Source organism: Rutilus rutilus (genome assembly GCF_951802725.1).
Source record: "Rutilus rutilus genome assembly, chromosome: 19".
NCBI lineage: Eukaryota > Metazoa > Chordata > Actinopteri > Cypriniformes > Leuciscidae > Rutilus > Rutilus rutilus.
The window spans coordinates 26,819,971-26,964,149 of NC_140232.1; the positions used below are offsets into that span (position 1 = coordinate 26,819,971).

General features: G+C 38.9%; 2 protein-coding genes and 1 long non-coding RNA gene across 9 annotated transcripts in view; 2 read left to right on the forward strand and 1 right to left on the reverse strand.

Moving 5' to 3' along the window:
• Window positions 1–40,852: 40,852 nt before the first annotated feature.
• elavl4 (ELAV like neuron-specific RNA binding protein 4) lies at window positions 40,853–117,390 on the reverse strand. 7 transcript variants are annotated; one of them, XM_084389913.1, is made up of 9 exons: window positions 116,087–117,389; window positions 115,399–115,527; window positions 86,177–86,263; window positions 80,109–80,349; window positions 65,306–65,409; window positions 54,928–55,081; window positions 48,197–48,422; window positions 44,710–44,748; window positions 40,853–42,302 (listed from the first exon to the last, which is right to left on the reverse strand). In XM_084389913.1, the coding sequence occupies exons 1-9, from the start codon at window positions 116,132–116,134 to the stop codon at window positions 41,975–41,977; spliced, it is 1,356 nt and encodes a 451-aa protein (XP_084246039.1). In that variant the 5' UTR covers window positions 116,135–117,389; the 3' UTR covers window positions 40,853–41,974. The 7 variants fall into 7 exon arrangements, with proteins under 7 accessions (XP_084246039.1, XP_084246041.1, XP_084246040.1 ...); XM_084389915.1 differs by lacking the exons at window positions 115,399–115,527; window positions 116,087–117,389 and adding exons at window positions 94,846–94,899; window positions 99,896–100,107; XM_084389914.1 differs by lacking the exon at window positions 44,710–44,748 and having other exon boundaries at window positions 116,087–117,390.
• Window positions 109,133–115,539, forward strand: LOC311278833. The gene is made up of 4 exons (XR_014625482.1): window positions 109,133–109,276; window positions 110,294–110,357; window positions 114,181–114,246; window positions 115,405–115,539. It is a non-coding gene; the product is annotated as an uncharacterized lncRNA (long non-coding RNA).
• Window positions 117,391–123,669: 6,279 nt separating the features above from the next.
• The window catches only part of agbl4 (AGBL carboxypeptidase 4), a 347,216-nt gene continuing 326,706 nt past the window's right edge, over window positions 123,670–144,179 (forward strand). Inside the window, exons 1-2 of the mRNA XM_084388551.1 lie at window positions 123,670–123,760; window positions 125,424–125,546. Coding sequence (XP_084244677.1) covers window positions 123,724–123,760; window positions 125,424–125,546 — 160 coding nt within the window. The 5' untranslated portion in view covers window positions 123,670–123,723. The remainder of the gene's footprint in view (window positions 123,761–125,423; window positions 125,547–144,179) is intronic.

Genomic DNA, 144,179 nt, shown 5'->3' on the forward strand with positions numbered 1-144,179 from the left:
TATATATATATATATATATATATATATATACACATATAATGCATACCCAAATATGAGTATATTACAATATATGAATATATGCACATGAAATGTATATATCCTTAAAAGGGTATATATGGATATATACCCATCTTTACGTCAGTATTTGAGGTTGTGTAGAATTTTGTGTATCAGTTTGTCTTGCTATGTGTATGATTGTTTTGTGTGTATCTATGTGTGTACATAGCTGTGTATGTCAGTGAGTTGCTACTCTTTGTGCCTGAGTGTGTTACAGTGTGGTTTCTGTGTGTGTGGTTGTTGTGTAAGAGAGCTAACATGAGCAGCAGCGGCTGGGATTGAATTAATACCGTTCAGAGCGTCTCATAACAGTATGAAATATACAACATACCTTCAGGGAGCGCTTGGGGTCTGGCAGCAGCCTCTCTCCCTCATTTTCTTGCTATTTGTCTGTGTGTCTGACTGTCTGTCTACCACTCTCTCTCCCGCACTCACTCTCTAACTTACCATTTCCTCCCAGCTGAATGGATTTACTGTATCTTCACCTCTCTGGGTTTGGTGTAATAAACTCTTGTATGCCGGGCTCCTGGTTGCTGTACGACAGAGAGAAGATACGTGATTTGTCTCTTAGAAGCCACATGCTGGAAATGTCAGGGACAATCATGTTCAGTAGAGTCATGTTGGGAGAAGTTTAGTCTGTGAATGTCACTGTGAGGGGGGAAAGCAGGCCATATTCATCCCTGTAGCGATCGAAAGTCCTTTTAAACTCCCTGAGAATTCTCACGGAGCATTAGACGTTCTGGCATCGAGGCTGGTGACTGCACTTCCTATGTGTCACGGCACACTGAAAATCCCCCTCGCTTCAGAGTGATATGCTGCTTTAAATGTGGTACATTTCACAGCATGGATGATATCGGTGTGATAAATACTTGGGACAATAAAACGGCTCAATTTAAAGAGTCTCATTAGAGTGAGATGCCACATTTAACTTTGACTTCTGTTGCAGAAACCTCTCAGAATGCCACCAAACAGCAGGGGCCAGTGGGTTGTTGAGAGAGATGAAAGATACTTGACCTTGGTAATCCATCGCCTGAGGACGTGAAAAGACGAATGTTTCGCTCTAGTTCCATCCACCTGTCTCCGTGAGCGTCATCTCATATTGATAGAAAGAAGCTAGACCTTTGAGATCTATAAGACAGATCGGCCTCCACTGACAGCCATCCATCATCGCAGTTGAAATGTGATTAATGGTGCCGAATAAATGGAAAAAATAACAGACATTAAAGTTTAGCACACAAGTATGGCCCATTAAGTCTTTTTCCAGTTGCATTTATGGCTACCTTAATCCTTTTTAATATGGCAGGAAATCGATGGCTTCATATTGGTAGCCTAGCTTTTCAACACACTCTATCAAATCCACAGAGGATCTGTCGATAGACCTTGGGCTACTCTGTGAGGTTTGTTTAGTGCTCATTGGACATGCCACTGACCACAAACACAAAGATTGATGATTTGTGAGTAAGAAATGAGGGATTACTGTGTCTGAATCCTTCCTTTCCACCCTTTTTTTTTTTTTTTTTTTTTTTTACTTTTGTGAAAGGAAATGATCTAATAATAGAGAGGTCACTGATGGTATGTTATCCTGACATCTGAATGTATGTCATCATTATAGATGTTTCTAAAAAATGCCAACAGTCAGATTGCATTTTTATATAATTTTAAAAAGTAAGGCTGCCAAATTCAATGTGTTATCTTGTTAGAAAAATACAATAAGGTGCAATTTGTTAACAACATTAGGTCATGCATTAGGTATCATTAACTAACAATGAAAATTCTTGGTTAATTTAATAAATATACTATTGTTTATTGTTGATTCATTCATGTTCTTACTACAATAGCTAAAGGTAATGTATACAACTTTAAATGATAAAAATGTATGAGACTTAAAGAGAAAGAGACTGTATGCATAAACTATGATAAATCTGATAATACAATAAGTTATATATGTTAAATTAGTTAATGGAATAGCTAACATTTATTTACCTCATATTTTGCCTTCAAAATATTTTATCTGACTTAATCAAACCCAGTTGGCAGATATTATTGGAGCTTTAACTCTTTATTGCACAAAGTTTACATGCGCAGGTGACATACATCCATTCTAGTAATGTTTCAGTTTGTATCTTGTATTTAAGCATGTAGAAAATTGTTGCATTTATTGTTTTATTATTTATTTATTATAATGTTTTGTATTATAGTAATGCAATTTATTTATTTTTTTTCATGGAGGACGTTATCAATGACTTCAACCCTCAGGTTTTTCAAGCTATTAAAATTAGAAAAGTTTATCAGACAGCAAATGAAATATGTGAGGTTAAAAACTTAAAATAAATACATTGCACTGTTAGATGAGTCATTTAATTTTTGTTATGGTCTTCATTCTTGTGTGTGCATACTTTCTTTTTCTCTCAGAGCAAAAAAAGTGGAAGGAATAGCAGTGCTTACCATCTGTAATCTCTTGGAGGGAAGAATTATCTCATGCTATGATTATAGAGAAGGTGAGAATTTCTTCATATGTTCAGATCTTTTAGAGTCGAGAAGAGCATGTCTTTCTCTCTCACTCTCTCTCTCTCTCTCTCTCTCTCACATTTTCCAATCCTCTCACTTTGTATCCCATTCTCTCCCTGTCTCACTTATGTTCCATTTCTTCTCACATTCGTTCTTTCCTCTTGTACTCTATAGGCTGGAAGTTTCTCCTTAACCCATAGTGAGACCCTGATTATCTGTATTCATAAGAAGGAAATAAGTCTGTAATTCCAGCAGGGCAGGGTGCTAAAAGACCTAATTTGACAGAACAAGTCCAACTATAAAAAGTCTTTATGTAATCATGTACAGGATTTAGCATCAAACTAGAAAAAACCTGGAGTAAAGTGGGTTTACTGCATCCCTCTGCAGGAACAAGGATTATTACTGTCGCCCTGTGAGTGAAGCTTGCTGATAAATTCTGCATTAAGATGTTCCAGTATATTGAAATTTCTCCTGCACACGCCGGAGCCAGAGCAAAGAAAGACCATTACAATGGCGAGCTATTTATTTGTCACGATATTTTTCTCTCTCTCTGAAATAAAAAGCTGTATCGCTTATACGTTTTTTTTCCCCACAAGGCCATTTTCTCCTTGAGGCACCGGATCAGGCGGATGGTGGCTGTTATTTGTCTATGCAGTGAGGCTGAACGAAGGAGAGCTGCAGTGTTTAAGACTGTTCTAACACCTCCGTTTTCCTGAATAATTGCCTCCATCATAGCTGCCGTGATCCACAGTGCCCTGGATTCACAATCCTACTGCTGAAGACTGTTAAAACACTGAGAGACTCAGATATACATTACCCAAAACAAGCTGGCTTTTAAAGGGTTATTGCACCCAAAAATGAAAATTCTGTCATCATTTACTCACCCTCATGTTGTTCCAAACCCGTAAGACTTTCGTTCATTTTTGGAACACAAACAAAGATATTTTTAATGAAATCTGAGAGATTTCTGTCCCTCCATTGACAGTTACGCAACTACCGCTTTGACGCTTCAAAAAGTTAATAACGTTTTAATTCATATTTTCTGAAGAGACTCGATCGCTTTATATGATGAACAGATTGAATTTAGGCTTTATGCACTGTGAACTAAGGTGAACATGACCATTTTTATTACCTAACATTAACAAAGGTTAATAAATGCTGTAAAAATATTGTATTATTAGTTCATGCTAGGTAATGCATTAGCTAATGTTAACAAATTATACCTTATTTTAAAGTGTTACTGAACCTAAATGAAAAGTTGAAATTTTGCCTAAGCAAATAACTGAAAAAAGGAAGTTTAAGTACTAAAATTACTACTGGTATTTTGACAACTTTTAACTGAAATAAAAGTAAATTAAAGCTAAATAGAAATATTTCAAGAAACAAAAAAGACTAATCAAAATGATAAAAGCACATAACAAAGTTACTAAAACTTTAAAATGAAAAGGACAACTAAAAATATACAAATAAAAGCTTTGCTCTTCATTATTTTGCATAAGTTCGGAAAAAGCTCCATAGCTGGCATATTCTTATACAGAGTTTATAAAGTGCTGCATAACAGCAATAACCCCGTATCACGTTTGAGATAAAAGTTAGCCTATCCAATGTAAAGAAACTAGCAACGTGTTCTGTGATTGGTGCATTGAAATAGTCTGTGCTGTGCTTTTGGTGTGAGGCATTCTTTAGCATTCAAACATGACCTTCATGAGCCTTTTCATCTACTGTGTAATGCAAAAGATCAGGTTCAAAATGTGATTTCTTTTTCAGGAACTTGAATGCGTTTGTGCGGCATGGCATTTTGCGTCACGTGTGCAGTGTGTTGTGTACGTGTGGAGTGTTAAATATGGGGTTCTTCCAGCCTCTGTGCGGTTCTCATTTCTCTTTGCCTTCATGTTAATGGAATCAGGGGAGAAAACCAATTGTCCTTAAGGAACGAGTGAATGAAATGCACTGTAAATGCCAGCAGATGACAGATCGCAGAGATTGGACAGACGCAAGTGGGAAAGAGAAGGAAACGGGGAGAGCGGGGCGAGGGGGCGGAGGAGAATAAATGGTGTTTCTGCTTTTCATTTCTAGCTGTGCCGTATCCTCCCATTTCCCCTCTACCGAGCTACAACCAGACATTAACCGCAGCTTTACAGCCCAGTAGTAGATGCGATAGAATAATGTGGGTGTATGTGAGCCAGAGGAGGCTTACTGCAGTACATTCCCTTTAATTAAAAAACACCATGAACGCAGACCGCGAGGAAGAGGGGGGAACCTCAGGACATTCTGCTGCCTTTTACAGCCATCTACACAGTATTTTATCCCTCTGCAATGACATGTACCCATGCTTTTATGACTTGGCAGTAAAGTGAGACTCCTGGGATGGGAGACCGAGGGTCCTACATTTACTAGCTGGTGAATTATTACCAGTACGCTGTCACAGATCAGCCCAGGTCCCAGGTGTCCCCACTGTGCAGTGAATGGTTATGTGGTAGTATGATATTGTTTTGTGTCTGGACATATCTATTGCTTTATACTCTATATTTAAGTAGGAAGATATGAACTGTCTGCTATAGAAAACAGATGCTTAATCTGTTTTTGGTCGAGATTAAATGCTTGTTTGCGTTGACTTTGTGACAGTCAACCTTATTATATGGAAATTTATTTGAGCAGACATATTTTTCTTAATTATTGCGTTCTAGAGCCCAATCACTTGACGCGGCGTGGCTAATTTATACATTTTATTTACTTGTGCCTTAACGATTACAGTTTTTGTAAGACAAAATCTTCAACAGATGCTGAAAGGGTGTTTAATGGATTATTAGCTTGATTAGCTCATTATTCATGTCGTAATATATTTGAACCAAGGCTGACACACGCTAATGAATCCTCTTTGATTGTTCTTGTGGTGTTTGTTTTTTGTTTTTGTTTTTTGCTGCAAATGTTCTCAGTGTTTTATCTGTAAAATAAAGATGACCTGATGGGAGGATAAAGGATCCTGTCTATATGATTGGGTTCAAGGCTCTGGGCCACTCAAGGACATTCAAAGAGTTGTCCATAAGCCACTCTAGCATTGTCTTAAGCTTGTGCTTAGGGTCATTGTCTTGTTGGAAGGTGAACCTTCTTCCCTGTCTGAAGCTCTTGAGTGATCCGGACAAGGTTTTTATTATGGCTATCTCTATTGTGCTACCTTGACGAGTCCCCCAGGCCCTAGCGCTGAAAAACACCCCCACAGCATGATGCTGCTACCACCACATTTTACTGTTGGGACGGTATTGTGCAGGTGATGAGCAGTGCCTGGTTTCCTCCATACATGATGCTTGGAACTGAGGTTCATCACACCAGAGAATCTTGTTTCTCACAGTCTGAGAGCAAATTCCAAATGGGTTTTCATGTGTCTTCACTGAGGAGAGGCTTGAGTCTGGCTAAACTGCCATAAAGCCAAGATAAGTGGAGTTTTGTAGTGATGTTTTTTCTTCTGTATGTTTCTCCCATCTCCATATATGATGATGGAGGCCAACACTCTAACCAAGGCCCTTCTCAATTGATTGCTTAGTTTGGCAAGAAGGCCAGCTCTTGGTTCCAAACTTCTTCCATTAAGAATGCTACATGCTTCTGTGAACCTTCAATGCATTTTTTTGTAGTCTTCCCCAGTTCTGTGTCTTGACACAATCCTGTCTCTGAGCTCTACAGGCCGTTCTTTGGACCTCATGCGTTGGTTTTTGCTCTGATATGCATTTTCAGCTGTTAGACCTTTTATTGAGAGGTGTGTGCCTTTCCAAATCATACCCATTCAATTGAATTTGCCACAGGTTAACTTCATTCAAAGTGTAGTAACATCTACACGCGGAATTGGAATGGTTCTGAGCTAAACTTCAAGTGTCCCATAAAAGGGTGCGAATACTTGTGCAATGTACGTTTTTTATTTTTTAAAATGTTTTTCAAAGAATTGTCACAAATCTGTTTTTGCAAATAAATACTTAAACAAATGAACAAATAATGAACTAAATCGTTATTTAAATCGCCACAATCGTCATATTTAAAATACAATGGTCCCAAAACAAAAGCAAATGACCTTGATATATCTGTCCCAAAGCCTGGAGATATTCATAAGGGACACAAATCTTCCCTTTAATATGAAATTGTCAGCACATACATTTTTTTTCTTTCTCTCAGCTTCTATTCTTATTTTTATGACACATTTGGGTACATCCATTTGACAGTTCTGCCTGCAGATGAGAGTTTGATTGGTAATGAGAAAGGACTTTGATTAGGGCTGTTTCAGTAGAGTTTGTGCTTCAACTCAGGAGAGTCTGACACTCCAAACAGGCTGCTGGTCAGATTTGTCAATCAATATTAGTCAAATATATCAGTCCTCTTGTTATTCCAGATGAGTCTCTGTCATTATTTCACTTGAGTAATTGCTTGGACCTTTGACCTTATGGCAATATCTGTAATTTCATTCCCTGGCCTGGACCAATTTAAGGTTGTCAGAAATCGATGACAGATTACATAATCAGATGTCTTTAGAACTGAAGAATTCATTCATGTCATCATTATTCTACACTTAAAGGTTTCAAGCACCAAAAATAGTTAGAATTTACTTTTACAGTTTCTCTTCAAGAGGTCTACATTTGTGCATAGAACAGCATCCTATACAAATCAAGTGTAGAATGTATTACAAGGTCATACTTTATGAATGACCTTTCTAATTCCTGAACAATGAGAATTAAGAAGGACTAAAGTTAAGAGCTTTGCAAGGACACTGAAGGAGGGATAGAACATACGGCTGAGCCTGGCAGATGTGCTCTCTCTCTTTCTCTTTCTCCTCAACACTTTTTTTGCTCTTTTCTGAACGCAGTCATTGTCTGCTGTACGGGACATTGGGCACGGAGACTCTCATTACTCAAGTGAGGAGGTCTCCAATAACAAGGGCGGCTAGCGGACGATGTTTGAACGCATTAGCTGTGCGGTAATGCATAATGTATGACATGGTGTTTGCGTGCAGGATGGTCTTCACCTGGCCTGTGGGCCAGAGATTATAGGCAGAGAGATGGGGCGAAGAGATGACATTATACTGAGGGAGAATTTCAGTCCATTCATCTCTGCACCACGACTGCTGATGGGACTAGGGCGCAAGAGCCTGCTTACGGCGATGCACTGAGAATGCATTTAACACCATCCAAGATCCAAGAGTCTGCGACAAGAGTGCAGTGTTTTTAATCATTAATGTGGAAATCATTCGTCTGCTCTGTGAGTTATGACTCTTCTGTAGGTACAACGTAGTTCATCCCAGTGCTGTGATGAGTTTAAGTTTAGATTATTTCTTATTCATTGAAAACAACCTAGTTCCAATAAAACAGAGGGTTTCAAACTTTTTAATGCCCCAAATATTATAATCAATTATTTTATTTTCCATTGTACTTAAGCCGAAACATTTATATTATCATTAGGAAAATATTTACATTTGTATTAACTTAGCAGCATTTTATTTTTAATTTTTCCAGGCACACTTTAGTTTAGGGCCCAATTCTCACTTTGCCTCAATAAACTCCTAATTACTGCGTATTAATAGTTTGTAAGGTAGTTATTAAGTTTTATAAGTACTGGGTGGGATTAAGGGATGTCATGCAGAATAAGGCATTATGTGCTTTATAAGTACTAATAAACAGCCAATATCCTAGTATGCATTCTAATAAGCAACTAGTTAAAAAGTGAGAATTGGACTAAAACTAAAACCATTTTGTCTAGCCAATAAAATAGATTTTTCTTTCTCCCTAATATTAGAGAAACATTTTCAGTTCAATTCTCAATAAAAATCATTCCAAAGCAATATTTTGTCACAAAAATACTGCGCACAAACCCCATTTCGAAAACCCATGCAATAAAAAACTCAAAGAGAAGGTCTGTCTCGACTTCTGTGCATTTATAAATTTACAGCAAGTAGAATCTTATAAAACTCCAGAAACACATCTCATGCTGGAAACTCATACATTCTTCACAATGACACAGTTGCCATCTCTCTGACAAAAAGCCTGGCTTCATGGAACGCCAAGTAATGGCATTAAGTGAAAGCAAAATCATAAAAAAGACTGAGGTGACTCATAAATTGTCATCGACTTGCAGCATTCTCCTGAGAAAAATGGTTATCTGTTTCTGACTTGACAGTTTCTGATGGATTCCGCCTTCTTATAGACATTAGATCTGTTCTAAAACTTAGTGAGCTGCCTCAGCGTCTACTGTCTGTCTAGGCAGCTGCTTTCTAACTCAGCGTCCTAAACGTAATGGAACCTTAGTGATCGATTTGGAACACACTACATACATGACCAACATCCTCACATGGGACACATGGGACACAATTTCATTTGAGTGAAACACAACGCAAAAATTGGGGGAAAATAATCACTTTTTAATCATACTGTACTATTATTATTTTATTTATAAGCAACTTTTCTCTCACCTCATCCATCCAGAGCCTTTTGCAGTGCTTGATTGCCTTCTCAGCATGGGATACATGCGATTCTACCTCAGATTTCGGCCCCAACAAGGTATCAGAGGCAGCCATCACATCGGGAGTGCACCTATGATTGGGGTGATGTATTGGAATCTTAAAGTATTTTCTTACCAAGATTTAATTTACATGTATACATGTATTACATGTACATGTATTTTTTATTTATATTTGTATATTATTTTTTATAATTTTATTTTTTAGCACATTTACATTTTACATTTTTTACATGAATATTTAAAAAAAAAGCACCATTCAGCATTCATACACACACAAGTGAGTGAAAGATCACAATTTGAATAAATTGAATATCTGAATAACTATACGCCGAGAGTCCCAGTATTATAGTATCATGAGCCAGATAACAATATCATTTTGTATCGCCAGGTCCCTGCTGATTCCCACCACTGATGCCTCGCTTTAATATCTAGACTCCGTAGGCAGCTCATAACTTTTTCGACCAAGCAATTTAGTGAGCTTCATTTGAGAGACCGTAATGACTATACTTGTACATTAAATGCAAAGGATTTGAAAGTCATCAGAACAGATCTGACACGATTCAGCCATGCCGCTTTTGTAGTGGGCTTTTTTTGTTAGTGGGGTCTAAACGCATGAGACACATGGTGGTTAAACAGCGCTGACCGAGCGAGTGAGAAGAAATGACTGGGCGGCTGAACTCACTTCTGCTGGGGGCTGTGCTGTTCTCATTAACTCTCTCAGTGTGAGGCAGTCCAGAGCACTCTCATCCACTCCCCCCGTCCGACTCTCACTGTTACCGCGTTCAAACAGTGTGGGCCTTCACAGCCTGATAGCAGAGATCCTGTCATCAGCCCATCAGACCCATAATTCACCTCAGATGGTCGCGCAAGCCGCCCGTTTGGTAAGCTGCCCACACTGTTTATATTTAGCCCTCCTGTAGCACTATGTCAGTGCCGCAGGATGAGAGATGCCTGTGGGCCTTTTACCAGCGAGAGTGTGTGTGCTGCGGAGAACACACACGCACGCACATGCTGTGTTTGCTGTGTTAGAAGCTCTTAAGATAAGACCTAATCAGAATCTTTGAGTGGAGTGACAGCAGTAGTAAAGGTAAAGTTAACGCTGTTATCATCTCACACTGTTCTGAGCTAAACAACACAGATGGACCTGAATGACAGTGCTGACAATCACAGTCGCATGCCACATTTCTGCTCACTGCATCCAGCTAATTCTGTGCAAACAGTATGCCGCTGTTCCATTGGATATGTAAGCACTTTTTGTGCTGCAAAGAAGTAAGAGGGGGATAAAATTCAGTAAAACGAGTCTTATGAAACCAATTTAGTCTATAATCCTTAGCAGAAGAGAAAATAAAATCGGTCTATGCATGCTCCAAATGCTTTCTAGGTGAACGTTCCCATTTGGAAAGGACTGCACCTCCATATTTCCTGACAAAGCAGTTTTATCCTCTGATTAATAGACCGGTGAGAGAAAAAAAGTGTTTTAATTAGAGAAGAAAATCTATCATCACCTCCTCAGGATAATTTGCTCCGACTGACAAAACCATTATGAGTAACAGGGTGTGAGTGGAAATGTGGTTACCTACAACAGCAGGCTGTATTTTAATTAGTTGTTGTATTAACAATCAAGAAGCAAGATCAATAGGGTTTTCCTGTATTTCACAATTGGAAAAAATGCAACCCCTAAAACAAAACAAAAATCATGGACATAAATAAAACCAAAACATATAAACGAGCAAAAAGACGTAGAGTCGTTCAATTTAAGTGAGATTAGCTTATAATTAGAATTTTGCATGTTGAAGGCATTTCTCTACAAGGGTAGATATATCTACAATATACAGTGTATACATATCATATAAGGGTATAATCATGTATATATATAAATATGAATGAGTGAATGTGTGTTGTATTGTGCAGTTTGTGTATAATGAAGACAATTTGCCCAGGAACAGATGGCGGGTGTTGATGCTCTCGTTGACAGGTAGCATGTTGTCAGCGCTTGGTGTTGTTATCATACAGAGAACAGCAGCTTTGAGTCTTAATTGGGACCCAGAAGGATTTTGTTGGGCGTTGAGGAAGAGAGAGATGGATAGAAAGAGAGGCAGACATACAGAGAGAGAGAGCATGAGAGATAAAGTGAAAGAAAGGGAGAGAATCTCAGCCAGGAGAGGAGTCAGAGTCGGTATTAAAGTGAAACACATCAAAAACTCACCAGCTGGCCCAACACATTCCTGAAAAGAGGAAAGAAGTCGAGTGAAGGGATTTTTTTTCTTTTCACTCCCTCTCCAAAGAAGGGTGTGTGCACAGGAGAAGCCAGAAACAGAGACAAAAATAGATGCCATGTGTGCTTTTTTTATTTATTTAGCTATGTATTTTTCAGCACATGCTTAATGCCACATCAAAGTTCTCTTCGACTAATACCCACAACGTCTCTCAATCTGGGCGTGAATATTAAATAGTCGTTTTGGCGGTTTTCCACGCTTCCCCTGCAGGCACCTCGATGAGGTGGAGGCAGAAACGGGGAAAGCGAGAGCTGGGGTGATTTCAGAGTGACTTGTTGAGACCACTTCAGTCTCTTCCTCCACACAGGAGATCCCTGGAGAGGAAAAGACTCTGCAAATGATATTGAAATGTTAATTTCTTTTGTCTGCATAGTGCAAAGGCATTTTTTACGTTCCATGTTTTTCCCCTCCATCCACAGGCACCATGATGAACGGCACTTTTTTGCAAATGTATGGTTAAATGGTGGATGGCGGCAATTGGTTTGCACAGGGAAGCCTGGGTAATGGAGTGAAGGAGATGACAGCTGCTGGAACCGGGGAAATGAAATATCCGCAAAATCGTCCAGTTTTTTCTGAGCGTTTTGGAATGGTAATTTGAACACCATTATGCGGGATCACATGACTGTCTCTTTGATGGATTAGTCCTTATACATCTACAAATTAAATTCCCTTGTGTAAGCTGATCACAGAACACCCGAATGGGTAAAACTCTTGATTGGCCCAACTGTAAGTTTAAAAAATGCCAAGAAGACTTTAAGTAAAAGGGATAGTTTACCTAAAAAGGAACATTGTGTCATCATTTACATAATTTTTACCTTCATTACTAGGGTTGCAAAGGGGCGGAAACTTTCCAGAAACTTTCCATGGGAAGATGTAAAATGTCAAATGAAAGCAGATTCAGAGGTCTGGCCTCAATAGCTCTGCAGTTTGTGCTGTGTGGAATGCGCAGGGTAGAAATTCAACTGAATTTGCATGAAATCTGGTTGTTTTAACTAAGATTATGCTGCAAGATTTAAGTTCTCTGTTATAGGCTAACCTGCAAATTAGCAATTTTCCAGTTTAATCCCATTAATTCCTGTTAATTCCCATGGAAAGTTTCCAACTTTGAAAATTCCTGGAATTTTACAAACCTACTCATTACTCAATACTTCCCTTCAAACTTGTTGTTTTAATTCATTTACATTTAATGGAAACTGGAGCATTTCAAGCTTTAAAATGGAACAAAAACCACCATTCAAATCCAAAAGTTTCATAAAAGTAGTCCATACACGTCTGTGTGCTATTTTACTGTATTTTTGATAAATGCAGCCATCGTGAGCCTAACCCTAACTTATTTCAAAAATATTAACTGACCCCAATCTTTTGATTGCTACTGTATGCCTTTTGAATATAGCACACACTTTATATTGACTATTTCTATGATTCTTTTGCTTCATTTTAAAAGCCTGAAAGCATTAGCTTTCATTGTCTTTCGTTGACATGAGGGGTAAGTAAATGATGACAGAATTTTCATTTTTGGTTGAACTATTTCTTTAAACTGGAAATAGATTAAAGTCATGCTCTTAGGTATGTTCATATAGGTTCACTGATGTTCTGACAGTCCTATTTGTCTAGAAATGTGTTTAAAAAATGTGACAGAAATCTAAATGTAATACATAGATCAACCCGAGTATGTTGTCACAGTGTGGTGAATCAGCTTTCTCTGTCTGACCTAGTGCTGGATACCAGCAATAATTCAAAGTTGGGGACTGAGAATCAAAGTCAGCCAATGGTCAGGCTGTGATCATTTGTGTTTACCTCTGTTCGGCTCAATGACCCTAATCCCACAGAGAGACGTTTGAGAGACATCCTTCTGCTAGCATTAGGTGGATTCCATTTGAAAGGCAGCATCACTATGCCCTACTCACTCCAGACCCTGGGCCACATTGACTTCCATGGAAAATGGAAAAAAGTCTATGGAAGTCAGTGAGGCCCTGGGCCTGTTTGGTTTCCCATATTCTTCAAAATATCTTATTTTGTGTTCAGCAGAAGAAAGAAATTCATATAGGTTTGGAACAACTTGAAGGTGAGTAAATGATGACAGAATTTTCTTTTTTGGGTGAACAATCCCTTTAATCTTTAAATTCCCTGGTAAGATTTCATAAAATTTCATACAGGTTTCAAAATGAATTGCTTAGACACCCTACAGTCCAGTGCACACAGCTGACATCCCAAGTACATAAGACTGTAAGTACACATTAAGTGTGCCATTTGGGACAGGGCTTGATTCATAGTCATCGAAAATGTTGTCCTTCATACACTCTGTATAAAATAGTCATAAATGCAAAATTTTGCAAGTATTCTTGCCCTAAAAGTGACATTACCGCCATCTGCATGATTCTTTCTGTTCTCGACTCGAGAGGACTTAACTTTTGCCTTTGCCAGAGGCTCTGTCGACAAAATAAATCCATTTACCGTCACAAGATACCATGCTGAAATGGTCTCATCTTTCTCATAACTTCCCACTGGTCTCTAGCCAAACAAGCAAAGGCATCCCATGACCTTATTATTGTGGAGAAAATGGCTGTTTTCTGTTTGTTTTCGGACCATATGGCTCCATTAGTGGCGTAATGACCCTGAGGCCTCTTGAGCGCTCCACGCTGCCCCCAGTGGCCACTCATCCACTCGCATTGTTGATGGTTTTTTGCATGCTCCAATTAGCACCCACAAAATGCTCATTTGCTGTTTATGATGTTGTGTGTCTGTTTGTGTACCTGTTGATCTGACTACACTGCTGGCTTTGCACATCTGATAGCAGATTCACAAGGTCTGAGTCTTTTGTTATGAGTAACGTCAGTTCCCTTTAGTTTTACATATATTGCAGGTTTCAGGTTGCATGTGCACACAATAGGATATTTCTCTTTGTTTTCCCCATAGTAAATGAATGGGTCACTATGGTAACCACAATTTGGTTTCCCTCATGTCCTTGTCATTGTATAATTCTGTTTTATTAGCATTTTGCATAATTATTAGCAATTTATCCAGGGAGACATTCAATTTAAAGTATACATTTGATTATACATACTGTTTGAGCTACAAGCAGTTTTTAAAATACAGAATGCATGATTGTCTGTACATCATTGTCTGTAGGACATTAAAACAGTTGGAGCCTGCTGTGGAATACAGGAGAAGTGCATGGTGTTCACTAGTTTCTAATTTGATGTCTGAAGACCTATTTGGAAGGACTAGTTTTGTAGAAAGATGTCAGGTAAATTTGTGTTTCACAGACATACAGTACACTGAAAAAAGTACATTTTACTCAAACAATGTAGCACTGAATTAAAGGGGTCATGAACTGGATTATATTATAATGTTTCCTGGGGTGCCCTTATAATGTTAGTACAACTTGTACATCAAAAATGGTCAAAATTTAGAAATAAAAGGCATTTTTCCAAGCCTGATTTTAGCCTCTGATTTGAACGCTCTGTTTGAAGAGGCGTGTCTGCTGTGAGACTTCAGTGTAAACGCCCACTGCTGTGATTGGCTTACATGTTTGCATATGAAATAGCTAGCATTACATGTGGAAATCTCTCAAATACAAATGCACTTTCTGCACTCTCACGAATGCTTTCACCAAATAACAATGCAAACACTATGTAAATACAATAAGAGCTTCACTGTGCTGTGTAACAGCGTCATTGATTTCATAACGAGTTTTGGCAAGTGTCCAGATTGACAGCTTGGGCGATTGGAAAGGGATCGTTCTTTGATCGTTCTTTTAGTCACTGGCTTGATTTACTGATGCATAAACAGTATTGAACGATTATGAGAGAAAGATTATCTGTCTGAACTTGGTTACACATCAGAAATCACTGATTACAGATCTGGCATTGGAATAAACATGGTTACTTACATGTTTGTGGCGTTGCTGGCAGATCCATATCGTAAAAGTCTCTTTGCAAAGCTGCGCCGAAACTACGACTGAATTACCAAATAATCCACAGTGAAATGCTCCGAATGCAAACAAATAATGCACTGCTGATACATGCACATTTTTGAAGAAAATACAACCCACTTTCCTAGCATTAGGCTCCTTTGGAAGGTAATGGTATTGATCCTGTCGTCGTCAATCTTTTCTCGTTCTCATGTAACTATTCACTAATGCTCCAGTGGGCGGCGCCAAAGGCTCAGTGATGTAGACGTAGGCGTTGATATTCTTCTGCAAAGGCGGTCTTTCGCTGCCCTGTGACGTCATAAGTCTCCACTTTTGAGATCCTGTCGTTTTCTGGCCATGGTTTCAATAAAAGCAGTTTTTGGAATAACAAGGAAGTTTTAAAACTTACAGGGTATTTTTATAGTATAATGAAATCTTAACTGTCAAAAGATCAAGGAAAATTTTAATTCTCAGTTCATGAAGCCATGCTTTTAAAGTGTATGGTTTACAAGAGATTTAAATAAACAACACAGTTGATTTCTTGTTACACTTTGTAAGACAACATATCTACACAATAAGGTACCCCACCAAACACAGATACCCCAATACTTGGTACACATTACACAATAACGGTAACATTCAATGGATAGTTTTTGAATGGGTAATTTTGAGTAGAAAATTAACTCCAGATGTCACAAAACAGCAAATTACTAGATCTAACAACAAAAGCAATGCTAAAACAGTGTAAATACAACTGAAAAAAAGTGAAAAATCCAACCTTATTATACTTCTAAAAATAGTTTGATGCATGAATAGCATGATGCCTTAAAATTTTAAGTTTAGTCAACTTAATTGTCCAAGTTGTCACTTAGTACAACTTAACATTTAACTTAAAGTCCCCCTGTGGTGAAATCAAGTTTTTAATGTTGTTTATGTCTATGTGGTGTTTTTAAAATGCTTTAAGAAAAACCATGTGTAAATTAATAAGTCAACAAGTATTTTCTCCTTATAACTGCAGTGAACCAAAGACAGTCTCAAAAACACGGTTTGAAATCGCTGGTGTTTCTGACGTCACAAACTACCTTGTAACCAATCACATCAATGTGCCGGTGGGCTTTAGCATATCATTAAAGTCACAGTCAAAGTCAAAGTCAGCTTTATTGTCGATTCTTCACATGTTCCAGACATACAAAGCAATCGAAATGACGTTTCCCTCCATCCCACGGTGAAGACAAAAACATGTAGTTAAAACTAGACTAGAGTTAAAAAACTAACTCATCTTCTTGAGTTAGGGGGGTCATCTTCTTGACGGCCTGATGACTGAGGGGAGAGAGTTTAGCATCCTAAACTCTCTCCTAAACTCTCCTAAATTAACAGCGAACTAGCTGGGGAGTCTCGAGAGATGCCAGGTTATCCCGGGTAGATTTAGCAATATAGCCGGTGTTTGATGTATATTACGATGTTATGATGAACTATATGCCTTTCTCCACTGATGTTCTGAGTTGTTCAAAGCGTTTCTGATGATTGTTTGAAGGCAGACTGAGATGGCGAACGGGAACATAGTTTGTGTAACATTAGCAACACATTATTAGCTGTTTGATAATATAGTCAAGCAAAAGGCTAATCATATTAATTACTGTTACTGTATGTGTCAGACGTTGTAAAGAGCGATATTGTGCAGGGTTTACCTCAGTAAGTTGACCATGAGAATCTCTGAGCTGGTGTGAGTGGAGGCGGGGCTAATTTGCATATTCACTGAAAGCAGTATTTTTTTACTGTGTAATTATTCACACCCCAGTGCGTGATGGGAACACCAGTATCAGAAAGTTGAGTAGGTTTTACTTAATATTATAACTTTGATATTTACCTTAAATAATCATTGTAAACAAACAATTCCAAGTAAAATAGTCTTATAAGTTTTTTTTTCTGTAGTATTTACTTCACCACCGAATCATGAACCACATACTACACTGTAAAATGTAATTAGTTGACCTTACTTAAAAAAAAGTATGCAAACTCGTTGCCTCAAAAACATTAAGCAAAGTAATCTTAAGATTAGTGAGTTGGAAAAGCTTGTTTATTTTAAGTGTGCAGTACTAAACCAAGTAGTACCACAAACAAGTTTTTTTATGTTCATGTAACTTAATAGCCATGCTTAGTGTTAACTTAATTTTTTCATTTTGTGTGGATTGCTTGATATAAATTTAACCCCACTTAGAATTACTAAATACCTACAACTTAACACTTTAGTTCTGCTCACTCATTTTTCAAGTTCACTTAAATTAAAGAAACCAATTTCCTTGAATGGGTCCTTGTTGCAGCTGCCCAGGTTTGGGTCCAACCTGTGGCCTTTTCTCTCCCCCATTTCTTAGGGGGATAGGACCTGTACAAATCAGGTTACGTTGCCTTGTGTAAGCATGGATGCCTGGCCAATAGTTGCTATTGAAGGGCGGGTCTTGGCGTGGCCATATATCGCCGTCTAGCGTAGAGAGGACTGATCTGCGCATGCCCACAGGTCATAAACGTACTTTTTCTAAATGAATCCAGCTCAAGTAGACTGAGCTGGTAAGATTTTTCAACCTCAAAGTACAAGTAACTTACTAAAAGCGAGTGTTAATAGCAGGTTGATAAAAACTGATTAAGGTCATTTTACTATTTTTAATTAAATACCATGTTTGCATTTACAGTGTAGGATAGCCTACTTGTACTGCGTTTATCATACCTTTATATGGCAGAAATAGTAAGAGTAGTATGCTAGTATGCGGTTCTGAACTCAGCAATTGTGATTTTGAATTCTGTCCAAATTAAACATGACTGCTTTTTTCTTTTTTTTTCTCTTTACTATTTGTTTTATTTTCCTCTTTACTCTTTATTTGTTTTCCTCTCATTTATTATTTCCCTCTTGTCTATTCTTTTATATTTATTTATTTTTCTTTTATTAATTTGGCTATTTATTGTTAACTTTGTTTAATACTTTAACTGAAGCTCCATTTTTCATTAAACTACCAACATTAAACTTCATTAGATTGAAACCTTTTTGCCAACTCTCTGGGTAAAAATAACAACTGGTGTTTTATGATTTAAAAAGACAATCAATAAGGAGAGTCCGATCATGGAAACTGCTCAGAACAGCCACTGGAATAGCAGCATCTGGTATGATAATCAATTTCTTCTCTTCATTATATATATATATATACATAACATTATTAGTATTTTATCCTCTTATTTTAATAGGCTTTGTGATGTATGCATTGAGCACAATGATTTCTGTGACATCCTATGCTAATAAATGTACAGTCCAAACAGTGTTGAAGTTGAGTCTCAGGACTGTTTATTTACTAAGTTTCATGAGATTGATTTTTCGAGCTCGAGTTTCCATCTCTGTGTGTGTGTTTTTTTAAAGAGATATTTCAGAATATTGCGCAGCCTCCTCAGTCCCCTCAAGGGATTAGAACATGGCCTTCAAACATGATTTGATGTTAATCATTAATTAGTGTGTGTTTAATGAGACCAAATGCTTTAGTAACAAGCTGTGTAGTGATTCCCCTACAAGCCTGGCATTAGCAAGGTCAATCTACATGACGTTCAATGAGAGGAGAATCAAAACCAAAGCTCTGGCGTCATGTCCATAACAAAAATCTGTCCAGTGGAAAATCTGACAAAGTCTGCACGCACAAGAATAGGATTCACAGTCAGTCAGCATCAAGAGAGCATGACTCACCTGTTTGCTCAGTTAAGTGGAGTGTGGCGTCCTCTCACATTCTCAGGTGGGTGCTGCAGGTTAATGAATGGAAAGCCGAGAGCTCGAGGGTGTAGTCTTAATACCTATTTTGATAATAGATATCACCAAAGGCTCTTGGAAAGTCAGACCAACTTCTCATTAAAGGGATAGTTTAGCCAAAAAGTAAACATTTTCTCACCTTCCATGTCGTTCGAAAACCAGTATCTGGTCTTTTTGTAGCTTGAAAGCGTTAGTCCTCATTCATTGGAAATGATTGACCAGCACAATCTTCAGAATTTCTCCTTTTGTGTTGCACTAAAAATAGAAATCCATATATAGGTTCAAAAGAGCATGAAGATAAGTAATATTTGACTGAATTTTCATTTTTGGCCTAACTATTTAGCACTTGCTGCTCTCGATGGCTGCCATTGTTTGGAGAACTTCAAAAGAACAAAAGAGTTTACTGCGAAAAAAAAAGAAAAGAACTTTTCTCTGGATAATAGATGAAAGATTTACATTTTGTTTCCAGTATTTCAATTAATTAAACCCTTGAAAGGTAAATTGTGATTGACATTAATTTCCCATTGTTTTTGATATAACAATGGAAAAACTGTCAGCAAGGCTTAAAAACAACTTAATACTTCATGCAGAGAATGAGTTATCTGTGATTTAAATGTAATAATCTGATGCGCATGTGAGACAGCTTAATTAAATCAGATATGATTTGAATATCGTCTAAAGGATGTCTTTTGTAATGAAGGCATAGGAAAAATTGTCAAACGACAGTAATTGCTGTAAATTGAGGACTTTGTACAAGAATATATTATGGAAATTGCGCAAGTGGTCAAAGACCAATGAAAATCATTTAAAACATAAACTTCAATTTTTAGTCTTTTCCATCTCCGCAGCTTAGTCATGTGCTGCCTAATATCACAGGGTTTTGAATTGTGAAAATATGAAGAATGCAGACAAATGTGCTAGTATGATACGAAATATTTCAGGCACGTTTTTAAATCTAAACTGACAGATGCATATATAAACGTTATTATTTCTTGTAAATGCCATTATACATATTTATTATGTATGTTGTAATTGTTATTCATGTGTTAAGTTTTGATTTAATTTACATTACATTAATTCACTTAGCAGACACTAAATGAATAAATGTAATGTAAATGAAATCAAATTTCACCGAACACATTTTCAAGGCTCAGCAAATAGTGCTTCATAATTATTCAGAACTACTCTAAACATCTAGTCATCTGGAGCACAGAAACCTCAGGAGGCGAGATATGTCCAATGGATCCTGTCAGTACCGATCTGGGTTAGTCCTGTTGTTTTATTGACGTGTAGCTCCAGTTTGGCAGGTTCTCCTCATTTCAGCTCACAGTTTCATTAATGTTGTTGTTGCAATGTAGTGGTTGTGGCCTTGGACAGAGTAATGTGCTGTGGGCAGAATCTGAAGCTTTAAGGGATTTAGAATCGGCTGGTCTTAACTGATAGGATATATCAACCATTAGGTTTTTAGAATAGCGGGTTTGGATTTTTTTTTATTTTAATAATTACTTTTTGGTTAACATTATATAATGAGACATATATTTTTAAAAATAAATTAAATTCAGGCATAATTCAAATGTATAGTTTGAAACCTACAACCATTGTCTGATTCATCAACACCATAAATTCTCATCCATGTGGTAGTTGTATTCCTTAGCAACTCATGTCTTGACATTTTCTCTTCCAGGTTTAAGGACCGTAAACAGCTTTATTTGCACATAAAATTGTTTTTGCATGAAAATGAATGAGAAAAATGCTGATAATGAACTGTTTACAAAATATGATGTGACATTTTATTATGTATAATGTATAGATTAATTAAGTTTAAACTAAAAAGTTCAAATGCATCCTGTTTTGTAGTTAGTGCTAATAAACATTAACCCGAAACAGTTCAATTTGAAAATTCATGGCTTTTAAACATACTGTTAAATGAATTTATTTACTTGTTTTATCCACAGAAAACAAAGTTGAGTTATGGTATGAGTATTGTCACAGTGTCCTTGATTGTACTTTATATCAGGTTGTAAAACAAAATAAGTTGCATTGCTCATCCCTATACCAGACTGCTACAATAAGCGCTTACAAGGAAAAAAACATGTTGGCTAAACAGCCTCTTTCCTTTCTAAATAGGTCAGAATAAGCAGCAGTGTTTGGATACTTGAGATTACTTAAGCCTAGATCTTTAGCAAGTAAATGTCACTTTAGTTCGCCTGTATGCCAGAGTCTTGAACTCTGCATTGTGCTAGTAACACAGTATAAACATTATGTAACCGTACTGACCCAACAGTGCTCTTAAAACACCGTCCACCCCCTTGTGCTGTAATTATTGGATATGCAAAGCCGAGCAGATAAGGCTCGGAAACGTTGTCTAATGTTATTACAGAAGGCCTTTAATAGAGGTAATGGGAGGCTGATTGGAGAGCTTTGTTAGGCTGTGGGGCGTTGGTGTGATGACCTGTGATTATCCAGGCTGTGTGTTGACTGGAAGGAGACCCCCTACCCAGCAGCAGCAGCCAGGGAAGCCCACCACATCATTACAGTGAGTTGTTTTGTCATGGATGTAGAGCTAGTCCCTCATTAGAGCCTGCCTTTCCTCCCTCTCTTTCTCTCTGTCTATGAACTGTGTGAGCTCTGTGGCTCAGAGTGCAGTCCTTATCCACTCACCCACACACACGTGCTCTTACTACACCGATAATCACTTGTAACAAGACATATACTTTTTGGGATGCCCAAACTAACCTGTCCACTCCTGTATGCATGTGTTTTTTAACACAGTTTTTAATTATATTTTTAGAATGAATGTCTTATATTGTGTTATATTTTGTGTCAGTCAGTTTTGGCCCGGGGCCTCTGCGAGTGTTTAAGGCCAGTTCATGGAGCTGTCACATACCTGATTCAGCAAGGGCTGTATTGATCATATACGGTATGCATGTCTGGAAAACATTTGAAACCAATGTTTTAAATTGTTATGCTGATTTAAACTTATCACCATGGTCAATTTTATTTGGAATATAGTCCGAATGGATTGCCGAACCCCCTGAGATTAAACGTTAATTATTATAAGCTTTTGACAGAGCTAGTTTTTAATTAGTTAAGGGGTATTTGATGCAAATGCAAAGATGTAAATGTAAAAAACGTGGCAAAAATGTTGATTGGGAACATATTTACACCTGAGACAAATATTGATGTGGATCAAATCTGACTCACTCAGGGCAAAAGTGTGAATGTTGGAGGAATGTTTGCATACTTTTATGCATATATTTATATAACATATACATATACACATCAAAAAAGTGAGGTAACCAGTTGACTTAAAATTATTAAGTAAATAAACCATGCGTAAAGTTGTGTGGAATTGTCAAGTTTTTTTCAATTACGCATAAAGTTTATTACTTAATTTTAAGGCAACGGGTTTCCTCACTTTTAAGTTAAGTCAACTGATAACTTTTTACAGTGTAACAGGGCTGCCATTTGATTCAGTAACTGAATTACCTAAGAGAACTGAGTTCCAGTCTAAGGAAAGAAAAATATGTTGGGTTCAGTAATTCATTTGGACAACACATGTAGCAGAATATATGTGCAAATTGCTTCATATTTTTCATATTCTTTCCCCATATTTTATACTCAATGGGCTTAGATAATTAAATTCCACAAATGACTTTAACCTTTAAATGGAAAGGGACATGAAATACCTCAGAGAATATAATTTACTGCTATTTTCCAAAACATTTTAACTCAAGTAATTGTTTCACTTAAAGGTATTGCTTTCAGTTTTACAGTTTGTATCTCTCAAGAAACATGTAGAAGGAATTAACATTTATGATCCCATGTCCTGAAATGTGTGTTTCCCCAGAATACAGAACGTTCATTTTATTCAACTTCCCATCTGGATTCGATTTTTAGATAAATTATATAATAAAACGGTTATTATGATGTCTGTAACCCTAATACACATATAGACACACAACATCAGAATGTAACCACGCTCTACTGCCAGGCACAACAAATTCAGACTCATATCAGCTGTGCTGCACAGCTTGAAGCAACAAACTGTAAACTCAAACCATCCGGGTCTGAGAATCCCTGGTCCAGAAAGCCTCTGTTTAGCAATGGAGCGTCGACACGTGTTCCAGTATGGTTTCCGATCACGTGGTTTGGAAGGACTCTTTCACTGCTCGCCGACAGAGGCTTTAGCATTCTGGGGTAGCAGGGTGTGTCCCCCCCCCCCCCGACAGGGGCCCAGTGATGGAGAGTGGCTGGCCAGATGCTGTTTCATGCTAGATTAGCCCTCCTGTGGTCAATTTGCTTTCCTAATGTCAGCTCCCCTCCGCTGTCGCCTAGCAACCGCTGCTGCAGCCAAGAGGCCCAGCCATGCATGCAGAATTCCACCTGCCGTTTGTAAAGGAGCGCGTGTGTGTATGTGTGCATGCATGTAAAACGGGCCGCTGTGCATGCTTGAACTGGATCTAAATGCCTTCCAGACTTAGGTATACTGAGGTAACCATACAAAAGAATAAAGAAAAATCTCTTATGAGGAATTTTTAATGCTTGTTCCTTATTCCAACTCTCCTCCCTACCTTATAAAGCAACAGGAAGTCACATTCCCCTTGTTTTAACACACTTCTTCTTAGGCGTGTGCTGCTATCTCCATCTGTCTTACGAAGATGACTGAGGTGTGATAATATATTGGCTGCTGGAATTTGCACGTATGTGTCTGTATATACGCAGGAAATAGCGAGCGAGCGAATGGATCTTGATTACATTTGCAAGGCATGAGTTGAAGTGAAGGTCTGAATGAGATGCTCGGCGCTCAGCGTTAACGGCACAGGAGCCTGATGCTCCGCTGAATGCAAGAGAAGCGTTTTCTTTTGTGAGAAACAGCAGCCACGTCAATACCAGCTCAGCCCTCCAGCTGTACAGAGCTCTGAATGATTCGACACCGGGACGATGTCGATCCAAAGGAAATTATCTCTGTTACGCCTCAGTCTCAGAAATGTGTTCTTGAATACTCCAGATGTTTTCAGCACCACGCTTGTGTAGTTGACTGCTGATGAAACCTTGTACGTACCCTGCAATATTAAGAGAATGTATTTTTGTGCTCTGTCAGTGGTTCTCAGTTGCTATTTGGTGGTGTATTGGTCGACCCAAACTGCCATAAAAAATTTTCACTTAAACTAACAAAAATGTCTTTTAAAATCAATTCATTAACATTGCCATAAACTGCATAGGACGATGATATAGGTTGAGTAGGACATTTTGGTTTCTACATATGTTTAGATGGTCTCGGCAGTCAGTATTTTACCGCACAAAACACGTATTTTTTTATTTATTGGAGAAATATAAAGAGTACAGATAGGCTTAACAAAATTTTTATCTGAAGATCCTCCGTCTTTTCCTTATGCATACAAAATCTAACAGGATATTATATTTCCTTCTGCAGTTGTTAATTATATATATTCATATTTATACATACATTTGTACACACGCATATATTCACTAACATGCCTATACATGTACATGCCACCTACACACAAACATATGCATATATTCCAACATACAGAAACTCTTAAAGGGATACTTCAGGATTTAGCATTAAGCTTTGTATTAGTAGAAAACCTGTAGTATTTTCGAATTACCGTGGTTCCCACCCTCATATCCCCCTGAGACCAGAGATTTACGTATTTTTTGTCTGGAAAAAATCCTCCGATGACGCAAAAATCGTCATTTTACGTCATCGGAGGATTTTTTGGCCAGAGGCTAAAGACCACAGCCAATAGGAGGAGCTGTTCCGCATGTTTTCAACCCGCCCATAGAGGGTGGGATCTCACTCACAGAATGTACACATAGTGTCAGCCATCTCTTTTTGGAAGCTAAGCTAGCAGGCTCTTGTTCTGTGGAGAAAGCTGAGTAGGGTTACCATCCTCTTTTTCCCAAACATGTCCGGCCGTCGAGATCGTCCAAAATGTCCGGGATTCGGCTTTTGCTTTCTGCAGTCGCCATTCATTGTTTACATGCACACCTTTTGTTTCAATCTAACTGAATTCAAGTAGTGTTTACATGAACGCTAAACAAGTGATCGGTTGATGTGCGTTTTAACATTGCTAAGAAAATTCCCGCTCCTCCGTGAGAGATACGAGACCGGTGCGTCTTTGGAGAGACCCCTGGAAATATTCGGGATAATTTTGTGGAAATTTCTTTGGTCCACATTAATGAGAGAAATTGGCCTATACCCCCCGACCTCCTCAGGGTCTTTGCCCTTCTTGGGTAGGACTATGATAACCGCTTCATTAAACGACTGAGGCAGTCGTCCCTCCTCCAGAGCCTGGGAGAACATTTTAAGCATATAGGGCCCCAATAGATTGGTAAATGTTTTATATACCTCGCAAGGGATTCCGTCGGGGCCGGGGGATTTACCTCCCTTAAGTGACTTTATAGTGCTCTTTAACTCATCTAATGTTAGATCAGCTCCAAGAAATTCTCCATCCTCCTGGTCTAGCGTTGGTAGATTACAGCTGTTTAAAAAAGTCTCCATGATGGAGGGATCATCACTTGTATTACAAAACACGTATTTAGTGTAGTTTGGGTCGTAGTTCATGATCTGAAGATGAAGGCAGTTCAAGTAAAGTTCAAATATATTTTAAGTATACTTTATGTAGTAAATATTCTAATAGCAATGTACTAGTAGTATAATTGTAAGTGTACAATTCAGTACTACTTTATGTGTATAAAAGTATACTTTTAAGTATTCTTCAAGTGTAACAGTAGTAAACTTTGAGTATACACAACTAGTTTACAACTGTTTTTCGTTTGTGCTGCAATTATACACTACAAGTGAACTTAGCACTTTTTTAGTTTATGAAAGTACACTTTAAAGTATACTCTCAGTACTTGTTTTATTCTGCAAGTACTTGTAAGTTTTCAAGTGAACGTAACATCATACTTATAGTTTACTATTTATATGTTATTTTTGCACTTTAAGTAATATTTAGGTATTAATTTGTATACTTGAAATAACTGTACTTTAAGTAGATTTGAAGTAAATTACTATGTACGCTAATAGTGGACTACACAAAAATTCACATACTCAGAATCAGGAATTTATCTGTTTTCTTAATAAATCAATATTTTCAAACAATGTAAGTTTACAAGACAGAATTTAAAACTATGTGAAAGAATTGTTTAATAGGCTAATCAATCAAAAGAGTAAACACAACTACCAGCCAAGTATACTTAGAATACTTAATTATACTTTTAAGTATATCTCAATCAAAAGATTGAGTACAAAAATAGGCCAAATATACTTAGACTTTTCTGTCAGTATAAGTCAATACGTAAATGTAATTTTAAGTATATTTCTAAAAAGTATATAAAAAGATAGACTATTTTTAGTTTAAAAGTATACCAATAGCACACTTTTTCGTAAGAGATGCTCCTTATTTGATCAAAAATACAGTAAAAACAGTAATATAGTGAAATGTTATTACATTTTAAAATAGCTGTTTTATACTTTAATATATTTTAAAATGTAATTTATTCCTTAGATGGCAAAGCTGAATTTTCAGCTGCCATTAATTCAGTCTTCAGTGTCACATGATCCTTTTAAATGTGTCTAGTTTGATATTGGAATTTTAATTGTACATGCTCGTTTCTTTTTCTTTTTTTACATTTAGATGATCTTTGCTTACATCAACAGTAACAATCACTTTAAGTTAATCTTTAAAAAGACTCATATTGTTAAATGTAAACTTTAGCAAATCTCAGAATTATTATTTATTATTTATTTAGAAAAGGGTTAAATAAAGGGTATAATTTAGTACATTAATTAACATTCATAAATGTAAATGTACCCAAATTAGCCCGAAGGCTAGTTTTCATTGGTAGTCCCTTTGCCAGATGTTATTAGGCTCTAGATCTCTACATTAGAAATGTAAAGACATGGGATATACTTAAAAAATAGCTAGACCTGTTTATTTTGTATGAATAGTTGTATTTAATATTTGCATCTACCATTGTTTCCCCCCCTGCTGACCCTATCAGAACAGACGTGTGACCCATTTGTAGGTCACGACCCTCTAGTTGAGAACCACTCTCTATGCCGGCGTCCTATGAACTACCCTCTTGTTCAGCAATGCATGTAGTGTTCTTAATCCAGCACCCATATCAAGATTCCAGGCAGTGCTACAGGAGGGATCAAGATTTGAACTCTCTCCTCAGCCGCTCGTTCAATTTGATTATAATTGACCGGCAGGCTGAGAGGCAGTGAGATAGAGAGAGAGCTGGTGTTCCAAGCTAACGAGAGCTGATTGTAAATACAGCAGCAGGAGAGCCACGTGTGTGCCCGGCCCTCTTCAGCCCGACTCGGGTAGAGTGTTTTAAAAGCACTGGAGCATGGGCCACTCGCCTATGGAGCGGGAGCCGAGAGCTTATGATGGGGCCAACCTGAGGTTTCCATCTGCTCTCATTCTCTTTTTTTCTGAAGCACGAGTGGCTTGTTCACACCAATGTTCTGGCCTGATCTCTTAAAAATGGCCACCACTTCATCAACCGCCCACCTCTGCTATTAAATACATCCGAATATATCCTGACACCACTTCGGTGCTCACAGGGCACTGAATGCAGAGAAATCTGTACAAGGTGTTTATAGAGGTCTCAGAGCCTTCACTAGTGACTAGATTCTGAAGCTTCTTACACTGTTTGAAGGATCTTATATGATTTTTATCATGGTTTTACTATATAATTAACATTTTCTTCAAGCAGAAGGAGCTGGATGAAATACGTTTTCACAATCTGACTTGTTATGCAGCATGGAATCATAATTACACCATGTTTGTTCATTTAGTCAGAGGAGAACTGGTCCCCTGACTGAGCCTGGTGAATTCTTTTATCTCCATTCTGTCACCTGATGGGAGTTTGGGTTCATTGCCACTGTCACCTTTGGCTTGTTTAGTTGAGGACACTTAATATTCAGCGGTATTATTGATTTGACTGCATGGACACTATTGGATAAGAACTGAGCTGGATGGTGACATCGCTGATTTATAGCTGAATTGAACTGAAAATTAATTGAATATAGTTGTATATAGTTGAATATAGAATATAATAATAATTAGCTGAAATTAATTGATTAATTTGACATAGTTATTGGACTGAACCGAATGAACACTGAACTGACTTCAGCTGAACAATTACACTGTTGTCTTTTTAGAGCTTGTTTTCATCACTGATCATTATTTTCCTGTTTATCACTCTAAAGGGACGATATCCCAGCCGAAGTTTGGAAACTAATTGGACGGCATGGTGCTGAGAGCCTGGCATCACTCTTCAATCGGATGATCGCAGAAAACAAGCCACCCCGAGCCTGGACGACTAGTGTCTCTGTGCCAATCTGGAAGGGAAAGGGCGATGTGAACGAATGTACCAACTACAGACCCATCAGTCTCCTGTGCCATACAATGAAGATCTTTGAAATGATTCTCATCGGGCACCTCCAAAGCGTCGGCAACACCACCCTAAATGCGGTCTTGCCAAGGGATGCGGAACGATCAATGCTGTCCACGGCTCCCGGCTACTCAAGGAGAAACATCGTGCCCAGTGAAGAAAATCCATATGGCGTTCCTGGACTTGGAGAAGGCGTTTGACCGGGTCCCCCATGAAATGATCTGGCGTGCCCTTCGATCACACCAGGTCCCTGAGGCATACGTCCGATGGACCCAACTACCAGGATACTACCAGCGTAGTCTGCTGCCCTGCGGGAACCTCGCCATCTTTTCACCAAGTTCACCAAGGATCGGCCCTCTTGCCCCTTCTATTCATCCTATGCATGGATACGGCAATGGCAGACATCCAATCGCCACACCTGTGGATGCTGCTGTACACTGACAGCGTTCTACTCACCAACGAAGAGCACCAGACCCTCAATGCCCAAATGCAACAGTGGAAAGATCGGCTGAACGAGAACGGACTGCAGCTCGATCTCACGAAGGCTGAGTATATGGAATGCGGCCCACAAACCATAGGCACCACCATCGTAGACGGTCAAGACCTGAAGAAAGTGGACTGCTTCAAATACCTAGGCTCCACTCTCTCGGCAGACGGTGACCGCTTCCCAGACTCACGTGCGCGTGTCAACGCCGCCTGGTTAAAATGGCGGCAAGTCACGAGACTCCTATGCGATCGGCGATTGCCCATCCATCTCAAGGCAAAGATCTACAAAACCACCGTGTGGCCAGTCGCACTCTATGGGTATTTTTGTAAAGGCTGATGCTACTTTACGCCAAAAACACTTTCACTACTAAATGCATTCACTACCAATTGCACTGAAACTATTCAGAGTCTGAATTTGTCCATGAAAATATATGGATGATTGTAGTACAATATTTCATACTCGCGTCAAGAAGATTGTTTTGTTTTTAAATCTGTCCTGTACACCTGACCAGCTTTAATATAGCACACCTGAAGAACAACTTAACTGGAATGGTGCTAGATGTGTGTGTATGCATGTTTGCATGTGTTTGATTGGAGGTGAGCGGGAGGTGTGCTGATGTTGACCCAGAAGTGAAGTGATGCGTGGAGGACAGACAGCAGTGACAGCAGGAGAGAACAGGTTCCTCAAAAGGTGAGAGAAGCTGCTGGTCCCAGCTGACCCATCCCTTCTTTGCATATGTGTGTATTTTACTGACTATGTATTATTGTGTTATGTGTTATACACTCACCTAAAGGATTATTAGGAACACCATACTAATACTGTGTTTGACCCCCTTTCGCCTTCAGAACTGCCTTAATTCTACGTGGCATTGATTCAACAAGGTGCTGAAAGCATTATTTAGAAATGTTGGCCCATATTGATAGGATAGCATCTTGCAGTTGATGGAGATTTGTGGGATGCACATCCAGGGCACGAAGCTCCCGTTCCACCACATCCCAAAGATGCTCTATTGGGTTGAGATCTGGTGATTGTGGGGGCCATTTTAGTACAGTGAACTCATTGTCATGTTCAAGAAACCAATTTGAAATGATTCGAGCTTTGTGACATGGTGCATTATCCTGCTGGAAGTAGCCATCAGAGGATGGGTACATGGTGGTCATAAAGGGATGGACATGGTCAGAAACAATGCTCAGGTAGGCCGTGGCATTTAAACGATGCCCAATTGGCACTAAGGGGCCTAAAGTGTGCCAAGAAAACATCCCCCACACCATTACACCACCACCACCAGCCTGCACAGTGGTAACAAGGCATGATGGATCCATGTTCTCATTCTGTTTACGCCAAATTCTGACTCTACCATCTGAATGTCTCAACAGAAATCGAGACTCATCAGACCAGGCAACATTTTTCCAGTCTTCAACTGTCCAATTTTGGTGAGCTCCTGCAAACTGTAGCCTCTTTTTCCTATTTGTAGTGGAGATGAGTGGTACCCGGTGGGGTCTTCTGCTGTTGTAGCCCATCCGCCTCAAGGTTGTGCATGTTGTGGCTTCACAAATGCTTTGCTGCATACCTCGGTTGTAACGAGTGGTTATTTCAGTCAAAGTTGCTCTTCCATCAGCTTGAATCAGTCGGCCCATTCTTCTCTGACCTCTAGCATCAACAAGGCATTTTCGCCCACAGGACTGCCGCATACTGGATGTTTTTCCCTTTTCACACCATTCTTTGTAAACCCTAGAAATGGTTGTGCGTGAAAATCCCAGTAACTGAGCAGATTGTGAAATACTCAGACCGGCCCGTCTGGCACCAACAACCATGCCATGCTCAAAATTGCTTAAATCACCTTTCTTTCCCATTCTAACATTCAGTTTGGAGTTCAGGAGATTGTCTTGACCAGGGCCACACCCCTAAATGCATTGAAGCAACTGCCATGTGATTGGTTGATTAGATAATTGCATTAATGAGAAATTGAACAGGTGTTCCTAATAATCCTTTAGGTGAGTGTATGTATTATTATTATTAAAATATTTTTGTTAAAAAAGATACATTGATACATACAATTTCAAACATTTAAGCAAACATTTAAGCAAAATTCTTTATAACAAGGTTTTTTTTAAGATAATGAGAAACATAAATGCATCTACTCATTATTTTTATTCTAAAATGTTGTAAAGTAGTCATAATAAAGTCATCAAAAATATTAAATGTAAAATGTATTATTACTATTAAAATATATATTTTTTGTAAATAAATAAATACAAAGGCACAATTTATTTGTCAGCAAAACTTATTTCAAACATTTAGGCAAAAGTCTTTATAACAAAATGTTAAGATCATGAGAAACAAATTTAGTCAAGTGTGTTTAAACCTTCACAAACAGTGTGTGTGTGTGTGTATATGCATAGTATGTGTCTTTATTCATTGTCATTGGCAAATTAAAGTTATTTTTGTGACTGACACCCGACTGATTTAGAACTCTGCAAGCTTGGCTGCTGATTGGTTCCCCTCAGGCCTGCCACAGCAGTGTCAGGATACAGGACTGTGTGTGTGTGTGTGTGTACCTGTAGGCTCCTCTGATATTTACAGCAGGGTCCGTTCTTTATTTAATCATTGCCTCTGGGTTTCTCTTGGATGTTTTGCCTGCAGCAACTTTAGACAGCTGATGCCATATTTGGTCCTTACCAACAGGTCTCCCGTTCATGGTACTCTCAACTGAGACAGAGGATTCAGGGCCGGATTAGCAGTGTTGACAGGTGTGAAACCCAGGTACAAGAAGAGCGGCTGTGTGCATGTGTGCGTGCATATGTGTATGTTCCTGCTTGCTCACAACACATATCTCACCTTACCTTCAATCCTGCACATTTGCGGACATAAAGGAATAAATATCCTTGTTTGGATGAAAAAAAAAAAACGATATCACGATAGAGAACGGAAGATATATTTTCTCTTTCATCCGTCTATAAAATCCCTAGGCTTATAGAGAAATAAGTGGGTATTACTCTGGAGATAGTTTGGATATTGCACAGAGTAGGACAAAAGATCAGGATATGAGAGTTACAGTACGTATCTCCAGCTTTACACTACAGGCCACATTTACAGCCCAAGCCGAATACAAGCACATTCAAATTTCAAGCGTTGTTAAACTTTATCTTCAGGACAATCTTTTTAAATGAATGTGCTCTTAAGCATCGGCTTCATCAGCAATTTGGAGACTTTCACCAACATCTCTAGTTCACTTTGACCTGTAAAGATTCAGTCTGTTTAAACGCAACTGTGAAATGAGTTTAGGACAATCTACAGTATGTCTGGATTTTAAAATTCCCGATTAATTTTAAATGAATGGTTTTCTATTTTACTATATTTTAAAATGCAATTTATTCCTGTGATGGTAAAGCTGAATTTTCAGAATCATTACTCCAGTCTTCAGCGTCACATGATCCTTCAGAAATCATATACTGATTTGGTGCCCAAAAAAAACATTTCTTATTATTGTCAGTTAAATTTTGTGGAAATCATGATACTTTCCCCCCTGAGAAGTTTGAAATATAGATCTTTTGTGGCATTATAAATGTCTGTAATGTGTGATCAATAAAAAATCTAATATTATTATTACTTTAATATTATTTCTATTTTGTATACATTAACATTAAGCCTCTGATGGTTACTTCAAAGATTAACTTGTGCCTCGATTGGACTTGTTTATTAAATAATATTGTTTACTTTTTATTTGATTTTTTCTTTTTTCTTTTTTTATCGCTGTGGTCACTCATAGACATTTATCACAAATATTGCTGTATAAAAGTGTCTTGACTTCAGATATTCATTTACAGGACAGTTTAAGAGTCACACCTATTAGTAGTTGTCAGTCCCAAACTCTGTCTGCGTGAACATAGCCACAGAACCTCCATTAAGTGGAGGAAAGTTTGATGTTGAATGTCTCAGAACTAGCAGGTGTTTGTCATTGGCTGAGAACCAGCTGGGTCCATGAACTCTGCTGACTGGCTGTGTGTGAATGATTTAGGAACAGGCTATCTGTCTTGCCCCAGTATGCGGTGCATGCATACGTGTGTGTGTTTGGAATACAGAGTGAGAATTCATGGGCCTCTGAATGGAGGTTTGGCTCAGAGACTTCACTGTTGTATGTGACAGATGGTGGAAAACAGCAAGTGCTGAGGAGAGATATTCAAATCTGATCTTGGAGAATGTGAAGAGGGTTTCTGGCCAGAGCAAAGCCTCTTGCAGAGAGAGAGATTAAGAGCGGAAGGGGAAAAACTGAGGTGAGATCAGACAGAGGGTGAAGGCTTGATCAGATTTGAGGAGAAACCAAAATTGCTTTTTTTGTTTGTTTCTTTGTATCCATTCAGAATGTTCTGAAAGTAGGAATTCATTCTTTTGTCTTCTATTTTCACCATAATAATTTGTCAAGCTGATTTTACGGTTAGCGGAATCTTTACATTAAAGCACTACCAAAAAACAAATGTATATGTGGTAAAACAAGTGGCGTAATTTTGTTTTAAAAAGTGGGTGGGACAGGAGTGTGTGGTGATGGGGAGTTGATATATAATACTATATCAGATATGTACAATAACAATTGCCGAAAAAATTACGTTACGATGATAGTTTCATCCTACATCTACTATATATTGTTAGTCACTAGATTCTTCACGTCAGTAAAGAAATACATATCTGCAATAAATATTTGTGTGCGCTAATGGTCTTGTGGTAGAACTTTTGTTGAAGGGATAGTTCCCACCCAAAATTAAAATTCTGTCATTAATTACTCACCCTCATGTATGTTGTTCCAAGACCATAAGACTTCCGTTCATCTTCAGAACACAAATGAAGATCTTTTTGATGAAATCTGAGGACTTTCTGTCCCTCCATTGACAGCTACGCAACTGACACTTTGACTCTTCAAAAGTTCATAAAGAGATCGTAAAACTATGAATTTGGGGGGTTTAGTAAAAAATGTCTGAAGAGACATGATCGCTTTATATGATGAACAGATTGAATTTAGGCTTTTATTATTTTATTAACATTCATCAACTCACATCAGTTGTGGTAAACGGAAGCTCAAGCAGGTTCGCTTGACGTGCGAGAACCAATGAGGTTCAGTCTCGTGTTACGCAGCACGTTTGAGCTTCCGCGAGAACCAATGAGGTTTGCTTAGGCTGTAGCGATCAAGTCTTTTCAGAAAATTTTGACTAAACCACTCAATTCATATGTATTAGTTTTACCATCTCTTTATGAACTTTTTGAAGAGTCAAAGTGTCAGTTGCGTAGCTGTCAATGGAGGGACAGAAATTTCTCAGATATAATCAAAAAGATCTTCATTTGTGTTCCAAAGATGAACAGGTTTGTTGCCTTCCGCCGCTTATAACAGCGGCAGCAAACACTCATCGTGATTTCAAAAGCAACACATTCCAGCGCCAGAACGCGTCCTATTTAACAAACGAATGAAATGAATACTCTGCTTGTCAACTTGAGAGACATTTCATTTGTATTAGGTACATCAGTGCCGTGAAATATTTCAAAAAGTGGTCGGAGCAATATCGACCCTGGCAAAAAGTGTTAGGAACATGTCCCACCCACAAATTACACCTATGCATGAAACTATTATTTTCAACCTTCATTCTGACCCTCCGTCTGAAATTATCATTTTTTTAAGGGGTGGCTCCTTTAAGGCTTGTCACTAATCGGCCACTATTATGATTGGCTAACGTCATTGCATAGGAAATGGTATCAACGCCACAAAGTGTTTTGATAACATTATCCATATTAAACTTTCATTTACAGACAAAGAATTATGAAATAGTTTACTTCCGATTTGCGATGTAGCTGCTGTTAGATCAAATACTGCTGACTGCTTCATCTGTCAAAAAATTGTTCTTTGCAAACTCTCCATTGTTTACAAAACAATCTGCTGTCAAATTCTCTGAACAAACATATAGTCCTCAGACACCATCCAGGACGCCATTAAAAATGAACCATCCACTTGTTCCTGATGCTGCTGAAATCTGTACAGAGACTCAAACAGGCTGCTTAAACAGGACGCGTCAAAGCAAACGTTCCTCTATTACTATTCCATTTGTCCTCCTGTCAGCAGGCTCGTGGAGTGAAGTGAACGGGCATCTATATACTGTGTCTAGTGTAGTCAGCGTCAGTGATTATAATGGGTTCTAGATTATAATAGAGGGTAGAGGGCTATTCTTCAAATAGAACCGTTCTATTAGCTTTTGACGCAAACTATTCGTCTAATATGTAAAACTATTCGTCTAATATAAAAATTACGATCATTTATGTTTTTATTTTTTACAGTGAAAAGAATCATAATGGAGAGTGAAAGAGTACAAAGTTTATAAGACTGAGAACAAATGCTTTGTGTGTGTGTGTGTGTGTGTGTGTTTGAGAGAGAAAGATAGATAAGTAGGCTAAGTTTGGTGATGGTGGGCCACCTGGTCGGAGGCTGAAGAATGGAGCGAGTGGAGCAGACCTATGCCGTCTGTCTCCTAATAAACAGGCAGCAGATCCTGGGCCCCGGCCACCCAAACTGCTATCTCTCCCTCACCCCAGAGCCTAGCAGGGAGGCCAACGGCCACACGCCGGCTGACAGAAAGACAGAGAGAGCAAAGCCAGCGGGCCATATGTGTCTGGTTGTGAGAGGAACTCAAACCGCAGACTGTCCAACTCTTCCTCATGGCAGAATTAATGGAGTGTTCTGCATTGAGAGGGGTGAGAAAGTCACAACTAAATGGTAAGTTGCCTTTGTGATGGATATGTGTAAAAGGTATTTTTCTTTCATTGAATGTACTGTGCATTGTAGTTCAGTTAACTTTTTCATTAGAGTAAATGGATCAGACTATTTAATCACGTAATATTTGGCTCTTTTGAGATATTCAGCTGTGCAATAGAAGCGGCAGCTCTCTTTTCTGCTAATTTCAAAGTCTACAATGATTGATGCATATTTTATGCGTGTTTTTTTTTTACACAGATTATATTTTAGGTGTATTTTGTATGGAATTCCCTTTCTATGCTGGAGAAAAAAATAAAATAAATTTTTTTTTAAAAAACCACCCTGCAAACCATGAGCAATAAAGTTGCAGCTGTGGTATATTGCAATTTACTTTTAAATGTATTTTATTCTAAGGAAATGGCCTTCATAAATTTCATGTAAATATTGTGTGAAATGTTTATTTAATTTGTGTCCACACTTTGCTATATTATATCATACATTTGTAATTAAAAATATATAAAGCAAATACATTTATACAACAAAATATCAAAGCAAGTGCCATTTATTTAAAATATATATATACACAGCACAGGCACACTTTTTTCTGAAGGAATGTAGTGGAAACTGCATCATTTGTTTGCAAATGCCACTTAATTAGATTTTTTTGTGAAAAAAAAAAAGTAAGCGTGACTTAAGTGTCCAAAATATATCAGTATTATATTATTACCTTTCTACAATCTTTATATATTTGGCAATGTATGAAGGATACCTGCTACAGGTGTGTTCATTTCAAGACATCTGTGTAGCTGTTGAATGCATTCATGTTCGGTTTCATGGCGAATGACGCGACTCCTCGTCTTTTGAGCAAATGTATGTCACGTTGTGAGAGATTGAGTTTGCATTGCATAACATGCAAATTTGTCACATATGGCATGAAGCCAGATGTTTGTGGAAGATGGCAATCAAACGCAAGATGTGTGCATTACTCGTCTGCCGTAGCAGATACCTCACAAGGTAAAGAAGTTATCAGCCCCATCAGTTACATTCAGTATCAGGTGCCTCAGATCTTCAGCCTTTGTTAGGAGACTGTGGGTAGTAGAGGAATTTTTAAAGAGGAGGCCGGATGACTCATGATGCCGATTCTCTTCTTTCATGGGGCTTTTGCCTCATTAAATCCTTAACGGTGTGAAGAGAATTGGAACGACCGGATGGCTTTATCACACCCTCGCCTCGTCCCTTTCGCCCTTCAGCTCAGCATCAAGCCCTGCCCACCCCAAGGACATAGACCACCATTAAGCCCTGCCCACCCCAACGCCACAAGCCACAAACCGAGGCCAGCCATCCATATGGTGAGTAAGAGCACCCACATCCATACTAATGGACTTTAATGAATCCTGCACCACATTTTAACATAATAAATGCCCCAGCAGGCAAGCTAAAAGTGTTGTTTGTTGAATATGGCTGTACTTTTTGTTTCAAGGGTGATGATTGAATTAAATATGTTTGCATACTTTTAGTTAAAGATGCACTCAAGTTTTCTTTATGTGGTTTCAATTTTGGACTTTGCACTGAAACCTGATGCCGTGGATGCTTGACGTTTTTTTTTCCGACTATTTTAAGTTGGAATTTTGAGTAATAATTAAAATTTGTAAAAACAGGTAATTGAATTTTGGGGAAGTGTTCTTCCACGTTGGTTCAAACACCTGTTTGTTTATATGCCGATAAGGACTTTAAAACCTTTATACTTTATACTATATCTTTAACTTTCCGACTTTGCCATCATTCAAAGTTTTCTAGTTAAAAATGACATTTCCATTGCAATCAGTTTCTTTGGTATTCAGTTCATTTTAATGCTACTTTCGAATTGTAATACTGCACCTTGTCTGCTACCTCTTTCTGTTATTTTCTGCTTGTTTGGGCCATTTTGTCCTTATAGAGTTTTACTGTGTTGTTAGATTGTATTGTGTTTGTTATTATATTATTTTGCTTGTTCTGTTTAGATATACTAAAAAAAATCTCTTGAGCACGAGTTGAAAGAATTATATAACACTATTTATTATTGTCTTATTACCAGGACACAGGAGAAAACAGACTAATATGACTGGAGTCTTCCTCTCACGTGAGTGCACATCTTTTCAATAAATTGTTCTTATAATTATATCATGCAATTTCATATCATCATGTGCATGGTTTTTAAAGCAGAGATGCTTGTGGTATTTGAAAGAGAGAAAGCTAATTCTCCAGGAAAGACATAGGGGGCGCTGTGCTCTCATGTCTCACTACATCACATCTGTCTGTTTTGTATTACTGCCTGCGAGAGGATATGCTTAATGTAATAACCTACTGGAAGTTTCCGTGCCTCTTTCTGAATTTCAACTTTTTGTGCGAGTAATAACGCTGGCATTCACGCTCATTGCGATAACTGATCAAACTCTTATCAAAAAGCTGCAGCTCAAGTGACATTTGGTGCCTTCAGGTTCTTGAGAAAATGAAACTTCCTGCATTCATTTCAAATATTACAGGAGTAAGTCGCTATTTGTTAAATCACCTTGTGTTACGTGAGGAGCAAACCTCTTTTCTTTTCTTTTCTTTTTTTGAACATGACATGGCAGCACACAGCTTTCAACACCTTATTTTATTGTCCCAACATTCAAAAGTACAAATAATTCAAACACAACAGTTTTATGAAAAAGAAAAAAACATTTACAGCAAGTATTTTTTTCCATATTTTGTTTCCAGTTTCAGAAATGACCTAAACTAGCAAGGATAACATGAAGTCATTCATCGCAGTAATTTGATTCATAATAAGAATAAGGATAATGAGAATAATATTAATCATAGTAACAATAATCAATAATCGATAGATAAGTAATAACGTAAGTAGGAGAGACCAGCTTGGTCCGGTGAACTTTTTTTTTTTCTTTTTTTTCATCTTTTTTCATCTTTAAAGATTTATAGATTTTTCAGATAGTAAACAAACACATTTCAGGAGAAAATGAATTATGACAAGAGCCTTGTTCCTCACTTTGCCTTCCCTCCTACACTACTGGCTGATGGGTTCCTATTGGCAGGCTGCCACTATAAGGCGCTACAGGGGGAGAGACACTGCGATATGGGCACGCACTATAGAGGCACGGCCCCGCATTTCCAACACCCCCGCAAACTCTCACGCGTCCTAGACGCTCTCCCGTGCAGTCATCCACGCTCAGACACGCGGAGGGTGGTGGTATTAACCAAAAGAGGAGGACGTAATGCAGGAAATTTGTTCGTACATCAGAACAACATTCTACTGGGGTCGTTGCATAATTCAAACTCCCAGCCGCAGCGGGGTTTGAGAAGGGCCGTGCCGCCGCCCCCTTAGAGACGGAGCAGAGGAGGATGGATGGCATTAAAGGTGGAGGAATGTAAGACTGCTCATGAACGTGACTTTGTTTTTTTGTTCTCCAGCATTCACACCGGTCTTAACAAGAGCCGAGCTCTCCATTCAGGAAGTTTACCTCTCAAAATAGACTATATCTTAGAAAATATATAACAGGTGTCATCTATCAAATATTATCTGCTATAGCTATTTTTGTTCAACCAGTACAATCAGAGTCAATGCTTTTTTTGTTTTTTTGTTTTTTGTTTTTTTGGAGTATCAATGTGGTTTAAATGAAGGTTACAGTTCAGATGAGTCGATGAATCATACTAAAACAATGGACACATACAGTATCACTCAATCAAATTAGGGCAGCAAAGCCTGACATGAACGTTGTCGAGATCCATGAGAAACTACATTTCAGACCCACATTTTTGCATAAAGTTTAATCACAAAGCAACGGTAGTGTGTGGAGGGAGGGCGGGAAGTGGCTTTTAAAACTACACAAACTTATCACAGGTTATATTGAACCAGAACAACTGTTATAACATTCTATTAAGACTAAACTTTATTGAAAAAGATTTAAAGATTTATGTTTAACAAGACAAGAAAAAAGCAATAGCAAATTGAACTATCGGCTAGGTTATGCATAGCGAGTAACTGTTTCTATTAATAAGGGAAGAGCCTCACCAACCCTCTTGACATTTTTTTAGTTTTTGACTTTTAAATTTTTTATATTGTAATTTTGATATATTGGTACAAAGCACAAACGTACTAAAATTTCTCAGTGCACAGGACTAATGGAAGAGCGTCTCCCCTAGTCGTTTGTTCCCTTTAGCTCAGAAAGACCCCCCCCCCTCCCTGTACCAGAATCACGCAAAAACACAGACAACATAAGAAAGGAACAAGTAAATAAATAAATAATCGAGATAAATAAATAATTTAATGAGACAATCAATCAATCGATCAATAAATAAATACAGATTTTTCTCAAGAAGCTTTTTGTTCGATTTCTTTTGCTGCGGCGGTAAATCAAATAAATCGATCCAATTTTTCAGTACTTTTTTTGCGTTTTTTCTTTATCTTCACAAGCGACATGACAACATATTAAACAGGATTCCTCACAAGTTTTTCTAAGTAACTGAACCATCACTTCATAAAGTTTTCATATGAAAAAAGACAATCCCAAACGAAAAACAGTGACAACTCAGATAGATATAGATATTGGAACAGAAAATGTTGACTATATATCATCTATTTGTACACAACAAAGAAAGACACAGTCGTAATAGATCCTTTGAGGAAACAAATACTAGACTAACAGAACTAGCTAATTATCGCTGAATTTCGACAAACGCTGTACACTCAGCAAATAACCTAGAAGGAAGCAAGCCAAAGGAACGACGTCGTCAAGGCCCGAATTTGTTTATCTGGGGTTTCTCCAGACCATACGCCGGCCAACGACGACGATTTCGAAAGAATAAACGCCAACGAAAGAAGAAAAACAGCAGCTTAATATAATGCCAACATCGAAGTTTTCTTTTTTTTCTCTCTAAACAACACGAAGAACAACAAAGTTGGATATTTAAGATATGTGAACCATGTAATATAGCACCTACTGTTGATCGCTAAAGGAAGTACATCTCGAATGCGTTATCACGAAATCATAGCGAATTAAACATAACCATGTATATGTCGTCCGAATGGAGAAAGAAGTGTGTGTGTATCTTTATTACTTATATCCCAAAGACGGATGGTCTAAAGTAAATGAGTGGACGATGGGTGGCCTTGCTTTGGGCTCTTGACTGTGAAGATGTGGTCGGCCTGGGAAGACCCCTCTCCCTCTCCTATTGGGTATCGCTGTTGAATAATTACTGCTATGAAAAATTACCTGCCTGAATTTGCATCCCTTGATAAATTCTTCCATCTACAAAATTCTTCCATCGCCAATCCGGTTCTCCTCGAAAAACAAACAACCTTGGATCCTAAAAAGTACCACGGCAGAACGAACAAGACAAGGTGGCACCTGACCCCTCCCCCCGTCCCTAATTAGCCAGTCAAAATATTTTTCTCTTTTTTCAAATCCAGATTCTTGTAAAAATTCTTCAATAATTATTTTAATCATTATTTATAAAAATAGATCTTCTTTCTCTTTATTTTTTCATTTTTTCTAAACGCATTTTCAAGCAAAGAGACTTTCTCTTTGGCAACAGTGTGTGTGTAGTTTTTTTTTTTGACGCAACGTGTCATCAGGAGCGCTAGCCCATCCCTTCCCTCGCCCCTTCCCCCTGAATCCCCTGTGAGGACAGACGTGTGTTTTGTTTGCAGTACAAAACCAAAACTATGCTAGAAACATCTTCTGCATTAGAGAAAAGGGATGGCCTCATCCCTGTCAATTCATTGGGGTTCTCTAACAATTTACACCAAAACAAATGAATGAATGATCACCGATTTTTTTTCTTCTTCTTTTTTTAAAAAGAGCCCCCTCCCGTTCTCTTACCAGGGAGGTGTTTTTCTAACGACAGTGGATCCGGATTTAAAAAAGAAAGAAAAAATCCTGAATCGACACCAAGAGAGTTCGATCTAAAGAAGGACATTTTCTTCTTCAAAATAAGGGCGGTCTGGTTTTGCTACTGTTTACAGAGAAAAAAAAAGAAAAAAGTAAAGACAACCACGAGAACTCAAAAAGATATACAACAGAATCCCTGTACCACTTCCAGGGTCTCCAAATAATGAATATTCTCAATTTGTCATTTTGTAATACTTAGGCAACATTGGCTTATAGGTCCAAAGTTATATTATAAGCCATATCCAGTTCTTTTTTTGTGGGTTTGTTGGTTGGGTGTGTTCCTGTTTTGAGTAGCTGAGTGGGCAGAGGTGGGTTTTTAGTATAAGAGGAGCTGTAAGGAGCTACACAAGTGATGAGAGGGGAGTTCAGGACTTGTGGGTCTTGTTGGTCTTGAAAGACACTTGCAAGACACGGTCACCCAACCGATACCCATTCAGACTGGCGATGGCCATGGCCGCTTCGTCGTAGTTTGTCATGGTGACGAAACCGAACCCCTTGCACTTGTTGGTGTTGAAGTCGCGGATCACCTTGACGTTGTTGACGGCACCGAACGGTCCGAAGAGCTGCCACAGGACGCTCTCGTCCGAGTCCGGGGACAGGTTGTAGACGAAGATGCACCAGCCCGTTCCTGTGTGACCGGGGATATTCATCCCTACTAGACTGGTCATGCTATCGATGGTGATGGGGGAGAACCTGCAGGACAAAAGAGAGAGAGTGAGGAAGATGCGTAAGTCACGCTGCCACTAGCCAAACTTCAAACTGATTCTTCAAGGGTTACGCTAGCAATTTTAGTGCCACATATTTTCAATCTAAATATCTGCTCCTCTTTTTTTCAGGCGGAAGGCAACCGGAGAGGTTTTTGAATGCAGACTGAATAGGCTGCGCTCCGGTGCCGGCTGCGGGGGGCCACGCAAAAGTGTCACGCGCACGGGCGCCAGGATGCAGAGCTCTTCCTGCGCGGATCTATTGGGGAACTAAATTACAGGAACTCTGCACATTAATACCTTCGAAATTCATCAGAGATTTCACATGCAACCGAGTAAATCTGCTCTCATTCTCCTTGTAATCTTTCCATTCTTCCTTTTTTTTCCTCCCTCATGATACAGAGATTTGAATGCTCAGTTGATTTCACTTAATTGCCTTTCCGCTTAAAGGAAATTTCCACTTTAAATAAAAGGTAAATTGGATAAAAGGTTCATTTTGTGTGCCACCTCTCAAGGAATGACTATAGGCATTATTGGGTGTGCTTTAATTGAGATTTCCGCTTTGCTGCCGCCGCTGCCGTCGTCTTCGAATCCGAAAGGTTTGGGGAGGGGGATAGGAAGCTGCCAGCGAGCAGAAAATGGAAGCGGTGCTTTTCAGCCAGCTAGCACGGGGGAACAGAGTGTATTCCACCCACACCCTCTGCCGCTCCGCAGTGTGTGACTGTGATCGATAGCATTGCACGGACTACAGGGCCGGCCAATTCCCTGCTTCTTGTTCTGCCAAGAATTACTCAGACGTTTCATCTGCGTTTTAGCCTGTTCGTCCTGGCAGAGTCAATACATCTGTCTCCCTCTTTCGCTTTTGTGTCCTGTCGCTTGCGTCTCATTATGTTAATGAAGGGTATAATGGTAAGTCGGCTCACTTTGCACCGTGTGACAAGCAACCATCTCATGACTTCAATTACGCTGGTATTTCTGTGTAAATAATGAATCCGGTGCCATTATTCATCGAATATAGCTTCATGGTAATTTGGATGCCAGTCATCTGCGGGCAAGCGGGTGAGGGTTGGACTAGCGTATTGCTGACACAAAGGTGTCTGGTGACTACTAGGGCAGGGCCGAGAGCTGTCTGTTGGTCGAACTAAGACGAACAGTTGGACGAGGAGTTGCATAGCAACAAGCGACTGACCTAGAGCCATCCCACCCTTCCAAGCTTCCCACCTTCACCTAGTGATGCTCACTTCTTCAGACTGGGCTTTGTTCGTTAATTACCTTCTACAGCAAGCTATGTGAGCACGACGCCTCCCCTAAATTTTCCCTCTCTCGAGGCAGACGGGCTTGTTTGACAGCTGATCGCACCGAGTGTAAATAAAAAGGAATCTTTCGTCTCGTCATTTGTTTTGAAAGGTGCTGTTGCCTCTTTTGCATATCCTGTTTTATTGTTTGCACTTCCTGTTACTTGTCAGATTTTCTTTTTTAAAAGCATGTTTTCTTTTTTATAACAATCGTTAGAATGATTCATTCTGATCAGCCAGCGCTGAAACACAACAGACTTTTCTAGAAAGAGAAGGAATCTAGTAAATACGGAGCCTTTAGTCTTTACAGAGAGCTATCTTTAAAAGAAAGAAAGAAAGAAACTTGCACAATGCACAACCTTTCATGCCACTCCCTCCATCTTAGCCTTAAGTCTTTGGTGTTCGAGGGACATCAAAGTGTTTCAATAGATACTAAAATATGCAACAAAATGTCATAAGCACTAAAACATGTTCAAAAGAAGCCTTTTCACTACATCCACAGCAGCACAAAGCAAAAAGAACATGAGCAAACCCAACTGATCAGAGGCTCCTAAACCTGCAGTGAAACACTACATTTCCTGCAGGGATCCAGGTGAGCTGTCACCCCCTCCGTCTCGCTCTGGACCAGCTCAATCCAACAATTAAAACAAAGAAGTAAGACGAAAAATATATGAGCCTTCTATCTCTCATGCCTTATAGCTGTTAGACTTAATGCATTGGGAATATACATAATTTTGTCCAATTGTTGGCAGTGTGTAACCCTGAGCTGGACGGAGGTACGGCTTCAGCCCCTGAATCCTGTGGAAGCCACGCCTCAAAACAGGAGCTACACACAATAAAACACAAAATACCAAAACGGAACTCATAAAAAATTCATGATCAAACACTACAAATTATAAAAGATACTTACACTTACTTTTAAGGGCTACTGACTGGTAGATTGAAATCAAAAATAAAAAGGAGGTAAAGCAAAAGAACTAAAGGGAAAGGAAAAACCTTGAACTGAACTGAATGCATGTGATTTTCAAAAAGAAGGGAAAAAACAGGATAGAAATCATACTGTCAACATGGACATCTGGCATTCGGTGAAGTTTTAATTACCTCTTAACGCCATAGGCCATATTAAGCAAATTGTCCAGCCTGTAAAGAGAAGGAGGGTTCTGGGGTTAATGCCAGGCAGATGGTTGACTCACTCAGTGGAACTAATGCTACATCCCTGCCTCACTGAAGGAAGACGCCCATCTAGCGATGGGCCATTACACTGTGCTGCCCCATCAGGCATCTCACAGAGTCAATCATACATCCAAAGAGCAGCAGACTTGCAGCAGCACTAATGCTAACAGGAGGCCACTTGAATGCCCACCCATTTAGGAGTGCTGTTTAGTTTAACAGTGCTGCAGTCCTGAAATATTAGTCACTACATCATTTATTTGTATTGTATACTGCATCATAATGTATACAAAAATGTCATAGGTTGACTTGCATGCACTCTCTCTCTCTCACTCACACACGTTGGCTTTTCATGTTTTATAGGGACATACATTTTCCAAAAAACATCACTTTGTATGATTTTTATGCTGTTTTCCTCATTAGGACTAAAACGATATGGGATGGGGGTTGAATTATAATGATATTTTTTTCTAATGATATATTATGTTTAAGTATATATTACAATTAAACATAATACTTGTACTTTTCTAAATATGTTTTTAATGACTTTTGTCATTGAAAAGAATGTCTATATTTTGATTCTATATTGCAATGCTGTAATGTATTTTTATAGTGACATTTAATGAATGATTTAGAGGAATATGAGCAAATTGAAAACAAAACTCAAAAGAGAAATAAATCAATCATACAAACAGATATTATGCAGATAATATAAAATTATATATTAAAAATGAATCTTAGTGTCAAAACACGTGCAGATAATATGCTAGTGTTATGGATGAAATTGGTCTGGGGCCATCTTTCAGCTATCTGAAAACTTTAATATAAAATGACATTTCAATGAAGTTGGAGGCAGGATGTAATGCCGCATTAACTGGGAGTGCCCTTTCTTCCTCTTGCTGTCACTTTCTTTTGCGGTCTCTCTATTAGCCCCAGTGACCCACCGGGCCGGTATATTACGTTTTCCTTCCCTGTCAGTCATTCTCATTTTGGGCTCCTGTCTGTTTGGCTACTCTGCGACCTCCGTCCCTCACTCGGCTCGGCCCTGTCTCATTTCCTATTAAAGCTGTAGCAAGATGGCTGGCAAGGCTAATTACTGCTTTCTCACATTTCAAACTGAAGTTCTTCAGACAAACACACACGTACACATGCTCCCCCTCCTTCTCCGTGATGGGTCAACAGTTGGCGACTCTGCCTTCTGTGAACTTGGAGAAAAAACGCAGCCAAACTAAAGGGAGGACATTCAGTGTATCGAGTCATTAAGATGCCAATTAGCCAATTAGGGAGGCAGGTTGCTTTGTGGGTAAATGAGTTAATTGGAGAGACAGGGCTCTGAGGTGCAAGAGCAGGCGATGTGTTAGATATATGCAAGAGTGTCTCAACCCGGCTCGGTCCGTCCTACAGCTTTTCACACTTCCTCTCCAAACACACACACAACACAATGAAGCCTTTGTAAGGCCGACTAATACATGCAAATGGGACTCATCCTTTTCAGATCTCTTCAATAATAAGTGCTTGTGATGTATAAAGAATTAATCTCTGATTTCTGTCATCAGTATTGCTGTGCAGTGCTAATTGCTTGATGAGTCCTGTTTGTCTAAACAAAAGATCTCTTGCTTTATAGCAAACATCACACTGACAGTTCGTGCATCTAGAGGAGATAGACTGTAACTCATACAGAGTATTTTATATTTGAGATAAAACTGAATTATTAAATGTTTTGAATGGTTCTCATGAGCTGCACACTTCATCTTCCATTCATATGATTGTAAACATGCATGAACGTAAAAGTTTGGTATTTAACTTTTTGGTGAACTCTGACCTGCAAATTTGTATAGTGAAAAGGTGTTTGACCAAAAGAAGCTATAAACGTCTCAAATTAAAAAACCTTTTCAATTACTATAAATAACACCAAAGACACACTTTAACCACCATGGGAAAATCTCAGAGTAAAAATATGATACACCGGTGTTTTGCCAGATGAGAAGTTTATCTATGTATCATCTTTTTACTCTTTTAATTCATTTTATAACTGTATCATATATCTCTTTTAATTTCTTTTATAACTGTTTTAATTTTCCTTGCTTTTATTTTGTGATTATTTTAATTCCTTTCAGTAAAGCACTTTGAATTGGCATAGTGTATGAAATGTGCTATATAAATAAACTTGCCTTGCCTTACTATAAAAAATACTAATGTAATAATAACAGTAATCTATACATAATTACATGCAACTAACCATAAACCAAACCCTATTCCTAACCCTACCCTATAATAAGTACATGTAGTTAATTAAAATTACTCAGTAAGCTACTTAATTGTATAATTACATTGTAACAAGGACACCTTAAAATAAAGTGTAACCAAGAAATCTTTTGTAGCATTATAAATGTCTTTACTGTAACTTTTGATTAATTGAATGCATCCCTGCTGGGAAAAAAAACCTACTGACATGTGTATATAATAATCCTTTAAATAATCTATTATTTTTTTCTAGTACAGGAGCCCTGAAACATGACATCAAATCCTGTTGCCCATATTCAAACTAAGTTTACATGTTTAGTCTAGTGTGATGCACCTATAAACAGTGGTTCCAAAACACATGTTGTAGATTGCATTGAAAAAACTAGTTTATGTAACCATATACTATAGATATGCATCAATCTGCTTCTATTTTTGGAAAAAATAAATAGTTTTTGTCCTAAAAGCACCAATTAGCTAAATGGCTAAAGCTAACACTATTGATACTACATTCAATGTCAGCTTGATTGTGAGTTAATATCCGCTGCTTTTAAGCAGTAAACTTTCACTGCAAGATGGGCTCATCTGTTTTGGCAGGCTTCGCCAGCTCGAAGCTCATAAGACGTGACTCATAGTTAATGTGAATTAGCCTCTGAGGAAAGGAGATCTTAAGCAAAGACCTAGCAAGTCAACGGCTGGATCAAAAGGTGTTGTTATTGTTGCCTGTGACTAACTATATGTGTAGTGAGGAGGTACGGCAGAGAAAATTTACTTCACATCGCCTTTAAAAAGGTTGAGAAGCGCTGCCCAAAGCTGCAAAGGTGTTAGCTGCCAGAGTGAAGTTATTGCTGGCCTGCTGAACTGAAATGAAAGGAACAGATGTGAAATGAAAGAAGGGGAGGATGGCAGATGAGAAAAAGAAATCAGAGGGACATTGTGAACGACAGAACCCCACTGTCTCTTATCAGTCCTTTGCTTCTGTTTCTTTTCTGAATTTCATTTTGTTTCTGCAGATTTTTTGGAGCAGCTATTCCTCGGTGGTGACGTGACACATTCAACTTCAGCTTTACAGGTAACAGTTTCATAATCCAGACACCTATTTTGCTTTTCTGTTCCACCAATTTTGAAAGAAAGTTACGAAAGATACAGCTTGTTATTGCAGGCTGACTGTATTTACCTGAACCTCTGCGCTTGGTGGTGGAGGGGTCCTGGGTAGCGCCGGTTGGGGGATTGGTACAGCTGCGACAGTAACGCCTGGCTGGTCTTCTGGCTGGGGTTGTTGGCAAACTTCACCGTAATGGGCTCGGCGGCACCTGAAGGCTTCTGTCCATTCAGACCCTTGATGGCTTCCTCCGCTTCTATCCTCTTATCAAAGCGAATAAAGCCCACACCCCGCGAGCCACCTGTGGGGCCAGCACACCAGAAACAACACACCATACATTTACTGGCTTTATCCGGCCTGCAACAGTAACATAGAGATTTTTTCATAAAAAAAAAAAATGGATGCACATTTATAACACTATACCACTATATTATCTAAACTACAGAAAACTAGAGTTAATGCTGCTGTGACAGTGGTTCTAATATAATGGCAGAAGGAGTGATGGCAAATTTGACCTCTCTCTCTTCTGACCAGTGTAATCAATCTCTTTCCTCTTTTGGAAAGTTCTAAAAAGTTCATCATTGATGTTTTCTTTTGCTACTGGAACAAATAGGAATGGAAAAATGTAATTGTTCTTTATAGTTCCGCTAATCACAATAGAAGTTTATCCAACTATGACGACTTCCGCTTCTGAGAACCCCGGAAATGTGACATACACAAATGCACACACTTCCTGACTCGCACACCTTAGTTCAGAATGATTCATTTCTATATTTAGATATTGTCATTTGTCAACGGCGAATCATTTTCAGAGATATGCAGCCTGTGTGACGGATCCTATTGCTGGTGTCACATTATGCAAATGAGGCGAGATGGAACAGGGAGATTCTATTGGCCCGGCCAGCATTCCAGTGCTGTCAGGCAGACGTGTAATTTGTTTTCTTTTCTTCATGAGAGGATGACGATATTGTGTGGAGAGGCTGTCGCCCGCTGGTGTGGAAATTGAGCGTGTGTGTGCGACGGCCTCACGCTGTGTGGTTTGCGCCAGCTGACGGCCACACGCCGCCTCATGGTATGCAGCTTGTCTGCGACATTTCCATGGTTTCCAAGGCGATGGTTTTGACCGCTACCTGAAAGTAACATTTAAAAGAGCCTGGCTTACTGGGAGGTCTTTTGTTGGGTTGGTTTTTAATGAGACGATCCTTCTGCTCTGGGGAGGTGCGTGTGGAGACGACTTGCCAAGAGGGCAATTTGCATAATACAACGAACGCGTATTTGTGTGTGTCTGCGCTCTGCTTTCTATATTGTCAGTTCGTTCTCCTCTCACTCTCTCAGCTGTCATCCGCTAGTATTGATGTTTTCTGTTGGGCTGCCTGATTGTCTATTCAAATCAGTGTCTTTTGATACGTTCCATTCTGCAAACAAATATTTGCACACAATCTTTTCAATGCAGTGAGCTTTCATTCAGACTGCGGCTGCATTACTCTCTTTCCCTCGCAGCATGAGTCATTCCTGACAGCTTTTCACTTTCCCCTCTCCCTTCCAAAAACGTACTCTCTTTAATTAGACCGTCAGAAGTAAAGGCTCGAGGAAGGAAAAGCATGCATTATTCCAGAGAGTTTAGGTTGCACGGTTAGCTTCGTGCTCACCGTGGAGTGATGTTGAGGTCAAAGCAGAATCCTTCGAAAGTGGAGCAGACAGAGGAAACTGGGAATGACACCTCCTCTCTCTGTTCCTCTCTCTGTCTAGAAGATATTTGACATGCAACAGCTCAAGTATCTAAAAATACAAGAGATTACACATTCCGTTTCATAACATTTTTATCCAAAACTAGACGACTTTTTGTTTCTGTCTGTCAGTTTAATTGTGCAGGAATGAACTGATGGATGATCTGACATAAACTATATGCTCTCCGTGCTTTTGCTTGTTTAGATTGTACACAAACATCGTCTGAGACCGAAAGTGGGGAGAGGGAGGCATCAAGACATCCTATACTATATTGCCTTAAATGCTTTTGAAGGCAGCAGATATCTCACAACGGTAGCAAGCGGTTTGACAGTTTGTGGAATAAATAAAAACGACAGTGATTTTTTTTTTGTTTCAGGATATGCCTACTTTTCTTCCTAGAAATAAGTATTGTGGTCACTAAATACTTGCTTTAAAGCTCTCTTGAATTTGTTTTTAGCTCATTAGAAGTGATGTTATGGTGACTTGGTGAAATCGTCATACACGAATCACTGCCTGTCATTGCCATACACAAAACCAGAGGTAAAAGGTCAAGCCCTTCCAGACCTATTATATGGCTATATTTGGAGAATCATTGAAGCATACTACTTTATTTCTGGAGTATATACTATGCACAGTATGCCAATTTTCTGTATGCTAGGAATACCCTAATGATTGATCAAAATATGCAGTACCGTGCATGGAGTACTGTATCCCACAATACAATGGTGTCTTGACTTCCATTGCATTGCGATGAATGATCCAGAAGTAATTACAGAAAATATAATTTCTATACAAAATTGAATAAAAAATGTAAAGTAACTATTTTCATTTCCATGCTGGACACCAATCACACACAATGTAATGAGGTTATGCAACAACAAAGTAGCATGTTGGAATGTTTATCATTAAATCATGCCTACAATAGATTTTCTTATAGAAATTGTAATTAATCTCATTATATTAATTCATTATATTTAATAAATTAACTTTAATGGGCAAGCACCCTATTCATCCACCACGAATACTTCTTTTCGCAGAATACATTACACATTTTGAATTTATTTCAGTTGCAATTCATGCAATTCTTCTTGTTATTCCAATTCAAATTTCTGTCTAATGTGGCACATTCAATTTAAATTCCAACTCATTAATTGAAAGGGAGCCAATTCTTAAATTCAGAATTTTGACATTAACATTATGAATGATGGCTATTAAACAGCAAATGAATGTTGTAAATGTAATGTTGTCCCTTTGTCCTCTGTAAGTCTGTTTTGTATCATACCTTAAAAAACAGTGAAGGGCCGTAGGGCAGGTAATCTGTAGTATGATTCAATCCAGAGGGTTTCAGCACTGTGCTCTAACACAACTATAATGAAATCGTGATGGGATCTCAGTTTCCTCGGGTAGAAATAGTGCTGACCAATGTCATTCAGGCTGCAAACAGCTGACGATCTATCAGACGCCTGCAGAATCGCTAAAATTGCGGTTCCAGAAAATAAAATAGCAATTTAACAGTTAAAAAATGCAAATGGGAGCCTTAATGTTGACTGTGCTTGAATTTTTTCTTTTTCTCTCGCTTCTCTGACATTACCATAATGAGCCTGCAGCCGTTTCTATAACAGGCTGCCTAAACAAAGCGAGCGGCCGGGCTAAAACCGGAGACACTGGCACTGCTAGCTCCTTTTTAGCGCTTATCATGAACCGAACAGAGTTACAGCTACAATGTGCCGGTTAACAGCACTATTCTACCCAGTAATCAGTCCTACCTTACGTAACTTTCTACCTGTACTTATCTCAGCTCAGCACACATGAAGCCGGAGAATGCTGAGTTTAATAATAACCGTGACACACAGAGCGAGCGCACAAGAAACAGTGGCAGGAGACCGCTATAGCCGGCCTGACAAAGCGCTTTCCACTGCACGCCCACTGTTCTGGTCCTCGACACTTACTGCGTACAGGAGAGAGAGAGAGAGAGAGAGAGAGAGTCCTCTGGGGAAAAAGAGAAAGCTCAGAAAAGCTTGGCTGTTAATGAAAGCCTTCTCTCCTCTGTCTGAACATAAGCACCTCTCCGTTGTCTCTCAATCTTTCACTTTTAAGTGGTTGTGCCAACTGTATGGAACATTTATTAATCTAGTGCGCTAAATATATTATGAGGAAAAAAAGTGTACACCTCTTCGCCGTAGCCTCTGCCTAATCAGAGAAAGGAGAGCAGCATCCTCGTTTTATGTAACTTTTAGATGCTGCCGCTACAGATGGTGTTTGAAAAGGCTCAGTAAAGGAAGTCTTTGAAGACTCTCTCAGCACTTTGCCTGTTTCTGCCGGCTCACGGCTATAAATCCATCTGTTTGTCCTTGTGTGTTTAGAGGCCAAGGCAGCGGTGTCATGGCATGCTTTGCGATGTCTGGTGGAGCATCTCAATTCATTGTATAGATCAGAGATCCTTTGTGTTCTACAGGCCTTGATTTGGAAATTCGTCGTGACGTGCAACATTGGCTCAAATGCACATGGACGTAGTGCTTCTAACCGTTCCTTACATCATGCTATAGCTAATGGAATTCAAGTCATGGCAAAATATCAATGAGCGTGAAAAGAAAAGGAGACAGAAGAGGAGAAAGCGTAGCATTTTAAAAGAGGGATTTCCACAAGTAGCTCAGTCAAGGCAGTCGCTTTTCACTTAAGAGGCGCAGCTTGTAGGAGCCGCCGTTTTGGATCAATTGTATTTGCTCTCATTGATGGGACATGTATTGACTGCAAGGCTCTGCGGAGCCCCTCTGAATATTTGACTATTGATCAAAAATCCAAACCTATCATACTTCACTTAGGTTACATGCTATGTGTAAGTACTCATGGCATGGATTCAGTCAAATGCTCTGAAGCTTTTTCAAATCCCTGTAATTTAGTCACGTTTTACCAATAAACTGAACACAAACAGACACACCCTAGGGAACAAGTTATATAAACAAGACATGTGGGAAGAGGACTTCCACAGCAATACATTATCCTCTCTGTGAGGGTGAGCAGAGAAAATACTTTCCTAATTGTTACCAAGAAACATTTGACAAGGATGTATGATGTAGTATTATTTCAGAAAGGCAAAGCCACTGTTAGTTTACCATGCCATATGTGTTTGTTTTTATTAATGACTTTCTGTGTTAATTCACGATATTGTATTTTTCTTGATACTGAGAGGAATATGACAGAATTAGATTTGCCTTAAAAAGCATGTGGCAGATGTTGATTTGATTTTTGAAAATGTGTGTGTGCATGAACAATCTTTATTGACATTATGCTAGCTTTTATGTATGTATATTTATTATATATTACACATGTATATAATATACATGTATATATCCCAAAGCGTAAGTAGGCACAACAGTAACAATTCTTGGTTTATTTCAAGTCAAGACGTTTCAGTCATAATTGAGTCATTAATTCAATAACTGGCATGACTTAATTTAGTTTTAGAGTAGTTTTTGACTACGCTGTGATTCATTTTAGATGCATTTAAAATAATTGTCTCATAAGATTCATTCATTCGCCATGCTGTAAATGCGTGGTTTGACAAGAAACGTGTTTAGGGAACAATTTTTTAATATTTCACTAGTATGAAATCACTATTTTGCAATTCTGTGTGGTGATGCTAATGTGGGGCTGTGTTGCTGTTGTTGTATGTAAAAAAATGTAATGTCCGCATTTGCCCGCACTTGTGGGCATTTGCCTGAAGAAGACCCAGCAGGGTCGAAACGTTGCCTTATATTAAATATGGGAGTTTAAAGCAGTGTTGCGGACATTACACTTTTTCACTTTAGTAAGTTCCTTTTGTCCTGCACCTGCCAGAAGGTGGGATGTGCACACAATTACTTTTTTATATTTTTTTTATACTTTTACTTTTTAATGTTGTTGTATGTACCACAAATGGCTTGCATTGATGTTTCAATGATTGTACTTTTAGATTCTGTCAGAAAAAACTGTGGCCCATGTAACCGGTGAGTTAATCTGAATTGTCAGCATTCATGTGAGATTTAATGAAACTATTAACTGCTTTTGAGTAACAATCCCTTTTTGACTTCAATACTTGTTATTGACAAATGCAGAATCCCTGTTTGGCTTTCAAGGCTTTTCAGAAGGATTGTAATATTTGCTAATGTCTCTTTTTTGCAGCCCTCCGATCAGTAGCTTCAAATCACTTAATCACTAGCAACTCCAGTTTAATTAATCATTAAGCTCCCTCATGCGGACCCTTTTCTCCCGGGGAGCCTTCGTAGGACCAGAGGAAGGATCTGTGTCAAGGGAGGAAGGCCTGTGTGTGTGTGTGTGCGCGCATGTGGCCATGCAGCGTTCCTCAGCAGTTCTTCCGAAAGGGTTCTGCACCACTAGAACGTGGAGTACATTTTCCTGTGCCTTATGCAATATTGTTTGCATGGAAAGTGCCGATATGAATTATGCAGTTGGAAAAATATTGAATGTGTAAGAAATTCAGCTCCATGACCATTTATATCCAAGTTGATTTATTCATGATGCTGGAGGAAGGATAGGCCAAGGAGATGGCTGGATGCTTTAAAATACACTCATCAGTCATTCCATGTCATTCGATCATTCTTAAGATTAGGATGCTTGGTCATGATCAAATGCAAACAACCAACCAACCTGCACATAAATGTACACACAGAAGATGGCTACAAAATTTAGTTTTTTTGTGTAGTTTCAGTAAGTACATGTTAAGTGCATTTACATGCACTTTAGAAGGTCTATTTCAGTCGGACTAAAGCAAAAAGTCTGATTTTTAAATGTCATGTTAATGCTAAAATTGCACTAGTCTATTTTTATTTGTGAATTCAGACTAGATAATGGCACCTTAGTCTGGTTTACTCTAGCATGGCCTTATATAATATAGAGCCAACAAATTACTCAAAGTAATGCAGAATTCCTTATATTTTGGCTTTATTTGTACTGAATGTATTCAAGAGCCTTCAAAAATAAAATCTTATAGTAGATTGTGAGATTGTTTCATTTAAGAGTTTTTGTTTGTTTGTTTGTTAGTATGCTACAGGGTGAGAGAAAAGCGGCCCCACTGATACCTGTGACCTGGTCGACGAGAATGCGGGAGGTGATTATCCGTCCGTACTGAGAGAAAAGCTGTTCCAGCTCCTTCTGGGTCATGGTTTTGGGCAGCCCACTCACGTACAGATTGGCGTCACGGATAGAAGCTGAGCTGGGCCGTGCATACGACACCTGTAAGACAACAAATACTTTGAGAATTAATTGCAGTTATGGAACTATATTGGTTTATGTGGTCATTCGAACTCCACTTCCATATGTGCTTGTTGAACATTTCATTTCACTATTATTTTTGGAGGATATCTGTTTAAGCAATTTATAGCCAACATCTTGCATTGGCAATATGCAGCATTCAGATGCCAGAGGTCTTCTGTGCACCTGTTCTGTATCACACTGTGTTGGTGGTCTGTATTCTCCCATTGACCTGGAGCAGCTAGAGACTTCAGAAAGATAATGCCCCAAAATCCTCCACTTAAGAACAAAGGAGAATCCTTTCGACTTATAATATTTTGAACAAGAACAACTTGCTGCAAGGGATTCTCTATGATCCATACTAATTCACAGATAAGGGATATACACAAGACACCCAAAGAGCTTTGCAAATGTCTCAAAGGAGGAATGAAAATGAAAATTCAATATTAATGTGAACCACCTCTAACCCCATTTCTGAAGAGAAACAATGTACCAAAGAAATACACCCAAAGTCCATGAACCCTTTAAACTACAGGTATAATTGTGGTCTATTTTGAAAGAAGTTTTGATGGAGTTTGCTGTCCAAAAATCAGTCATAAATAAGAACTAAAAGAAATATAGCATTTTTTACAGCCTTTATTAAAGGAGGTTAATGGGAAAAAATATAAATATAGGTCTAAATATCTCTCTCTCTCTCTCTCTCTCTCTCTCTCTCTCTCTCTCTCTCTGTATATATATATATATATATATATATATATAAAATTCATGTTTATACAACTTGAAATTAAAAATATATATAGAAAAACTTGCATTAATATATGCAGTTGGTATCAAAAAAAAAAAAAAGCATTACCTAATGTTAATGTATAGAACCTTATTGTAAAGTGTTACCAAATAAACACAATGGTGTCATAACCACATGTGTGACCATGTTATATTTCTGAGGATAGCTCTTAACCTTTCAAATAAGCTGTAATAACAAGTTACCAACAGTAAATCAAAAATATTCAAGCATGGATTTAATAACACATAATTGGACAGTTTCAGTTTCTTTTCTACAGTTGTATAGATTGTTTTAGAATAAGGTTCATAAACCTCACTTAGAGCACACAGCAGTAAATGATAAAAGCTAATTTGTTTTCAGAAAACACACATGATGGAAGAGCTTGTGTGTGTGAGAGAGAAAGAGAGAGAGAAGGCTGGCTGTCATCTGTGCTGAATAACACTTTGGAACCTTCTGTTTGTGCCTAGAGTGAGAGCCAATCCATCTATAGCTCTCTCTCACCCTCGCATTCCTCACACGCTCTAATATCAGCGCGCTGCGCTTACTAGCACCTTGGACAGCGCTCTTTCCTCCATACTCTCTCCATCTATCGCTCACACACTCACATGGCACATTCTCACCTCTCTCGACTTGTCAAACTCGGCAGCACCTTGGACAGAGTCTGTCACACTCTAAAACACACAGTGCTTGTTTTCAACTTCACATCCCAGTCTCTCTTTTTTCTGACTCACATAATACAGTTTTCACCCATTGCACTCTCTCAATCAAATCAAGGCGTAGGCAAATTTAATATACCATAACGTCACTGAACTTTGCACAAATGTACAGGGATAGTTAGATTTTTTTTAAGCAATCTTTGTGGGAAACTTCAGTGCTGTGGCTCATCCTGGATTATCTTGAATGATAATTATTTCTAAAAGGATAGTTCTCATCAAAATTATTTACTCACAGAATATCATAGTCCATATAACTGCTTTCATACAAATATAATTTATTATTATTGAAGTGATTCAATGAAAAAATCCAACTCAAAAGAATGATTCGTTCATGATTCAACCATTTCTACTCTTATAAGTGTACCTCAAGATTTTCAGCACATAATTACTTAAATTTCAGTTTGTTCATGACACAAAGCTGTCATATGTCTTTAGAAGACTTTGAATATCATTTGATTTATTCTGTTGCTAAATTGCTTAGTTTTCAAATGGATGTATTTCATGCATGGATATCTTCCTAAATTTGAAATGAGAATCATTTATAATAATAAAAAAATAACAAAAGAGATGCTTTAAGGTCCTGCAGCAGTTTCCCTCCACAATATAACCCTTATAAATTAACGTTTGAAAGCAACGAAATCCATAAAGCCATAAATATTATTTTTATTTTACTAGTATTTTATCATTTTTATTTGAATATATATATATATATATATATATATATATATATATATATATATATATATATATATATATATATATATATATATATATATATATTGAAGTACAACAGTATTGTTGCAATAGTAATACATTTCTTTATTGATTGAATTTTTATAATATAAATAATAATAAAATACAAATATTATTTTGAATAATAACTACTGTTTTTATGTAATAACTACCCTTTTGTCCTTAGCTGATCGCATGTCTAAATACTTCAAGTCATATGGATTATTTTATGATACTTTTTTAAAGCTTCATTTAACCTGTATTGGAACGACTAGTACTTTCTTCAAAATGTCCCCTTTTGTGTTCCACAGAAGAAAGTCATAAGGGTTGAATCGACATGCGGGTGAGAAAATGATGACACTGAATGACACAGTTTAGATGAACAAATCTATTAACAGACTGAATTTTCTTGTTGACTCCATGATTTCTTGTCTGTTTTCACTCTTTCCCGCTACAGTTCAGTTTTAATCCAAGATAGGGAGATGTTTCTATCTCCCTGCCCTTTTAATGCTCACGTCAATTTAATCTGTTCCCATTAATGGTTGAAGCAGCCTTTCCATCTCATATTTTCATTAGTTCTGACATTTGGGCAGCAGAGCCATCACAGGCTGTTACACTGCTACAAATGCTGAGCTAAACATGCTAAACACTCCGCTGTAATCTCCTCAAATCCACTTAAATGGAGAAGGCAAAAGCCATGGAACCCTGGCAGGCTCTTCCCTCTCCTCTCCTCTCTTCCCTTCTTTTCTTTTCCTCACCTCTTTTCTTTTTGTTTTTTTCTTGCCCTGTCAAGCAGCTCCAGATGTCAGATCTATCAACACCCTGTCTGCTGTGAGGAGTGTGTGTGTGTGTGTGTGTGTGTGTGTATACACGTATCTCACAGCACAAGGCTATGCTCTTCTCTCCCTCAGTGGGATTTCTCCCATCACACCTCGACAGGAAGGCAAAGCCGGAGTTTTGCTGAGAAACGGAGAAGTGTCATGGAGAAGTGTGTGTGTGTGTGCAACAAAATGATGAGGGTGTGGAAGTTGTGACTGGATTGAAACTCTCATTCCTTTTTTATTTTTTAGCCGGTGAAATGCAGCTCTGTTGATCTGTTTTCATGGACTTCCTGCATTAGCTGATGTGCTCGAGCGACAGCATGTCCCTGAACCTGACACTGGCATCTTGCCAAAGAATATAAACTCATCGTAAACCACCACAGACATCTTTTCTCACTTCCTTTTTCTCGTCTAAAAAGCCTCTTGTAAACATATACATCATCAGCTTATTTCAGCAGGAGGGCCCTCATAAACTGCGTTTTTTTTTTTTGCTCCACTGAAAAGAGCAAAGAACTGCACTTCGGATAATTACCCTCTCCTTCTTTTTTCCCCTTTTTCTCGCTCATCCACTCTTAGACACAGCTGTCTTTTGCTATTAGATGGTCTGTCTTCATCCCGGCTCGATGGAGGCTTTATGAGGATGACCTTGGAACACTCTTATTAGAAGTTATGAGATAGAGGATTTCACCTATCTCTCTTGTTGTATTACAGCAGGAGAGCATCATTTTGAGAGGGCTGGTGCTGGTCTGAATAAAAGGTTTCATGGAGTGCAGAGAGAAAGGAGACCAAGCGGGGAGTGCCGAGAGCATGAGAGGTGTAAAAGAGAGATCACAAGGAAGAGATAAAGACATCGGCTTCTCTGACCCACGCTGAGATGGACGGCTGGATGAAGAGATGGTAAATATGGAGATAAAAAGATCCAGATGATTAACAAAGAGCACAGATTGGAGTGATGAAGTGATAAGCAATCAAAGCTCTGTGATGTAAATCACAGTTTTGTCTTGTTTTCTCCAGCTGTGACCACAAGAAACAACAGCATATTTTGACGGTTGCTTGGTTTCTATTTCTGTAGCATTACTCAGGGCGCAAAGACTTTTAGCCCACTCAACCGAACATAGTCAGCTGATATAAAAATATGTATGTCTTGCGTTAAAAGCACATCATTTCTGATAATTTGCAATAGTTTCTGTTTTATAGAGGTAAAAAAGGCAGATCTATCCATTGACATATTAAATAATAGTCAGAATGTGCTTATTCAGAGACGAACATTGACAGTAATAAGTAGGTGGAGAAATCAGAGAATGTGCGGTGTTAAAGGTCCCATTGCATGGATTATTTTATTATTTTAGAAATTTTCTTGGGGTTCCCTTATAATGTTAGTATGTTTTTTAGATCAAAAGTTGTTATAATTTTGAAATAAAAGGCATATTTCCTAGCCTGATTTTAGCCTCTGATTTGAACGCTCTGTTTGAAGAGGCGTGTCTGCTGTGAGACTTCAGTGTAAACGCCCACTGCTGTGATTGGCTGACAAGCTTGCATATGAAATATCTAGCATTACATGTGGAACTCTCTCGAAAACTTTTACTATTACAGCTATTATACGTTTTTACTATTACAGCTATCGGGATTAACGAATCGTGAGAAGTTTTTTTATGTATTTAGATCTATTCCCATCACATAAAAGGTTGCAGTGATGATGAGCATTGAGCAGATGACAGCCTGTTGATCGCGTGAATGAAGATCTAATCATTGCAACGCAGTTTCTGCACTCTCACTAATGATTTCACCAATGCAAACATGAGGTAAGTACAGTAAGAGCTTCGTTGTGCAGTGTAACAGCGTTATTGATTTTATAACGAGTTTTGGCAAGTGTCCAGATAAACTCGCGTGATTCACAGCTGGGGCGATTGGAAAGGGATTGTTCTTTGATCGCTTTCTGTATATGTATTAATCACAGTTTAAGTAAGATTATTTTCATCCTACTAAGAGAAACGACGTGAAGTTGATCGTTTAGTCACTGGCTTGATTTACTGATGCATAAACAGTATTGAATGACTTTGAGAGAAAGATTATCTCTCTGAACTTGAACAATTACACATCAGAAATTCACATAACCCACTGGTTCTTCAGAGGCTCGGATGAAGGAACTAAAAAAAATACTTTTGTGTTCATTTGTACATCCAAACACTGAGCAACTGCCATGCTTCGCTCGTTTGCAAGCCATGATGTCTCTCGAGGAAAAAACAATATCGCGCTCGCGCAGCTCATTTTCTCATGGGCGGGTCAAATTCTTTTTGCGGGCAAAGAAGAGAAAGGGGAGGTAACCTTTCCCCTTATGACGACATAAGGGGAAGATTTCTAGATTCGCCCGTCTGAGCTTTCATTTTCTCAAAAATACCCAGGGCTTGGTTTACACCCATCAAAACGTCTAGCCACTGGGGGACCATAGGCAGGCTAGGGAAACTCATATTAAGGTTAAAAAACCTCATAAAGTGAAATTTTCATGCAATGGGACCTTTAAATCTTCATGCATCAAACCTACTAAAGTAAATTTATATTTGAATGTGTATTCTGCTCGTTTTGAGAATTAAGTTATTGCATAAAATTTGACGTTCATTTGTGCTCATGACCTGAGCGGAAAAAACTCTGAATGTCACACAAATTTCAGTGATTTTAGGAGAGCAAAATTCTTTTTGTAGAGGAACATAGAGGAACAGAACTATTGACAGTTTTACATTTTCAAATGAATGTAGTTTATTTTCAATATCTTGATCTTTGTATCTTGATGTTAAACTGGTGACATTTCAGTTTTGACATTTCAAAGATAAAACTTCAATCTGGCTTGATATTGTGTCTCATATCAAATCAGTGTGGATCATCAGTATTAGCTAATTAATATTCATGAGCTCAACCTTCTTATGAACCTCCCCCTCCCTGAACTCACTCTGGTAGCACTTGGTTGCACCGTCTAGTGCGAAATTGGTCCAAAATTCTTCTCCACATAGGGTTTCATCATGGACAGACAAATTGCTTGTCACTTTGCACATCTTTGGTTGTGTCAATTCCAGAATTCATGTTCGTGTGTGTGTGTGTGCGCAGGCAAAAAAAATAAAATAAAATCAATCATGCATGAGATGCACGTGTGAACAGCACGTTTGTGTATGTAGGTAAGGTTAGTCACGGAAGACAACTCTTGCTTCATTACCCATAAAGTCTGCTTTTGTTTGAGTGTGTATGTGGCTGGAGGTGGAAATTCATCATGTTTAGAATAAGTATGCTCAGAAACATCATTCCTGCAGGTTATGAGCCTGGTTTCTGCCAAGGTTTTTTCTCTCTCCCTTCTGTCACCTGATGGAGATTTGGTTCCTTGCCACTGTCGCCTTTGGCTTTTGGCTTGCTTAGTTGGGGACACTTAATATTCAACAATGTTATTGATCTGCCTGCCTTGACGCCAATATATGAAAACTGAACTGAGCTGGACGATGACATCACTGTTTTCTCCAGAGCAGCTATATATATAAATGGACTAAATTAATAACTTTTTTTACAACAAAAATGAACCATTACTGAATTTACTTAAGCTGGATTATGACGCTATTTTCTTCTAGATCTGCTGTACAGCAGAAACAAACTTTGTTGCATTATTTTCCTTTTATCAGTGTAAAGCTGCTTTGAAACAATCTGTATTGTAAAAAGCGCTATATAAATAAAGGTGACTTGACTTGTGTTGTGATGTCGGTCTGTGTTCCCCTGTCTTTTCATGTTCAGTAGTTCCCTGTTTTGTCTATTAGTCTCCCCAGGTGTTTCAGATTAACCACGCCCTCTTGTTATCTTGTTTAGCTTGTTTGTCCTTGTATTTAAGCCCTGTGTTTTAGTTCAGTGATTGTGAGTTCTTGGTTTTGTTTAGTGCCGATGTTGGTTGTTCTGTTCCCTAATCTGTGTTTGTAAAGTCTGGAGTCTATTGAAAGAGTGTGCTGCATTTGGATCTTGCTTCCTCCTTGTCTCAACCGCATCGTGACAGAAGAACTCACCAAAAATATGGATTCAGCAGTTACAAGTAATGGAGTGCTAATAAGATTTCTATCTTCAATGTTTCAGGATGGTCAGCCAATCGAAAGGTATGTGAGGGACTTTTTGGCTTGCTGTCATTTAGCGTCATTAGATGACACTCAGCTCATGGATCTGTTTTGGAGCGGGCTGGATGAGGACATCGCTCAAATGATGCTGGACGACTATACCGGCTGGACCCTAGAAGGGTATATCAATCTGGCCCTTTCCTTGAGTGGTTCGGCATTTACTGTGGGCTTGGCTGATGAAGAACTCCGCAAGCTCACAGTACCCCCTGAGCCTGAGTCAGTTCACGTCCCATCAGTCCAGCCTGAGAATCTTCTTGTCACGCCAACCATCAAGCCAGTCACCGGATCGGTCTATAGTACTGGTTTCCAGCATGGCCGATCCCCTGTTGATGTCAGCACGTGTTGCCACGAGGGCCATCGTGCCTGAGTCTTGTCCTGCCGAGACTGTCCTGCCTGAGTGGGTCTTGTCCTACCTGCCTTTTAATAATTTTATTTGAAATGTATTTAATATTTAAAAAGCTAAATTTTAATAATCCTAATGCTTTTATAAAATGGTGGCTACATCAATTTAAACATTTTTGTGAAACTTAAACAGTAAGCTATTACAGTATACTGAAGTCTCACAATCCTCATTTCCTAATGTGGTTCATATAGGGTTAAGTTCACATAAAATGTTGGTTTAGTTTGAGTCATCGATGAATGACAGCTATTATGCCCTGCAATTCAGTGAGTCAGATGTTAATTCAGTAACTGCTGTGATGGATTGAGTAAATTATTCTTTAGAATGATTCAAATTGATAACTTGGGAGGTTTTGACTGATTCACAGTACAAAGAAGCCATGAACTGAAGGCATTTTATTTTTTTGTTGTTTTGCTTTTTCTCTTAAAGGGGTGTGGGAGTTGAAAGGACCAGCTCAAGAGTCACTCGGTCATAGCCCTAGGATAGCAAAAGGCTGGTGTGTTTGGCCAGTAAGTGCAGTGTTTTAACTGTTAATGTATGTGTGTACCGCTGCCTCCTTGGAAGTGTGTTTTGTCACTGAGAGAAGTGCCGCGTGGCAGGAAGCTGTGATGATCAGCAAATACACACAGAGTGAGTCATTCTGTCTCTGATGGATTCTTAGCTGATGCTGAAACCAGTACTAGAAACACTGCCGGCCAACACGTACACATGCTGCCACTCTGGAAAACGCCCATGTTTGTGAGCATTATGCTGTGCTCTTTCAAAAACAGCCCTGACAAGTCTTTTCTTTCTCCTCTCTCTTTTTTCTTTCTCTCGCTCCCACACACAAATGCACAAACATACACACACACACACACGTTATTTTGCTGTTATGTTAAGAGGTACTGAGCCTCGCAGACTGAGCCGTGTTTTCTCAAGCAGGCGAAATCCAATCTGATTAGATTAGGGCGGATGTAAGTGAGAGGTCTGGGATTATATGCCAGATGAAAACACACACACACACAGCCAGATTATGCCATAAGCAGCAGTCAGAATTTACTGTTAAAACCAGCTGCTGCTTCTAAATTAAGCACTGTTGAGGAAAATGGAAACCATCAGATTGTGGTGAATCTATTTCGTTCCATAATTTCATTTAATGATAGAACAGAAATGAGTAGAATAGAAAAGAATAAATCAAATCAGTCCAGAGCAGAATAGAACATGAAAAATCATAAGAGAATAAAATGAAATTGAATAGAATAGAATAGAATATCAGAACAGGACATGATCAGAACAAAAACCATAGTAAAAATCTGACAACGTCATAGAATTGGACAAAAGAGAATGGAATACAACAGAACATTGATAGAACATAACAAAAATGAAACAAATACAAAAAGACAGATCAGATCTAAATTGAATTAAATATGACAAATCAGAAGACATTAAAACAGAATATGAATGGAACATTTCAGAATAACAAAGAACAAACCATAAAATAAAATAAAACATAGATTAAACATGATAGAACAGAATTGAATGATGTGTTTTTCTAGGGTGGAAACCAGACATATTTTAGATGTCTATTTAGCATGTCCACATTATTCTATTATACATGCTATTTCCCTCTTTTTGTGTGACTTCATGATTTGACATTTGGAGATTCATTTACATATCAATTACACTATTTTTCCCTTTTCTTCCTTCAGTTGCTTTCCTGTTTCCTTCTGCATCTTAATGAGTCAGATTTGCCCTCCTCTCTCTTTGTGCTGCCGCGCCTCAGCCCAGCACGAGGCAGTGTACGCCACATGTTCTAATCACTGCAGCTCCACTGGCACAAACGGTGACAGGAAACATTCAACGCATTGACTGGCGCAGACGTGAGAAATGGTGACTGGGAGAGTGCTTCCACTTAAATGAGATGTAGCTCTGTTACCGTCTCTGTTATCTGTTACGTTTAAATAGGTTCAATCCCAGGTGCGGGTGACCTGTTAACTGGAGAGGTACTGAGAGAAGCTTGTCAACGCTGTGCCCTTGAGCGAGTGGCACTGGCTCCGGGGGGGGGGCGCTCCTGCAATTAGCGTAATGTGGGTTGCTTTGGCAAAAAAGTGTTTGGTAAACAACAGGCAGGCAGTAGCCTAATAACATGAACCCGAACGCTGATCCCAACACTGAGATCTACACATTCAGGTATGTATACAGAAATGCTGCAATACAGCTGTTTATGTTTTTTTACATTAATCATACAAAAATAATGTGGAGATAAATCTGTTCAATTAATTAATTAGCATATAATTTCATTAATTAATAATATGCTGTACATTAGCAATTCATACTCTAAAATGTTAAAATTAAATAATAAATAAAGATGTCTATATAATAGATGTTTTCCTTAAGGCTGCATTTATTTGATCAAAAAGCTATAATATTTTGAAATATTATCACAATTTAAAATATTTTTTTTCTATTTTAATATATTTTAAAATGTAATTTATTTCTGTGATAGTAAAGGTGATTTTTGCTTTTTTTTAAATAAATAAATAAAAATAATCATAGTGCTACTTGATTTTAAACAGGCACCTTTTTTAAAATTCCTGACATGTGTGAGACTGGACTTTATGGTAGTGTAGTCACGTACCTTAATAGTTTTGGTCTGAAGTCTGAGTCCATTTAACGTGTTGATGGCTTTCTCTGCATCTTTTGGGTCAATGTAGTTGACGAAACCATAGCCAAGACTCTGCCCTGTAGTGAAGGAAAGAGAAGGAAAAGAAAATACGTATTTTAGCTTAAAACATTTCATTATGTTTAAAAAGACATTAAATTGTGAAAGCATTTCTTTTAACCACCCTTCCTTTGAAAGCCAATCACTTGTCCTTAGTTACCAACCCTAAAAAATTCTTTAAAACCACTTAAAAGCATTCATCACAAAAACGATGCATACATTATGAAAAAGACGACATTAACAGTTAATGATATATGTAGCGTTAGCCTGATTAGTAGTGACTAGTTTGAGCTTGTTTAGAAAGTGCACATTAAGTGAAAGCTTCCGCTGGAAACCTCTGACAGAGTCTTTGGTGGAATTATTTTGATTTAACCTCTTCTAACCGTCGTCTGCTCCTCTGAAGGCGAGGCAGACATCAGCTGCTATTTGACTTAAATAGAAACCCTGCAGCTAAAGGCCTGTGTGGTACTGCTTTTTTCCTCCCTTTTCCTTTTCGTTCTTCAAAGATCTCGCCACACAAGTGCAGTGGAACTCGAGAACAGCGCTGCACTTATCCTCATTAATGGAAACAGACAGCGCTAAGTCCACAGTGTACACACAAAGTGAATCATAAATGCGTAAGAGTGTTACACCCTGCGCCAAACAAACATAAGCTATAGCGCGCCAGATACCGTGGGGGGTAAGCGGAGAACTTCTTGCTGCCCTCGCTTCAAACAGCAAGCCTCTATCTCTTTCTCTCTGGATTATGGAGGATTACCAATCCCTCTGTCATTCATTAAGACTGAGAAGAGGCACTATTCAAAGCCTGACACTGATGTTTCAAAATTCCTTTAAATATAAATACTGTGATCCTAGACAATATTTTATTGCTCAGGTGATCAAAAGTGACAGTGAAGCCATTTTTAATATTACAAAAAAAATTCAGCTTTGCCAAGAATAAATTACATTTTACATATTGCAATTGTAATAATATTTCCCAATTTTGTTTTATTGGTCAAATAAATGCAGTCTTGGTGAGCATATGAAGACTCCTTTCAAAAACATAAAAAAATATTGCTGACCCCAAACTTTTGAACAGTAGTGTATTTGTTAATGTAATATATCATATTTTTGGTAACAATTTAGTTTAGGGTCCAGTTCTCACTATGAACTAGTTGCTTATTAGCATGCATATTACTAGAATATTGGCTGTTTATTAGTACTTATAAAGCACATATTAATGCCCTATTCTGCTTGACTTTGTTCTACATCCCTTAATCCTGCCCAATACCTAAACTTAACTACCTTACTAACTATTAATAAGCAGTAATTAAGAGTTTATTATGGCAAAAGTCTTAGTTAATAGTGAGAATTGGACCCCAAACTAAAGTGTGACCTAATTATGAATATTCTTGACATGTGTTGTGCCAAGCTCTAAAAGCGAAAAGTGTGTGTGTGTGGTTCAGGTAAACCCTACGTTATGGGGACAAAATGTCCCCACAAAGAGGGCAATATCCAAAATCCTTGACCTTCTGGGGAAATGTTTTGGTCCCCATGAGGAAAACAGCTTATAAATCATACTAAGTGATGTTTTTTGAAAATGTAGAAATGCAGAAAAATGTCTGTGATGGGTAGGTTTAGGGCTAGGGTTAGAGAACAGAATATACAGTTTGTACAGTATAAAATCATTTTGTCTATGGAAAGTCCCCATAAAACTTGGAAACCCAACGTGTGTGTGAGGGAGAAAATGAAAATAGAAAAGGAAAAGGAAAAGGTTAGTGTAAATGAAGTGTGTTTCCAAAGTGCTGTCATGCAGAACTTGGATAATGATACATTCGGAGAATGCACCAGAGAAAAGAAAGATACTGACTCTGCCTAACCTCTCCATTTGTCTTTCTCTGTCTTCACCATCTCAGCTGTGTTCCTCGCTCCTTCCTTTGAGGCCCAGAGCATTTGGCCCCACGTTGGCATGCCCTGTAATGCCATTTTCATTGTGTGTATATGTGCGTGTGTGTGGATGTGTGTGTTTGCATGATTGTGTGTTTGAGCGTACAATAATGGGTTCATAAAACAATCTGTTTTGTAATGCCCCTTTGCCTGATGGCATTTCCATAACGTCGCTAGCAGTTGTTCTTGCCTCCTTTGGAGTTCTTGCCTGAGGATAAGGTGAGGCCGACCAAGGCCGCTTCAGTCAAAGGGATTTCTCCCACCAGTATAACACACACACACACACACTACACACATCCTTTCTCCATCACACAGCGGTGCGACAGTTGAGATCTCAGTGGGGGACTAGAACCAGGCTGTTTGCTAAGAAAAAAGCACTAGCGCACACACGTACACTTGGGTTACAAGGACTGTTGTGAAACTGAGTCGTATTCTTAATATTTTAAGAAAATTAAAAGAAGAACCCCTTAGTGAGTTCATTAATTATTAATTTAAGTGCATAATTTCATTATTAGACTTTGTAGTCCATGGCAATACAAAGAATAAAATCACCCTGCTTTAAATAAAGGAGGCTGCAAGTTGTTTTGACAATCTCTAAGGCCCTTTTTTTGGCAAGGCAATTATTTAGCTAATTTAATTTCCCCGCGAACAGACACATTAACAGAACCTTAAACTGATCTCTATTAAATATCTCATATCTCATCTGTGCTCTCTAACAAACTGCAGAGGCACAATCTCAAAGAAAACATGTAATATTACAGACATGCACACACGCACATAGCCGTGTCATTAAACAAACTCCCTCTTTATCAACACAACTCACTGCTGCATGCTGCACCTGCTTATGGACATGCAGACATACTAAGGATGGGAAGGGTGGTCGACTAGTTGTCCAATAACAGATTACTGATTAGTGAGGTTGACTAGTTTATCTACTGTTTTTAATATTTTAGTAGTGATGCTTTAAAGGGGTTGAATAATGAGATGCAACTCTGCAGGGAGAGTATTAACATGCTAAAATCTCACAATAATAGTCAGCACACTAAAACCGGCACTGAAGTTGAATCATTACTGCGATACTTTAAAAGAACCTTTGTTTACACTTTCATGTGAATTTTTACTTGAAATGTTCTGATTTAGACATTTGTAGATGCATTCAAAGAGTTTCTATACTCTTATGGGTTTGTAACTGAAACTTTTTTTTAAACATTGTTTAAATAACAGTTTCAGACAAGAAATGCAATTTAAAGTTTACTTTAGTTAATATCTTCAAAGCAGTTTTTGGTTGTGTTGTCTAGTGTTAAAATGTACCATATTAGAAGGTTTCCTCTGTAGTTAGCAGAATTGGCCGAGAGAGAATTTCTTTCATATGTAAGCAAAATTAACATTATAACTGAAACAACCCCATTATAAATCAGAATTGAATCAAAAAATGTATTTGAATAGAGAGCTAGTGAATCAGAATTGAATCAAATCAGGGAATATGGTTCAATATCTGTTGAAGGACTATCCCCTGGTTTCACAGACAGGGCTTAAGACTAGTCCTAGACTAAAATGTAAGTCTGAGCTGTTTCCACTGAAATAAACTTGCACTGACTGATCTTAAAAATATATCAGTGCCTTTTTAGTTTTAAGATGCACATCGGTAATGTTTTTTTCTAAGCATGTTTATAAAAATTACTTAAATGTCCTAATTGATCTATGGTCTAATCCTGGCTTAGTCTAAGCCCTGTCTGTGAAACCGGGCCTATATGTTCCAACATTTAGTCTGTGCTATTTTCAGTCTATGAACAGACTGGCCATCTATGGACATTGTGTTGAGGCTTTTGCTGTGTTTTTCAGCATTCTGTCTCAAGACAGACCCCCCTGCATTCTGTTTCATTCTGTCTTTTTTGCAGCTGTGTTTTTGAACACACAAAGCGCGCTGGGCGGAGTCTGGTGGACCCAATTATATGGGACTTCAGTAAAGCCAGATAGTTGTTCTGACAACCCATGTATTTTTTGCACTTCCTTAAAACACACAGACACATAAAAACTAAACATCAAACACGATACCTATACATGAGTGTGTGTGTATATATATATATATATATATATATATATATATATATACACATATATATACACTCAGTACTGTATTTGGGCATGCATATATGGTATACACACCTACACACAGAATATAAAATGCTGTTCACACAACCAGATCATATACCCACGCAGAGACAACACATGAATGCAAAGCGCACAGAAACACAATCTCTTCAGCACAGCCAGGGTTACCTACAATGGACAACAGCGTAGGTACCGGAGAGGGTTACAGTCAGGTCTGCCTCATGAATTTATTATCGAGGGAAGTATAGGAATCATAAAGAATGTTTCATGGCAAAGTCAACATTTGCTTTCTGCATCATACCTATTCTATGAGGTTTCATTTCATGTTTGATCTACAGAAGTGTGATTTATGTTTTGTGTTGTTCTGTCATAAGCATTCAGGGCCGAGTGTGCTGTTTACATGAAATCAAAAAGAATATTCTCTTTTCTCTGGTGTAAAGCAAGATGATCGATACACATAAACTGTATGAAATCTGAAACTGCAAAAAGATGATTGAGGATTTTGACAGAGCCCATTAGATATATGCATTAAACATCAAATGCCACAGTAAAAGAGAATTACCTCAATGCTGTTTAATTAGTATAATGGCTACGTTAACTTATATATTTTAATTGTCAATTAAAATTGAAACTGAAATGATGCATTGCGCTTTTAATGAGCTTTTAATGAGTGCTGATCTCCGGTTTTCCAGCACTTTCTGTTCCCCAGCAGGATAGACGTGCAGTCAAATTTTGAAACATTGGAAAGGCTTTTTCAAAGACAATGCTTAACACCAATTAAAAGGATATTTTTCACAAATAAACAGCTTATGACTATTAGTGTGTAGGCTCCTGATGGGTTTTTCATTGCGATGGGACACGGCTAAAGCTGGAGCGTAATAGTAATGTGCGAGAGCTTGATGGAGACGGTGTGTGGGTAAAACAAAGAGTATAGGTTTGGCTGGATCCAAAAGCATCTTTCTCCTTTGACAGTTCAACTGTAGCCATGTATATTTATTGAAAAAAAAATTGTATGCAAGCAACATGCATTACCTTTCAAAAGTTTGGGGTTGGTAAGATCTTTTTAATGTTTTTGAAAGAAGTCTCTTATGCTCACCAAGGCTTTTGTTTGATCACAAACATTTACAAACAGTAATATGCTGAAATATTATTACAATTTAAAATTACTTTTGTGATATATTTTCAGGATAAATGCTTAGTGCATGTTCTTGTGGTGCCGAAAATCAATGAGGATTTTCATGATGTCATTTCCTGCAGATCCAGAGCCTCACAGTTTAGGTGATTGGCTCAAAAATGATGTGCTCCCATGAGGAGCAAAGATGGCCGATTACAAGTCATGTACTTACAGGGGGTCCATTGCCAGACTAGCATCTGCCATTGAGAGAAACCTGAATGGATAACAGGTATTATAGACCCCCTGCTGTATGATTTTGTAATCTGGGGTATATGTTTTTGATACAAAAAATATTATCCATAATATGCACAGCTGTATATTGCTCCAGAGAGACATAGCGTGTGTTGTCACGTTTGTGAAGCCACGGTATGTGTACATGAAAAAGATTATTACTGTCTCTGTGATCGAGAGGATGAGGAAGATGAGGAAGGGCAGGCGTAAGCTACAACCCCCCAACCCCCACCCCAGTATGGGTCTCCTTTAGCCCTTGAGGAACATGCTGAGTTAAATGGGAGGAATGAGATGTTTCTCTCTCGTTAAATTGAGGCTGTTTGGAGTGAGAGGCTCCATTTGGAGGAGTCGTATTTGAACCATTACGCCTCTTACCTCAGCAGCAGGAGTCAGAGTGTGTGAGAAGATAAAATGAGTGTGTCCGGTGGGTGTCCTTCCTCTCTTCTCACACACGCACACATACAGTACATTTTTACTTCATGGTACATATCATTTACAATAACACACTCACACACACATATATTTCCCTGTGCTGAACATCATTTATCATCAAAGCTTTGCACATGAAAGATATATTTGACTGATTTTCGCTGTTCTGCTGCTTGGCAGTGAGCTAAAAGTCTTCAGACTGGATTCTCGCTAATTTCACCCTCTCTCTACATCAATTGTTGATACATAATTTAAAGGCCCAGTGCTTCCATTGATTGAAAATGAGATGAACATTGTAGCAAACACAAAACTGCCTCCAGCAACACCCCCCGCCACCCCCCCTCCACAAACCCTCCGGCAGCCATGTTGAGTCGACAGTTGCAGTTCCCTTAAGCTTGAATCAGGTGGGAAAGCTGAAACTAGCATTCGTTTGGGAGAGAACAGCAGCACAGACGCAAGATGACAGTTCAACAAGCAACTGACGTTAACGCACCTTGATATCACAAAGCTTTCTGGCTACGAACAGGAAAATCTGTTTGGTCAGACTTAAATTTAGTCACATTTAAGATGTGGAAGGGGGAAAAAAAAGCAAAGACGAAAATCCATTTCAATTTGTCAAAACAAATGTATTGCTGCTGCTTGCTTGCTTGACATTTTGCTCGTCGCTATTGCATCTTGGGACAGAAACATGTCTCTGCAGTAAAAGACATTTTTGTTGCATTTTATATGATACAGAAATACACAGCTGCATCACTGAGGTCATCGTGACTTATGTAATGCCAATAGATGGCAACGTACAACTTTATGGCTTCATTTTAATTAGCTTAGTGATCTTCCATCCAAAGAGACAAAAGCTGACTGAAGTGTAATTAGATAATGTAAGGTGCAATGAGATAATCTCTATTCTTAATGCTGTTTATCGTTGCATCTAATAGCCTTAATTCGACCCATTTGTACATAAAACACTTAAGGGATGCCTAAGTGCTCTCTCCCAGACAAAAGCATCATTCTGATTGGATTTGCATTAGAGATTCATATTTCGCCTAAGAGGTTGTGTAAAACCATTAGCTTACCTTACCCTGCACAAATGTAAGGCCTGTTTCCTTATGTACCTACCTACTGTGTATTTTACTGCGTATTTTACTGCGTGTTTTACAAGGAAAAATAAACATTGCCTTTTCCCCTTCTATTTATAAAGAACTTATATTGATATGGAAACTAAAAAATAAAATAAAAAGGTAATTGCAAGATTTTTTAAATAAGATATAAAGTTCCATTTTGGGATACAAAATCACATGGTATTTAAAGTGAAATTTAATTCATCTGTGACATACACTGGCGTTCAAACGTTTGGATTTGGTAAGATTTGATCAAAAAGCCTGCATTTATTTTGTCAAAAATTCAGTAAACAGTCATATTGTGAAACATATGTTACATGAAACTCTAGATGGGTCCTTAATACAACCTGATGATAATTACATTGCACAAGCCATGCACTACATGGCACAAGCTGATGTCACATCTGCAGCCAATGAGCTTGAGGCTCAACATTTAAATAGCTGGTAAGCGGTAGCAGTTTGCAGCACTCTTTCAGAGTTCCTCTGAAACCCTCCACCTTCCCTAGCTCCAGCTGTATAGATTTGCACCAGGTAATTCTATGCTATGAAGCAGTAGGCCTATGTCTTACATGCTCACAGCAGAGTATCGGTGTATGTATTGGCAGTAGCAAGTCCCGTACTTGCTCTGCAGCAGCAATAACCAACAACAGCAATAATCAACAGTATGGCAGCAGAAGCAGCGTAGCAGATCTTTTCAGCCAAGACCAAATACATTAACATTGTTATATCCATTACCATGCTAAAAATCTTTTTAGAGTTGTCTTGATAAATTATAATTTTTGTAATTAAAATATATTTATTGAATTTTCAAAGCAACCAAAGCAATACAAAAATACCACACGCAGTCCCTCACCCAACTATAACAGGATGAGTACAGAATACAATACATTACAACAGAACCATATGTAATAATACAGACATAGGCCAAAACAAAAGTAAGCCTTAATTAGGTCCAATAAGTTAAGGGAAGTAATAAAAAAATATAGGAAAATCAAGTCATGCGCATAGTAAATAATGTGTGCTACTAACTTGACGATACAAGAGCTCAGCTGGGAAAAACAAAAATAATTGTGCAGTGTAGACGGTCAATCAGTCAATGGAGACTGTATCCAGTCACAAAGATTTAACATGCTCTAAAAAGGGTAAACAAATTCTTGAAAATTTAACCATGGAACCACAAAGGCAGTGTTTAATTTTTTCAACTTTCACAAAAAATAGGGCATCTTTTATCCACTGAGTATGAAAATATTATAATTTAAAATAAAATAAAATCTATTTTAATATATTTTAAAATGTAATTTATTCTTGTTATGACAGCTATACTTTTGGCAGCCATTATTCCAGTTTTCAGTGTCACATAATCCTTCAGAAATCATTCTAATATGCCAATTTGGTACTCAAGAAACACGTATTGTGTTAAATAGTTTTATTGCTTAATATTTTTGTGGAAATCATTTATACAATTTTTCTCAAGATTCTTTGATGAATAGAAAGTTCAAAAGAACCGCATTCATTTGAAATAGAAATTTTCTGTAATAATGTGAAAGTCTTTGTCACTTTTGATCATTTTAATGCACTGCTAAATAAAAGTAGTCTCAATTGTGAGATGAAGTTGCGATTAAGAAAGTTGAATATGTGAAATTTAAAATCTCATTGTGTATTAAGTGAATTATATAAAATTGAAGATAATGGGACATAGATTGATGAACTTTTTGTTTACTGCCTTTTCTGGAATTCTGAAGGCACAGATTCCATGTGGGCCGGCACATTGCTAAAGTCAATCGAGAAACCAATTTGATCATTTACCCAATGTCTTTACCAACTCCTTCCCTAGTAAACCCTACACTGTAAATCCATCTGAAACTGTGCATCTGTATTTTGCTGTGCCAGGCTGGCGACAGCTGGAAGACACAGGAATCTCCCGCCCCCGTTCCCCCACTCTGCTGTGCCGGAGCCTGCGGCGTGTTGGCGTGTAGCCTGCAGTGTGTGGGCTGTCTGGGAGTAGTGTGCATGTGGAAACGAAAGGAGCCCCTTTAAATCTGGGACACCCCAACGAAGCGACGTCAGACCCCGCATATTAGATGACAACACTGGCAGCCACCCCAGGGAATGCTGAGATCCCACGCTCTCTTGGAACTGCTGGAGCTGCATGGAGCCAGTGACTAATGCCAAGCTAACCGTAAGGTAATGTTTGTAACTAACCTCAACAACACTTCGTGGGCTAGTAAAAATGCTAGGGGAAAAAAGAACAATAAAGTTTGCAATATGTGTGAGATCATTAATGGAAATATTGTCCAGATTTCAGAAAATCTGAAAATCTTGTTGCCGTTTAAGCTTGGTTCTGGATCATATAGATCAGTGGTTCTCAACTGTTTTGGCCATGGGACCCACATTTTCCCATGGTCGTTAAGCAGCAACCCAATTTCTTCTAAGAATTTGTACATATATATACAGTAGTCTAGCAGTCCAAACTAGCTTTTGTTAATACAATAAAGTTAGTAAGTTGGTAAACAAGTTACGAAAATAACGTTAGAATAATGACACTGACTTCTGATAACATCTAATCTGACTGCAGATACTGAATCAGGACAGCGTGTTTTTCTCAGGCACTCTTTACTTAAACTGCGTCTGACAGAATCCAACAGCTTTCACGCACAATTTTCAAAATAAAAGTCTCACATCAGCAAAACATGGAATTACATTTGTTGTTGTTTCTTTGACTGAACATTCCGCGACCCATTAAAATTGTCCCACCAGTTGAGAAACACTGATATAGATAAATGGTGACTCACTAAGAATAAGCAAACCTCAACAAATGTTTTTATATATTTATATATAGGTAAAGAGAGGAAAATAAATAATGGAAACAGGAAAAAGTTTGTGGAATTTTGTGAACTGGTTCTCTAATTCAATTCTTGAAACTTGAAAAAAAAAACAGGATGCAGAATTGCCAAATGAATTTGAATTTTGAAAAGTATAATTGAAATTTCCATAACTATAGCTCAATTTAAAAAGCCACATTTGAAGATGCCACTTAAGTGCCATTTTTAGAATTTCTATTTTGTTTGTATTTTTATTTATTTTAATTTGATTGTATATTTAATAAATTAACTTTTGCAGACTGGGGTGGTAGAACACTCACCAGAATGCATTACCTGTGTTGAATTCCTTTGAAATGCAATTCAATAAAGTTCTCTTCCTGTCATTCCAATTCAACTTCCTGTAAGATGTGGCCAATTCACATTTATACTAAACTAAAAGGGGGCCAATTCTTCAATCCTGAATTTTGCCAAGGCCACGGCTCCAACTCAGGTATATGGTTGCTTATAGAATGTCAGCAGCAAAAAAAGATAAAAGAGAGAAAATAAAGTCAATTTTTCCCCATGCACATTTTTATATAACCCAATAGAGGGTAAATGGCCTTTAAAAAAACAAACAAAACAGAAGGTGATTAGTTTATTCCTGTGCTCATGTTTGTCAGTAGCTTTGAGATGGTGACAGAAAGTTCATTGTCAAACTATGTAAATGAGGTCTGAATAACAACCTATCATTTACTTTGTTTACTCCAGGCTGAGCGCGGAACACATCACGGCACTGAATTATGTGAGGAAGTCAGTGTTCCCTGCAATCACTATAGTAGCTAATTCCTGCCATTCTATCAGACTTTTTCCCACTACCAATTTCAGCTGTACGGTTGCGCCATTTAGATGCTGTGTTGCATGTGTTGGCTCGTTTAATTCGGCCTAATGCTGTTTTTAACAGGAAATGACAAAACATGGGAAACAGTTCATGTTTTATTTCTACAGCATCAGATAAACACGGCGCATGTTTGACATGGTGGTTTTTCACACGTTCGCAGCAGTCTAACACTTACTGAGGTGTTTCAAACCTCAACGTGCTTTTGCAAACATCAAGCACAATGAATTTTTCATGCCACTACATCTGCTTTTCCCTGCAGTTTTTCATCAGTGTGATTGTGTGAGTTTCAGCACATCTGCGAAGGACTGCTTAGATGTCTTTCTGGTTTTAAATCACATGCCGTTCTTAATTTGCTGGCGGGCGGCACAGGCTGCACTCTGGTCAGTGTAGAGACAGAAGCCATATACAGCTACATATTGATGTCGGCTCAGCTTGGCGCTAAGGTTAGCACGCGCTAAGCTTGGCAGCAGACAGCGGACACCGCGTTTGGGTCAGCAGCGTGACAGATGGTTAGGTGCTCGGCGTGCGAGTGGGTTGTGTACCTGAACAAGCAGTCGCACAAAGCAGCTTTGATGTAAGCTACATAAGTGTTAAACACAGAGCGAACTGATAGCAGCACCGCCGCCTGCGCCAATCCATTAAATACCAACAATGGCATCTGTGGATTGGACAAGAAAGGGAAAATAATGAAGCAAAATGGCAGGCGACAAATAGGCTGGGAGCGATAGCATGTGCCGGTTGCTTTTCTGCTACACAGAGAGAGGCCTAAACCGCAGGGGGGTGGTGCAAGGGGGGTTGGCGCTGTTTCTCAGAAGCCATTTTTAATCGTGCGGTAATTATTTACTGCTTGAAGAATATGAACAGAAGATTATCTGCAGTCGCTCTTTTCCCCCTCTCTCCTCATCAGATGGAAAATCACAGATGCAATCAATTCACGTCCTTGCCTGAGTGTGTCCTTTTTCTGCCGTATCATTATAAACACAATTGTGTTCATTTTCACGCAGAAAAAGGATCCGCCGTGTCGAAAGCCTGACAAGTATCCAATTCTTTTCCCCTTTCAAACCGCCACTCAATCAGTCTTTTCCATTTTGCTTTGTGCTGATAGCCAGAAGCGTTAACACTTTCTTAATGTATTCCATTAAAAGTTTTCATTCAATATGATTCCTGGCTCACAAGAAAATCACCATTACTCCCTATGGGCTATGTGTTTATCCTCATTATTAGCACAGAACGGGGTGTTGCTGAGGTAGCAACACTGTGCTGGGGATGTGTGCATTTAGAGTAGGGGATTTTCAGCTTGATATGAACCTTTAAAAACAAAAGCTTTCTGCTAAGTTAGCAGCATCGCCATCTGCTTTATTCGGCATCTCGACACAATCCTTGCGGTAATGACTTCTGAAATGCTTTCCCCACTGAGAGGGATGTGATAAAGCCGTTTCTGCTGACAGTTTACATAATCGCTGATAAATATTTGGTCCACTGTTGTTTTTTTTACTCACAGAGTGTAAATTATTCTTAGAATTATTTTTGTGCAATGAATCAACAATTAAAAAAAAAATCAGAGATGAGTTTTGTTTGTGGTTTGTAAGTACATTTGTGCATTATTAGCATATACAAAGTTGTTTCTTCAACTATAGGGAATTATAATTATATGAAGGTCATATTAACACTGTTTTGGAAACTTTACAGTGTCTTCATAATTTATTTTGTGCTTTTTTTTCAAGTGCCCCCTTTTTGTACAGATTTTATTATTCTAATCGTTCAATCTTAAACATGGAAAATTCACTATAAAATATATATATATATTATATATTTGTAAATTTCCCTTTTGAATAGACTGTTTTTATTTTTTGTCATTTACTCTCCTATTAACATGAAATATTGGAATAATTAAATATTTAATAATGTGTATTTAGGATAAATCACATTAACTATGAAATTAGCCTTAGCAAGACAAAGGAGTTGGCCATTTGAATCCTAAAATGTTTAAGTGTCATTTCCATCGTTCAATGAATGGTGGTTGATGCATGAAAATAACATTTTGGACATTGTTAGTAGGTTGTAAAGTATGTTTTAAGGTATTTCACTTTCTAAAAGGCTGCAGGGCCAAAAGTGGCCATAGTTATAGAAACATCCGTGCGTGTATGACTACATTAAATAAAAGATTGTGCCTCAGGTCTCCGGTGTATTCAAGTACAGCTAGAGGTCAGAAAGAAGATGATGAGAGAGCATGTGTGCATGTGAAAGTGCAAGGAGAGGAAAGAGAAGGACGGATAAACAATCTGGGGTGGCACTTTGGCAAGCGGCAATCACCCGGGTTTGACAGGGCAAGAGAACAGTAGCCGTGGCAAACGGTACATCACTGCATTGCGTCTCATCAAAGCTGACAGGAGCGGGGGAAGGGGAAGGGGAAAAAAAAGGAAAAGAAGAAGCCTGTCTATTACGTGCAAAGGCCCAAAGCTTCTCACCTTGTCGAGGGAGCCGTCTCTCTCTAGCTTTTCAAGTGCTGTGTAAAAGGCTCTCTTGTACGTCAAAATTCTTTGAAAAGCTGAGAAGTGACTTCTCGTCGACGTCCATACCCTATAGATGAAAGCCGAGCGGAGAGCTCAGGAAGGTTGATCTGGTCAAATATTATGACATCGAGGTTCAGATACAATCTCTGATGCCCCGCAATCTATTTTGAACCCCAGACAGCAGCTAATGACGGCAGCAGAGAGAACTCGCAGTCTCCTAGCTCGCTCTGCTTTTACAATGATCAAGAAGCGATTTGTTAGCTTAAAATTCTGAACTGGGAAATTGGACCCCTGGGATCCCAGAGCAAAGAGTGCAGTACAGGGAAGAGCCATATTTATGATGCACTATGTGTTACCGAGCCTGAACAAGGACAGAGCGGTAAGACAGTGAGTGATCCCGGTTAACGTTATCTTTTCACTTACACAACCGTCAATTTGATAAAACGCATTCCATTTGGTGTATGTGAGGATTTCCTGAGACTTTAGTGAATTTCCCACATGTAAAGACTGAAAAAGGAGCATGTGTCAACTCTCATGACGATGGTTCTAATGACAATTCTCTTGCCCGACCATCTGACTGCCTGGCAATGAAATCCGACAAAACCTGTGGTCAAGAGCCAAGAGTCTCTCTGTCTCTCTATCTCTCTCTCTCCCCTTTTGTCTAAAAACCAGTGGCTTTAGGCCCGGCCCTGTTTTAATGAGATTATCCAGAGCGAAGTGTCACTAAGTAGGATATAAAATGGAGGCCATTATCTGGCATTATTTCTGAGCAGCTTCGCCATCCATCTGCTTACCACCCACATAGTCACTACGGTGGGATTAGAACTCTTATTAGCAGGGGAGTGCTGCTTAAACACCTCTATGTCCTCTTTCTCTCTCCTCCTTTCTCTCTGGGCACTGTAAACAAAGAATAGCCCTTCTCATCCAGTGTTTCCAACTCTGGAATTTCCCTGAAATTGCAGTTTGACCTGATACATCTGCGTCAAACAGACCCATTGAAGCAATGATTTTAATGTAAGACTTCATTATTCATTTAATTTGTCCTATTAAATATTCAACAGTGGAGTAAAAAGAAAAAGCCATTTTTGTGATACAAGGTTGCTGGTTTTGGATGGACCTTCAAAATGCTGAATATTCTAAAATGACTTTGTTATTTAGATTTTTTTAATTAAAACTAAAATAATTCAATTTTTTATTTTATTTGTATTATTATTTAGTTGACATTTTAAAGATCGCATGGTGCTTGCCTCATTTTTAAAAATGTTTCTAAATATATTTCCATATATGCTATAAGCATATAAATATCTGAGTAAATCTTGTAATTAATTTGATTAACATTAATAGACAGCTGAGAAAAGTTAATGACTACTTCCGTTCCAACCAAAGTGGCTCCCATCCCAAAGTTTCCATTTTTAACCTATAATATCCAAGACATTGTGCCTCTTCTGCCTCTACTACACACAGTTCATTATGCAAATCAAATGCAATTTTTGTTTTGTTTTCCCCCTTATTATTACCTGTGATTTTGTCTCGAACCAGCTTGCAGGACTCAATCTCGCCAATGCTGCCAAAGAGGCTGCGGAACTCTTCCTGGGTCATGTTCTGGGGCAGGTAGTTGACGATGAGGTTGGTCTTGCTGTCGTCATTAGGGCCGCCGGTCTGCATGGGCGAGGGGCAACTACGGCTGTTGCTGGAGGGCCCGTTGGCCGTGCCAGAGTTTGGCCCATTCGTCACCTGAGGCTCCATGTTGCTGATTATCTGCAGACAAAAGAAGGTTTGAAGGATGTGGCATCTGAAACGTATGCAGTTTACTAATTCCTCAAAGAATATTATGATATTAAACCATAGAGAAAAAGCATATTTTAGCATTTACAAATCGGATTTACTATATATATATTGATTACTTTAAGAAAATCTGTGGAGTTACTGACATCCCAGATAAAGGGGTTTGGAATAATCTGGTGTATGTAGCTGCAACTGCAACTATTAACTGCAAAACCTCACAGACTGACTCTAAATAATACAATGCATGACACACTTACTGAAAAACTGTTTATGCATCTCTAGACTTTCACTAGCTTTCTTCCACTCTCCCTCCCCCTCGCTGTATTACTGATATTTTTGAGTTTGGCTGTGCGTTTTGATGGTTGGCTCAACCTGACAGGTTAACAATGTGAGCCCTTCAGTGTGGAACGACTGTCATGGCGAACATCGTTTGCCACTGGTTTAGCTGTGCGCTTTTAAGAGCAGGTGTTTGAAGAGAAGCTGGCTGGCCCTGGGGAAGAAGGAACAGAGGAGGCCCCAGTCTGTGCTGCTTTTCAGCCTCAAACTTTTTATTTCAAGATTGTTCCACACCGCAGTTAAATGTATTCACCCATTTGCATAAAGCATGTTTGTGTGTGAGCGCATGTGTGTTTAATTTTGTCACCCGACTCTATTTGAGGGGGCTGGGTGACATCTGGAATCGTGTCATATTCTAACTGTCACGAAGGTTGAAGATATGCGTGCGAGTGAGCGTGTGTAAGCGAGAGCAGATTAGGGGGTAAGTCTTAATGGTTGCAAAAGCAAAACTCCATGAGATTTTCTCAGGGGAACAAACAACAGCTACATCAGTCAGAGGAGCACGTTTATGACAGATTTTGCTTTAGCTTTTACACCTTTTATAACACTAGACTGACATTCTCCGACTGTCTGGACAGCCATGGCAAAGCCTAAAACCGTGTCCTAACCAGATGTGATGTGACAAAGTGACACTATATTTTGTCTGTCGCTTGGTTTTTATTTCTGCTGTGTCATTTCGAGTAGCCCAGAATGCGCTGAAATATTACTGGACCAAAGTTCTGCTCCTCATGTATATTAAACATAGAGGAGGAGAGACTAAAAATCATAAGAGGAATTTTAGAAAATACAGTCTGGTTGGAATCTTTGCAGATTCTTGTCATATCGAGTCTGATTAGGACACGGTGTATGCTGTGTGCTTTAGTGTCAGTCTTTTAGGAACATTCCATGAATGTTCTCAATGGTAGACAAAAGTCTTAGACCAAAAAGAGGATAGAAGAAGGAAAAACTAAACAAATAAGATTTAAAACAGCAAGCATGACCTGATTATAGCTTATTCGAAGCTGATTCTGTAAGTCAACCATGTTTAATATTCATTTTCTTTTCCTCTCTGATTGGATGTGGCATAATTCAGATCAAGATCTGCACTGAGAGAGTGAAGGAAAAGCGCTAATGTTTCCTGCTGATAGATTCAAGAGTGTAAAATAATAGAGATGAGGAGGAGAAAAAAAATGGATCTAAGCTGAAATTCAGCTGCACTTATTTTTAGCTCTTCAAAAAAATACACTGCATCTGCACTCTGAAGTTTGACTCTCCTTTATCAAAGTGGGAATATTTAGAAAGGTTAACAATTTTTCCCCATCTGACACCACGCTCGTTTTTGCACTTGGAGTATTTTTGAGAAACACGCAGGCACAGTAAAAAAGATGCTAAAACCAAAGCTATTTAGTTGTGTATGATAAGAAACGTACGATAAAAAATAGCTGCAGCATTTCTCAGTCTCCCTAAGTGATCTTTAAAGTCAATGTAATATCAAAATTGACCCTATTTACTTCCTTAATGCCTGTTTTGGGTCTTTATGAATTATTCATTGGGCAAGTTATTCCCAATTTTAAAAAAAGTCTTAAAATGTAATAACTGGCTCTTCCTCTGAAATGACTTTCCTTTTACAATGGCATCACTTATGCTGCATGACTTATAGAACAATGTTAACCAATAGCCAATAGCAACTATATAAAAGGAAAAAAGTGTGCGTATATATATATATATATATATATACACACACACACACACATATATATATATATTTATTACACGGCTCTGTGAAATACTTGATTCTGATCAAGATTCTGGTTCTGGTCAATCGTGGCATCCAGTAAGAAGTCAGTGCTTTACGCTTGCTACGTATTGCTACATATATACTGTACATTTAATAAATATCATGTTTCACTTTATTACATTATTACAAAAAAGACAGATTCCCCTTTTTTGGATCAATTGCTGTGCCTCTGTTTTTAGTCTTTGTAGACGTTCACATTTTTCCGACGTGACAAATAGAAAAAAAGCTGCCTGCAGCCCATAGGAGGCTCATCTGCAAAGCTCCCAGGATATGCATGTAAATGGATCCTGTTCCGCACTTCTCTGCAGAAAAGGGGGGTGGAGCGACACAAAGGGACAAAATAGCCATCGCCACAGCAGGTTTTGATTGATGTGTGTGTGAACATGTTTAATTCTGTGTGTTTTCATCTGTGTGCATGTGTGAGGGGAAACATATTAAGTCTGTCTGCAGCTCCTGCGGTGCACTGTTCTTTCAGGGGAAAAAGAAATGCTCATACCTCATGGGATAAGAGCTTTGAATATTCCAGAGAAGGAACCGATAGAAGTGGACACCTTTCATTCTGGTTCCAAGGACCTGTTGTGTCTCGATGGCCAATTAAAATCCTTTCTTTCCTTTGTGATCCTTTCACTAGCACTCATATGCTGCCTTATTATTTTCCTGTAGTTGAACTACCTCGTTGTCATACTGAGAAGGATAATTGTTCTTGTACATACTCACTATTGCTGGACATTTGCCCCAGCAGCTGACAGGGGTCAGTGTGGTGACTTTCCTTTAACTACTTTCCCTGAGTAGTTAAGATTAGATTGAAAGGCAAAAATGGCAATCATAGTAAATAGATTTTCCTGTAAAGATTTTTATTTTAGTGATTCTTTCTGCAGGTTGTGGTCAGTAGGTGGCGACAACTGTCTTTATGTGTGATTCACTGAGTTATTTAGCCAATTGATTCATTAAAAAATGCTGAATCATTCAGGAATGAAACATTGGCCTGTATGAGTAAGTCATTGAATCGTTCACTTAAAGGTATAGTGGAAGATTTTCCCGAATTTTAGAAAAGAACCGCCCTCTCCACTTTTTGAAAAAATGCACATGCGCAACACTCTACCTGCCACGCCTATTAAACGTGTGCACGAGAGAGCATGCACGAGCCTAGTTCTCCTCGTGCACGCTCTGTTTACAAGTTGCTGTCGGCATGGCTCATACAAGCCTACTTTCCAAAAGAAGATTTGCACTTTTTCCACTATGTCAGACTCGCCACCGGACAAATTGAGATGTTTACCGTGTCTGCGCGGTGCGTGACTTGTGCCAGGGCTAGCATCGCTAATCATAGCTTACACTAACTTTTACTAGCAGTGATTTTAAATGGATTTCTCCAAATAGCACGCCAAACTTTACCTGTCGAGTAGAAACTTCGCGACTGAGGCATCAGTGGGAAGCCCAACCTGTGCTTTTAGCGCACGCCAGCGTGTGAAATATTCTCCCCAAAACACTCTGGTCTTGTTTCTTTCTTCAGAGGCCTTTCTATTCTTGTCATACAATTCGTAGACACTTTTTCTCTTGCGACCCTCAGACATTTTGAAAAAACCCGGTGAGAACGGCGAGCTTCAATGAATAGCTGAAATCGTAGCTAACCACCATAGACAGTATATAAACGGCTCACCACACATATACACCTGAAAGTGCGCGTGCACATGCGCAGAAAGCGAAAACTACCTAGGGACGAGCACGTACGGCGGCCTTACGTAAACATATCACCAGAATGATTGACAACTAGGAGGACCAATAGTCTTGATGATCCACCCGGAAAAAGAAAATCCTCCACTATACCTTTAAGTGATTTGTTCAAAACAATAATTAGGCTAGGAACTATATTGAAATATATTACATATATTGAAATTGGCTACTATATATATATATATATATATAATACAGACTTTTTAATATAAAATAATATATATGTATAGTATATATGTAGAGAATATAGTCTGTGGAAACTTTGCTATATTGTGTATCTGAGATAAAATACACAATATAGCAAAGGTTTCAAGGGCTATATATATTTAATGTTTTATTAACCAAATTCATTAATAATTTTTCTTTCTGTAGAAGATATAGTCTGTGAAACCCTTGCTATATTATGCATTTTATCTCAGATGGTATGCTTTATTGACCAATCAGCATGACTTGAACTATCCGTTTTACAAAATCTATTTGGATACTTTTTGTGTGATGTAGAATAGCTTTTGGGCCTGTCAGCAAACTTGAACATGTAAAAGGGCAGAAAGGTAGTCTGCTTCCCCCAACTCGCTCTTTTTGTTGCTGTTTTACAGAAAGGTTTGGCTAGTTATATTGGGCCATTTAGTATGGGGATCATGTGCTAACTGAGCAACTGCCATTGATATTTGATGATATTGATGGGAATGCTTACGAATAGCTTTGTCCAGGTTTTGCCGAGTATAGGGCTGTCACAGAGAAAGATATGATTTCTCAGGATATCTATTTCAGCGATATCTGTCAAGAAGTAGGGAAATTTAATGAGTGGCATACATAAATTGTGCTTACAGCTCCTTTAACTGAACAGTACAGTATAAACTATTGTGGTTTGGATGCTAGCTAAGGCAGAGCCTAGCTGGCTCTCTCTGTTTGTGCTTTAGCTGAAGAAGGCAGGGAGACAGTTAGACAGACAGACAGGCAAGGCAAGCAGACAGGCAGACATGCTAAGCCATCACAAAGGCCTTGGTGTCAGCCGGGGGACAGACATCATCTTCCCTTTGATCCAACTTAACAGTAGCCCCAGATTACATTCCTTTATTTTTTCAAACGCAATGGCAGATATGCCGACTGTTTCTGAACGCTGCTCGGCCCGGCTCAGGCTACGAGCGCATGCGTCTGTGTGTGTGTGTATGCGGGAAGGAAGAGGCTCTGCCACTCTGTCTTACATAAGTGCCTTAGAGGATGTCAGGACAGGGATAAAAATACAGGTTCAACCAGTCCAATGTCCCTGAGTCACGCAGAGCCAGAGGTGTGTGTGTGTGTGTGTGTTCACAGCACTGCAGATAGATGCATTTCGGTGTGTGTTCTGATACCTGCCATTTCAACATGGCACTTTAATGGCCTTATAGATGATAAAATGTCAGGGTTCTATTCTGATGTGTGTTTTTACTGGTAATGCTCTCCAGTTATTACCAGAGCCTCCTGATGCTAGTGCTCCCTCCTATAGATGTCGGCTCTTATTTATGTGGATCTGTGACAGCTAAATCTAGGAGAAAACAACACTGGGAATCATTTTCAGGTGAAATCCAAGGTGAAATAAAGGGAAGAAGTTGATTTTTTTTTTTTTTTTTTTTTTTGCGAATGCAATACAAACCAAAATGCAAAATCAATCTTTTCTTTACATTCTAAAGTGATTCCTTATGCATTTATGTACTTTTTGTACTTGCACAAGACACTGGAAGGTTGCATACATTATACATATTGACAATACAACATCCATCCAAAACATATTATCCAGTAACATCCCTAATAACAATTACAGTAATAATACTACTAATAAGTTTTATTTAAAATGTATCATTAGGACTGTTTTGCTCTTCCCCTGCACACACCCTCCCTCTCATAGCACAATTTCATAGTAGCAATACGTCTATTAATGGGGTAAAAATGGCAGTTAGTGGGCAGCAGTCTCCTTACCATCTTTGGCTGTGTCAGCAGTCCCTTCTCAGCCCAGCCCTGGAGCTGCGGCAGGTCTGCCTGACGCCACTGAGTCTCTGTCGATCCCTACGGGAGGGGGGCAGGGTCAATATTCAAACATGCCCATTTTCTCCATACCAAACAAACACTCCTGACGGTCTCCAGGCACACTAAAACACACAGGTGGCTTTGATTTGGACTCGAAAGACACAATCGTTTGAATTTAGTTGGGTTTTATATATAGTATAATGGAAACGGGTGCTATAAATGCATGCAGAGAACGGGTGATATATAGAATAGCATATTTGCTGATGAAACGGAAGTATTTTTTCACACTCCAGGCCATAGACAAATTTGTGTAGGATATAGAAACTGCAAGTTGTGAAAAACAGCAAGCCTCCTACTGTAGATTTAATATCATGGGCTTTCCGACAAATCCAGCCTCGTAAACAAGACCTTAGAGGACCAATACCGAGGCTGCCGCAATCACAGCTTGAGCCGTGGCACTAACAGGGAAAACAGCCAATTTAGGAAAAGAGGGAGACACTGAGCGTGACCTTTCTGTTGGATGGATGGAATAGAGGAGGAGTGTAATAGGAGGCATCCAGCACTACATGATGGAGGAGACACTTCTGCATCGGAAGGGATGGGGGGGAGGGGCTTGGCGTCCTCTGCAGATCTTTAAAACGTTCGTGTAAGCGTCCAGGTGTCGGGATCTACAGAAAAATTAACTGTCAGCGGAGGAGGGAGAGGAGAGAGGGACAGGGTGGGCAGGTGGATGGCTGACAGCTCTCGGTGTAGTGTTATCTGGGGCATGGGTCTGTAATTTAAAAAAGAGCCTCATGGGAATCTTTTTTAATCTCATGTGCCACCTTGGTTTTAGTTTTAGTGAGGACCGCAGGGTGTAACAAAACACTTTTATTGTTCTAGTGATGAAACAAAAGTGTACATTCAGCTTTAAATGTGATGTATATATATTTGTTCTCTGATGAAACAACATATCTGCATGAACCAATCCAGAACATTAGATCCACATGCTGAATCATTCAAAAACAATAAGAAGCGGGATGACACAGCCAAATGATGCATCAGAACTTTGGTGCATCATTCACAGTAAGGTTTAAAAAGCTCTCGCTGTTACTCTGGTTACAGAGGACAGATCAATGTCCACGGGCGACAGAAGGGAGAGGACAGACTATAAATGAATTTCATCTTCTGTTTTCACTGACCTTTTCTCAAAGCTCACAGGAATCAAACATGGAATACGTAACAATGGAGAAATAGCTTTTTGTTCTCTTTCTCTCAGTCTTATTATCTCTCTCTACATTCTTTTTGTTGAAAAAATAAAAGTACTCAAACTGCTGTTGTTCATATCAATTAAACAATGTCAACAAACATGTAAATTAAATTAATGTTTGTTTCTATAAATCATTTATCAGATATGCCAGAAACGATTAGCCACAGTTTGCAGGGTGAGGTAAGTTATCTGAAGGCTTTTCTTTGAATATATTTACTTAATTACATTAACTTATTGACTCTCTCTCTTTCTCTTTCTCTAGATGCTCTAAATGTAGATGCTCAAAAATATGCTGATGATAAAGAATCACTGATAATCTGTATTTTTATTATTATTATTAAATACCTACCAATATTAAATACCCCATGAAATCCAACTAAGAATTTTGTGGCTTTAGTCCATGTAATGTTAGCTTTGAGGCCATGTATATGCTAATGTTCACCTAAACATTGACAAAATGACTTTTAGCAGATACTGTATATGCATTTAGAAATGTCTTTCTCTTCATGGAAAAAGGACAGAGAATGTTGATGATATAAAATATTTTAAAACATCCCTGTTTTCTGTTTATGTTAACACCTGACAGAAAACTGCAGTTGTCTAGCGACTTCATGTTTTTTTTTAACTTAAGTTAATTGCATCTCATATTAGCTTAGCTTAACTTCACCATTACCTTAACCACAGTAGCCACAGCACAAAAACCAATAACACAGAGATGTCACCTCACCCTCTGCGATCAAAAAAATCTCCCACGCTTTTCTTTTCTGCTCGCATGATGGTCAATAAATCAGCCACTTCATCCATGTCAGAACATTCTCGGTCAAACAACCAATACTTAACCCCAAACATGAACCTCACTGGACTTATCTCACTGAAGCATCTCACACAAAAATTTCCATGCACCTACAGCCCATATCACACAACCTAGTGCCGGATAATTGACATTACAGAGGCTCTTTTAAAACAGAGAGCCTGCCATAAAATGGAGGTCACCCTCAGTAGCTATATATATATATATATGAATGTATGATCTTGCTGTTTGTGCCACACGCACTTATGGGGTTCAAAGCTATCTAAGGGAGAATTTCATCTTGAAATGTTCTTTCTTGCATTGTAATTTCTGTTTACTCACAACACTCAGGAACATGTAGCCGGGGGAACAACCTTTTCCTTCATTCATTTTTTTGAGCTCCTTTAAAACATAGCAGGAGTGTGGTAAGTAGCCCTAGACTAAATCCCTTAAAATAATTCTCAGTTTGAGAAATAAACAAATTTGTATTTAACAGAGTCTCCGGACGGAGGGTACAAGTCTCCTTAATGTTCACAGAGGTTGCTGCACTTGCCCGAGACTCCAACCCTCCTGTGCACTGAACTGCTGGAGGGGATGTGAGCTGTCAGAACCCATTCAGGTACGCAGCTTCATACATTTCTTGTATCTTAACGTCAGGTCAGTAAAGTTCTCTGTGTGTATTGATTTTTATTTTTCTCTCCCTGTGTTTTGCGTGGGCTCCCCTCCTCAGTGGGACACCTCCTCCAGAGCCCTCGGGTCAGACTGCCACTCCGGCAGATCAATCAGGGCAGTAATGTGGGACGGCATGCGCCAAGACTGCTCCGCTCTGTCACCATCGATCCGCATCTACTTTACCAAATGGATTTTTTCTTCTCCGCCCTCCCTTCCTCCTCTCATTGAGTACCTCTCTCTCCCTATTATTCTTCCTCTGAGGGACTTCGAATAATAAATGCCTCAGTATAAAAGCAATTTTTCATTTAACTTTTGTTTGACACATTTTCCTCTTCCCTCTCTAGATGAAGTCCGGTTTTATGTTACGCCGGATCAATAGAAGCTTCTAAGAAGGTTCTCCCATAATTTCTCTGGCTCTCTCCCCTGGGTGATGGTGATGGGCCTGGTTGAGCCAGGACGTTAGTGGAAAGCTGAGGACCACACCCTGATCACATTACCCCATCATTAGAGCGAGCCTCATTTGATCAGTAATGAAGGCTGCTGTTCATTTGGCCCATGCCTCGTGTTCTTTCTTAGCGTCTGTTTCTGAGAGATGGGTTCCATGCTCTTATCTAAGAGTCCAATGAATATCTCAGCGGAATTACTCTGACCTTTTGATTTGCTTCCTGGGGTGATTCAGGGTGACTATATAATGACAGGTCTGTAGAGTAGTAGGTGAGGTTGAATACAGGCCACTGCAGAAACATAAACACCTGAATGCTGAAAGCCGGGATTGCATCTTTTTTTCCCCAATTAAAAAAAAACTACCTAGCTTTTTTTTGTTTGTTAAAATTGAAATCATTCAAGCAAAAAAAAAAAAAAAAAAATCTCATTTAAATGCCTGGATGATGGAGAGATGATTGATTGTCTGAGGGTTTAATTGCTTGAAACCATTATCAGAGATTTAAAAAAATGAAAAATACATGAATACAGATTGACACATCAAAACCTTGAAATAAGGGAAATAAGGTACAAAATCTTGGTTCTTAGATTCTTCTAGAAATCAAACTGTTCATCGAACATGTAAATTTCATGTAAAAATCTTGTAAGAAAAGAAAGGAAGGAAAAGTAGAAGATGAAAGGACTGGAAGGATGATATGAGGAAAACATGTGAGGGTGCGTCGTGCGTGTGGGGGACGGCAGCATCAGTGACACGTGTTTTTCCTTTGAGCTACGGGTCTGGTGAAACACCTGCGTCTCTCCCAACCCACTCTCTCCAAATCTCACAATGTTGACCTCATCAGCTGACCCCACTCTCTTTCTCTCTATCCACCGTCGCTCCTTTGCAGTTTCTCTCTCTCTCTCTCTCTCTCTCTCTCTGGATGAATGGCTGTATTTTCTCTCAGTGCGTGGGATCTCCTTGGCCTTAAATTAACCTCTCTTGCAGATCTTCTGTGGAAACGAATTAGCGCCCAACGTGACAGTGCGGCTAATGTGTTGGTGAGGGTTCAGCAAAGTTTTCAAATAAAAAAGGCAAAAAATTCTTCAATGCTGTGCTGATGAACTGCAATGCAAAAATGAATGTTTTCGTTAAGTTACAAAACTGCGGTGCATGCTGATGAAGATTAAAAACAAACAAATAAAACCCAGCCATGATCATGCAAAAAAATAAAAATCATACAGAGCTGGATTTCTCGACTGCATGTGCGCTTTTTTCACAATCCACTATCTAGTCCATGCTGCCATGGGGCCACTGGCTCTGTTAGCCGCTGGTAGCGGCCCAGCTCGCTGCTAAGGCGAGCAGAAAATTGGTGAGCATCTTGATTCAGGGATGACACTTAAATTTGTGTGGCTCCAGTGACCAGTTCTATCCTCAGGCTCCGGATGGAAATATGAGAGAGTTTGGCCCTCTGCCTGCTCCGGCAGGACTCACGTCCTTCAGGCAGTATGGGGCAAGTAGCCTGCTGGGCCTGGCTTTGCGCACACACACATACACACCCAGTGGCACGCCACTGACATGGTCCAGCCCCTGGCCATCTCTGTGATATCTCCCATGGACATGAGCATTGCTTGTGACGCGGAGAGGCCTTCGCTATCAGACACGAGGCTCTTGTGTAATATCAAAGCAGATTTAATGGGTGAGTATTTGGTGGATGTGTCTTTAAAATCACTCAAATCTGTATTATGAAACTCACTTTATGTGCAGGGTAATGATCAAAGCGAGACTGGGGACTTCTTTGGGTGTGTGCACGTGTCCTTGACTGTCAACTAGCCTCAGACCACGAGTTGATTGTCAGTGACAGGCTCAGAGATACACTGCCCACCCCCACATGCTCTTTCTCGTTCACACACCCTTCCGCTTGCTCTATCTAACCCTACACATATTGCCTCCCATTTTAATGACTTCTACTTTAGAATAAAGGTGGTCTTACCATGTCTGGTAAGTGGGCGGTATGATTAACGTATTATATCAAGGTATAAATGATTGTCATGTAATGGTAAATAGCATGTAATGGTATAACAATATATCACACAGAATATGTATTGTCAAATGCCCACAAATGTATATAAAATTACATGAATTAATTTAATCATATATTATTCCATTTGATATAATGATGGATAGTTTTAATATGCTATATGTCATAAAAAATCTTGAATAAAATCACGCATAGCTTCAGTTCTGACAGGTCACGTCAGTCAAGCTCGCATCAGCTGACTCATCTGATCCATGTCTACCTATAGGAATACGACGCCTATCACAGCATCTCTGTATAAGGTACCATTCAGTATTATATGCAACGTTTTCGCGTTGTTCATGAGCTAATTAATTACCCTCCTTCATCCCCAGCTTCTCCTCTCGTCCACAGTCAGGACTTGACCTTCTGATATTCCTCTTCGAACCAGACTGTCACTTATCTTGATTTATGTTGTTACATTAATTTATTATCATTAAGAACGTTAATGACATCTGTAAAACATTTATGTTGGTATTGTTCTGTTTATAATAAGGGGGTTCCCTGCTCTTATCCATCCATGCTATAGGCTGGATGGATGGGTGGGGAGTTCTTGCCCATAACAGAACCATACCCCCAATTATATAATATATTATAATATTTATAATTTCCTGCAAAACTTTGTTGTGATATATACTGGTCAACAGCAGCATGCCTTCACTGGATGAGATGCGCCAAAACTAAATTGCTTCCATTACACTCAACAACGACATCCACACAAGAAACAATCACCCGCAAGACACTTTGCAGAGTAGACTATAGAATTCTTCTTTTTAAATCAAACCCTAGATATACCACAGTATAATATCTACCGGCTGAAACATTTGTACTATCACATAAAATATATATATCTTACCACCCAGCCCTACACTATACTATGCACATGCAGTCTTTTCTCAGATGTCTCCTCTGTCAAGGTTGTGTGCATTTGTGTCCTGTCTCTCTAGTTGTGCAAGTGTCTATGTGGTTTCCTTTTACTCTGTGCATGCAGTATGCAGGCTGTGTCAGCTCCAGGTGGGGTGTTGACATGGCTGTAGGTAGCTGGCAGGTGGCAGAACAGTGCCGCACCTGCGCCGTGCACAGCCTCATTCCTCCATGCCCTGGAAACTATGCATACTGTGCACTCCTGAACCTCTCCGGCTAACAAGCTGCTTTACCAACTACAAATCACATTGAGACTATATAGATGAGTTTTAAAGCTGCGCTTGGGAGCCCTTGGTGAGTATTGCAGTGAGTGTGGAGAGCTGGTAAAATGAGGATGAATGTGTTTTGTTATGCAGAGTGTGAAACCCAGCTAAAGACCTTGCACCATATATTTGTCTTTTAATTATTTCCTCTGTTTAAGCTTGTCATGCAATGTTTGCTCATTATAGAGAAACATTAAAAGCTTTGCAAATAGCCTGAAAGTAGATGTGTGTGTTTGTGTGTGAGGGGAGCGAAAGGAAAGGAAGACAGTGTTCGTAAGGCAGCTAACTGCATCTCAAGTTCCTGAGAGGATGAGGTGGGCTTCTGAACACACATCAACTGAGCTTTCCTTTTCTCTCTCTTTTTTTACTCTAACAAACCACACACATGAGCTCTGGTTAATCCAATCTCAGCCTCCTCATCTTCCTGCAGCCTCTTTCTCAAAGTCCCTTTCTCCACACTCTCTCTTTTCCAAAACATCATCTCTTATTTGCACATTTCCTTTCCAACACACAATTCCTCCATTATTCTCTCTTCTCATTCTCATGTGGTCTTTTGTTTTCCCTTACCTTCTACATGTTTTTAACCATTCTTCTTCACTAGTATTGGACTTCTCCTTGCACCAACAAACACCTGATTTCTGACTTTTTTTGTTTCTACAGGGAAGAACTACAGTCCGGAAGAACTACAGGGATACAAAATCCAATCCTATAAATGGGAAGCGTGATGACTGTTCCAGTATATTAACCAATATTTTAAAATACACCAATATTCTAATTCTGGCTGATACAACAAGCTGATAAGTATTTTTATGTTATAGCTGATAACCGAAAAATGTCCAGAATAAAACTGTATACTATTTTGTCTAAAATAAATAAATAAATAAAAACACTAAAAACGAATTAACTTAACCATTTTAAATGCTACAAGTGAAATAGGCATCACAACATTATAATGTCCAGTATAAAAAATGGGTATTCATTTAGATTTACTAAGATTTACATTCAGAAGTGTTATTAAATTAGTTTTGATTAAATTACAAGTATTAGATGAGGGAAAGTAATCAATGTAAAAATAGGACAAATGAGCATGCACAAATAAATATGCAATATTGACTGATACATATTAATATCATCTAAACAGATAACCGATCTGAAAAAAATAAATATTGGTTGATATTGAAGGCATATATTATTTAATTCAGAATAAAATAGTAAATAATTTTTTTTACTGTACATTATGATGTTTTGATGAATTTTAAGCATTTAAAATGTTAGATGGAGCTTTATTGTAAGTGCGGCTGTTCTAAAAAAACAGACCGTATATATTTATATTCATGGGCATTGCATTACATTTCTTCCCGGCCAAATAAATTATAGTTATATTGGCCAAAATATCTGTACCAATACATTTATATCTTTAACCCTACAAAATCACATCTGGTGGAGAAACATCTCTATGCATGAAGTCAGTTTGGTTATTGATTAAGTTTGATCTCATAAAAGAAAGTAGCTGCAAGACAGAGCAGTAACCCCACAGCATCTGCTTTAATAAGAGAACGCCGAGGTAATTGATGGAAGATTGACTGAATTACTAACTAACACAGGCAGCTAATAAATAGCACCATCTCAATATGAGAGACAACGAGGTGAATGAAATTCAATCTGTTAACCTCTTCATACATGTCAAGGCTATAATGTAGTCATATATAGGCTCCAAAATGCAGATTAATGAGTGTAATTTACAAGAGGGCATTTCTTCCCCTTGCTCTTCTGCAACTATAGCGAAGTCATAGAATTTACTGTCGTCTTGTTTTACAAAACAGCAATGACCTAAACACTGTGTCAACATATCTCCAGGATGTCCTTTTTTCTTTGGAGGTGGGGATATAAAGAATGGCATTATGAGGGAGAGGGCGACCTAATGTGTTCCATTGCAGCTGGTTAGATAAAACCTCTGCAGAATATCAACGAAAGCAGCAAATGTGGCATGCATTCAAAAGAGCAGATTAATCTTCCAATGCCGGGGTACACTGTAATTGAAAATGCCTACAGGGGACCATCTATGCTCATATATAATGTGCTAGAAAATATAGGGTTATCCTCATAAAATCCATCAGAATCAGAGTTCAGAGATGATTGTGCGAATACTGTTTCTTTTTTTTCTTTTTTTGCATTCTGGTTTGTGCTTGGAATATTAACCAGTGTTTGTCTGATGTGCTTTTACTAACCATGGTTTCCTGATTGCAGGTTGATGGAGACCTAATGGAATAAATGCCTGGCTTCTGGGAAGAAAAAAAAAGGCAGGGTGTGTTTAAGGAAAGACATTTGCTCCCGGACAAGACAGCAACTTCTGCTAAAGGTCTGCTCTCACCTCTAATCAACCTAACTCCTCTTGACAGCGAGATAACAATATCCACAACCCCAGCGGATCTACAGGGGCAAGATTTCACGCGAAGCAATTCCTTTGTGAAATGCCAATGGCTGTATCTATGGTTACTGTTGTGGGGAAGATGCGGGCAACCCTATTTGCCCTTTCTCAGCCGGGGTTTGTTGCGGGAGCTACTGGACCTCATACACTCCGTAACCCCTTACTGCTGTGACCTTTGACCTCTGGGCGCTGATATTCGGAGAGCGGAACTATCTTTGACATTTATATCCATGTTCCCTTTCTCATCTCATTTGTTCTCCTCCCCTTTTCACCCATGGGAAACATGCACAAATAAAATCTCTCCTCGAGTGTGCTCTTTTGAATGCCATACCAGACATCATTATGCAGTTTTTTAATATGCATCAGTCGTTTTGTCAAATGCATTGTAAAGGTTTTAGAGGTTTCAAATTTCGTGTGATTGTGTGAGGCGAGCCGTTGCAATGTGAATGACCTTGAGATGTCCTTTAGCCTCACAGGAGGGAGGTCAGTTAATTGGCTAATGGGCAGGAGAGAAAAAGCGACTACGTTTGCAATAGTGGGAGCAAAGACTCGTCTGCTGCTGCTGTCTTTTCCTGGGGTGCAAAATGTAGATCAGAGAAATGTGCAGTTTGTGCACAGTCTCGAGAGAGCCTGCCACTCAAATCCGAACGTCTGTATGAATACCAAAACACACAGGCAGAGAGAGAGAGAGAGAGAGAGAGAGAGAGAGAGAGAAAGAGAGAGGGAGGGAGGGGGAGAGAGGAGAAGGAATGAAACAAAGAAAGTGGGATGGAGGAAGAGGGAGGTCGGAAGCTAGAATGATAGGGGATGAGAGCCAGCTTGAAAGAAATGGGTGGTAATGCGCTTCTTTTACCTTTCTCTGTTTTATGTTGTGATCAACTCTGACCAACAATCAATGTTTGTGATGGAGCCTTTGCAGAGCATATTATTTTTTATTTATATATAGCCTATGCAATGTGTATCTGGAGAGGCAACTGTCGGTTTGCCAGAACGAGCGGTGTGTTGTGTTGGTAAGCAGGTTGTGTGTGGTGTGTATATTCGGCTGATTATCGTCTGTCTGTGCGTGGCACTTTGAATTTGCGCCAGAGGAATTATTACGCTTGCGGTTGTGAAGCCTGCTCACTCCCTCTCTCCTTCTTGCTCTCTCCTCAGCTTTTCCTTTGCAAGGAAAATGAGGATGAATCAAACTGAGAAATCACTGTGGATGCCTATTAAAATTTAAACCTGAACGTTTTGTTGTTATTCATGTATATTTAGCTTTGACATAATAAAAGGCCTCTCTGCGAAAGCATATTATTAAGATTATATTAGATTATTATTCATAGCACACTGTTTAATCAAACCTGAACCTTATTAATGCATTAGGTGAAATCTTTTTTACATAAGGGCATACAATTTTTTGTAAGGTGTTGCTCTATCAAATGTCAAAAAGTTTCAACTTTTTCGAAGATGTTTCTCCTGAAGATTATTTAGAAAAATAAATAGACAAAAATGATTGATATCCAGTAAGCCTATAGAGCAATGAAGTTAATGTTAATAATATAGCACCAATCATTTAATCTTGGAATAATTTGATCAGTTTAAGCGTTCTGACTTTTGATTGCACACTTTGATATCTTGGCACAACGTGTGACATTCTGTCTTTTGAAATGCAGAGTTTTCCCCGCCGTCAAGGGGAAACAACTGAGATGTTAAAGAGATCTCATTTGCGATATCTCTTTCATATGGGCAGATTTTATAAGAGCATTTCACTGAACTGGTCAATATTAATTCAAGCTCAAATTTACATGCACAGTTTCCAAGGTTTTCTTCATAGCTTTGCTCAATTCTCATTTAAACACTAAGGGTAAAACTCTCCCAGAAGTGATCACAAATATGGAATGTGATGAAAGCTCACATTAGCTACTGAAATCTTCACTGAGTTATTTAAGTCTGAATACGAGACTTGTCTAATAAGCGCATTCTGACTTCACCTGTCAGTGTGCTCTATCCTCCCTAGAGCTGGATGTTCAGTTACCTCAGTAACTCTCAAGGCATTTTCTCTAATCAGTTGGCAGAGTGAGACTCATTCAGTAATTACATTCAGAGGTTACATTTGTGTTCTAAATCTGTCAGAGCTGTTGAAAACGATTAAGTATTAGGATACTTTTTCAAATCGGAATGAAGAGCATGGCAAATAGATTACAGAGGGTTGTTTGCTCTTTTAACGATGCCATGTCGGAATAGCAGTGAGAACATAAAGACTTAAAAATGGCAGCATGGATTCTAATTATAAAACTATACAGCAAAGACTACACTTAATGTTATTTAGAAGATATATAAAAGACTCTGGGCTATTCTGTTGTCCTTTAGTCTTAAATGTAGTGTGCTAAATCCAGTGGATGAGAAATTAATTCTGTTTTGTGTGGTCGTTCTTTCTATGACTGAGAAAGGATATCATAGTATCCCATCCTGTATCTAAGGTTATCTGATCTAATGTCAGTCAATTGTTGTGTCTTTATGAGCAGAGTCAATTTACTGTTATAATAATAATTTAATCATCTGGCACATCCTCTGATTCCTATAAAGACATATTAAATATTAAATAAACAATATTTCTTGGGCCAAATTGTCTTTTTTTGTGGAGAATTTCTTGCATTAAAAAACTGAGAAGCTATCCAATCCAATTTAGTTCAAGATAAATATCTTCTAACCTAGACAAAAAGTTCCAATAACAGAATGAAAGTCTTTTTCTACAGAAAAGCAATACTGAAAGTGCTATGTGCCTGAAATTTTTAAACTGAAACTTGCACAATGAACCATGTTTTAAACTCGCTCAGGTGGAAGCTCTACGGCGCCACCATCTGAGGGCTTGTTGCAAAAGCACGCCAAGGCAGTCAGTTAGATGGATGCTGCTGTTCTCCTTCACCGAGAACCGTGAGGGATGGATGCAGTGGTGTCACATGCATCCCCGGGTCTTAGCGGCCAGAGGGGGGCAACCTGAGCCTCTCTAACTCTCAGAAAAATCAAGTGGCCCACTTTGACACTCAGCTGTCATCTGTAGTCACTCTGTGTGCAGAGGGGTGCAAACTCTTCCACCCAGCCATCACACATCCTGGGGCACTTTTCCCACCCCTGCTGCCCAGATTTCAGCATCTCGGCAGCCTGTCTCCTATTTTTCTCTCTCTCTCTCTCTTTCTCTCTCTCAGTTGTCCACCTGCGCCCTCATCCACCCCTTTTTAATATTCAGTCCAGCTTTAGCCTTATTAGCATTGATATGCAACCTTGGAGTCGGACAACAAAGGAGAAAGCCCTAAAGCAGAGTAGTAAGGCTGCTTGGAGGAGGAAGTGAAATTATGAGGAAGGATAGAGATGAAGAGGAGGTATGGGTGGATAGGGTGTGAGGTGAAAGAAGAGGAGAGTCTGTTTCTACGTGGCTATAGTTCTGTGTAATGGCCGATAGTAGCGCATGTAGCAGGGACGTCAGCACTGCGGAGGAGGAGGAGAAACGTATAGGCCTATGTGGAAGCTCTTTCCCCTTAACTTCCTCCCTCCCACACCTTATTTCCTCTCTCACTATAAGCATCGTGGACAAGCCCCCTCACTGCCCTAATGTTTTTCTGCCTTACACAAACTGTGTTTCGCACAAAAGAAAGGGAGGCAAACAGGGATTCACTGTTGGGAATCACTCTCTTTTCAATTAGCATTTTGATTGCATGTTAAAGCCCACACAGAAACAGTCAAACATTTGCCTGAAAAATGAATAATGCTGCCCACATTTGAATCTGAATGCCGCGCCGCTCAGATGAGGAATTTGACAGTCACTGCAAGTTAGTAAATACATACATCTGTGCTGTCTTGGCCGTTCGAAACGGTGCAATTGTGATGTCTTCCACCTTTAAATGATGTGCTAACGCAGGCCTAGGATTTCTCTTACCCTGCTCCGTCTGTAAGCTTCGCTACTTGCCTCTATTTCTCTCTCTCTTCCGTTTCTCTCTCGGGGAGAGTTGGTTCCTGGCAGGCACAGTCTCCCACTAGCCTGGTGACAGCCGGGGGAGGCAGTCTCTGAGCCCTTAGTCAACAATGGACACATACACTCACACAACACACACACAGTGCAGCATGTTTAGTGCAGCCTGCCCTACCTCTATCAGAGAAGATGGGCAGTGATCTCCAGACGTGCTTGAACACTAACTACACTATGCACGGAAACACACCTTCGCACACTGCCTGATAGATTATAATGCACACGTACACACACACACACGAGGTCACTCCCACTCATTCTCATTTACAAACTTACACTCTAGCATGTACGCTAGTTCACAGTTACACAACCTTCTACGTATGCATTGTAAATGTGATTTTTATGCAAATTTTAAAGCATTTGTTTAGGAAATTGTTTCGAAAAATTAAATGATCACCACATTACTCATATGATTAATATGGCTGTATTATTTTGACAGATCAAACCGGAACGGCAAGTGTTAAAATGAGGGTGAAAATGGAAGATGAGAGCCAAAAAAGGTGAGCATTAAGATTCAACACTGCCTCTACATCGTAGAAGGGTTTTAAACCGCACCATCTAAGAACCTGCTACACCTGTCCTTTCTCTCCTCTCCTCTCTTCTCCTCTCTGCTCTTCTCTTTTCCTCAGCCTTGTTCTCAAATAAAGCTGCTCTCATCCTAAGAGAAAGGGGAGGAGTAGCATGCAGAATTGAAAAAGAGGAGAAAGGAGATAGAGAGAGAGACAGACAGAGAGAGACTCCAATGCTGCCACTGCAGCTGCAGGCAGTGAGACACAGCAAGGGCAAACACACACTCGTGCACACACACACAATTGTCTGCACAAAACCACCGCAGCATCCTTACCATCTTAAACCCGTTCCACTCCATTTGTAAGTCGGCGGGCAGAGTTCTCGCCTATAGCCGTGCTAATGTCTCCTCACTTGGAGATCTCTCTCGGTCTCTCCTCTCTCTCTCTCTCTCTCTCTCTCTGTATGTGTCTCAGCGGTGGCGAGGCAGCGTGCGGCCAGCGGGAGAGAGAGTGGGCATTCCTCCTCCGAGTGAGGCTGCTTGTGAATGCACGGGCTTCAGCATGAGCTGAACGCTGCAGCCCCACTCCCTGCCCCCTCCTCATTGGTGAGGTCAGAGTAGCCCCCTCCTCCTTACTTCTCTCACTGGCTGCCTCAGCTCTCCATCATCTGCTCTACTCTGGAAAATTAACACTTTCGCTCTGGCAGCCTTGCAGACGAAGGCACAGGCGCTTCGGCTAGCAGAAGCCCTTTCAGAACCAGCAAAGGCAATCAATCGCAACCGATGTCTCTGCTTGAGTTAGAGCAGACTGATTGCACATACAGCCATTATGGTAATAGGGTGCCTGCGAGGCACTGCTAATTAATGCAAGTAAAGCATGCAATGATTACGGAGTATGTTAAAGCTTTTATATATATACAGTATATGTATATATGCACAATATATACACACATACAGTATACACACACTGGATGTACACAGGGATAGTTTACAGTCAGATGGTCATTATCGCAGGTTTTATTCTGCAATAATGACCTGCTGACTTTACACTATCCCTTTTATAACAGGGCTTTACAACTTAATAAAAGACATGAATGTTAAATGTTAAATTAGTTCACAGAACATTAACACGCCAGGAAACAAATGAGCAGTCAATTATACAACGTTGCCCTGGAAAACGGTCATTATTCTGTAATATATTCGTTTTTATATAATTTTTCCATACATTTTACATTTATCTCTGTACATTTACAGTCAGTGCATTAATATCATGAACTGCAAAAAGAAGTGGTCAACACACCAGTTTGATTCAACTGATTTAGGCAATTAAGACGACATATATTTAGTCATTTGCAAATGTGGGACGACACATGTTTTACTTAATAAACCACAATTGTTATCTACTGAGTATCAGGTTGAAGAACGCACAGGTTACTGAGCACACACACCTGCTCTTTGTACAAAACCATAACTGCACACGCATTCACACACACCTTTACACAAAATGCGCACTCAAAAAATCATCTCTAAATAGCAATATTCTGTCTTCATCCCTATTGTCGCCGTTTATGTGCTTAAGAGAAAGGAAAAGAGCAAAGTTGGCGAAGGAGTATTACGAGGGATGAAGGGATTATTCTAAGGCAGCGCGTGACAGCGTGTTTCAGTGATTTTCACTACAGTGTAATTCTCTTTCAAATGCGAGCACATTACTCACCATGACCATTCTCGTGTCCGGAGGTGAAGGGAAAAAAGAAAAAAGCTCGTTATTTTATACCCGGTAAAAAAAAAAAACGTTTCGCTTTTGAGCGGTTTGTTGGGGGAGTCGCTCCCGAAAGTCTTGAAGGAGAGGTGTCGCGTGGACCCAAGGACAGTCGGATGCAGACAGGTCGGCTGAGAGATATGGTGAGATAGAGTCGAAAACTTACAGCTGCGGTCGGCGAGCGTCTATTGTTTCGTAAATTAATGTAGCTGAGGGGTATCCAAAATAAAACAATAAAAACAAAAAATATCGGTTCCCTTGACTCTGTGGAGCTAGCAGTGCGAGCGTCCCTTTTTCCTCCACACCATTTATGGAACACAGTGTCAGGCTGGTGTGAGATCTGATTGGTTGAGCGGGGACAGACAGGGGGTGGCGCGCGCTGCTCTTGAGGAGACTGTTGGAGAGGGTGAGGCGCGCGCCAGTCATTGGGGAGCGTCGCGCCTTTGGGGAAATAGCGGTCTCTGATTGACAGCTAATAAGTTGACCTTCGGTTGGATGTGGAAGACAGGTACATGTGAAACGTTTTGGGTTTAAGTGTAGTGTCAAAAGCAAACTGTACCTGTGATGACTAGATAGGGAGATTATTTATAGTTTGGAACCTGAGGGAAGACGCACGCGCAACATAGGCTACAGTGTTTTTTTGTTTTGTGGTTTTTAACTTGGTCGATATCAGTGTGTGAATTATGCAATGACTTCTGAATGCAATTTTCGAGACCAGTCTGTTGAAGTTTGTCTCGTGCAATACGTTGTAATTTTGGCGCCACTAGAACATTTACGAACCTAAGACTTTTTAAACAATTAACAAACGTTTTTATGATATATTTGTGAATTATACGTTTATATTACAGTGGTAAATAAGACAGTTATTGGTCACAGCGTATTGTTGCTATGGTTACCTCCTCATGCGAACTTGGCATCTGTTTGTGTGAGTCTACTTGGCGAGAGATAAAATTAACTTATTTTACTAACTATCTTTTAACGTTTGAAGACCTTGTTGAAAAGTGTGTGTACACACACACATGTAAGTTATAGGAATTCTTTTTGCTGTGGGTTCAAGGTCTCTCCCCCTCTTCCTCCCATAATTGGTTACTTTAAACCCTTGTCGTTTAATCTTTAAAATTTGTTTAATATTGTGCCGTAGATCTTATTAATGCAAGCAACGTATTTCTACGATTATTTCAGGTGTAAGTTCGAGTCTCACAAATCATGGTTACTCACATCATAGAAAAAAAAAAGCGTAATTTATTTAATGCCAATAATATTGTGAATGTGATCTTTATATGTAGTATCTTGATGTTAAATTAAAAATCCAAATTACTTGAAAAAACAGGCTTGTTATTGTATCTCAATGTTATATTAGCATAGAACATCAGCAATAGCAGCACAAGCTAATTAATATTCATGACCATAGCCTTCTCATATTGTGATGTCACAAGCTCATCTTGCTCCCCCTACTCATTCATGCACACACTATATTCAATTGCATCTACTCAGGTAAAATGGACAGTCTTGTAAAATAATGTCATCCAATGCATTATTTTTTTCTTTCATTTTCTCTTTTCTAAACATTATTGCAAACTCTTCCCACATTCTCTGTTGTTCGCAGCTGCACATGCACTGAATCAATAATTAACCGCGAGACCAGCCGCTCCCACCCCTGACAAAACCCATTTCACATCTGCTCGCCAAATGAAGGGATTTCAGATCTTGTTTTATTTACCAAGATATGGAATTCATCACGGGCAAAAACACATTTCCTGCTTGCACCCATTTACTCCCCATATACAAACCTAATGTTACACATTCACTGGGTCTTCAGGGAGTTTTGTGTGAATGCATTTTGCTCTCAGGTTTGTTGTGGGGGAATAATGTGGGTGTCATTTTTATATGGTGTGGGTCTTTGTGTTGCTGTACTGGTAGGCTACAATAGAACAAATCACACGACTGGAATGGGCTGGGAAACGGCTGTGGTCTTATCGTCTCTTCACCTGCAATTCTAAAAACCACAGTGGAGGTCCCTTATGGTGAGCAACTGACTTGACAAGAACTACTTTTGGCATGAGAGTCCAGCAGAGCCATAAAAAATGAAAGACATTTCTCGCTAGATGGCCAGGCCTCGCTCTTAGGGACACAGTACTTGAGAGCTCGACCTGAGAAAACCCAAATTTCATGTAGACTATTTATATTTCTCTGTTCTTGTTAAATGTGTTTTTGGCCCAAGAGCAGGATGTTGTGCTTCATGTATATAGTAGTGCTGTCAATCGATTAAAAAAATATGAATCGCAATTAAAAACACTTACATTTTTATACGTTTTTTATATATTTCACAGTTAATCTCCAAATCAGTGTATTTTAAATACTTGTTTAATGGCATCATTTTATGAATAAAGGCCAGGATCACTGATACTAAACTTCAAACAATCGTCACATAAACCCATAAATAAATGTCATATTTTACCTGTGCCCTTCCTACCTATCTAATAGGTAGGACATTTATAGAAATCCTTATTAAAACTACACAAGTTCTTTAGTCACTGTTTCACTGTTAACTTTGTTCTTTGATTAACTTTACTGACTGACAGCATTAGTGGCTGCTTTCACTTTAAGACCAGCCGCTGCTGCACGTCTCACACGTGTCTCATTCTCTCACAACTCTTTACGTTCATTTAAGACTTTATTTAACTCATTTAAGACTGCTTTTATGAGGATACTTGACAAAACTGACATTTTGTCATAATTGTGTGTGTTATTGTTCATATTGTTCGCGAAAGAGAACTTGATTCTGGGCGCACGCACGATACTGGCGTGTGTCTTTCAGTGCTCCCTGTGTGTGTCAGGACATTCATATAATGTATAAACTATAGCCAAAGGATGACAGAAAAAACGGATGCTACGTTGACAGCACTAATATATATACACACACACATATAATTAATACATGTATTAGATGCATAAATGCATAAATATTCACATAATGGTTAAAATAGCATTATTCAAAACAGCATTGCACAGCCCATATAGCAAAATACACCATAATCTAGTAATTGTGTTTGCTTCCCATTTTGCTCACTGAACCATGTGGCACCATATGAGTTATAGAAGTCATTACCTTTCATCTTCCTCACAACAAGACATTAATTTAGGTCCCTCCCACCAACAGAGAGAGAAAAACCTGACTGTCGTTTCATTCATATGCAGGCATGATTCAATTATACAGGACCTCACATCATAGCACAGGCAAACTTGAGTCAGTTCTTTAACCTGTGTGAGTTTACCAATCTGAAGTCTAGCAACCACATATGGAAACCATCACTGAACTCTTCACAACCTCCAAACTGAACGAGAACAAGCAGAAACCTCTCCACCCTTCTTTTCATCATCAGATGGTTGGCAGGTGGAAATGTGTACTTTGACTTTGACTTTCATACTGTGTGTTTATGCAGAGCAAGAGAGAAAAACGGTTGGGTAGTGGGAGACTGCTACACTCACTTTCTCTACGTCTGACCATTAGGCATTTCAGAGATTGTGCATGTGAGAGAGAGACATATTCATGTGGGTAGTCAATGCCAAGGTCTCTGCACTCTCATTTGGATGTAAACAAACTACTGAGTGCCTTTATGTAGATGTATTTTTCATATTGTATTTCAGTGGAGTGCATTTATTGCATACAGATTGAATATTTTGCTTTTGATTTTTTTCCTTTGTGTCTTTTTCAGACAATAATAGCAGAACAGATCAGCTCCTGGCAATAGTAAGTTACAAACAACAATAAATAACAGTAAATAGATTTGAATGCTGTGACATTACTGTAATATTCATCATTACCAGGTATTCTACGCCATGGTTGCTTTTGTCAAGCGTCAAATAAACATCAATAAATCATAAATAACAATGATTCTTACAATGGCAGTTATCTTTCTCTCTCTCTACCTTCTCTTTCTTGGAAATCTTTATAAAGGACTAAATGTCAGCTGCTGGTCTTTGTAACAGCTGATGCGGCAGATAGAAGAGGAGACAAGTCCCATCTGGAAGGTTCAATTTGAATTTCCCTGTATTCAAAGTTCCATCGATTTACTAAAAACATATAAGCATGAGACAAATCAGAAATATTTGCACTGTATAGTAATGTACCAGCTATCATGCTATTTTCAAAATAGCTTATTTGAAAATATCAGTATTTTGTTTTTAATCACTATCATTATACAGTATTTGGGTAGTTGACCTGCATTTTAACATTTTGCCAAATCTCAACTAAAATGGTTTTCAAATTGTTATACAATTACACATGCATTTTTTGTGACCCCATATGAATTGAAAAACTACGTGGAATATTTGTATTGATAGAAATCACACCACAAGACTGTTTAAGAATCTAAAAGTGGGGAAAAATGATGAGCGGTCATAGCATCTAAAATGCACACGTTATATAGATATGAACCTAAAAAAATATATATTTGTCAACTACCCATTTGCAGCATCCAGTATGAGAGAGTGTTTTGAATTGAGGCCGTGTACACCAGCAGTAGACGTGCAGGCTGAGGGAACGTGTCCAGTATGACTCAGAGGCTGCGTGTGACCCTCTGTCTCTATCTTCACTCCTGGGCTGGGTGGGGACAGATGGAGGGAGGGGTCTTAGGGATTAGACTGGCATGAGGTCTGCGGTGGGAGGTTTGGCCAAGAATGCATGGAGGTTTTGAGTGGGAGGATGTGACCTCGGGGATCTATACTATTGCAGAAAAGTGTATGTGTGTGTCTGTACACATAAACGACTTTCATTTAGTCATCATACGTTGGATAAGCCTCTCTGAAAAACGAACAGCAGATAATAGCAGTCAAACTAAGATAGCATCATTTTATATAAGATGCCGTTATTTTGTCCTCCAACCCACATGCATTTTATGTCAGCCATTTTGCCAAATGGGCTTTTTATGCAGGTTGTTGAGCTAAAGGATGGCTGTTTTGACCACCGGCGGAGGGTTTTAAAACAGGCCAGCTAATGTAAATCACATAATTTATCGGCTGTCAAAAAGCCATTAAAAGTGTAACAGCATGCGAATTGAGTAACGAGCTAAAAGCAACGAGGCTAATTGATTTATTTTCATTCTGTAAAAAGGATGTTTTTATATGCTCAGCTAACTAATTGACACTGAAATGCTATTCTTTTTTTAAATCTTGGATATGTCCGTTATAGTTAAATTGGATTGTAAATTGTGTAATTGTGGACTGAAATGCAGTTTTTTTTTTACTCAGAAAGAACACATTTTCTTGGAAAGGAAAATATTCATGTTTATACGGTATGTCTCCCATTTTTTAAATTCATGTATCTATTCTCTTTTTCAAAACTGAGTTTGGCTATGTGTGTGATTTTGATGCAGTCAGAGGTTTGGTCAAAGCCTTTGCTAGCTGAGCATGTAAAATGTCACTTTAGTTATTGTTCACTCAAACACTAAGAGACACATGCACACACCCAGAACTGCAACCTCTCTCTTTCTCCCTCTCTCTTTCTCTGCCCGTGCTCCTTTGTTTCTGGAGTACCCCTGATCCTCTGCGGCCGCTTAGCTCCAATTAGAGCATCCCACCAACCTGGCCTCTAACACAAATACACACACACAAATGCTTAGCCCCAGCCTCCTCTCACACTGCCTCATTTCAGCCCTCAATCTGACTAATTACTCTGAACCTTGCATGCCCCATCTCTCCCTGCTTCCAAATACACACACACCACCTGACTTCTTCCGTTGGCCATAACCACAAATCCAAGTGCTCTTGTTTGTCAAATATTTCAGATCTAGAGTCCACTCGGATGAGTGTGTTACGCATGCTCCATCAGTGTCCCGTCAATGTTATCGATTTCCACCATATGCATCTTGCTCATTCGCTTCACATTCACTCCCGCTTCCACCATGATCACCAGGCATCTATTCTGAGAGTTTAACATGTTAAAACATGCAACCGACATGGTGATAATTGTTTCAACTGCGCAAAATCTTCCAGTGAGATTATTTTGTCTCAATTTTCACCCTGAATAATAACAGGTTTATTTAAAGACACTGAAGTGTAGATCCCCTGCAAGCTGTCAGCTGAAGTGTGTTAAAAATTGCACATCTCATTTGGAGCCTTGATTAAAAAAAAATTCACTTTGTCCTGTTATTTGGGAATTCACTAGAAGATTAGTAGATTAGAAAAACTGAAATTCATTCAAAACACTGCATGTTTACAGTTTAGTTAGTATTTTCCCTCAAATTACTTTGTTTAAAAAAATCCAGTCAATACGCCAATAAAAATGCTAAACTTTTGTTTTAGAAAAACGTAAACATTAAGGAGAAACCGAAAAACGGATAAACCCAGATCTACTGTTTCTATTCAATTTTGATTTGTTGAAGGCCAAATATTTTTTTTCTCCTCACATCAAAATCTCTCTCTTATTTGACATATCCCGATTGTCACAATTCTCATTCGTCTTGGGAGTAAGGGGTGAAGTTTTCTCCCTCTGAAGCAAATATCTCTTTCTGTCAGAGGACATGAGGATCACCCAGTCCAATTCCTGTTCCTGTCACCTTCTCAAAGGAGAACCCCGACACCACATCAACTCTTTTTGGCGGCTTCACCGCCAGGCAGCACTGCAAGTGTCAGGCTGCTGAGCTCAGGCTCGGCTCACCCAGATGGAGCTCGCCACTTTCAAATACGAAAAACCTGTCTGAAAACGACGGTTGTGCTTCGTATCTAAGATATTTGAGAGGATAAGGATTCAGGTAATGTTTGAGTTAAGATTTAACTGGTTAAAAACAAATATATCATCCATGTCGGTTCACTTTTTCCTCAAAGACTTTGAGAGTTTAGTAGATTTTCAGTGCTAATAAAATACATCTAGGTAAAAAAATATGACTACTAATAATTATCATGCTGATTTTGATGGTACTTATCATGGTGACTTTTTACATTTTAAATTAAGGAAAGCCTCATGGATTGTGTGGAAAATTTGAAAAATGTGGCACTGGTGAATCCTTGAGCAGATATTTAACCCGGTGGGTGGCTTTCATTGTGGCATCAACCAAGGTGACATTGAGCAAGACGCTTTAGCTCTTTTCTGATCATTAACATCACTGACGATTCTCTCCATCTCATTTGCGTGGTGCAGTCACTGATGGTTGGCTGGAGGGAGACTGAGCGATGGTGAAGATCGAGTTGTATGACGGTTGGCTGTAGGGTGGCCTTTGCTGTGTTTGATCGCAGTCGGAGCTCTCGAGCACGATGAGGAAGACCGCTGTGGTCCATCTGGCCTGGTCTTTAATCAGTGCTTCCCTTCAGAGAGGGGGCAGATTTTTTTTTTTTAAATCTGCACCGACAGAATTTGATTCGGAGCATTTAAAGTATGTCATTTTTAGCTCATTGATATAATATGTACAACTCATATCTCTGGGGTAAAATCGAACAGAAATGTGCCATCGATCTCGCTTTTTTCCTCTTCTCGTTCCCCTGTTCCCCCACCTATCTTTCCTTGTTTGTAGATACTCCATCACCTTGTCTTTCTGAGCCCTGGGAAAAGCATCGTCAGTATTTCTGCACCACTCCCCTCCATCCATGCTGTCTTTCTCCCAGAATTCATAGTGCCTTACTTATTCAGAGCAGACGAGGGCAAGGCAAGAGAAAGGAACAGATTCTGAAAGAGAAAAGATACAAGAGCCGCTAGCTGTAGACAGAAGGAATGCCTTAAGAAGCAATTAGCATATGTAACTTCTTTTTCCCCCCTTTGCCTGAAACAGGGTTATTTCAGTGAGTTTGTATTGATGTTTTTGAACAGGCTCCATGGCAGAGCATTTAATGCTGAACACTGCTGTTAGAGAGAATGCATTATTAATGTGAGGGGAAACTAACGGGGACCAGCAGCTCCTCGGGGCTGTGAAGAGGACGGTTGGCGTCTCTGAGGAAGCAACACCACGCCTCAAAGGTCTTCCTCGGTAATGCACACATGCCAGGCATCTATCATTTATTCATGACAGTCAGGCGCCTCCAACTCCCTTGAACAATTAACGAATCAATGAAATGTATGGGCTCAGAAACTATCAATACGGGGAAACAGCGCCGTTCGTCAACGTGTCAGCTCTTGGGCACAGGCTATCATTCAGGCAGAGAGCACATTTATCACTTCAAAAACAGCCTGCTTTGTCATAGCGGATAATCCTACTACAAAATGGCTGCCGATTCTGATGGATGATTGGACTTCCTTAATAACAACCGGTCAGGGTTGACTGCTTTTCTTAATGTATTTAACATGCAATCCAACACATTAGAGTGTTTCAAGGAGTCTTTGGAATCTGTTTTCCTGAACTTTGAGTAAGTGGTCAGTTTAATTTTGAATTGAGTTCAAATTTCTTAAAATATGGTAGCTTGTATAATTTGCCATCTAATGTTGCCCTTGTAGCCAGTGCTCAAGCTGTAAAAGTAACGTGTGCAAAGTGAAAACGGGAAGGAGAAAAAGAGTGAAATTGATGAATTACTGGTGCTGCTTTCTACACTACAGCGCCTTTGCAATTCCTGTTCAATTAACAAAACCATTAATTATAGTACTTAAGCAAGCCGGGGTAAACCAGACAAGCAAGCATTCGTGCACTTAGCACACATTCATGTGTAAGCATTTAACGTTTCTCTTTTATAAATCACTCCATCCTCATTCCTGAAATACTGAATCATTAAAATGTCTATTTCTTTTTCTGGAAGAATAAAACAGCACTGCTGCAAAAAAAAAAAAAAACTAGTTTCTTTATTTGGAAATACTGTGAATTTTAGTATGCATTCTCAGTAACAGTCTTGAGTGCTGGCTCAGCCATAGAAATTACTCTTCCTTTGTATTTTTCCCCCTTTTCTGCTCTTTCTTTTATTTTGTATCTTTTTATGGCTTTGCCTGAATAGTCTCACTTAAAACACAAAGCTCTCGCTGTTCACTGAATCCTCTGTTTTGATGTTCTTTTTCGCAGCAGAAATCACAGCCCTGAAAATCCAGATGAAGACTAGACCTTTATTCTGTACGCAGAGAGAGAGGTAAGTGAACGTGTTTTCTTTGGGGACCATCATCGCCACCACTCGCCCCCTGCTGCTGAAATCACAGGCTTTTTACTTCCAGGTCATGGTGCCTGTATAACTCACGCTGACCCCTCTCTTCGCTGACTTTTTTTTTCAAAGAGAAAAAGGGGAGAGCTTTGAAGACCTCCAATCTTCATCAACACCAAGTCCCTGTGAAATCATCAAAAAGTAAAGGCAGTGGAAAAAAAAATCGAATTTTTTTCATATACTGACTCAGGGCTCAGAGATTCATTGACTGTCGTCCCTGGAGACAGCATCTTCCATTACATAGGCACAGGGGCCAGATGTCACCTGTCCTCCGAGGCGAGGGGAGCTCTGGTGGAGCTAAGACTCTGAGGCAGGCTGCCCTGGTTCTCTCTCTGCCTGGCTGGAGACACCTGCTCTTCGCCTCAATGGTGACGGCCCCCAATGCAGCTTTTTTCATCTACTTTCACACGCACGAGCATCCTGAAGCACCGCGGGTGTGCGAGTGCATGTATGTAAGTGAGGTGTGTGTTGTTTGTGTGTCATATTTATATGACTGAGATTCACACACACATGCACCCTTGTGATGACGATACAAACTTAATTTCATTACATTTGTTTCCTAATGAGCACTCTCATCCTGTTTCTCTGCTTAACATGCTTAAGCCTGAAAACACAAAACTGTGAGCATTTATGGCTCTGCATCCAGATTGCTTGAGCTAATGCTTCCTTAGACACGTTTCAGAGGATGTCTAGGGTCCCATGTATATTGTAACTTGGGTTTGTCTCTTTAGTTAGTCCCAAACTCAGTTGTCAACTCATTATTGCAGTCAGTTCATGAGAATACGTTTGTGCCACTGATTATGTGGTACTGAAACACAAAAAATGATCTTATTGCAGGTTCATTTGCTTTCAGTTTTTTCGTATTTCACATTTTTTTTATATAGACAATACTTTTTTATTGTCATCCATCAGATTACTTAAAAACAACAACAATCATATTTACTTTGGTATTCACAAAATTTGGATACATTGTTTAGTTTCTCTTAATACAATATGAGCGCAGAGCGCCACCATAATGCTCACACAGTATTTGGATGCAGTCCTGTGCAACATTTGGTGTATGTCTATTAAAAACCGGTGGTCCTGCATCACTAGTTTACAGAACAGGAGTTTGTTTCTGCACCCTGTCATTTACACATGCACACACACACACTTGCGTTTGAGCAGTGAAAGATGGCTAATTCTCTCACTAATGCCTTGTGTGTGTGCGCGCGCAGTGCCCGTTGAGTGACCCACAGGTTAAATAGCTCATTCTTGCGGCCTTTTCTTCCAAAATGGCAAAGTGCCCTGACAAAAGCGGAGGCCTCTGAAGCTGCAGGGCTCAGGGCTCCAGATCTTTCTCTGTGATGGCTCTGCCATTTTCACACTAGCACAGAATAACAGACTGAGGCTTCTTGACAGAGCCATTGGAAATTAAATTTTGACAGAATATTGATGAGAAGTACTTAAAATTCTCAGCAGCGAGAATAAAGTGCTAGTGTCATATTTGGTTTAACACAGTGGCTTTTGTACCCGGCTAAATATACACAGAGGTAAAAAGGTATTGATGTCGAAATTCTGAGGTGAACGCTAATAACTCTGCGAGGAGAGACGTCCTACTAGAAGGAGAAAAAGGTGCTTATTTCTGAACAGGAAGTTGATCCACTGCAATCTACTGCTATTGTGTTGCGAGATGCGAATCTTTTCACAGTTGATGAGTCTGCTTTACTTGCTGCTTGGCTGCTCTTTTAGAGGATTCACACTCGCGCACACGCTCACTACGGCTTTGTGCGGGGGTAGAATGCTGCACCTGTTCTCAGTACAGTTAGGCTGGGGTTGAGCAGCACAAATGAACTAATTTCCAGGGCTACATTGAACAGAGAACACTGCAATCACAGCAGGAGGAGCCTGTCGAGCCGGCAGATGGGCAGAGCTAATCATTGTTGTGAAATAGAGATGACCCTGCCTATCTCTCACACTGCCAACAGACATTTGCCAATCGCTCTTCAATTCCCTCTCCTCTCCCCCTCATCTCTGTTTGTTTCTCAGCTCCCTCCAACGAATTTAGGAGTGAACGTAACCTTCAAAAATGGCTGAAAATGAAGTTATTAAGTGAGCACAAAAGCATTTGACAGAGTAGCTGTAACCCGTGGACTGCTGGAGTGTGTATGTGCATGAACAGCATCTCCAATCAGCATCAGAAATTTTGAATCCAGCAAATCTGCATCTGTTTGGATTAATGCACGTAACCCTACCAAGTCATATGTATTTTCTTCGGAACGTGCCGCTTTTCTCATGATTGTACTTTTGTGCTATTTCAGAGGTTTTCATAATTTGTGCTGAATGCTGAAAAATGTTCTGTAATTGGAAATCACACCGTATCCTGCTTAGCGAATTATCTCTAGTGGCAATGTGTCATGCTTGATTTAAAAAAAAAAAAACACTGTGGTTATTAACCGTGATTAGAAATCATTTCAATGTCTTCTGGATGTTCGAGAACCCATGAGAGTGCTTGGCACGAGGATACCAAAATCAAACATAACTACTGTTATGTGATGCAACTGTTTTTCTATTTCCGCAAATAAAATGTTTTACTTTTATTAAATTATTCCAGATTGTTTATAGGTAGACGTTAAAATTAGTGATCCATTGCTTTCTTGATTGCGCTTGGCTTTTAATGTCAGTTCGTGTTTGTAAAAGCATCTTCAGATCTAGCTCTGAGTGTTTTCATCGCTTGATTGATTTACTTAATCATAAAATACAATCATTACTTTGATATATGAATTCTACACATGCTGCGCGTATAGAAATATAATTGAAAAAGCTGCATCCAAATGGAACGTTCTAGTCGTTTTCCTCAGCAAGATGTCTGAGAGCAATGTATTGCATGTATAAAAAAATACTGACAGAGAACTAGAAGGGAGAATAAAATCTCCCTCTCACAAAAAAATGCCTTGACAGACCTCTACTTCTTCCCTGTACAATGATTTAATGTATGCAAATGATCTGGCTTCAGTTAATGAAGGCACAATTAATCTTTGTAACGATGGTCTGATTCAACCTGGTTAATTACAATCTGAGATGTGAGTTGTGTGTTTGCGGATACATGTGAGTCACAAATGCAGATTTTTATGAGAAGCAACAGTCCAGCTGCTTTTCCCTGCCCCCATATGAATAAACAGCACAATTTATTATCCAAATGTGATAAAAAAAAAAAAAAAAAAAATATTGGCAAGAGTATATTTTTTATCCAGATAAAAAAATAAATATTTGCATATAATGTACAATGACTGTTATTGTATAACAGTAAAATATGTGAAATTAAATTATGCCAGACATAGCGACTGAAAATTATATTTCAGTCATTTTATTGTTTAATTCTATTCTTAACATGAAAAGTGCAAAAGTAGAACTTTAAAACAGTTTGTTGACAGTCTCTCGTGGTGGAAAGAGAAACCGAGAGAAGCTTCACTTCTCATCTTTATCTTCAAAAAAAGATTTTACTGTAAACTGTGTTCTGCTAATGTGAAAAATCCAGAATAACACTTCACGCAGTCACACAGTTCATAACCACTAGTGGCGCATACATATCGCTGCCACTAATTTTCATTATATATTAAATGTTGCCTAGATTTTCCGCCTTCCCATGCCAAATAGTGACCAATTGCTGGATGACAATGATTTTTCGGATTTACTAATAAACGTTTTGTAGTTCAAATGAGAATATTTGTGGTTGTGACTTTACATGCCTTGTCTCTTTTTTCTGTCTTCTTAGAGCTGAAGAATCACCGGGATGAATATTCAGAATGTCTCAAATCCCTGAGCTGTGGAGGATTTTAAGGCAAGTGTGTACACACACCTCAGAAAGGTTGCAAAGAAGGGTTTAAAAAATCTCCTCTCTCTGCCTATGAACACCCAGCTGCATGCGATCGCAGTGTGTGTATGTATACTTGTGTGTGTGTTTGTGCACTGGCAGAAGAGCTCCAGTGCTGTCAGTATGAGTCTGATTTGTGTGAGAATGTGGTGCGGCTCCAGGCAGGCAGGCTGATCCTGTTTTGTGGAGACGAGGAACGAGAGCCCATCACAGATTAGACACCCACAGTTTCGTGTCGATTTAATGCACCAAGTCAGGGATTTATTCTTAACCGACCGGCGCGTACAGCACCAGCCAGCCAGGGCTTTCCCATACAGCCATCTCTCTTCCCCCCCAAGACTGTAGTAGAATATCAGAAATGACTGAATGAGATTGTAAGGATGGATATCCACTTTCATAGCTCCAGACTTGAGTGAAATCACATTCATTATAATCAGGAAAACCTTAGCCAGCTATTTGTCTAGTATGCTCTGTTATGGCCACCTATCAGTGGCGAAATAAAACGGCCGAATTTTAATGTGCTACGAATTAAAGAAATACAATATAGCCACTCACATTTTGTTGTACTTCAGGTAGTTTTGTAACTGACTGTGCAGTATAAGACACATGCTTTCTATTTCACACATTTCCAAGCACGTTTCTGCTGAAAGGCGGCAGGGAGCACCAAAACAACACATTCGGAAAGTTGTTTGAAATTCAAAATGATGCTCGAAACAAACCTCTCTCCTACATTCAAAAATCTGTCCTTTAGCCATCTAACCTTACTATGCTCAAATGACTTGAAGCATACACACTAACACACACACACACACACACACGTGGCGCACTTTCAATTTTAGGCATCAGTACACTGCCGCACAAACATATTCCGAGCTGGAATACACAAACGATACACTTACACAAGCTGCTTTTTCTCACTCTTTCTCTTTCTCTCTGGCTAACTGATAGAAAGATCTAGTCGGAGTGGGCGGCCGTATCATCACACAATGAGGCATGAAAACATTGGCTAATTCAAGCCTTAGGGCTGCACACAATTACCTAAATTAAGTTAGTATTCTTATTCTACTGTGCCATCTATTTTCTCGTTCATATGTCTAACAGATCCGTCTATCCTCTTACCCCCAGCTCCCTTGCCCCCAGTTGGCTGGATGGATCTCGGGGGAAAAGCGGCGAGCCCATGCCTGGGAAGGAGCCCTCCGCCTGGGCTACTGCCGAGTTCTGTGAACACCTTACCATCATCTTCAGACACTGCTCGCGAGGTGCGCATTTACAGGGAAGAGGAGAAAAGAAGAGAAAAGGAAGAGAACAGAATGCTAGCCAAGGTGGTAACGAAATATACAGGCTAAAGAAATAGCAAGAGGCGAAAGGAAAGGGAAAACTGGACTGCCACAGTGATAGAGAGCCGTGTGCTTACGTTCACATTGGCGCTGCACTCACACAAACACGCACGCACACACTCAGTGCAAGCCCCAGATGGGCAAGTCATCAAGCAAGCTCAGCAGTTACAGCTATCTTGCTTTGAGTAAATGAGAAAATGAAATGATTGTGCGTGGGAGAGAGAGAGAGAGCGAGTCTAGTCTCTCATCCATTACAGTACGCCCGGAGAGCAAAGAGGGTTCTGCCTTCAGCTAGCAGACGTTTAACTGGACCTAAATGCTCAATCCCTGCACATTCATTTGGACCTGTCAGCTGCCACATTTAGAAGCATGGACACACTGATAAAACAGAGAAACATTACGCACAACAGAATAATGAACACACACTTAGAGAAGTGAGGTGACAGAAGAAGAAAATCCAATTCCTTTACCTCATTGCTCAACAAAGCAGCATTCAGTGTTCGGCTGATTTCAAACATCTTGTTGGCGGTGTTTTGTTTCTTGTTCTGTTTTTTTTGCGTTCTCGTGGCTCTACGGCTCCTTCTTCTCTACTGGAAATGGGAATCAGTCCCGAGAAAAAAAAGAAAGAAAAATGAACAGATTAAAAAAAAAGAAGAAAAGGAAGGAGAAATCCTCTATATGTGCTGTCTGGCTGGATGTATCTTCTCCTCTCTTGCGCCCGTGTTTTCTGGTGCACCTCTGTTAAATGTGGCGCTTGTGCCCTGGCTCACGGCACACGACTGAAGAGTCAATATTTTTTTTTTTTTTAGCTCCCCAGAGTCAGCACATTAAAACAAGCAGTCGGTCTGCCGGGCTTCTTCCCTTATCTGTCCTCCACACACTCGCTCGCACAATGCGTTACGATCCTCACACTGCTCTCTAGCAGATTAGTTCGTCCCAAAACATAGCTCTTAGTTTAAACTCCTCTCTCTCTCTCTCCCTCACCCTTTCTCTTTCTCTTTCTCTCCTTCCTTGCTCCCTCCCTTCCTCACACTCCCTCTCTCTCTATCTCTCTTTACCCCCACCCCACCCTCCACTCGCTCCCTCTGTCTATTTCTCGATCACGCTCTCCTGCAGTTACAGTTCACAGTGTTACCACAAGGTGGGAAGACTGTTCATAACAGACATGACACAGGCACATCTGCCTTTCCTGGCTCATCTTTTCCTCTCCGTTTGGCTTCACGGCTCTCCTCCTGCTGCTTGCGGGGAACACATGATCGCTTTGGCACCCGCTCACCTCCATTCTCCTCTCTCTCGCCTCCCTCCGCGCCTTCGTCGCTTCGCGACAGCCTCGTTTGATGTATGGGAGAGAACGGGGCTGATTTATAGACCAATAGCATTAAGAAAACTTTGACCAGTGGCACCTAGCCGGAGAAAACCCCTGCTGAGATGTCGACATAACGTTCCCGGAGCATATTTGTGAAACGGACACGTCTCTTCCTCTGAAATGGCATCAGAGCAAGACATTGGCGTAGTTGTACACTGTTCAGTGCTTCGATTCACTGCTTCACATAGCTACACTGACCCCGAAATGCATTTGGATACTTACGTATGAATGTAAATATGTAAATATATATAAATGCCACTGCATTAGATAACAAAATATCAAACCAAGTCGTATTTATTTTACAGAAAGGTTGCACAAGCATACTTTCTGGTTGTCAAATGTTAGGGTGGCATGTGCATATTTAATGTGACGAAGAAACCTGTGGTTACTATGCTAGAGACAACTGTGTGAACTTACTTCATGCTAATATGACTTGACCTTGGTTAATTCTGAAAGGTCTAGCATCATTTGTTCACATATTCCAAATTTGGCTTAAGTGTTCAAATATGTTTTGGGGCCAAGAAAATTTTAAGAAATTTGCATAATGCCTGATTATTAAATCGCATAGACAATTTTTGTCTTTTAATTGTGTTGTGTTGGAATTTGCTGAAATGTAATCATTGATTCATTAGAAGTAGTTAAAAAAGATAAATCTTTAGATGAAAACTTAAACGCTGATTCCCACTTAGCAGGAGAAATCCGAGGAGTAATGACCTGTCCTCTGACTAATTAAACCTCAACAACCAAACCCTTTAATTTCATTTGAGAATTACATAGAATAATAAACAACCTGATTGCTATCCAACAATTGAGGTTATTTTCTGTGTCGCATTTTTTTGTAGGAAAATACAGTAATCAAATCAGATTTAAATCATTTATTTTAATTTTAAGGTTTTTTTTTTTTTTTTTTTTTTTTTTTTTTTTAATAACTGGTTGACTCATATTCTTGGCTTTAGATTTTAAAACATTGTTTCATATTCCTTTATAATTCTTTTTTATGGACAAACTTATAAAAGTATGAGCAATCATGAGGTCATTGTTATTCATTGATTTATTCATAGACTCGCAGATGTATTCCCATCAGCCAATGACCGCATAACACTGTAATCTTACCATTTAAAAAATAGTATTCGATATATGCATACTAAATTAGACTTTAACAAGATGTTTCATTTAAAATGTTTAGCTATAATTATAAAGAGAGTGGATAAAATTGTCAAGATTCATTATGTTGTTTTGTGTTAAACAATTACTTTTTAATTGTTCAACATTAAATATAATACTCTCTATGGCAAAGCCTAATCATCATCTTTATACCAACAGACGCAGCTAAACTCAGGTACAAGACAAACCACAGAACCACATGTTTCTTTCTCAAAATAACAAAGCATGCAAGAATAAGTCATTTTCAACCTGTTTTGTTTCTAGTGAGTGTGAAAAGCGGAGGTTAGCTAAAAGTGGGTATGACAGCAGGAAAATGAGCTGTTTCTTTCTTTCTTTCCTCTTTTTGAAAACTGCGTATGGTACAGTATGATCTGGTCTCCAGGCCCCATGAGAGGCGTGTGTCCAGTTAATAGCAGCCTATTGACACCGACCCATCTGTTAGGGTGGACTGAAGCCAACTAAGTAGAGAGATGGAGAGAGCGTTGAGAGAGAACACTACAATTTTTACGTCATAGATGGTGTGCACATGAGATTTTTTTTTTTTTTAAACTGTATCACATTTGTTTTTTGGTATAACATTTTGTACCTCCACAGCATCTGCGTTGTAGCATTTAATGCTAAATCCATTTAGACTAACATCATTATAGGCAAATCTTATGAAGTTAAGAATCCACCCAGTGGGTTGCATGCTAAGGCACCATTGCTAAAAGAGCACTGTTTTCTCACTCTCGCTGTAATTATGTTATCACTGTGCAGGATTTCATGTTTGTCAAGTAGCCTATACCGGATTTTAGCGTATACACCAGACCTGGTTAAAAATCATTCAGGAGACATTGTGTGTATATGTGCACGCACTGGGATGGGCTGTCACTTGAATCATGGAGTCTACTGCTTGATTCCAGAGTCATCTGCCTCTCATTCTCCCTCCTCTGTCCACCAGGGTCCCAGGAGGATTCTGATTGCTGTCTCCATAGTGACTCTATGTGTCTTCATAAAGCCTGTTCAGAGCCTGCCCCTTCTCCTGTGTGCTGTCTGTTCCATGCAGATGACCTGCCATTCACTGCAAGGGACTCATGCGCGGATTCCCAACATGGTCCGTCTAAAAAGGGTTTCCCTGTACACCACCAAAAACATGTTGGGCACGTTGGAAATGCACACCCACACTTACAAACACTCAAGTTGACTCTATAGAGTGTTTGCTTCAAATACCTCTAGCCCAAAGAGAAAGTCTCATCTTTAATGTTTAACTCAATCCAGTTTTGCCATAGCCGTTGGCGTCACACTCGTCTCACATCATTGTTACCGGCATAGTCGGTTATAATGGTGGGGTAAAACTTATTTTGATGTGGAAAAACATTGCGTCTCGTGGGAACCAATTAAAAAAATCAGAGGATCAAGAAGTGGACTGTACTTCGCTTTTGTATTTTATGATTGATGGGTTCATTAAATCATGTGTTCACTTGGCAGATCGCATGACAGGACCAGCGCGCGAAGAAGAAGAAATTCTGCTTTTGCAGGCATGTCATAATTGTCATAGGAATATCTGCTGTGATTCTGTTTCCCCTACAATTATATTTCCTGGTTTTTGTTCACAGATCTATGCGGTTGGTGTATGCATGTACATCGCATGTACCCTGGAGAAGATCGCTTTGAGCGATCTATATTTTTGTTGCCCGATTCATAATACGAATTGACAGTCTCAATAAATAAACAGGGAGGCATGGAGCCAGATAATTGGAGATGTTAGGGAATGACATACCATGAAGGACAGCTTTTCAATTTTCAGTTTGAAGGGTGTACTGTGCAGCATCATTATTTAAAAACAATCAAACTACTCCGGCTGCCCTGCTGGTTGTAGTTTGCCGTCAAATATGATCGCAAGGGAAAAAATCATTGCCAATTTTGTCTTATTAAAGATGACCCCCGTTCTCTTCATCTGCTTCTGACACTCGCCGCTCCGCTCATAACCTGAAAATTAGTGGCTGAGGGTCTCTATGTCTGTGTCCTCCTGAAACGCAAGTCATATGGTTGTTCATTTGCAGGCTAATCAGAAAGCTGCACTATTAATGGAAAATGAATGAGGTCGGATTTGATTGTGGTTGATGGCAGAGGCTATGCTCCAATTGTCTTGGAATCCATACACTTTAATCAATCTATATTGAGAGACAGCAGTGTCGGTGTGAGGAACATTGCAATTTAAAAAAAAATTAGACACTTGAAGAGGGGTGGTTAATGACCTCAATCTCTGTCCGGATCTCACAATATAAGAAAAAGAAATATCAGCTTCTAGGTAGCTAGAGATAATACTGTGCTTTTTTAAATTCATATGAGGCTACATGTTGAGTGCTAACCTGCTTTATTTCTTATCTGGGAGTGAATTCCATTCAGAAGTGAGCATCTTCTTTTGAATGGAATTGAATGGAATGTGGCCGTTTGAAAAATCCTACACAAAACCATACATCACATCTACTTTATTTCGAGTGTTGCCAAGAACATATAGTAAACACAAAATTCATGTTTATATAATAACATTGTCATGATAACTAACATTTGTATCAAATAGTCTGTGTGTCAGCACTGGTTACAGGCAGTGATGATAAAAGTCAGGATCTAGGTCCAGTAATTATTTTAATACGACAAAACTCAAACTAACAAGATACTCAGGTGACTAGAACTGGCAAAATAAACAGAACGGCGCAATCTAATTCCTGGTACACATTGTACGATTTTGGCCTGTCCCAGAGGAAAAATTACCAATTGTGTTGATTTCTGTGGTTGTGGCTCCTAAACAGTGGTAAGAGAGGTTCAAAGACAGCTGTTGTCACGGTCTTGTGACCAAAGATAGCCTACCATCATTTTCTGACAGTATCATCTCGCAGTGTGTTTGCTGCAACGGCCTACGTCTACTGACTAGCCAATAAAAACACAACATGAAATGGCATATTGATCAACTTAAAACGCTAAAACTTAAAACTACTTACCTCAAGCTCCATTTGCAAAACAGACATGCCAAGTTGGCCTCTTTTCCCTAGCCATAACCGCATCCATATTCTCCACTTTCGCTTACAGTGCTCTTCTTTTTTTCAGCGCACATAAAAACCACAAATGCCAAAGTGTGATTTATCTTGCTCTAATTGTTTACCACTAGCGTAAATAGCGCATGCTGATGATGTTTTATTCTCCTACTACCTTACGTTGTAGCCTATGATTCAATAGGGCTTTTCACACTGCGCTTAACACCGGTTTATAGTCGTTCTAAACACCGCTTTTAACCCTGGGTAAAGGAACGTTTCACACTTGTAATTTAGAAGTGGGGTTAGCACCCTTTTTTCCTGGGGTTATGAAACCCTGCAGTAGGGTTAGCACCGCTTTTGCAGTGTTAACCCCCCATTGCGGTGCCAAACTTGTACAGTGTGAAACGATGCAGTGTTAGAATGTTAAAGCTAGACGCTTAACAACAGACAACCAATCGAGTACATATTTGCATATTTTGTACAGTCATGGAAACACTGCACATTGTATATAAACGGTAAATTCAACGTTTGAGAGGAAAAATGTCAAATGCTGACAGAAAACGCAAAGTATCCATTCAGTATAAACTCGATAGTACAGTCGGCAATACGAGGATGCGCAACGCTAGAGCTTTTATGTAAACAGGTCGCGTACTGCGTTCATCCAATTAATGACACTGACCCTGCAAATATGCAGGGTTTAGGAATGTATAATGTGAAACATCAGCTTATGAATACCCAGGATTAATTGTTAACCCTGGGTAAATTATGAGCAGTGTGAAACGTGAAGCAAGATAACCCAGGATACAGTTTACGCAGGGTTTAGAATGACCCAGAGTTAACTATTTAAGGTGTGAAAATCCCTTATAGGTGTCATCATCATACAGTCTACATACATGTCGTACCCAAGTATATTAGATCCATGTCGTACAGTGTGATTTGTAATAATATTATAGAATTTCTGAACTCGCACAATCTGTAGCTGGCATACGTAGACAGAACTTAAATACACAGACCAAACAAATCAATGCAATGAATACCAGGTGTGAACACTAATCAGACAATGAGTAACCAAGGAGACTAACCAGAAGTGGGAACAAAGGAAACAGAAAACAGAGCAAAACCAACTCAGGGTGAATTCAAACACAGAAGACATAGTAATCCTGACACTTGTGTTTAAAAAAAAAGCTTAAAAAAAAATCAGCTTGTGTACTGGCTGTTTGTGTGGTGCCTGGTAAAAAAACAAAAATGATTGTTTAAGAAAAATGTTTCAGAAATGAAATTGTGACTTGTGAGAACATGCCACCCAATATCATGTGATCATTAACGATCAAATTACCTATACTGACCACTCAATGTATCCATTGTCAATGGGTCCCTTGTGAAGGAATTCAGTTGCTCAATTTAGTCTGGAATGACCCTGAAAATAGCATCCAACACCAGGCAGAGACCTGAATAAATTGAGTCTGAGTCAAGACCAAGTCCAAATGCTCCCAATTCCATGACAAGTCCAAGATATGGTTTTGGGCTGAGACTCGAGATGGACTTATTCTCGGGCTGTGGTCACAGTACAACAACGCTGATCTGCATCCTTATCATTTTAGGATACATGCATAGCTGTCTGTCCTGTTTTTCCATATTTTCCATTGAGTCTGGACGTTTGGGTGGAACATAGCAGCTTTTTTTTGCCATTAGTCTATAGTTATGTCAGCCATTAATTCACAGTAAAAAATGTTGGGTTATTTTTTAACCCAACCATTGGGTTACACATATTGGGTCACTTTGTTGGGTTATTTTTCCAAAAATGTTTTTTTTTAAATATTTATTTTTTATTTTTTATTGTTGGGTAATTTCTAGTAATAACCCGGCTGTTGGGTTACGTATGATGTTGTTGTATGTACACTTGTGTATTTTGAATTTATGTACACAATTATGTATATTTACATTAAATTCTAATATTTAGTTTGTAATTTAAAAATATATTTGTTGAGACATATTGTTTTATACAAATGAACAATCGAAAGTTTATTAGATAAAAAAAAAATGTTAACTTAACTTTACTGTTGGGTTACTTTTACTTTTAATTAAGTGAGTATAATTTACTTAATTTGCTACTTCCTAGTGGGAGGGACAATATCTTTGGGCTTTTTTCCCCAGAAAAGAAAGTACATTTTACATTTTAAAATATATTTTACATTGTGTACATTTTAAGTCCAACTTTTTAGGAGTAGGCCTAGCTACACACTTGCATAGGTGGGTTCAAATCAAATAGACACATAAAAAAAACATGAACGCATAATATAGTGGATGTTATAGTGCATGTTTTATCAGCAGCTAATAAAGGGCTTGTAGTCTGTAAACACTGCTGACATTTTCTCTCCATTTGGACGATTTGCTAGGCACGTTGTGGGGAGACATCCGTGTGGCTGGGGGAGCTGTGCGCTTTTCCCGCGCTTACACGCACCTGCTGGTTACGTCAAATCCTTCCTCTCGCGCCGCCGCAGCACGCCGTCGTCTTGGAAACGCTCCTTCAGCGTCGCAAGCCTGTGTGAGGCTGTATGATCGGATGATGGAAGAAAACAGCAGAGAACATCTAGATACTGGTGTGTAAAATTAAAACACATTCATACAGAGTCATATGTCATTTTTCTATTGACAGACACGCGTTGGATGCTGTCTGTGCATGTAGAGCGTGCAAATTTAGCCGTTGGGTGCATGATATGAGCGCTTCGTCCATGTAAACACAGTGACTGTTTGCTAACATTAGCCGAATAAACCTTATTATTGTGATACTCTCCAGCACTCAAGAGAGTCAAGACATTACAAAGCGTCTATGTATTGCGATATATATTCACTTACAGCTAGATAAGTCATGAAATGCAACACCACGTGTGCTTGTAGTCCAGCCTTGTTAAGGTGGACGCTGGTAACGTTATATATTCAGTATTCACTACATCTTTACGAGACTAAGTTACTAGGTTTCCTATGCATTTCATTGTTAAAATTTACAAGACATGTACTCGTTTATGTTAGCTTTACAAGTCCTGACTAGCTAGACTAGATGTTCACTAATTTATTTCTAGTATTTACACAAGCTATGCTAGAAGTAATCTGATCAGACAGCCTTCTCTGAAAATTTTCTGAAATTCAACGTCCTATATAAATCCATCCTATGTATATTCCCCCCCCCCTCCTCCTCCCCCCCCTCTCGCTCTCTCTCGCTCTCTCTCTCTCTCTCTCTATACATGTGTACACACACGTTGAGTTTTCATATTTTATGGGACATTCCATAAACACAATGATTTTTATACTGTACAAATTGTATATTCTATCCCCTTACACTAACTCTACTGCTAAACCTACCCATCACAGAAAACTTTCTGCATTTTTACATTTTCAAAAAACATCACTTAGTATAATTTATAAGCAGGTTTCCTCATGTGGACAGACACACACACACACACACACACACACACACACACACACACACACACACACACACACACACACACACACACACACACACACACACACACATTGGCCAATACTGTTTGGATGTTCTTTGGATATTTAGCAGTACTTAAATGGTTTGTTCACCAAAAATGAAAATTCATCTTCATTTATTTACCCTAATCTCTTTGCATACACTTAAGCAGAATGCATTTTTTTCTTTTCTTTTCTTTTCTTTTCTTTTCTTTTCTTTTCTTTTCTTTTCTTTTCTTTTCTTTTCTTTTCTTTTTTCTCTCCATACAATGGAAGTGAATTGTGTCTGAGTGCTGTCATTCTGCCTAACATCTTTTGGCTTGAGTGGAAGAAAGAAAGTGATACAGATTTGGAGTAAATTAAGACACCATTTTTGGAGAACAATTTCTTTTATAATGTCTGTTTTTTTATGTTTAATTTCCAATGTCATTTTTCATGTTATATGTTAATTTCATGTTATATGTTAATCATTTCATGTTATATATGTTAATGTAAAAATAATTCAATGACTCAATAGCATCTGTGTTGGCACTGTTTTTGTCATACACACAGTGCACACTGATCAACAACCCTGTTTGGATGGCCGATTTCAATTGCTGTGTTACATAAATATGGTATAACTGTTGCTTAATAATTTTGAAGTCAGCTACAGATTGAGGAGTCGTTGCTAATTTTTTTTTTTTTTGTGTATTAAAATGGAATGTGTTTTTTGATATTTGAAACAATGGGCCAATCACAATGTTTTTGACTTTACTGTATGTACTTATGAATTTTGTGTGGCAGATAATGAAGCAGGGGGGGAGGATGCTCTGGTTGGGAATGTGAACAAACTGATGATCACCCCTCCAGGATACACCGGACCACCCAAGAAAGGTCATGTCATCTTTGACGCCTGCTTTGAGAGTGGTGAGAGATCTGAGTATTTGTATTTTTTAGTCCCTTTTTCATCCCTATACTGAGTGCTGTCATGTCTACACTACCATTCAAGAATAGCATTTATTTGAAATAGAAATCTTTTGTAACATTATAAATGTCAGTATATACTTGATCAGTTAAGTGGATCTTTGTTGAATGAAGGTAAAAATATATAATAAATTCTAACTGCCCTCAAACTTTTGAACACTAGTGTAAATTCTGCACCATTAGCACAGGATAAAATTGTAAAAATGGACTAAGCTGGAATAGTAAACAGCATTTTAACATTTTAAAATGTACAGTGAGTAAATTGCTGATAAAATATTTGTATAAAATATGTACATTATTCTAAAGTCATTAAATATTCATTGTTTATCAGACATTTACAAAGTAAAAGGAATCTAGAACCAATATTTTATCCGCAGTTTACTAACACTAAATTGCCATTATAAGCTTGTGCCGAGTTTCATGAGTCAGTGTAATGTAACATGTTAACATAAGCGTGTGACGTTGACATGTTCTTGATCTAATTTATCTAGTACATAAACAGAATATTAATTTAACAGCACCTTAGTTGAACAATATGTTAACATGGCAATTAATTATAGATTCAGAAGGATGAATACGGTGAACAGCTAGAATAACCCACTGTTACCACTACAAATGCGATACACCCTTGAATTCCCAGGAGAGCAGTAGACCTCTATCGTCAAACATGTTTGTGCAAAAATCATTGTCAGTGTCTTTTGTTTAACCATACTATTTTAGCATATGGCAGCACAGCCTGAGAGAGACTATTGTCCATGTGAGCAGGGCTTTTAATGGACAATTATCTCCCATTTAAATGGAGGGGTAAAAATTGAAGTGTTTCATTTGAAAGTGACTGCTCTTGTCGGTCTACCTCACTGAAAACTGTAATTAAAGCAAGTTATGATATTTTAAAGAATGCTTTTGAGTAAATGGCCTTTGTTTGGCACTTTTTGCCAGTCTGAATGAACAGTGATGTAATGAAAATAAAGTGCTTTTGCAGTGACAAGGTCAAGTGGGCAGCTGAGAGAAGCTTTGGACCAGATTGACAGTGAATCAGTATGGCTGGAACAGGCACAATATCATTCTTTGCTGGGAGATTAGGTTCAGGGTCTCCTGCAGATGAGACTCAGCTTTCATATTCTTGACAGCCAACCAATTCACCCCTCTGCGGGGAAAGAGCTCGCCTGTGGCTAGGCTCCCTGTGGGGAGGTTTTTTTTATTATATAGATTTTTTGGTCTTGGAAATATTCTGTAATAGTACAATTTTTAGGTGGAGCGAGTCATTCTGGTCATATCTGGTAGTTTGGGTTGAATGTTAAACTGAAAGAAAGCAGTTGGTTATGGATCCAGTGTCTGAAACGTAAGACTGACCACTTCAAATCAATTCTAAAGTAACTTGATAAATCAATATGATTGTGACTGAGCAACTCCACCAGAACTAATAATGTTCACATCGTGCTTCAGGAGTTAAACCATCCGTCATCATAGAGATGTTTATTACTGTTATCAAAACAATGGTGTTCATTGTAAGCTCGCTTGAGTGTTGGCGGTAGCCATGTGAAAGCGATAGTCGAGAGTGGATGATGTTTTGGGCGTAGTGGCGTAGGGCTGCAATAAAAGGACATAGAATATTAACATAAGTTACAGAGCCCATGTCAATATAAATAAATAATCAGGATGTTTTATAAGTTTCTCTGTTTTCCCCTCTGACTGGCCCCGAGGACCCCGAGGCACTGATTAATGAACATCCAGCCGCAAGACCAGGATCAGCTAACATATATGACATTACCCCCATGTCTCTGGCTCGGCAAATTCTCTGAATGATTTATGGAATAGATATTAATCTGCTTCCAGTAAATGCATTATCCAAGTTGGAAAATGGAGAGGAATTGATGTTACAGCGCTAATGTCAAATTAATGTCCTGTTGCTGTTTCAGCAAAGCAACACTGCAGTGAAATGATGTTAACCACTTACACTCTGACAAAAGGGAAGCGGCACTTTCTTGGCAACAATCTGGGGTTTTGACGTAAGTGACTTTGAGAGCTGAAGCCCTGGTGTCAATTGAAGGACTTAAAGTTGAACAAAGTTTTCAGAGCTAGGCACACCCGGTCATTAATCAAGCGCTCTTCCCTTTATGTTGAAGAAGATGTGGAAATGTAAAGGTTTGTTGCGATGTGGGCTCATTTGTCAGAAGCCACCTGTCAGCGAGTGATAACTTTTCACCGTTCGTAGCCTCTCCTTTGTTACAGTGAAAGTCAGCACCTTCAAAATGGAAATGATATTTAAAACGCAGTCAGAGGATAAAATATCCCCTCGGATAGCCTGTAAAAAATGAAAATAATAGTATAGATGCATTAGATATCACTCGCTCATATCTTGAGAAAAAAGTTATACCCTTTTCCAAAATATATGGCTGTTCACTGTGTAGACAGTTTTAGCAAATTCTAGTTACTAACTTGACAGCATTTTTCAGGAGCGTGACATTTAGTTCAGCTGTTTTCAAAGTACTGATACTTTTAGCCATTCTAGTGAATCTAGTTCTAGTGAATATTTCATTCAGGCAGTTCATGTAAATGATTCGAGTCACTGTACAATGTTTCATGTTTAACTTTGATACTCTCAACCAAGATTGTTCATGTCACTGCCTTTGTGCAACCTCTGATTAAATGATAAATGACATCGTTTTATATATATATTTGTGTGTATGAAAATATTTATGTATGTATATACATCTATACATACATACATACACATACACATACACATACACATACACATACACACATACATACATACATACACACATACATACATACAAAGTTTTCATACATGCATACATATTACATACATTAACTTAGTTAAATATAAAAGAGACTCAGCTATATCCAAGTTATATATATATATATATATATTGTATATGTAATATATTACTTGGATTTTTTTTTTTTATAAAGGAAAAAACCCTTCTATGTACTGTAGTTAGCCACTTCTATTTGTCTTGCAGTAAAGCTAATTGCTTTTACAAAGCAGTAGCATGAGTATAGTTTAACTACTTCAAATTATGATTATCTTGTAGCTTAGTGAACAATATTTTCAGAGTTGCTTCCCCAACATTTATACAGTATTTGCACTGTGACTGCTACACAAGATTTCAATCCTTGATCGCACCATCCAATGGAACTTCAAGCAAATGCATCTGACTTAAAAGCCAAGATATCACTCAAGTTCCTTCCCTCTGCCAGAAAAATTGTTTCTTGTTTCTTTCTCCCTTTAGACAGCTGTCATGAGAGAGAAAAAAAAAGTCAGAAAAATGTCTCTTATCTTTAGTATCCGGGTAATAAATTCTAATTGGTTAATTAAAACAGACCATGGATACGTAAACTGTTTACTGAAGGCATAAAACACTTAATTTACATTTAGATGAGATGTAACTCATTTTCTTGTCAGCCATATGCAGATTAGGTCAGTGGTATATCTTTTCTTAGGCATTTGGGCCTACAGGTTTCTAATTCTCTCACTTCTGTGTCTCTGTCTTTTTTTGCATAACTTATTAAAATAACCCCCATTATGCACAGTTTGATAGTAAAAAACATAATGAATATTTCCCGAAGGCGTCATTAAAACATTATTGATGGCTCTATAGATATAGTTACGTTTGCCGCATTATGTAAATTCCATAGATTCTTGACTTTAAAAGAGCTTTAATGGTTATAATTAGCACTTTAATCGTGTGATATTATCTGAGGTTTTTAATAATGTGGTTTTATTCTAATTTAGAAACATTTGTTTGTCAATGTTTTTTTGGAGTAGCTGACTTAAAAAAAAAAAATGCATAACTGACATTGACAGGATTGATAGTCTTGCATTAATCTATAGCCTCTGGATAAAAGCATCCAAAAGTATATGTAATGTAAACCTTTTAGCATTTTAAGGAGATCTTGAAGGTTTTGAAGTGCATGTCATTCATTACCTCACACCTTCCCTTTCATTCGTGTAGATGTTCTCACATTAGTTTCATAATTCATTCTGGTGGTAAATTATGTCAAAAATATTTCTCCACATGCTGATGCTTATCAGAGGCTCTGAGTGATAAAACTTATTGACTGTAGCTTCTGATTAAATCTGGTGCCTGCTAGAGGCAGAGGAAGAAGGTGTGTGTGTGTACACAAGTGCATATATGCGTATGTGTGTCTACATAATGATTCAATTCCTACCAAGGGCAGGATATAACGTATCCACCAATGACAATCCGAGATGTGCGGTACCCCCTAAGCATTTAACGGATTTGCACTGGGGATTTTAAATTATCCATTGTAATCATAATAGATGAAAAAAAACTCCTTCGATTCAGCGAACAAAAGAAATGTGTTCGGAGAGGGGACAAGGCCTCAGCCGCACGCTTGCTAATGAGGATAAACAGTAGGGAAAAATCTCTCCGCTGATGGGGCTTTAATTGTTTTGCGTTTTTTTTTTCTTCTTTTTTTTTTTACATTCAGTAGAGTTTTTCTGTCTGTTTTTATCTTCCCTCAAAGTCCTCATGCTTCATGTCACTCTTGCAGAGTGCATCTAGTGGATGAATGATTACATTTAACACCCCAGAAAGACAAGAGGGGGATGAAGGGAGAAAGAAAAAAAAGTAAGAAGGCCAAGGGGACAAAAAGCAGCCAGGCTTGCCAGCAGATATTTATATACTTCAGATGTACCCTGAATCAAGACACTCAGATCCCCATTGATTAAAGAAGTGGAAACATTCTAACAATCAGGCTTTATGCTCAGCACAAGTGGCTGTTGGAAACAGCAGGCTTTACAGGGAGTATGAAGAGTACTTAAACAGATATTAGGCTACTCTAGATGTAGACAACAAAACATAACAACTACATGGACAAGCATGGTGAAGTGGAAGAGATATTAGTTGCAGATTTTGTGCTTAGTGCTTAGAAGATGAATATTATGCTTGTAAATGCTTTGGCGTTTAGAAGAAAAGTCATGCCCCTACTAAGAAAGCTACATCACTGTCTGGTGTCTTACGGTTTTCTCTCTTTTTTCTCTCTCAAGGTTTTAAGAAGGATTAAATTGAATTGATTTGGGCTGTTTTCTGAGAAGAACCAGCACAGTTTTCTGATTTATTGTTTTTATCAAGTGTTTTTTTGTCCCCCATTTAGCTAGTTGAAGCTAGCCTGCTTGTCCTTTGTCAATTTTGTAGCTTTATCTCTTTCATTCCTCTAACTGATCCTCAGGCCTGTGGTGTTATACAGCTTCGACCCTGAAGAAAATATCTGTGCACTCAGAGACCATGTGTGGAAGAGGTTTTGCGCTCTTCCCCCTCCTAAACCACAAGGTTAACAGCCTCGGTTCTTGAGTTTTACTGTAACAGATCCTTACTCATTGTGGCCCTTTAATCATATATCACTCAAGTCAATGCACAAAGCCAAACGGCCGTAACATTTACAAGTATTTCACAAAGTGGTCTGAGCAGTGTTTTCTGTGACAAAATACTGTTTTTTTTTCTTTTTCTAATTGATCCACTAGGTTAATGTCAAGACGACATGAAGCAACAGTTCCAAATCATTAAGCTTCTGTAGTTTACAATGTTCATGAGTAAAACAGAATATGGAGTGTAGGACTGTACTACACCCCCCCCCCCCCCCCCCCAACACGAAATCAAAGCGCCACAATGGACTATGCTAAACCCATACTCAATAAGAAATCATAGCGCTGCACCATACTGCTAAATAACTCAACTAGAGCAGCAGTACATAAAGGTTGTTCCAGAGGTGGTAAATGTTATTGAATTTTGATAAATGTCCTTTAAAATAGCTAACAAATTATGCACAGTAAGGGGCTTTTTGTATTCCACTCCATTGTTTTTCTCTGTAAACGTGTTAGACTAACCTCTTTGACAAGTGCACTTGCATCTTTTGCAGCATCTTATGCATGACACGCATTCTAAAAATGTGGCGATCTAGGTAAAAGATGCATAGCTAGACCTTGCGTTATGTTTTTCATTCCACTGCCCTGCACTTTGCATTAAAAAAAAGAAAAGTTGTCTCCTAAGTCATTGTAATTTAACATGAAAGAACAAGCATTTGTGCTTTGAACTTTGCATGTTTGTACCACATCCTTACAGTCTCATACACAAAGATGAACCGCATAGCTGAACTATAATTTAAATTGGTCCTCACTCTTCCTGCCGGTATAGCAACTGCTTCTCAGAGCAGAAGTGCACAGTGGTCTGCGCACAGTCATGCTGTAATATTTACTCACCCCTAGAGTGCTCGGCTATAGAGTGTCCGCACTGTGGAACAAGCCGGACGAGCAGATATTTCAAATGTGCACAAGCAAATGAAACAGGTGATAATCCTGCCTGACCATCCCCACCATCAGCCTTGGTTATGTTTAATCAGAGCCCTGCAGCCTGGAGATATCTTGAATGAAACATCAGCTCTTAGGCTATTGATGGCTGTTGAGATTCCTGCATGGGAATATCATGGAGTGAACATGTGTGGTTGCGCATATTTTATTGACTTGTTCTTTGAGGTATTTCCTCTGGTATCTTGCTCTGCGAATGTCAATGTAACACAGTATGTTGTTATGAGAAGAAGGAGGCAGGAATTGGCGAACGTTCAACATACTTCAATCATGTAAAATAAACAAACAAAATGAAAAACCAAAGTAAAAGCGGCAGCCCGTCACAGACGACTGCCTCTTACACATAAACAAAACATAACTTAAAGTAGTCCAGGCCTGGTCCTCTCTCATCCTTCACTGTCGTCAAGGCTTCTGAAGCTCTTTTTTTCTATGCTTTGGGGTGTATACTGTGTATATATATATATTTACTTTAGAATTGTTTAAAAATTGTTCGATTTGGTTGGTCCACAAGTTCAATTTCACTCACATTTGTGCTGTTGCTGAACGATCTTTTGGTTCAGTGCTATCAAATTAGACACAGTGAGGAACCAGTTTTCAAACCGTACAACACGTTCCCACTTTCAGCCACTCAGTTTAGAAACTAATTCCTGCCATGCGTTTTACTTGTGAACGTGACACATACTTCAATTAGCACCCTTCACTTGCTCTCACCAGCACATTATAATGGGCGGTATGAAGACTAGCATAAAACTCACAGGCTCAGCGTTTTCTATTTTACAGTTATTAGCAGGAGGTTAACTCAGAGCACAACTGCCTCTTCTTTAAAGCAAATGGAATCTGTGCGGTTTTAGCCGGACGCTGACCCCTATTAGGAGAGACTTCAACGAATGGTGGATTTCCTGAATATCTGCGCAGGGTCATGCCGTATGCGTGTGTTTTTCTCAATGAGCTCTTTAACCCACTCTTGTGCTAGAGCTGTCAGAGCTAAGCCGCCACTCTTGTGTAGAGAGTGTTTAATATACTAGGTCAAGTGATCGAGTCAGCATCACCATTCCATTTTATGTAGCAAAGTCATTTCAACTTGTTTCCACTTTTCGGGTTTTGTTTAAATACTTCTTTCGTATTTAACGCTTCAAGGACCCGTGGCTGCCTGTCGGGCCATTGTTTGCTGCTAAAGCTCTTGATCAAAAACATGCCGTTTTTGTGCATTCAGAAGCAAAGTTCGGAAACGACGCCGCGAGCGGGGAATTGAGAGCGTCTCACAGGTGAAAATGACTACACACAGTTGTGATGCGTTGCCACATGAACACACTGCTCCATGATGATGGAGTAATCCATTTCCCCAGCAGCTCTCCTGATGCCGTAAACACAGGCGCCAGGCGGACGTGTCATTCCTCATTCTAGGCAAGGACATGCAGTTTGGGAAAACGCTGGAGATTTGTAACGCTTTAGCGCTCTGTTATTCCTTTTTCTTATTTTACACCACCTGTTTATATTGCTGATTTATTTCAAACATTTTCTTTGAGATAAAGTTCATTGATATGTCAGGTTCACACATTTGTATGCTCTGGGTATGTTTGTAAACCGATGCATAAGAAGAACATAGAGGAATTTTAATAGAAATTCCATCTGTTTGGATTCTAATAGCTTCTTGAGACTGAACCAAAACCTCTTTGTCAGATTTTGCCACTGCTGAAATTTTCTGCGTTTCACATTCACATACAGTGCTAAAGGATAAATAACAAATGTTTTGCAAGCAGACAACTGCTTCCTGTGTACCATCCTCAAACTTGTTGACTGTTATTCTACATCATTTGATGAGCACATTCCCCCCTACAAAGATAAAAGCTCTAATTGTTGCTCTCTGCTGAGATTGTATTCAAACACTTCTGTGTTACGTGAAATCACAAAGTGCCGTAGTGAATCTAGATGTACTGTTTTGCTAACAGCACCTCTTGTTTGCATTCTCCACTCTGATTTCTCTGTAAGCACAGCATAGCATTTTTATTTCAGAATGATCAGTATTGATCTGTAAAAGGATGTGATATTCATCATGTAAGAATATTATTCAGTCTAAATTTGGTGTGGTAGATGGTAACATTAATAGCAAAATCTATAGCCTTTCATCTGCCACTGTAGGCTGTGAGGAGTGTGTCGGAGAAGATTTTTGTCAAAAAAATTCTTTGAGAGAGTCTAAAAAGGCCAATGTCTAGCAGAAAACCAATTGTAGACCGCCCACCGTCTTTGAATCAGGAACATTTTAAATGTGCAAATACTTCACCCTTAATTAGGGTAAAAACTTTGCATCTGTCCTTTGAAGAAGGTTCAAGAAGCTTCCTTGCTCTTGGCAGCCACCACTGATTCCAGTGCCTCCTACCATGCAGCCAAAAATGACCATCACTGATTTATATTTCCCTTGTAATAAGAGATATTAAAAAATGAATATCAAATGTAAGTTGAATCCTTCATAGTCTGCTTTATAACAGTAGCAGAATACACTTGTCAGTCCCAATTTATAGTGCTAAATGCGGTTACATTCACACACACTAGCCAGTTCAACCAGAGTGACAAGTATGTTACTGATATATATATGAACATCAGAAGGTGTATGTATATATATATATACACACACCTTCTGATGTTCATTCAGGTTTATTTTGTGCTGTAACAAGTAGTAAAGCAGAAAAGATAATCAGTTCACAGGCGCACAGCGCTGCTGCTTCGCTTAAACTGAGGAGCTATGCGATCTGTCACGTCACAATAAATGTGGCCAAAATGGTATTTATTGTTTGAATTTCGTTATAAAATTGACAATTTGAAAGCTGAGACTTTGTTTCATATCAGAAGTAACAAAGCACAACACTTATTGTGATTTATTGGATGGGAGGTATGTTACAAAGCTTTCATCAACTTCATTCATCAACTGAAAACAGCATAGACTGAAAGATCTAGGGATTTTTGGGATTTAAGAATCGATATTGGTTCTTCAAAATGAGAATCGATTTAAAATTTTCAAAAGTTCAGATAGTTGTTCATACAGTAATGGCTGAAATACAATGTAAGCAGTGTGTGAACAGGTTGAGAAATATAATTGTCAGTCTCAAACATTGACTGTGAATAAAGCTAAAGTTGATGTATAGACAGAGTATTAGCAGCCTTGCAGAAATCCGATAAGTGTGCCTTTCCCCCCTAGTGAATATATATTTTTTTACTATATATTTAGAGCACTGTTGCTTAATTCTCTTAAGTAATTACACCGTGGTGGGTGTAGTTTGCTAGAGTGCTTGTGCAAAGGGAGGTGAGAAGGAGCACTGATTTTCTGCCAAGATTTCTGAACAGCTTGCAGTTGAACCCCTCCGTTCTTTTTCTTTCCATTTGAGTCTATCAGGCCATTGACAGTAGCATCACTTTATGTAATTCCCTGCTTTGAAAAGCTTTTGCACGTTGTGAGATTTCTGTGTTTCTTGCTCGGGATGACCAAGAAGCCTTGCTGGCATTTTGTAGCCGTCTTGGTCCACAATGGCTGTGCGCCATTGATTCATCTGTGGTTTTATCACACTGCTGCACAACATGATAACGCACACCAGATGTGCACTAGTTACTGCATGCTACTGCTATGGGACTCAACTATGAGTTTATCACTGCATACCAACCCCTTAGAGTGCTGACTGCTGGCATAGTCCAGATGAAACAATCATTTGGTTTAGCTCGGATGTAAACCTACTGGAAATAGATGTGCTTTGTTGAACCAGTGCTGCCTCTAGCTGTGTTGTTCTCCGGTTTTAAATGAATAAAAAAAAAAAGAAAAAAAAGAAGAGTTTCCTGAAAACATCTGATTACAAGGTTTGAGCAAAATTCATAATTCAAGATTTGTCTTTTTCAATTCATAAATGTGAATTTGACTTGAATTGGCCACACCCCAAAGAAGTGGAAGAATTGGAGTTTGAATTGGATTGGAATTAAATTGTTCTATCTACATGACCGTTTAAAAGTTTGGGATCAGTAAGGTCTTTTTGAAAGAATTATCTTATGCTCACTAAGGCTGCTTTTTATTTGACCAAAAACAGTAATATTGTGAAATATTACAATTTGAAATAACTGTTCTCTATTTTTATGTATTTTAAAATGTAATTTATTCCTGTGATGGCAAAGTGGAATTTTCAGCGGCGATTACTCCAGTCTTTAATGTCAAATTATCCAACAATAATCATTCTGATATGCTGATTTGGTGCTCAGGAAACATTTCAAAACAGTTTTGCTGCTTAATATTTTTTTGAAAACAGTAGGCCTTGCAACTTTACATTACATTTACATTTAATCATTTAGCAGATGCTGTTATCCAAAGCCACTTACAAATGAGGAGAGCTATAGAAGCAATCAAACCATCAATATGGCAACAATATGCAAGTGCTGTTAGTCCCAGTTAGTCTCTACACAATTAGTGTACCAGTTAGTACACATAGCGTTTAAAAAAAAAAGATATAGAAAGTGTTAGTATTAATGGGTCAAGTGTTGATGAAGAAGATGCGTCTTCAGCCGTTTTCTTGAAAAGCTGCTCGAGCTGAGTTAGGCAGGTCATTTCATTAGCTTGAAACAGTCAAGGTGAGGGTCAGTTAAAGTGATTTTGTGCCTCTTTGGGATGGCACCACAAGGCGCCATTCACTTGCAAGCTTCTGGAGGGCACATAGGTCTGAAGTAGTGAGTTTAGGTGAAGGGGTGCAGAGCCAATTGTCGTTCAGTAGGCAAACATCAGTGCCGTGAAGTTGTAATTTCCTGTATTTTTTCTTCTTCATGGGACATGGGTGCTTTGGTGTACTTACATTTATGAATTATATGGGCTCCTTATATCAATTGGTTATTTGGTTTTTGGAAAGACACCTACATTTATCTTGTAAAAAACCTGCAGAAAATACAGTTTTGTGTGAATAATCCTTCAATCTGATTGTTTATTTTGCTGGATATAGCAAATAATGACAAAATGAAATGTTAAACAAGATAAGAGGTGTATGCTCAATTTCACGATAAGTGTGTGATTGATCACAATTACAAATTGTAATCTATTAACAGACTTATAAAACAGTGATCCATTTTTGTGTAGAATTATTGATCTATCAATCCATTTGTCTATGGATTCTATAAATCCTATAAACCTTACCACTAAATTTTTTGAAATTAAAAAGACTTTCAAACAAGGCAAGTTATAATTAGAGTTAACAAATTTATTTTAATAGACATAGATTTCTTGAATGGATTATATTTAAATTCACATCTTCATCCTGTTTGCAACTTCAATTCAAATTCTATTCAATTCAGAAATTGATTTGGAATTGAAAAGGCATCCAGAATGGTGCACAACCCTGCTGATGTCATCTTTAACCCTCTGGGGTCTGAGCTGTTTTCTGGGCCCTGGAGGTGTTCTGACATGCTCTGACATTTGTGCTAATTTCTGTTACTTGTGACATTTTCATGGCTAAAGTCTTATTACACTGTATTCAGCACAAACTCTGCTACAATAATATATCAACAGCATGTGTGTAAAAGTTTGTAGTTTTGAGATAATGACATTTATGCGTGGTTTGTGAAAATACAAAAAAAAATTCTCACTGAAATAAGGTCATGAAACCCATACTTATTATTTCTTCACAAGACTTTTGAAAATTGTATGACGTAGCCTAGAATATTTGCTCTAAAACTATGTGAAAATCACCCTGACTGCTCATTCAGAGAAGACAATATATTGATTTAAATTTTTTAAGACGTGTTTTGTGTGAAAAAGCAATATGCGAAGGGGCGGATCATCTCATTAATATGCAAGCTTTCCACACCTGAGAAAGACAAAGACCCTCCCCTAACGGCCCTATTAGGAGCTTATCAGGGCCCATCATTCTGAGCAACCTTGCACAAAGAATGAGGAGATTTAAAAAAGAATGGCTTTTAGATTGTTTTGATTTATTTACAACACAACATAATCCAAAGATACACAACAAAAAAGCACTTATTGATAACAATGATCCAAAGAAAGAGACCTTTGTGCCATTCCTAAAAACATTGTACATACCTTTCATTTCCAAGGTGTTTGATTTTCACTTTACCATGTTCATGTACAGAGACATGTACTGTGAATGTTGAAGTCAGCAGGACTCAGTGGCATCTGGGCCCTAAAAAAAAAAAAAAAAAAAAAAAAAAGTGAACATACTGATATCAAGAGAAAGGCCTGCACGATTTTGGGAATACATTTGAGATTTTTCTGGTTAAAATTGTTTTTTCACAGAATACACACACACACTCACACAAATGTTTCCAACAATATATTATATAATGAACACCAGGTTTGTTGTGCATTGTAGGTATAGGCTATGCACAGTGCTGCATAAAATAATAACAATATAGCAGCCTATATACATTTTCAAAAAGATTTCAGTAACAACTAAGCTAGAGAAAAATATATTGATTATCATGTTACTTCAAATGTTTCCATTCGTTATGATGATATGAAATGAGATAATAGTAAAAACATGAAGCCGTTTGGAGCGTTTTGCTTTTCCAAAATATGATGCATTCAAACACGATCACGATCAAAAATATGATACATTAAACGCGATCGCGCTCAAAAATATGATACATTAAACGCGATCGCGATCAAAAATATGATACATTCAAACGCGATCGCGCTCAAATATAAAACATTATGGTTAGGCCTACCATATACATATCTACGTTTGAGCAGATATCCACAAACACAGTAACAGTAAACACGGGTCTAAATATTATAATATTCACCATATATCTAGCAACAGTTCAACTGCAATGTGAAATTTATGCAACAATAACAAACTAATATGTAAGAATTTTCGTACCTTATCTTTCTTGTCTTGAAATCGCGTTCTTCTTCTGGGGTAAAGCCAATGTAAACTCACGTCTTTCAAACTCGACCAAAAGCAGAGACTGATGAAGTGTTTTGTTTTTGAGGTAATGAGCGCGTTCGCGTTCCATGTGGAGATTTGCATGTGAATATCTTTTGCGCGAGTAGGCGTGGCCAAATTAACTGTAATGAGCAAGCGTTTGAGAAGCTGGACATCTTGTTGGTTTTATACAAATTACTTAGACAGAAAATATTTGTTTTCAGTTTGAATCCGATCATTTAAAAGTACACACTTAAATGTTTATAAAGGTATATGGCTCATAAATGTGTGACAAGTATTCGCTGAGTTTTGTTTCAGTTTATAGACGTGCTCAAGAAAAAAAAGTTCACTGCGACGGAGAGGCAGAACGCACACCCTGTTTATTTTCTTTATTTTTTCAAAAGCACAATGTTTTGATTTGATTGTAAGTGGACACATACAAAAGTAGAAATATCACAGGTTCTTTTTTTATATTTATTTTTTCTGTATGACCATAAATGACGGAGTAATTTAAGTTTAAAGTGCTACAATGTAAAAAAAGTCCAGCAAAACGCGGGGGCGCGTTTGTCGACCTCAGAGGGTTAAAGCGGCGCTATGCAGTTTTGGCAATTTCTTAGCTGTTTTCTCGCTTTTTGCTCGCAGGTTTCTCTATAGAGATCCCCCTACAGCTTCGGAATAGATATTTGACAACACTGTCATCAAAACTCGTTGGCGACTCTCCCCCCTCCCATCTTTTCCCTCTCATATGCTTTTGTTTTCAAAGAAGCCGGCGAACGCATGGAGCCATGTCCACTGAGGTATGTATGATACACAGAAGGCTAGCATATAAATGTTTAGATAGTGTATGTGTGCAGTGCCGTAAAGCAATTCGTTACATCGCGAGACCTGATATCACGCGATACCTGACGGTGAGGCGGCGGCCTGCCGGGCCAAAGTTGCAAGGGTGCTTTTTCCGCTCACAGGCACTAGGGGGGTGAGGGAAGACCACCATTCAACCCGAAAAAAGTCATATAACCATTCCAATGACTCCGTAGCTGGTCAGTTAAGGTAAATTAAGCTAAAAAAAACTGCATAGTTCCCCTTTAACTGAATTTGTGCCAGGCGTTTTGTTGCACTTTAGTAGAAATGATCAACATTTCATCTTTATTCAGTTTTTGTTTTGACATTTCATGTGTCTCATAATGAAAGCCCCTTCTCTTATTGGTGACCTATTTGAGTTGCTGTTAATTTCTGGGCTTCCTTGTTCCTGTCTCCTTTGGTGCCCACCTCCCATTACTGACAAGTCAGCCCCAGGCATTAGAGCGCAGACCAACTGGGAGCATTAACTGTAAATAAACAGGGCAGCCGCTCCCCAATAGGATGCTACCACCCTGATAACAGACCCCTCTTAGCAGCATTCTGACCTTCTCTGCGCCACAGGCTCACCAAGGACCCTTCAGCTTCTTCTGTCTTTATCTCCCAACTCTCCGCAGGAAAGATTATTCTTATTGCCAGGCCAGGGATATCGAGCAGGAACTAGAGGAAGAGATAACGAAAGAGAGCAAGGGAGTGTGTTAGGGAAAGATGAAAACAAAAAGACAAAGCCTGAAAAAACAGCCGACAGAAACAGAAAAGGACCTAGACTGTTGTCCCGCTGGCAAAGCGTCATTTGTCCTTTGTAGGACTTCATATAATTAACTCGTAAAGAGATAGCATGAAATTTGAAGTGACTTCTGTTTACCCACTAAGGACTCAAACCATACAGCTAACAAAATGATAAGGCAAGGAATGAAAGGGAAGGAGAACAAAGCGATACATAATCTAAATCTGGATATGAAGGGGTAACAACGTTAACCCTGCATTTTCACGAAATAAGATGAAGAGGGAAGACCACAGTTGACGGGGATGAGTGGCTCTTTTAAGAGAGTGCCTCCAGGAGTCTGGGGCTTCAGAAAAGCCGGCATGTTTCATGGCTGAGATCGATGATACAATTTAGTACATTTCACAGTGAATGCCTCCCTGTGACCTGCCGACTGTTATGAAATGAACACACTTGCTTTGGGCCCTTTTTTTATTCGAGCAATACCGATACAAGGGCAGCAAGAAAATTTGAACCTTTTCAGATTCATTGGCCCCTTTATCACTGCTGCCAAGCGTGTGGGCTGCAAAGCACAGATGCAGACACTCTGTATTTTGTGCCACTGAGGGTTCTGCATATCCATGCTAAAAGATAGATGTCAAGCAATTACTACTCTTGAATTTATTTCCTGCCCCATTTTTGATAAAATGCTAATGCATGTGATTATTTTACTATTTAGTACCATTTTAATGACAGTCTAGTGATTCGGGTGACATTGTGTAATTGATGTCATTAATTAGCATCTAGAGGCCGCTTGGCTAAAAACCCACATTCATGCACAGCACGGCCTTCCTCATGGGACTCCCGGAATGGCGATGGAAATAGCGCTAGTGTTGTGAAGAATGCTAGTTTGAAGGCTTTTACAGTTTTGACATCTGTTAAAGACGTTCTGAGAGTTAGAGGTCATGGCTCTATTCTTGTCTTGATTTAACATTTAATAAAAATGTGAAAAAGTTTAGCAGAGATGGAGAGAGAGAAAAAGAGGGACAGAGAGAGCGAGAGATTGATGTTGTCTCTGTGACACCTTGCCTTTAGACCGAGAACAGGAAAAACTGCATGAAGAGAGTTTGTCTGGAGGTCTTGAGCCAGATACCTTTCCTGGGGTTTGAATCAATTCCAGCTTTATCAGTTGTCCGTGTCCAGGTATTCTCACCCGTGGGAGAGTCTGATGTGTTTTCCAATAATGAAAAGGAGCACATGGCAAAAACACATTTAAGAGGTGGCCAGTCTCCAGAGTCACTTCTAATTTCCAATGCAGTTTGTAACAAAAGAAAAAAAAACTTGTAGAAAGGTTGAAATATATCTGTGTCCAATGCTGTTATCAGTACCTGGGATGCTCTAGACTCACCACATTACCACATTTCTCACCAGTAATTAAAGTACAGCTAGTCAATAGATACCAGATAGTGCTTGTCCTTGTTGCTCAAATAGATGTGTTTATCCCTATTATTTACTGATTTATAAGCAGCTGCTTTGCATACCATGGTGACTTAATCTAAACAACATTATATGGGTTCCATACTATGTTTTACCATGCGTATTTTAATAAAATAATCTGTCACTGAAATGTACAATGTATAAACTACACTCCTTCATCAGTGGCTTATTCTCTCTGCCTCTACTTTTCTTTTTCAGTCTCTCGGGTTCTCCCTGTATAGTCCTGTTCTCTGGTTGTGGGTTGTTAGGAAGCTGTAGACTGCAGAGTGTCCCATTGTTTTGGATAAGCAGGAGGACTGCTCTAACTGACCAGGCTTGTAGCTCTGTAATGGGATTAGTCAAGCCATGTTCCTATTGTATGCCAATGTTTGACAGGCCTGCCCCCCATTCTGTTTCCCTCCTTTCTCTTTTTCTCTTAAAAAAAATGATAGATTTTGTCCATTCCACCAGCATATTAAATTATTTGAAATATATTTCTGTTGCACATGGTTTGTAGATTCTAGGTGTTGAACACTAATATAGAATCAGAAACCTAGGAATATAAGTTAGGCAAATTAGATGAGAAGCAATGGAGGCCAAGTGTATGTTTTAGAAATAAGTGTCTGAATTGAACAGCTGGAAGGAAAGAACAGTGTGAGGTAGCTGAGTGGAGACCACCCACATGCTTCTCCAGACAGCAAACACATTACATTAATACGGATTCTCCATTTGCTTTTCTCTTCTACATCTATAACAAGGTTAAACACATGAGAAACACACACACACACACACACACACACACACACACACACACACACACACACACACACACACACACACGACACCAGATAAGATGATTCAACCTCCCACTCTTTTCTCTATATGGAATGTTTATTTCAGTTCGCTGATAACAGTGGGAATTAACTCCCTATAAATGAGAAAGTGTCTCTCCTCCCAGCAGCTCGGCGGTGTCGTTCTGTTGAGAGCAAACAGGCTATAAAACAACACTGCCTCTTTTCCCATTGAACTACATAGAGTTCTCCTCTGAGCTTTTTGCATTATTTGCAAAAAACCCAATTTGTTAAATCCTAAGCACTGTGTTGTAGAAGTCTCTTATGACAGAGTATGTAAATGAAATTCTCAAAACAGTTTAAACATAGGAGAATTTGCTTGCAATCTCTGTTTCTTGCTCTTTCTCCCTCTGTTTTCCACTCTGTCCTTCTACACACACACACACACACACACACACACACACACACACACACACACACACACACACTCACACACACACATACACACACAAACGCTACCACAAGTTAAAATACAGTCATTGATTTTTCCTCCCCTGGTTATACATTGAATTATCTGTGTTGTCAGTGAACTGTCATCCAAAATGGCGTTCGTCCTCCACGCTGTGATGGCTGGACCTCTCCTGCGCTGTAGTATTTATGCTTGTTTAGGGCTGGCCGAAGTGTTGTAGATTACAGCTCATCATGGTCTGACTCTGGAGTCAGGCACCATAAAATTAAAACTCAAATCAATGGTGTATCATATCCTCTCCCATCAAGCTGAGCAGAGACTTGTTGCCCTGGAGCCCTGAAGTGTATTTTTTTTCTTCTCACAAATGTAAGGCTGTAAGACATTACATACCTGAACATTGAAGGAAAATTAATCAGATGCTTGCAGCTAAATCAGCATTTTTGTGTGTGCTTGTATTCATATTAAAATGCTGTGTGTACCATTAAATTAGCAGGGGTGATTGAGGGAACTGCAGTATGTCTGTCAGGACCATGGACAGCGACTTCATTCTCCTGTCTTTGGGGAGCTGTCTTTGGTCCTGAAAAGTCAAGTGTTCTGATAGAAAGGCAGTTTTATCTGCTATTTAGATTCAAAGGGTTTGTGTGTGCCCCCCATGTTTTTGGGCTTTGGAATAAACAAAATTCAGTTGCAGATATACAATATTTATTTTTTTATTGTTGTATTAACATTCACCCATTGAACATTATAGGATTAGATTTGAACTGGATATACTACATTTTTGTAGAGGTTATTATATTTGCTCAAAAATATCAAGGCAACTTTTGAACTAATTGTGATAGTAGATTGCAAATTACTTGCAAAATGTATTTTCCCCCCTCAACATAAACTTGCCTTTTTTCAGTATGAAAAAAACTTATTCAGTATTATAATTTTTTTTCACAGCTCAATCTGTTGATTTCATTATCTATGACATGATGCAGCCAGGGTCCAAAATTAACTTTTTTGTATACCTGCCAATAGCAAGTAAA

Bases quoted from the DNA above. Each gene is read 5' to 3' on its own strand.
- elavl4 (XM_084389913.1), bottom strand. From the start codon at position 116,134: ATGTTTGAAATCAGCCGAACACTGAATGCTGCTTTGTTGAGCAATGAG. The intron at 115,528-116,086 runs GTAAAGGAATTG...CCTCGCGAGCAG, and splicing joins CTGCTTTGTTGAGCAATGAG to TGTCTGAAGATGATGGTAAG. The intron at 65,410-80,108 runs GTAATAATAAGG...CCTTCACTACAG, and splicing joins GGTTCGAGACAAAATCACAG to GGCAGAGTCTTGGCTATGGT.